The sequence below is a fragment of the Uloborus diversus genome, chromosome 1, assembly GCF_026930045.1.
Source record: "Uloborus diversus isolate 005 chromosome 1, Udiv.v.3.1, whole genome shotgun sequence".
NCBI lineage: Eukaryota > Metazoa > Arthropoda > Arachnida > Araneae > Uloboridae > Uloborus > Uloborus diversus.
The window spans coordinates 207,630,544-207,732,470 of NC_072731.1; the positions used below are offsets into that span (position 1 = coordinate 207,630,544).

General features: G+C 32.6%; 2 protein-coding genes across 3 annotated transcripts; one reads left to right on the forward strand and one right to left on the reverse strand.

Moving 5' to 3' along the window:
- The first annotated feature begins 3,797 nt into the window (after positions 1–3,797).
- Positions 3,798–24,856, forward strand: LOC129224546 (oplophorus-luciferin 2-monooxygenase non-catalytic subunit-like). 2 transcript variants are annotated; one of them, XM_054859025.1, is made up of 6 exons: positions 3,798–3,855; positions 7,925–8,194; positions 9,799–10,046; positions 12,150–12,287; positions 16,901–17,049; positions 23,892–24,856. In XM_054859025.1, exons 2-6 carry the CDS (start codon positions 7,925–7,927, stop codon positions 24,038–24,040), a joined length of 954 nt encoding a protein of 317 aa, XP_054715000.1. In that variant the 5' UTR covers positions 3,798–3,855; the 3' UTR covers positions 24,041–24,856. The 2 variants fall into 2 exon arrangements, with proteins under 2 accessions (XP_054715000.1, XP_054715008.1); XM_054859033.1 differs by lacking the exon at positions 3,798–3,855 and adding an exon at positions 6,873–6,922.
- A 4,673-nt stretch (positions 24,857–29,529) lies between these two features.
- On the reverse strand, positions 29,530–88,957 carry LOC129218383 (protein ECT2-like). The gene is made up of 10 exons (XM_054852632.1): positions 88,511–88,957; positions 76,708–76,804; positions 69,586–69,667; positions 66,861–66,939; positions 63,924–64,043; positions 56,435–56,594; positions 44,818–44,969; positions 43,957–44,042; positions 40,587–40,749; positions 29,530–29,901 (listed from the first exon to the last, which is right to left on the reverse strand). Exons 1-10 carry the CDS (start codon positions 88,955–88,957, stop codon positions 29,803–29,805), a joined length of 1,485 nt encoding a protein of 494 aa, XP_054708607.1. The 3' UTR covers positions 29,530–29,802.
- Between the last annotated feature and the right edge of the window lie 12,970 nt (positions 88,958–101,927).

Sequence of the window (101,927 nt, forward strand, 5' to 3'; positions counted from 1 at the left end):
TTTGAGTACCTTAAAGAAAACCTTAAATAATGTTTCAAGTTTTTTTAAATGCATTCATAAATTTTCGTAATACTATTTCTTTCAAGTTTTCTTGAATGCAACCATAGAATTTCTGATATTGGGTGATGTCATTAGTTCTAGATCTGCCTCTGCTTATTGTCTTATAACCCAATTAAACACTTAAAGTTGCAATACAGTCATTCAGGGTAACATTGAACTATTACGGTTAACTTTGTGCCACTTCTAATATTTGAGTATAAAAATATATATACATATAAAATCACACTGCTGCATACACTTGGCAAGACAAAGAAATAAGGTTTTTGGAAACATATGAATTAAAATTAAAATACAAAAAAAAAAAAAAAAATTCATTACTAAGTCTCATGAAACCCCGATTTTACGTTTCTCTAGGGACTGGGTTAAAAACAACTTAAAATACGGAAAAAGTAAAGCATGGGAAATATATTGCAGCAAAACTGATGATAATAAAGAGCATTTCTAATCAAGCGATAAATCTTTTTAAAAAAATTTTGGATTAAAATAAGCTATTCTGCAAGAAAATTGAGAAAAAAAAGTGCTTAAGACTTTTCAGAACACTTTTTGAACACTGACACGTGTCCCCTTTCTTATAACACTTTGAAGCTCACATTTTGGAAATTTTCGGAGCACTTTGTTTGACACACACGTGTCCCTTTTTTTTAGAACACTTTGAAACGCACTCTCTGAAACAGTTTTCGGAGCACTTCCGAGAACCAATTCAGAACACAACTAGTTCTGCCCATTTTTTGAACACTTTTGGGAGCGCATTAGGGAACATTGTTTGAACACTCACACTGTCACCTTTTTTTTAGAACACTTTGATCCAGTTTTTTGGTACACATTTTAGAACATTTATAAATCACGCACCATTTTCAAAATCCGTTAACTTTTACAGTAATTTTGGAAGTAAATTTTACAGCAATTTCGTTTCATATATTTTACAGTAATTTTGGAAGTAAGTTTTACAGCAATTTCGTTTCATGTATTTTACAGTAAATTTGTAGCTTATACATAAGTTTTTGCTAGCAATTAAAGGTCTTTTCCTTTATTTTATCACCGTGATACACGGTAATTTTTCGTTAATCGCAGAAACATCTACCACCCTAAAATTTCGCCACCAATCAACTACAATTTGCGGAGGTGGCAGCTGTCAGCCACCGGTCAACGAACGGTCTTCAAACGGGGAATGCCAACTTTTATAAATTCATTCACAGTGACAGTCAATAATGTTGCTTTTCTCCCGGTTTCTGATACTATATTGAAGGATTCTATTGAGTGAAAGAAAAATGTTTAAAAAGAAGATGTTTAAAAGAAAGATGTTTAAAAGATTTTGTATACGTTCAGCAAAAAGAGTTTTCATTCTATTTTTACACGCATAGTCATCAAGAAGGAAAGACAATGAAGCGATTTTTTGAAAAAAAAATCATTAAATATCGAAACGTGAAAGGTTGATACATGACATTTATTCTCTCTTTAACTATGTCAATTCCTGATTTCACTGTACTTTCGTCATTTCAAGTACTTGAATTTGGAATTAAATACGAAACATTTTTCAATCTTGAGACAACAACTTCCCCTCTCTCCCAGCCCAATTATTACCGACAAAAAAATAAATAAATATTTTTTTGTCAGTTGGGATCATTGTACAAACATTGAAATACGTTGTACGTTTTTTAGAAAACATCAAAAGATTTGGGACATGTATTTTCATTCACAATAGTAATTGAAAATAGTGGAATTATTTGTCATTTTAATGTATTGTCATTCCGTTTCATTTTGTCTTGTGAGTGTTTATTTAAGATCTGTATTTATTTTGTTTCATGTTTAATTTATTCATACACTGTCAATTTTGTTTTGTTCAATAAAGACTTTAATTCCGAATTTATGAAGCACTTGTGATTCATTTTACTACAATCTATTTAATTTGGATTTCCAACTAACATTCCAATCAAACATACAAAAAGCACATACAACATTCTTACTTTTTAAACATTGCACTCTTCCATTCACGAACACGCAAAATAGAATACGCTTTGTAAAAAGTAATAAACAGGACGATTCTTAAAATGGTGATGTCGTTTTTGACCAGTCACGAGAACAGAATTGCATCCGATTCATCAATCAGATGTCAAACTCGTCACGCGACAGAGTTGAAAATGATAGCGAAGTTCAATCAAAGGCGTCCAAGGATTGGGCTGATTGCAGAGATGCAGAACCCCCACAGAAATTCTAATTTAAAGGAATGAACCAGAGAACTTAGAGGGATGAACCTATGAAACAGGGGTGCCCACCTAGGGGGAGGGAGTCATGACGCAGATTGCGCCAGTCGCTGTTAGGGTACACCATGGGTTTTAGTCGGGTTTGAGACAGAACTCGTAACCCTCCAATCGCGAGCACAGCAGTTATGCGACCAAGTTACTGAGACGAACCTTGGTTATTATGTATGGAAAAAAAAAAAAAAAAAAAAAACCAAAAAGACGAAACTTTTCCTGCTGGACCGTATAGTTTCAAAGTAGATAGTACAGATTGACTATGTTCATTTAATAGATTTTTCCTGTTAAAAAGTGGAATAAAGAAAACTAACACGCCGACGAGATCAAGATAATAATAATACTTATTATTCATTGTTCTGTGACGTTTCACAACCATGTAAACCTTCAGAGAAAAATTCGCAGTTCTAGTGCTTAAATACGCCACCTTACGGTTATTGAAGACCTTAACCAAAGCGGTACATTTGAATTTTATGCAGACAAGGCAGGTGTCTCTTTATGGATTCAGTGGCGGCGATTCGGGGGGGGGGGGGCTCCCCACTTTTTATAGTTCATTTATTTATTTTATTTTCCTACTTAGAAACCAAAACTAAAATTATAAAAAAAGCAGAAGCGTCAAAATTTTCAAATCATAATTATTTGTTTTAGCTTGTATATATGTTTATGAAACATTATTTGGCACAAGCAGTAACTTTAAGCTTATGCATTCATTGCTTAGATATTAATAAATCAATTGTTTCACTTAAACAAGAAATACTTGCTTAATGAAATCGTTACCAATTGTTTGTAGCATCTCAAAATACTTTGGGGTAAACATTGTAAGTTTGTATTTCTTCGAGGAAAGTAATTGTGCACATAATTCATCAAAATCTTAAGAAAAACTTGAGTCAAGCTGTTAGATTTGCATTAATTACCACTCATATGCTCCCAAAATCAGCCATAGCAAACTTTTGTGCTTTTTCTTCCTTTCATTCTTCGATGCCTCTACAAATGCCATGGCTTTAGTCCTCGGGTTTTTTTTAGCCCCCCCGCCCCTACTTTTCAGTCCCAATCGCAGCTTCTGGAATAAATCATATTTTACGTAAGAAGGTCAATTTTAATTTTAATTCTTTCTGCGACCATTAGTCAGAGACTGCAGCCCCTCTTCTAGTTTATTAGAATTGTGAATAAATATGTTACAAATACACTTCAAAAAAGTTTGTTTATTATTTGAAAGAAAATCAAAGCATTTTCCCAAACGTTCCCTTCATCTGCAGCCCCTGCAAAAATCCTCTTTTAAAGCGCTTCAAAAAAAAAAAAAAAAAGAGTGGAATAATTGAACAGATATGAGGAAAAAAATTCCCGGCAGCCCTATCAAGCCCACTCCACCGAATATCTGATAAAGTCGCTAAAAATCATATCGTTAAAACATTAAAGATAGTTTCCATAGTTACCATTCCGTTTCAGTTTAATATCTACATTTGGTTGTTGACAATTTTCTGTGCTTACATTTCAAATGCTTTCTAGGGTTTAAATTTAGAGCTCATTCTTCCATCAACAAAAGGTAAGAAACCCTTTTAAATTTCTCGATTTTTATTCGAGCATGCACATGCATCAAGGCTGTTAAAATTATTACCAAATAATCACACTACTTCTATTTTAGAAATAGGTCGCCTTAAATTTTTTTTGAACGATGAAGTGACTAATGATTTCATACTTAAGTATTTTTTTCTTGATTCTCTGAGTTTTGGAATATAATTAAATATGATTATAACATATCAGTGTAAGAAGTTCGCATTGCATACATGTATTAATTCTACTTCGTATATCGATATGTTAAATGTAACAATATTCTCACACATGTGTGTTACCTTATATTACTATTTTGGGTTTTTGTACTTAAAAATAATAACTTTTTATTGTGGCATTTATAAAAAAAATATTTTTCTATTGACCAGTTTTTCGAATTTCATTCTATCTAGAGCCACGAGCTGGACCTAAATTTCTCAGAATTAAATTATTAATGCTTAAATTGCCAACCGTAATTTTTAACATTAGTCAATCTGAACCTCCACGAGGGTACTTTCTACAGGGTTGACGCTCTTTGTCACTGTATTGTTGATGAAAATTCCTTTTGCATACTGTGGCTCATAATTTTTAAATTTACTGCCATTCTATAAGCAAATTGAAACTGTCTGCAATTTCTTGGGTCGTCGTACTAACTTTTACCCGTGACTTCGCTTGCGTTAATGTGGATTTTGTCAATCGTTTAAGGTTAATACTGGCAGAGGTCAAATAGTTACCCCCCCCCCCCCCAAAAAAAAAAAAATCAAACAAACTACGTAATATAAATCGGTAAAACGAAAAGAAGTAGAAAATGAGGTAGCACGGGCAATTCTTAAAAATTCCCATCCGAATAAGGTCAAAAGCTCTTAAATAAAGTCAACATTTCCCTTAAAATGTTGATGTAAATTCCTTTTGCAGACGTTCGATTGAAGGAGATTTCCCTGTTCTTATCATTTTCAGTAACGAAACGCGTAACAAAGTTTTAATGGAAAAAACTAAAATTTCAGTGATTCATGATTTTTCCCCTTTACTACCATTCTATAGGCAAACTGAAAATTTCTTTGCAATTTATTGGAATTTGATCTTATTTTATATTTTAAATGGATGTTAGTTAATAAATCTTACTAATATTATATATGCGAAAGTTTGTCTGTATGGATGGATGTATGGATGTATGGATGGATGTATGGATGTTTGTTACTCTTTCACGCAAAAACTACTGAACGGATTTTGATGAAACTTTACAATAATATAGCTTATGCATCAGAATAACACATAGGGTAGTTTTCGTCCCGTTATGGGGGGCAAAACCCCCTTAGGGGGGCAATAAAACACAATTTTTGTATAAATTCTCTAATATTGGGATGAATAAATACTTGCACATATTTACATTATATGTCCATCGAAAGCTCTGATTTTTCTGCTGAAGATGGCACCTGTTCGAAATTTCTAAGTAGAATAAAAAACGAGTTATGAGCTTTTTAGATCCATGTTCGAAGGCTTTCCTCAACTCAATACAGTATTTAGTGTATCATCTCAACTCCCTGTCGATAGCGACAATTGTTGTATTGTTGACTTTCTTTGCTTTTCGTGATTGTTCAAGGCTTTTCTCAAGTCAAATCTTGAAGTAAGATTTTTGCACAAGATTGGCAAATAATACATGATTTGGCTGATGATTTTCCATTTAAACGGAACTTTAAAGTAATTAATGGTTTTTATTATTATTTATGCTAATTGAACACTTACTCATTATCCAAACAACCAGCAGATCGCCAAAATTTTTGCAGAAAGATTTCCGTAGCTGATGCATTTGGCAGTTTTTTCAACGTTGCTGTTTTTGAAGCCGAAGACTACGTCATAATGTTTCTCAGCTTTCACCATGTAAACAAAATATCGCCAATCAAAGAATTTTCAAAAGACTTTTTTTACTGTGTTAAATAATCCAGCAACTAAATTAGGCAAATCCATAAACAGCACAAAAACTTCCATTAATTTTCCTTTTTGCACAATTTTAAACAATCACCAAATTTTATTACTTATTTTGGTAACATTTCGGATGAAACTGTTTAGCGCCATTTTATGGTGACCAAAAATATCTCAGCATCTGGCGACGATATCTCTGTAACGAAAATTAATATCATATCGTTTTACAAAGTAAGGAAAGAAAGGGGGAGCATCATCGAAGGTACCTCGAAACGACTTTCGCAAATTCGGTAAAATCGCACCAAGAGCCACAATGATTGAAATTTCCCGAAATAACTAAAGCAAGTATAAGGGGATTACGAGCGCAGCTACTTTTTTTTAATCACTTCGTACTTCATTAGCCATACAGAGAAGGTTTTAGACTCCATGTTAAAAAAAAAAGTATCAACAGATTAATCTTTTTAAACATGAGAAGATTAATTTCATGTTTTTTAAATTTGTATATGCTTAAATATAGTGCTTTTGTTTCTAAATCAATACTACTTTGTTTTTATACTTATTGCTATTTTAGTTTTATGGGTAAGGAAGAAACTCGATTTTTAATCACGTCAAAAAGATGTGTTTTAAATTCTTTTACTTAAAACAGAAAACAAAAGCAAGTAACGATTTTTTCTTATAATTATTACTGACCCAGGCAACGCCGGGTATTTTTGCTAGTGAAAGTTATAAATTGCTATCATTGTGCATTCACAGTGATAAATCAAATTATTTAAATGTTCCTATTTTATCGAATTTTCTACACTTTAATTTCTAATCTTCGCATAAAAGTTATCTTATATGTTGCCAAGTTTTCTGAAAGTTCGGTAAAGTTTGTTAGAAAACTCTGCTAGTTATGAGTCAAAAACTTGGGAAGAAAAGTGACATTTTTCAAAGAAATGCTTATATTTTTATGATATTTTTATCAGTGTAAGTAATTTTTTATACCTAAGTCTGCTGATTATAAAAAGTCATATAATAATTGTACTCAGCTAGTAAAACTAATTTATGAAATTTACAGCTTATTCCCAGCAAGGGCGTATATAAGGAAAGGGCTGAAGGGGCCCTGGCCCCTGCCAAAATCAGGGAAGAAAACTTAAATAAAGGTAGTTTAAGTTTGTTCACAAATAAGCTCCTTGATTTCATCTTTAAAAAATAAAATAATAAACGTAAATAAATTAATTCAGTTTTACTTCTATACGCGGCTATCGCCACTGTACAGCGACCACCTCCGTTGACTACCAATTTTCCAAAACCAATGACTTTCCCGTATGAACTGAATGTTAAAAGTTCTATAGGAGAGACTAGACAACCCTCTATTAGTGATCAGATTTATCTCTCATTAAAACAATTTCTTGGATTCACTACAATATTTTTATATGGCAGAACAACGTTTGCTGGGTCAGCTAGTTAATTCATAAATACGTAAGTGATTTGACAAAGGATTGAATAAGTAAATGAAATGAACTATTTCACTTTGCTCCATCCGTTTTAAATTAATACGTAAAATCCGTTTTGCAATAAATACGTAAGTGATTTGGTAAAGGATTGAATAAGTAAATGAAATGAACTATTTCACTTTGCTCCATCCGTTTTGCCCCGCATACACTTGATTAACCTGTACAAAGCATTTAAAATATAAAAAAACTTAACATTAAACAATATGTGTATTAGTAGGTATATTAGTAGCACCGTATATTAGTAGGTCTCATTTAATGTTTTAAATGTTAATAACAAGAACTTTATCATTTAATCGTGGCAAAAATACTTTTTGACTTTCAACAAAAAATTACAACTTGAGTATCAATTTTTGAAAACTGCTTGTATTATCATATTCTTTGATATTCCGAAGTAATTTTTGCTCGAGTGGAATAGACTACATGTGTTGCTACAGAGCTAAAATATTACTGAGTAGGTGGTGCTAAAAGCAGAGTACATATTTCACCGTTTTCCTTTGACCCACATTCCCCTACACCTAAAATTTTACTGACTCGCCCTTCAAAGAGTTATAGAGGGGTGACACCATAGTGTAAGGAAAGCTACTAAACAGCAGCACCGAATTAAAAATTGAAAACTTTCATTTTACGTTATCTTTGTTTACGTTCCAGATGTTCTACCTTGAAACGATATTGTTATTGCTTATCCCTCTAATTGGAGCGCAGTGCCCCGACGCTACAAACTTGAAACCATGCAAATGCAGTGAATCAAACAACCAGAACCGCCTGCAGTGTCGTGGCTCAATCGGACTACCTCGTCTAACGTCCATTTTGAGGAAAGATCTATGTGGGCTCACCATAAATAAGTTCGAGCTCACTGAAGCTGATATCGAATACTTACCGAGTAATCTTTTCTTTAAGATTATTGTGAACGATATTCAGGTAAGATGTAATCTAATGGTGGGATGGACAAAGTATTATCACGTTGCTTTCTCATTGACACGACGTGACCATTTGGTTTTTCTTGACTTTTAAATTAACTGAGTAATTATTTAATCTAATATTAGACGGAAATTTTATTTGAATTAAGGAAGTGTCATTGTTGGTACAACGTAAGAGAAGGAGGGAAATCAACGCGATTCACATACCACCTCTCACTTCTGTTCCCCAGTTTCAGCTGTGATGATGATGATGACATATTCCCCCGGCCATAACCAGGAGAGGACTGGAGTAAATGTCCTGTCCCTCACAATTCAAAAGATGATTAAGAGATGCCTTCACTAATCTACATTTAGTACATGTCTCAAAAATTTTCTCACCTAAATGAAAAGAAAGGCACTTGATATGCCCACTTGCAAGCCTACTGATTGTTGTTTAGACTACTCTATCCGCCTTGATGCACCACCTGGGGACTGCCTATTGTACAGGGGTGAGTCGGAGGAGTCTTCCAAAGTGCTTGGTTCAAAGTTTTCATTTTAGAACAAATTTCTGAGAAGGTCAAAGTTCTTCTCGACACCAAATTTTCAGTGACACTTTCCTTGGCCAGGAGGTCCGCTGTGTCATTGCCAAAGAGTACTTTCAGCAGTACAAAATTTAACAACACTTGAGTTGTTTCAGCTAGTATTGAAAGTTATACATAACGGACTTGAGATATCGGATTTTTTTTCGTTTTAAAGTTAGTTTCAACATCCTATTATAAGCCAAACGCGAAATACAAAAATCACTAAATCCCAAAATCAAGTTTTTTCAAAATCGAAAAAAAACTTAAATTTGTTAAGGAATTTGTTTCAACACCGTTGAATTCAACGGCTTGTATCTCTTTAAAATGACAAATTTTTCTTTAGACAAGCTTAGAGTTTTTTTTTTTTTTGTGGCCTTTATTTCTTTTTTAGCTTACTTTCACAGTAAAAGTCGACGAAAGAAGAGAAAAAAGCATGAAAGAATGCTTAATGGATCTTTAAAATATCGCGGAAAAAAAGTCAAAAAGAAATAAAATTAATTAAAATTTTGAAATTAAGGTATTGAGATGGGGAAAATGTGTGTCTATCGTTTCCACCGGTCAGCCCCCCCCCCCCCCCAATAACTTTTGAGCGAACAGTTCAATTCTAACAAAAAAACATTTTGTTCTAATACAGATCTTGGTGAGTATACCTCATTCCCATATTTCACTTTTTGATTTGAACAAGTTTTAGTTCAATTTTGAACAGTTCAAGAAAACTTAACATTAGCGTCTACGGGAAAATGCAAAGAAAATATAAATTCCATAAAACTTAAAGGTGAATTTGTTTCAAACAAACTTTGTTGGAAAAAGCTCTTGATGAAGAACATGAATAGAAAATATCTTAATGATGTGAACAATTTTCCGGAGATTCACTCTTAGAATTTAAGGTATTTCAATTCTTCACAGAATGATATTAATTTTACAAAAACAAAAACGTTAATCTAATTAGAATAAATAGAATCTTAAAAGATAAGTAATACAATAAAACTATTTCCGTAGTGTGTGGCCGTGGAATAGATCGGTAATATTTCTGTTACTTTTGCAGATTGCTCATACCAACATCAGCCATTTTACTAGAGCAGGTCGTTCCGCGTTCTATGGCCTAGAAGACGACCTACAATCCCTGTCAATGCGTCGATGTGCTCTTGTCGACTCTCTTCAGTGGCAGATGATTGGAGATCTCAACGCTCTGACTTACCTCGACTTGTCTTACAATTGGCTGACTAGAATTCCTTGGCAGTGGTTTGAGCTCCCACCACCCAATCTGCGTTCTCTTATTCTGAAAGGAAACAAGTAAGACATCGTCTCTCTAAACAAAAAAACAAAAAAAAAATAGTCGTCATCAGCAGGGCCATGTTAGCGTAGTCAAAAACTAGGGGCCCACGTCTCTTGGGAGGTCCGTCTTGAAATCAGAGGTATATGTTTTATGATTTACTAGGGGGCTCCACTCCTGCTCGCCAACCCCTCGTCGTCACCTGCAACGAGTGAAGATTGTTGATTTTAATGCTTTACCTTTTTTGGATGTCCTCTGGACTGGATGTCCAGCCCCTTAAGGCTGAGAGAGGTGAGACAGGGCGTAATGCCTTCCTCTGGATGTTCTGTATCCAACGGTACCAGTATTGGCTTGGCAGACGTTGCCAGTCCGGAGGAGATAGGGTGTTACACACACACACACACACGTGGATAGGTTTTAATGTACAAACGGGGTAACCAACCCGATTTCGCTCAAATGGAAGAAGAGTGCCTCAAAACGAATAAATGAAATTTTAGGAGAGAAGCGTTTGAAGTCTAACTCTTCACGAAATTTGCTGTGTTCTCCAGTGGTTAATATTAGAACAAAAAATCTGTTATTATTTTCCAAAGATAACCTCATTTGAATCCCTTCAAGCGAAAAAAAAAAGAAATTTAAAAATTTCGTATTGTGGCACTCTTTTTCCAAACGAGCGATTTGCCTTTCGACGGCTCTAATCATCAAACTTCGTGCTTGTAGAGTAGACATTCATAGAGTCGTGGTTCGATTTCAACCTCTGCTCAAGGAACGACTCGATGGGTGGTCGCAAGAGGTCAATGCGAGCTTCCAAAAAACTCCTTATTCGGCAAATTTTGCTGACAATTCAACACATTTGGAGACAATACTGCAACATTGAGATTATTTGTTTAATGATGTCTAATGTTTATTTTCATTAGATGTTATGTATGTACAATCGCATGTTATCATTCTCCCCTTCGAAAAATTTTAGTTCGGAGCAGGGGTGTCACTAGGAAATGTTTTTAATGCTTGGGGAAGGGGGGAGGGTGGAACACTTAAAAATTTCCCTATCTGATAGGGAGTCCGGGGGTTCTTCCTCGGAGAAATTTTTGAAATTGTTGTCCTAAGAAAGCAGTTTTTGACGGTCTCTGGTTGATGTTGCAGGGAGGAAAGTTTCGAGGGACCTTCTGAAAAACACGATTATAGGCGATATTTTTTGACGATAGGGTAAGGGATAGTGCTACTTCCGATCGATTTTTTTGAAAATCAGAGTGAAATCGATCACCCCTCCCCAATTTTTCGAAATTGGATAACCTTTGATGATGTTACGGGAAGAAAGCCTCTTGGACTTTCCCCAAAAACATTTCGAAATAGAAATGTACTAAAAAACGAAATTTTAAAGCGATATTCAGTGATACTAAGGGGAGGGTATAAAGCTCTCCACCTTAATTGTTTTCGAAATTGTAGTGTTTTTTTCATTTTCAGATTTCATACAGGAGCATTAGCTCACTCTATTTAATGGGGGACAGTGTGCTAAACGCCTCAATTAATTGTTTTTAAAAATCCAATATCTGACGATTTGGATGATATTAGAAAAAGGGAATTCGAGTTTCTCTGGAAGTTTTCCAAAATTAGAGTCTTAAAAACGCGACTGCACATGGGCGGCTGGTGCACCAAAAAAAGTGGGGGTCGAAAGAAGTATGAGAATTAGGGGGGCGTGGCCCCTGAAGCTATTTTTTTTCTCCTTTTGTTAAATTGGGCTGTATTACTGGCTTTTAATAGTAATCGGGACGGATGGCCACCATTACACTTCTTCTTCCATTGTCATGAAATAAGATGAGAAAAATCCATTTCACTGGAATTTTTAGTTTTTGCATTTGTGAACTAAAACCAATCTACCATACACAAAATTTATTTTTTCAACCAATCGTTAATTTTTAACTCTGAAAAGTGAGGGGGCAATGGAGAACAAAATATTCAAAGGTAATCGGTTAAATAAAGTTGTAACGCTCAGTCTGCGCCATGACTCCTGAGATAATTAACGCATGATTTTTTTCAAACTTTTGCAAGAGCATATTTCATTACAAAATTTTATGCAAATGAGGTGTATATTGATGATTGATTACCTTGTCTATTTCTTCCTCTAGAATTGGCAGCCTCGAGCCTGGCGCCTTGAGATTCATGCACAAACTCGTCGAATTAGATTTATCGGAGAATCAAATCCAAACCTTGGAAAGATCTGCTTTCCCGATGCCGGGAAATGGGCTTCTTTTCCTCAGATTGAGGTAAGAGTTCGGACTTTTCCATTTTCTTGCATGCCATACCGATAGATGAATTAATTGGGTTGTCTTAAATTTTTTGACTTATTTTTTCCCAGTTAGAAGAGGGTTTAAAAAGTTGTTTGCAAACATTTTAAAGACTAAAAATTTAATTTTTTAAAGTCGTTTTCAAAATCGCACCACTGCGCCTATGACGTCAAAAACCAAGCTCTCTCGCTAACGCTCCCATGCAAATGTGCTATTTTCGAAAGTAGACGCCGCGCCGCACAGTGGAGTATTTGACTGAAAATTCTGGCCAAAACTAGTTTGAAATTTTCACTCTTCTGAAGGCGCTTCTTGCGTGCATTTGTGCGCAGTACGGCGAAACTATCCCACTTGTAGACACGAAACTTGATATACAAGTTGTCTGAAAGGTCTGATGTTACAATTTGAAAACTCGATTTTTGAATTAGAAAATGAAATATTTAATATTTTATCCACGGTTTAGACTTTTGCACGTTTATGACCGTAAAAACGATTCTAGTAAACGTAGAAAAAAAAAAAAACGAATGCATTACTAGAAAGGAAAAATAATTTTCTTTCAAGAATAAGATTTGTTTGAAGTTCTAACGTAATTAACCGAATTTCTAGGTATTTACAAAGGGAAATCACTTTTTTCGACTTTTTTTCAATTATTCAATCAATATAAACTATAGTGCCTAGAATGTAAACTAAAATTCCTGCATCCAATATTCTAATAATGTTATGGCTCTGAAACCTTTTAAGGAAATAATATAAACACCTCACTTTCATTTACAGCGAAAATGGTGAAGTTACGTTGTTTCACTGATGTATAATGATTTTTTTTTCAATGAGTTGAAATAAAAATTTTCAATAATTTTCACTCGATCCGAAATGGATGCCACAGTTGGCTGCTTGCCAATAATGCTTAGACAAGTGATGAGTAAACATGTTTGATGCGGATGGCTGCTTTCCTTTGAAGATATGTAATTAAGTGCACTGTTCGACGGGGGGGGGGGGGACGGTTAAAAAATCCTAGTACTCTGTACAAAACACTAATTTGGAAGCAAAAAAATAATCAATTTTATTCTTTTCGTTTGGTTTCAATCATTAAAACCCTGAGTTAATCATGCACAAAAAGAATTGAAGACAAGGGTTTTGGGGTTACAAAGAACCTTTTTTCTATTGTAAAAAAAAATGAACTAGGATGTTATAACTGTAAAAACACTCGAAAATGGATATTCAAAAGCTCTTTGTTTTTGAATTGTACATATTTTACTCGTACCTTGGGTCGATCCTTAGTTTTATATAGCGTGATGTGTCCGCTTAAAATTGTACGAACAAAACTTGGAACTAAAATTTAATATAACTTCGATTTCACAATGAGTAGGTAAAATGTCTTAAATGTGGATAGCTCACTAGCGTTAGGAGACAATTCGAAAAATTAAGGGGCAAAGTTTCAAAACCCCCTTATTTCTTCTCCTAACTTCATCGAAAGTGGTCCACAAATGCATTTTTTAAGATATTATGTAAATGCGAGCTGTTCAAAGATGTAACTTCCGGAAAACACTTTTGATAATGAAGTTCCCTATACGCAATTTTAGATAATCTTCGGTAATTTTAAAAGGAACGAGAGTTCAGAAGCTCCCACGAAGATTTTTCAAAATTGAACTTTTGAAACGCAGTTGTAGGCCACCTTTGACGGCCAGACGAGAAGAGATGGGGTTCCGGGGCTATTCTCGCATTTTTTGAAAATTAACGTTTTAAAATCTTGAATTTGGGAAAGGATGAGGCTCGGAACTTTGCCCCGGAAGTTTTTGAATAGAAGTTCAAAAAAAGCAATTTAAAAAGATTTTTGGACAGATTATAGAGAGAAGGTTTTTCAGACTCTCTCCCAGAAAGTTTCCGAAATTGAAGTTTAAAAACAGTCTTTGGTGAAGTAAAAAGAAATTATCTAGTTTTAGGATTCCTTCTTTCCCACATTCTTGGCTAAGGCCCTATTTTTTATTTATTTTGAAAAAAAAAAAAAATGTAAGAGGACCTGTTTACTGAATAGGCCAACTAGGCCGTGGCCTAGAACCCTGCTATTTGGGACTCCAAAAGGCGAAAACAGTTTAGCAAATAGCAAGAACTGTAATGTTTGACGACAAAAAGGCCCCGAAAAAGTTTGGGCCTACGATCTATGATATTTTAATCCAGTAGCCTCCAATACCCCAAACCAATAAGTTCTGGAGCCCTAGAACCAACATAAGCATTCAAAACTAAGTTTAATAAGATTGAGAAAAACAAAGTCCAAGCCTTTTCGGGGCCCTTCCGATTCCCCCCCCCCCCAATCTAGATCCTACCCAAAAACTTCTCTTGGCTTCTTTTTTCGTGCTCCGGTACAGTCAGGACTTTTTTTCCTTTTCTTTCAGGAATTTTCCCTTCTTTCCGTGGCCTAGGAGGGTATGATACGTTTTGCACCGTGCCGAGGTTTGGTTTTCGCGCAGGGAAGTTGGTCCGTGGGCTCCCTTCTTTCTACTCAGGGCCTGTATACTGAAAAGGCCAAATAGGCCGTGACTTAGAGCCCCTTCTGTTCGGGGGCCTCGAATGGCTATAACTGTTTTAGCAAATAGCAAAAATTGTAATGTTTTGCCTTTATGAGGACCCCGAAATAGGGTTTGGCCTAAGGCCCCCGATATTTTATTTTGGTCAATAGGTTCTGGGGTTATAGAGGGCCCTAGAACCAATATGAAGTTTTAAACTATAAGCTTGATTTTCGGAAAATTTAATGAAATTGAATGAAAACAAAACTCAAACATTTTTGGGACCCTTCCTACTCCGGGCCCCACCGCATTGCGGGGTCTGGCGGTACGTAGTTACGCCACTGTACCTTACTTCTATATAGCAAATAAATCTTCCGGCCGTTGACAAATGCTAAATTGGGTAAAAACATAGTCTTCCCTGCTCCTAGTATTATTAAAATATAGCACAAAAAAATTTCCGCTGCTGAAATTTCGGAACACAAGTGTAGTTACATGTGAGGAAAAAATTCAGATTTCGAATGGTGTTAGTGGTATTTTACGAGTACCAGCCATTTTAAAGTAATAAGCACAATATTCAGGAATAAATAAACAAAAATTTAAAGCGAAATGGCTTTTAAGGGTCAACACAATGCAAAAATAATAAAAACTAGTATGTTGTGGCCATCACGAAACTTTCTTCTATATTTTTCCTTTTTCTGATCCCTCCCCATGCTTGACGAGGAAGCAATATTCCTAACAAAAACAAAATTACACATGCAAAAACTTGACGACCATCCCAATGTCTGAATTATTGTAAAAACAAAACAAAGAGCGAAAATTGAAAGTTACTTTAAAAGCCTTACTTGAATTAATTACAAATATTTTATTTATTAACAAACATAAGATGGCAACAGTTTAAAATTTTAAATCACTGAGATAATATTTCCGATCATTTCCATACAATTAAAATCACGAGAAATACGCAGAAGACAATCTATTACGATTTATCTTTCTTATTGTTGCATTAATAAAGCTATTTTTATTCGCAAAAAAAAAAAAAAAAAAAAAAATCAACACCTCTTGGAGCGATTGGAGTCAAAATTGAACCAAAGCCTGTTTACGTATGGATTCACATATATTCCAAATTTCAACCAGAACGTAGCATTACTTCTTGAGATAGGGCACTCACAATGAAAAAAAAGAACGGGCGACTGCGCTACTCCCTTTTTAGCTGTTGACACCAAAATAAAATCAGCTCTTATACCCACTATGGGCTACTTGTCAAAAAAATTTTTGTTTGATTCCGTTCGTTATTTCTTGAGATACAGCAGTCACAATTGACGACAAAAAACGTTCTATAACTCAACCCCCGTTTGAGCTATTGACACCAAAATTGAATCAGCACCTGCTCCTGTTAGGGGCAACATATGGACCAAATTTTGTTTGATTCCGCCAGTTACTTCCTGAGGAATAGCAAGCACGCGTAACTCAAAAAACGTCCCATTGCTCCACCCCCCTTGGAGGAATTCGCGCCAAAAACCAATGGGCACAAGTTCACATAGGGGCACATATGTGTACCAAATTTCGTTCAATTTCATGCGGTAGTTTTTGCTGTAGAGCGGCCACAAAAAACTGGTCACACACAGACGTGACACACATACACACACACAGACAGACAGACATTTTCCAAAAATAGTCGAAATGGACTCAGCACACCTCAAAACGTTCGAATCCGTAAAAATTCGAAATTCGAAAATTTGCCCGAATCCAATACTTTCTTCTATATATTAGATATAGAAGAAAGTAAAAATGACATATGATAATTTCAATCATGAATTCAATCATATTTATTCAAACATTTTTGAGTGTACGATGACTTTTGTTGCGTATTATTTCTCTGTTTCTTCTTTTTTTGAACCCATTTCAAAAAGAAGAACCGTCAATATTTTGAAAAAACTACAGCATTTTATTTAGAATGACATAGAAATGATGTGAAAAAATATTGGAGTTCATATTCGAATTCAGTTTCGCGTTATTTTGGTTTTACTAAAAAATTTCAAAGTGTACGACGAACACTTTTGGGAGTCAGTGTATATAAACTCTTTTCTTCTACAGCTACAACAATCTTGTTTCACTCCCTGAAAATATGTTTTCGGAAATGCTTGGCCTGCGCAGATTGTATTTGGACAGCAATCAAATGACAACCCTTCAAGAATCAACATGGGTGCATATCTGGGGAGATTTAGAACATCTAGATCTTTTGGGTAAGTTTCCAAAAAATGTAAATCATTCTCTTACCGAAAATAGGCTATAGTTAATATTAATAGGCCATGGTTAGAAGTGGATAGAAACTGACGAATTTGACACCTGATTGGTTATTTGTCCAAAACTATGTTGCAAGAACTCTGAAGTACGAAAGTCACCTCCTCACTACTACATAACCAAGGCGAATAAGAAGCTTCCTCACTTTTACCCTTTATTTTCTCTCTGGAAGGTAATAAAGTCCTGGAATTCCAATAAGATTTGCTAATGTCTTCATTATTTTAGGAACTTTTGTCAAGTCCATGGCAAGTCAAGGCACAAATTCAGAGTAACTGTACAACAAATTGCGCATACAATATTTCATCAGTGAAAATTGTATCCTCTTGAACGTTAAAATTATTTACTTATGTGAAAAATGGATGCAACGATTTTTCGGGAGTAAGCGCCGCATCGTAATAAGTTTGTAAGGGAATTTTTTTTAAATATATGCATCGCACCCAACATTAAATAACTTAAAAGCACAATTAGTAGTAAAAGAACTCTAGAATGAAATGCAAATAAAAGAAATATATTTGTAACTATATATACTTCACTGTAAATATAATTTTCTTACCTTGAGAGGAGACATTGGTTGGTTATCCATAGGGCGAGGGAAGCGGATCCTTCTCAATGCCTCACTCTGGCCCAAGTAGCACAAAAATATCAACCGACTTAGAAACGACATAGTTCGACGTATGAATCCCGGACAATAATAGATAAGGTTTTTGAAACATAGATTTATGTCGAAGTACGTTTTTTTTCCCGACTTGATTTAAAAAGTAGCTTTTACTGCTTATTTCGACGTTTGAAATTGACTACTCATTATTAAAAGCGTTTACACAGCAATATTCTCATTTATATAGAAATCAGAAGCAAAATAGAGAAAATGGCAAACATCGAAAAACGTTTTCCAATGTTAGAAAAAAAATATTGAAACACTAACGTTCTCTTTCTTCGTCGATCGGTATATTGTTCTACCTGCTGGCAGCAGGTCGATGTGGTGCTATCTATTGGCAGCATTTTCAACTTGATTTTTTTTTTTACTTGGGAAAAAAAAGACTGCATTAGTCTAGTCAATGAACACATTGTCGCATGCATGGAATATGCGATAATTTTTGACTTCAGAATATTGTTAGGAGTAGTTAGTAAGTAAGCATACTAAAAGTCCCCGACCCTGGGGGGTGAGCTAAAGGTGGGAAGGAGGGGGGAAGAAAATTTTGGGTTTTTCGAGAAAATGTCGGAAACGGTGGAAAAAATGCGTTTAAAATAAAAATTCAAGCTAAATAAACTTACTATGAAACTGTTTCTACACATATTTGTCAAATTTCTAATAATTTTCCGGTTTTATGTTATGAAAATTCTCTCTTTTTGTCAAACATCTGTTCTTAGTGCCTCCCAGGATCACTACTCATGAAAATTGTCAATGACAAAGTCGTAGAGCTTTAAACTTCCTTCAATTTGATATGCTACTTTGTTATAATTTATTCAACCAATCAAAAGTTACAGAATTTCAAACACACACTTTCATGGCAAAAAATGAAACACTTGCCATTCACAAATTTCAAACTGACTCGAAAGGATCGCGCACTTCCTCTTTCTTCAATGAATTCGACAATCCTGATGGACAGTAAAGAAGTATTTGTGGATTACTACAACACAAATGATGTTTAAGGGTTGGGGGGGGGGGGGGGGAGGTTGTAAAATTGTGATAAGGGGGAGGAAAAGAGTAAGAAGTGTGACACCTAGCATTTTTGAATACGAATATGTTTATGAAAAGTAGCTTGTAAAACGAACTTTCTGACAAAGGGAGGGGGGGGGGGACGAAGACGGTTAAATATGTTGAAAAAAAGTGTGACATTATTTATGGACACAGCCCTTTACCAAGGAATCAGACGAAGATTTGTAAAATTACGTATATGCAGTATGAATTGGCGGACTGAGGAAAAGCAGAAAGTCAGCACTATACATACTGTTAAAGGAAATTGATAACGACGTTGATTTAATTAAATCTGATTTTGTTGTTTCTGAGGATACCTAGTCTACAAAATTTTTAGGCAAAAAGAGACGATTGTATTAACCATATGGACGTAAATGTCAGAAAATTGAAACGATGGTCAAACAATAAGGTTCCTGTCCAACTTTCATAATAACAGTCAGCTGACAAATCTGCTAAGGATGATGAAGCTGCTGAAAAACGAGACAAATACGCTCCGAGCTTTAGGTGATGTTGGGAAGACGGCTATCATCAGATGGCAAAATTCTTAGGTAGCTATCATTTGACAGGAAGTCCTCCTGGTTGTCCTCTTGATAGTCAAATCCTCAACTGATCACAACATTCTGTCAGAAATCTAAAATCATACAACATGTATCTAAGTTCAGTAAGTTACCGCCCTATAGCCAAGGCTAAGGCAGAAATCCATGAAATACGCCGCCAGCTCAGTCAATTCCAGCCGAGCACTACAGTTTCGTGTTTATTAGCACTTATCAGTCTGGCATAGGAGAGACTGAGCTGGAGGTGGAAAACCGCTTAAGGATACCAGTTTGTTTGGTTCTCTTGGCTTCCTTAAGAGGTTTTCCACCTCCAGCTCAGTCACTCCTATGCCGGGCTGATGAGTGCTAATAAGCAAGAAACTGCAGTCCTCGGCTGGAATTGACTGAGCTGGCAGTGTATTTCATGTATGTAAGGTGTATATCAACAGTTCTTCCTCCCCAGAATACATTGAGGCTGCTGGGGTCATATGCATCTCTCATGGTATGATGCTCTAGCACATCAATATATTACCAATTTCTAAGAACATTTTTTCCACTGCTGGTGAAATGACCCTTCTGCCTCAGAATAGAACCAAGATGTCACCTTAAAGATAATATTTTAATTTTCTAATTACTGTCAGTCCATATTCTATATAAACACTTTCAAAATATGATTAGTAATAATGTAATAAAAACTATAATTACAAAAGGGTACTGCCGGTCAGCTACATTTACCTTATTTCTATTATTAAAATGTTCATTATCCTGCTATAGCGTCACATATTCATTTCAATAAGAGTAACGAAATTGAGTACATGCTAGAACTTCATAGTTTTTGATTGCTTGTGAGCTGGGTGTCGCTGTGATTGGGCATAGGGTTCGTATTTCTTTGTTATTAGGTTTGAATCTGCAGTTGAAGTGTTCAGCTGGTGGATTTTCAAGACACAAAAAAACCGTCAGGGTCCTTGTCACATGATTGCTGCACAAGATCCCTTGAGTGCCTGCTTGGAACAGACACTCAGACAAAAAGAACGAGATAATTTTTTTCCGAAAAGTATTGGTTTTCAAGAACGCATACCTAAAATAACACTGAAAATGTGACATATATGTATGAAAACAATGTCACAATAAATTTATTTAACTTTAACTTTTATTCGTAACACATTTTTCCTGCCGTTTTCTAGATATAATCGAAAACCACAAAATTTGGCTCCCCCTTCCCATCTTTAACTCTCCTCCCTCTTCCCCCAGGGTCTGGGACTTCCAGTATATTTATTTATTTATTAATTACTTCTAACAAATTTTTTACTGAGGGAATGCTGGCTTTCTGCATTTCCTCAGTTCACTTTCGTTAAATAATGCAATGGGAATGGAGCTAATTCATACTGCATATACGTAGTTCTGCAAATCTTCGTCCGATTTCTTGGCAAAGGGCTGTTCATAAATGATGTTACACTTTTTTTCAACATTTTTGACACCCTCCCCATTTGTTGTAAAGTACTTTTCATTAACTAATTTTTATAAACATATTCATATTAAAAAATGCTTGATGTCACACTTCTATATCTACACCCCCCCCCCCCCCCAACCCTTAAACATCATTTGTATTGTAGTAATCCACAAATACTTCTTTACTGTCCATCAGAATTGTCGAATTCATTGAAGAATGAGGAAGTGCGCAATCCTTTCGAGTCAGTTTGAAATTTGAATGGCAAGTGTTCCATTTTTTGCCATGAAAGTGCGTGTTTGAAATTCTGTAACGTTTGATTGGTTGAATAAAACAAAGTAGTATATCAAATTGAAGGAAATTTAAAGCTCTAACGACTTTGTCACTGACACTTTTCATGAGTAGTGATCCTGGGAGGCACTAAGGGCAAATGTTTGACAAAAAGAGAGAATTTTTCCGAAAATTATCGATTTTTCATAACATAAACCCAGAAAATTATTAGAAATTTGACAAATATGTGTAGAAACAGTTTCATAGTAAATTTATTTAGCTTGAATTTTTATTTTAAACGCATTTTTTCCACTGTTTCCGACATTTTCTCGCAAAACCCAAAATTTTCTTCCCCCCCCTCCCTCCCACCTTTAGCTTACCCCCCAGGGGTCGGGGACTTTTAGTATGTTTACTTACTAACTACCCTATCAATATTCTGAAGTCAAAAATTATCGCATATTCCATACACGCTACACCCGTTTTGAGCACTCATTGATTGGACTATATCCACTGCAACGGCAATTTTTTTTTCTTGTATGCGCCGCGACGCTTATTCCCGAAAATACGGCGACTCAAGCAATAAATCACAATTTATTCACTTGCAATTCAAACAGTTGGATGTCTGTCATTTCAGTGCCTCAGTTTTATAACGAAACATCAGCTCTCCCACATTTGCTGTTCTGACTTGTGTACAGGGTCATACTTTATTTGGATGAAAAAATTCCACGACTTTTCCATTACTTCATAAAAATTTTAATGACCTTGTTACATGAAGAGGCCATTTTTTGAAAATGAGCATTAGCAAAATTTCCACGTTAATGCCACCATCTCATCCAAGCATTTAATAATTGAAAAACAATCAGTGTACACCTAAAAACCTAAACTTCGTATATGTCTTCTTCATATAAATTTAAGTAAAGTAAAAATACAGTGAATCAAATATAATGATGCTTAAATGAGTAGAGTTCTTATATGTATTTTTTTTTATAAACAGGCAAAATGATAATGAATGGGACAAAAGTTGAATGAGTTATTACTAAATTTCAATAAATTTGCTTTAAAAGGCTTTTAGTGTCAACAGTGCATTTAATCATCCGAATAACTTGACAGTTCTTGGGCTCTTCAAAGTAAAGAAACATGCTTTATTAAATTCATGTTTCTTCTAAACTAGATATTTATTTAAAAAACACATTCAGCAGTGAATATATCTTCTCATTCAAATCTACTTGTTTACTTATTTTCATTTTCAAATGCATAAAAATTAATAGGTTCAGAAATTCTGGAACATAGTGTTTGATTCTTGACATTGAACATAGCAGTGGGTCGCATGGATCAGTTTAAAAAGCCATATGTTGGGCACTACTGTTTTAGGGTATTAGAATTCCCCTATTTATGTATTCTATCACCTGACTCATGTCTTTATTTTTTTTAAACCTTCAACAAATTAAGATAAATTTAAAAATAAATTTTATACAAGTTATGGAAACGAACTTGGATGCAATTGAATTGTGTTTTTTGAGTGCGTGTGGCAAAAATCAAGAACGTGCAAGTTCCCTACTACAGAATATAAAATATAAAAAATGTTGCAAATAATGTAACTTCAAATTGGGTGATGTCCAAGCAGTAAAATCGCATTGCAAAAAAAAGTGTGGCTGCTACAGAAGTGGATGCAATGAGATTTCAAAATTCAGATTTATTTTTGGGATCGTTCAATTTTCCAGTTTTAATAGCTTTTATGTGCAACACTGTTAAATCACTCAAAATGTCTAATGCTCTTTAAGCAACTGCTAATTTATCTTTGCCCAGGGCATTTTTCCATGACTCTAAATTAATTTCCATGACTTTGAAAATTGCAATTTTCCATGACTTTCCAGGATTTACGCGACCCGTACGAACCCTGTGTGTATTTTATAGATTTAGAATAAATTCCTTTTCGATGTAACCATGGAAAAAATTTATATTTTTGTCGTGGTTTTTTATACTTTGTCTTCAAGTATAAAACAATCTCTTTACTTCTCAACAATAGATAGTTACTTACTTGCAGGCACGTGCCGTGGCCCAAGCAGCTGTAATGTATCCAATTGTCTTCATATTATTAATTACATTTTATAATATTTGATTGTACTGTACTACACCTGTGTTTTCTGAGTAAAGCGTCTTAATTCTAGTAACTGCCATGTTGAATAGAGCATTTTTATACAGCAAAAACAAATATGTAATAAATAATACTGATTAATTACAAAAATGCTATTAGCAACACGTTAAGAAAACAAATAATGACTGAAACTAAGTCGAAGATGTCCAGCGTTATAAAACATTACTAAAATACTTCCAAGTTCAAAATTAGAAAGTTGCTTTTGTGCTATCGAAATCAAAAAAAAAAAAAAGCCAAGCTGACAACCTTGCAATCTCCCCATGTTTGGAACTGCTTGCTTGGTTTCGAATCTGAAGAAGCGCCAACAGCGGTCTCTTAACATTGGATAGGAGCTAAGTGCATTGGGTTGTCATGGCAACACCCCTTCATTCGCCTTAAGGAATTCCTGTATTTATTATTGATTTAAGTGGAAAAATCTGCATTTTATGACCACTTTACCTCACCAGATCCTACTTCCTGTCTATTATGAGCATACAAAAGAGAAATAAAAAGCTATTTTTGGAGTTCCCAAGCTCTGCTTGCGTCGACTGCACGTCAGTTGCTTTACTTATTCTGAGCTTATGTTGAATGTTATGGGAAAGCAGTTATAAAATTCTCAATTTGATAAGATTAGTTAACCTATAATAACATACTTTTTCTACTGCCAATGTAATCAAAGTAAATAAACCATTTATCTATTACAGATAATCCATTACAGTGTGATTGTGATATGCAATGGGTGTCTATGCTACGAACACCACAAAGATTGTATGGCATCTGCACCGCTATGAACTTGACTGGTCAGCAGCTCAAAACTTTGGAGGAAAAAAATTTCCAGTTTTGCAAGAGCTGAAAGTTGGCGAAATTTATTCGCAAAAAAACTCAAAACTCTTGCCAGGAAAAGGGGATGAAAACAAACATTTATTTAGGACACTTTAACAGTCATTTCTACCACCTAAGCAACATAATAGCATACTTCTAAGGAATGAGCTACTTTCCCAGCTAAGGGTTTAACCTTGATCTGGGAAAGTATGTGGCTGCTGCTATGAGATTAACAATTTTGCTTTTTAAATGTATGTTTTGTAGTATTGAATTGTTCTGCTATGTATTGTATCTTTTATAATCGATTTATTTTGCATCAAGACTGACATGCTTTTTTTCCGCGCTAAAATTTTGAAACAAGGCACACCGCCCCTTTAGTTTAATGGTTCTGCAACATACGTTGCAAATTTAGTAGCCCCTCCTCATATCGCTTGTCAAAATTAAAAAAAAAATGATATATCAATATAATCGAGGTTAAGAACAATGATTCAAAGGTACAAAATACGTGTTTCTTTTTAATCTTAAAAAAAAAAAAAATTAAAAACATTGCAATTATTTTATTTTTTGGTGAAATGTGAATTCAAACAGAAAAAATAGTTTGTAGAGAACAGGGTTGCCAAGAGCCAAGGTCTTTTCAGTCTGGCTAAACTTGTGAACATGGGTGCAAGCTTCCGGAAAATATCGAGTGCCTCCCCCCATATATATGCAAACTTAAGTTGAAAATCTATCTATTCATGTTTTTGATTTCAACTTTGTTAATTTTTGATTATTTGAGATTTTTAATTTTTTAAACCTTTCTCATTTGTAACAATTATATGAACATAGTTCTAAGTAGTTTTTCAAGCGATTGTCGCGTGGAGGGGGAGGGTGGTTTGGGAGGTTGAGGGGGGTCTCCTTCTCGTGTTTTCCATATAGTAGTTCTAAAACATATTTTTAGATGAATGTCAATAATATGGGGGGGGGGGGCGTCTGAGGGATCTTCCACTAAAATAGCAATACTAGGCAAACTCGAAATAGACTACAGATGGGGATTGCTGGCTCTCCTAAGAAGTTTTTTTTTGGAAATTTAAGCATTGAAACGAAATGGTTGGGCATGTTTGATGACATTTTTATGTTTTATAAGTGTATTACTGAGCGGATGAAGTTTAAAAATTCTCTTTCAGCAATATTTCGAAATTTAAATTTCAAACAAGCAAATCAGGATTCGTAGGATCCTGGAAATCGAAGGAGTACAAAAAATTTCAAGGATTACTTTTCAATTAACACAAATGTAACAATGCTGGAAAAAATTTAAGATTCAGATTTTACTCATATTAATTCAGAAAAAAAAAACAGCTATCAGCAAACACAATCAGGAAAGAAAGGGATCATCCTTTACGCGATCAAATCATCCTTTACAGAATCGCAAAACAACAAAACACATTGCAAAACACGTTGCAACTAAACCAAAAGGAATGAAAACAGCAATACCATTTCTCGAAACCTAATTAACTTGGTATGTTCAATAAGTTACAGCCCTAAGCCAGGGCTAAGGCAGAAAATTATGTATTGAATATACCTGCCTTTGCTTTCAATATTAGAGTTGAACTGAACCATTGTTTCGGTCACTTGTCTGGTCAGTGCTAATTCTGTATTAGTTACCTATTTGTTTGACACTCTTGGCTTCCTTAAGAGGTTTTTCCACCTCCAGCTCAGTCACTCCTATGCCGGGCTGATGAGTGTTAATAAGCATGAAACTGCAGTCCTCGGCTGGAATTGACTGAGCTGGCGGGTGTATTTCATGTATTTCTGCCTTAGCCTTGGCTATAGGGTGGTAACTTATTGAATATACCCTGCACATATCTTTTTTCAAGGAAAAAAACTTAACAGTTGATGAACTCCGATATCAACTGGTTTCCCAAAACATAGGTTTTTTGCTTTAATTTAATGAAAGTGATATGCATGTCAGATGCTTTGCAGTTGTTAAGAGCTACAGTTCAAATATTTATTTGGAAAAAATGCTCTTCAAACACAGTTGCAACCTATTAATATCTTTATTGGGCTATGAAAAGGTGAATGGAGACTTACGGCAGAAGTAAATAACTAGGTCGTCTCTACCAGAGTCATTGGTTCAACCTTATAAATGTCAAATTTTTGAACAATGGCTTGCAGTTGTAAAAAGTCAGGATCATTTTGTAGATCATTATGTCAATGTATTGATTATAATTGTCAAAATAAAAATGAGTAATTGCTTGTCATGCTTGCACATATTCCATTTCAACAAGCTATTTTTCCCATGTTTTAATTTTAATTAAGTTTTCAAAACTGTATTATTACTTCAATTATTTAATTAAAAACAATCCATCATCACTTCCACTATTAGAATCTCTACTATAAATTATGGCAGAAGAAACCAATAAATTGACTTTTTAGTATGTAGTCCATCGATTTTCTTAACGAATAAGACGAGGGGGTTGGAAAAAAAATGGACCAAAAATGAGTCTGGCAAGATCCATATAGTTAATATATGAGCTCTCCCAAACTAAAATCCATTGACAGGGAGAGAAGTTTAGAGAGTTTTCTTAAGAGTTCAGTTTTAAATGTATTTTGGGAGAAAGCCTCAGAATCCCCTCTCGTTAACTACCCTCTACGATTGCTTAAAACTAAGCTCTTAATATACTTCAAATTCGAAAACTTTTTCGAGAGGGGAGGGAATCCCCGAAAACCACCTCCTTACGTTCCCTAAAAGATTATTTAAAATTGAGCTTTTAAGTCCCAAGTGTCAGAATTTCGTCTAGAGAGAACCCCCGCCCCTACTTTGTAAGAAAAAGAACAACCAGTTGAAGACTTCAGTTACGAAAATCATTTGGGAAAGGGCCCAAATAGTCCCCCTTAAGTCATCCAAATATAGCCCAAAATAGATTTTATTAATACCAATAACTCAGGCCCATCATTTAAGTGTCAATTGCCCCCCCCCCCCCCCCGGCTCAAAAGTACTGTCGTCACATACAAAGGGGAGTTGGTCTTTAGTTTTATATACATTGAAAAAAAAACCTTAATTCCCACACCCCGGAAAAATCCAAAATATCATGCCAACTTTGATAAATTTTCCTAAACCCTTTTCTAAGAGTTCAAAGGTTTCCCAATTAAGAGTTTTTACGAATTCAGTTTCAGAATTTAAGAGTCCATTCTCCTACTCTTTCATCACTAAAGACTTTATTTTCCAAAAATTTGCAGGGGACAAATCCTGAATCACCAGATTTTGAAAAAGTGGCGACCAATTGCGCTTTTATGACTCGTTAAAGAAGAAAAAAAATCTAGACCCCCCCCCCATGAAGATAGACATTGCTAAAGTATTCAAACTTTGAACATTCGCTTTTTGCCACAGCAGCATTTTTTCGAAGCCCCCATACAGTCATTATTTCTCTCCTTCTCTCCCCCCATCTTTGATCAATAATTAACAGTAATGTGTCCAAAACGCAGGAACAGTTACCCAAAGCTGTTTCAAAATGGTTTTCCCCAGATTTTTTCCTGAACCCCCATTTTTATTGTATCTTCAAAATTGCCGATAGAAAAAAGGGGAAGAACAATTGAAAATGGTGAGAAAAGACATTAAATTTAAATCCAAAATGGAGGAGTCTATTAGCCAGAAAAGGGAGTAACTCAGAGTCCTGCATTTTTCATTCATGTTTGGCATTACTACAGAGTTATCTAAAAAAAGTGCTAACTGCGCAAGTCTTAAAAGCCATGCCTCCATCTAAAGAAAGAAAACAGATGCCCAACGGCACGTGAATTAAATGCTGCATCGATTTTAATGCGTGGATATAAAACAGACTAAGATTACAACATGTTTTTAACTTTTAAAAAACAAATAGTTTAATTTTTCAAAGTGAAAACTGAAGGGAAGTCATTGAAATTCCATTGTGTTCCGGCAATTTCTTCAAGATTGAAATTCGTCTTGAGACGGAAGGTCCTGCACCCACGCTTGTGAAAGATTGAATGCCCCGAAACTTGCAGATTGTAAATCATGATAATTTTAGAATTTCTTCAAAGTATATTCATCACCACAAGAGTCCATTTGTTTTCTTTCTATTTTTTTAAACTATAAAACAAGCAATTTTTTTTTTTTCGGAAAAGGGGGAAAAAACTTTTTTTCCTCTCAGTTTTCTTAAGAAATTGTTTTAACAATTTAATCTATATTTAAAACCAGGGGAACGAAATTTGTATGATATATATGCATTCAAATATGGATAATGTTTTTAATAAAGAACTCTAACAACAGAGTTGAATCTTTTTTCATGTTTACAGCCTCTAGGCTCTGTAAAATACCTTTTCTCACTTCAGTTTTGGCTCATAATTCTGATTAAAGTAATTAGTTGTTTCTGACAGTTCACTTTTGCACCAGCGACCTAAAACACTCCTCCAGGGGCAAAGAGCAAGGAAGAACTCAGGATCCCACAGGGTTTGCGTATGAGCACTAAATTACAACTTGTTTGTAATTGTTTTTAAGAAACTGCAATATAACTTGATTTCTTCATATAGGGATGCATCTGTGGGTAAAAAGTGGAATTCCCTGCTCAATAAAAGTAATAAAATCCCCAATTCATTGCCTCAGTCTGTTGGAGTGGCTTGTTTTTGTGTCATCACTGGATGTGGTTATTTGCAAAAACATCTGCATAGAACTGGAGTAAAGGATTTGCTCAGTTGTCCTCTGCGTCCCCAAGGTGAGAAGGACGGTGATCATTTCAGGAACTGCCCCATTATTTAAAAGTTTTTAAACGACAACTCCAAGGACGCTAAATTTTATTCACATTATTGTTCTACTTCATCTTATTGGGCTGCTTGTCAATTAATGGCAGAAATGCCAGACGGGCGTAGGATAAAAAAAAACAACTTCTTAGCTTCAGATTGATAGTGAATAGGATGAACATTTTAAAAGGAGACTGGAAGCATCAAAACGGTCCACTGGATCCCAATATTTAGTCAAAAAGAACTCCCTACCATTTTACTAACAATTTTCAAACCAGGAATAGATAACATTTGCAGCAAATTACAAACCACTCTTGATTACTCCAGCCTTATAACTTGAATATTCCTTTTATTTCGAAGTTTTCATTGGGTTTTTAAAAACTTTTCCTTAACTTTTGAGAAGTTCCCATAACTTGAACTACCAATAACTCGAAGGTTTTAACCTAGTGACTTCGAGTTATTGACAGATGACTGTATTAAGTTTCATATCCCTCAACATGTAACCTGACCAGGCTTTGTTCAGAAACTCACTCATTAAAACCACTTTAAATTCCCAGATCATAAATAATTTATAAAAATCCATAGGAAATAAAGGAGGAAAAAAACCTAAATATTATAAAACAAACATCTTGAAATTGTTTTCAAAGCAGCGCAGATTCAATTAAAAAAAGATAAAACTAAAATCTAGAAAGTTTTTAAGACAGTGGATTCAATTTAAAAAAAAAAAAAAAGCTTCAAATGAAAAGTAGTAGTTTCAAATTACTGTACTTTTCATCACAAGACTTCATAGAACATTTTTATTCAACCAACTTGAGTATGAACATTTATAAAAAAAATTCTGCGGATTTCTTAAAGTTCAGACATAAATCATTACAGTACCCTTCAATGTAATAACTATTATTTACAAAATATTACAGTAATTGTAGAGGGAAAAGTGTAAGATGTTCATGCGGTCCACACAATAAAACCACTTTTTAAAGTTTTTTTTTTCTTGTCCAGCACCTGGAAAGTGTGCACTGACAATTCTCTCCAGTGGCGGCCAACAAAACATTCTTTGGGATACAATCAAAACAATTTGGACATTGATATTCCAAGGGAGCTGCTCTTCAACTTTTTTCCTCCAATTGGGGAGGATGGCAGGCTAGGAGGGGGTTGATCGAACTCCTGTAATGCAAAGCAAAATACTTTTAAAACTTTGAAAAATTGTATAGAAAATCAATATTACAGGGTGGCGAATGAAAGTGGGAAAAAAAATTCCCTGATAAGTTCACCAAAATTTCCAGATTTACGTTACCAAGGATAATGGTTTCCACACATTGTCCTACTTGAAAAGTATTGTATGTTTAGAGAAAATGCAGTATTAAAAAGTTTTAAGCTGTTAGTTAAAAACAAATTTAAAAAAGATGCTGTCTTTTGAATTAAAGTAGTAATTTTAGAAAAACAAATCAAGTAAACTTCATTGAAAAAAAAAACAACTATGAAATATTATGTTAAATTATCTAGATACAAATATTTTAAGAAATTTAAAACAAATACAGTAAACTGCCAATTATCGGCGATCTGATTATCTGTGGGTCTTTTCACATTTGTTTTAACAGTTTGTACTAATATTATAGCAGTGGTGTACTTGGGGCAGTAATTTGGTGTCCTCCCCCCACACACATACTACAAACACAAAAAAAAAGCTCCATGTAAACATGAAATTCTGTAGAAAATTGAGTCCCTTAATTACTTCAAACATATCTCAAACATGGGGAAAGATAATGGCATTTAGTTTTTCGGGTTAAGAAAATATGAACCTAATTCTGAGTATACAGGGTTCATACTCTATTCGGATGAAAAAATTCCATGACTTTTTCATGACTTCAATGAAAATTTTCATGACCTCATTACACAAAGAGAATAGCAGTATTTAATCTCAAACTTGCTAATTTTTGCAAAGGAGCATTAGCAAAACGTGTACATGGAATGCCACAGTCTCATTGAAGCACTTACTCATAATGGAAAAAAATATAAGTGTACACTTAAAAAACTAAACTATTCTCATTTGTTTTCATCGTACATTTAAGTAAAGTAAAAATGCAGTGAAACAAATATGATGATGCTTAAATGTCTGATTTTTAAACAGGTAGTGTCCCAACAGTGCATTTAACAGGGGTCTGGCCAGAGGATATTTGGGTCCGTTAACCGGACCCTTCACAAAAATCCGATCAACCAAAACGGACCTTTCACAAAATCCCTGTCAAACAAAACGGACCTTTCACAAAATCCCGATCAACCAAAACGGACCCTTCACAAAATTCTGATAAACAAGATCGGATCTTTCACAAATTGTTTTTTGAAGGAGCAAATCTGAAAGCAAAGTAACGCATATTAAACCGATAATTTTTGGAACCTTTCTTAAAGTCAAATTAGAGGGATCAGCTTATACAAAATCTGCTAATTTTGCAAAGAAAAAAAATCGGCACTCTTGTGATGCTCCTGCAAGCAATAAATTGCTACTGCCAAATAAATATAATGCTTGTTGTTTGCTTCTTTGAAAGAAATTAACAGCTGGAAATAAGTTTGGTTTCAAATAATTTTGTTTGTTTTATCACAGCTAATTAGCAGCGGTGTTGTTGTAAACTTTTCTGAAAAGGCGTTTGGTAAGCACTTTTCTCCCCCACTGATGATTTAATAAACAATAATAATATATATCAGCGAAATGAACTTAGAACTGCAAAGGGATAGTAAGGGTGGGGAAAAAAATGTGATCGCTTCAGATAGGGTTACCAACTTTAAAATTATCGCCATTTAGCGTCAGGCGTTAAACCTTTATAATGACTTGATTAGAAAATATTCTCATCATTTTACCAGCTTGTCAATATTTGCGTTTCTATGGTGCGGTGCGATGTTCAACTGTTATTTTGGGAGAAAATTATATGGGTTTGATTTTTCGATGCTAACAAGGATGATTAACTTTAAACAAACTGTTTTACTTGCCTTTTTTTTTCTTTAGATGTCTACATTTTTAAAAATACAATCTTTTAACATCCGATATAAGAATCATATTTTGTTCATTTTTCAAGTAACTTCGTTTTATTAGGATGCAAATAAACGAAAAGTCTATTTTTGTTAGAACACGCACTTCAAGTTTTTAAAGCAAAATTCCATTTTCTTTTATGATTCAAAAATTAAAATGCTGAATCAATGGTTTAATTTTATTTTTGCTTTAGCTGTGTCCACAGATATTAATGATATGTTTATCATAGGACTCTAAAATGCAATCTATATATATAATTCTCTTACGTGCCGGCAAATGAAGGGGTGAATTTCTAAACCTCTGTTGGCAACACTTCGCCGATAAATCATGTAAACAAACTTCTACGTTGTTTTGAAATCTTGAATCACAGAATACTCAACGAACTTTTTTTTTTTTTTGAGATGAGTTTGAGTCGGGCTGTGGCCCATTTCAACCTTAATCAGCAAAGAAAAGCTCAAAGAAGGCAGGAAACCGTTCTTGAATCCAATTTAAGACGAGCCATTTCCAGAGTTGTATTCTCTGATTCGCTGCCGATAATTTTTAGCGGCTGGGGAATTTTCAGTCAGCAGTTCCTTCAACAGATCAGGTGCGTCACACAATGCCGGTAACCGCACCTTTCCGTCATGGCAACATTTAGTATATTTATTTGCAGTATTACGCTCTTTCTGCCAATAAAGAGCACCACAAAATTCGCATTCTTCACACATTGCTCCACAATCATGTTCATCGGCAATGTTGTTTTGAACGCGTAGGCGCTTTGAGCGTCGTCTATTCTCTGCTTCAGTACGACAGTTCAGTTCAAAATGAATAACCGAGAAAGAATTTACTTTATTCCTTTTATTCTCAGCTGAAAGGTTTCGCCAAATTTGTTTTGGGTTATAGTAGTTTTAGTATTGTGCAAGCAAAGTAGCCTTGGCGAGTTTTCGCGTTTTTAGTTAAACCATTTTTTGTTCGTGACGTGGCAAGGATTCAGAATAACAACAAGAAGGACAAACGTTTGAGAAAATATGTTTGGTGCTCTCTGAGCCTGTTTTTAGTCATGGCCAGCTCTATGTGGCATTATCAAGAACAAGATCTTTTGAAGCAGTGTCAGTTGTGGCTCCCAAACGGGACATTTTTAATTGTGTATATGAGGAAGTTTTCTCAGATTAGAATATATAAGAGTGTAAATATGTAAATATATATAAGAGTGTAAATATGTAAATATATATAAGAGTGTAAATAATGTAAATACATCCCTCGGGGGAGCCTGTAACCCCTAGAGGGCGCGTCCCCAGGTGGCGGATAGGGGAATGCCTTCATTGGTTTTCCAATGGGTGGTAGAAGGGAAATAAAATACCTTCCGCGGACCAACAGGTAGAAGTGCAATCTCTCCAAAGCAATGACAGACACTTTTGTATCTATAATGGTAAAGTTGTGCACATTGCCAAGGCAGTCATCTTACATACAGCAAAGTTAAACTGTCGAAAATCTGGCTAAAGCAGACAAATTAACATTATGAACGTAATTTTCATATTGGTTAAATGGATGGTGACCTAAATGCAATTACCAACTTTAATTTTTACGGAAAATTTTAGCTAGGCTAATGTATTGGCATACAGCGAGCGAGCGAAGTGAGCATGGATCGCGAAGCGATCCACAGGGAACTGCGTAAGCAGTTCCGGGGGTTGGCGAGCGATAGCGAGCAGGGGGCGATAGCCCCCTAGTTTAAAAATAATTTTATCAAAAATATTTCTTTTACAAGCCGTTTTTATACCTTTGATGCCTTCACTTTGAGAATTGTGATCTCTTTGCATCCGCTATGGGATTCCGATTTTTTGAATTTTTGATGTTTAGTACGCTTTGTTAAGAAGTAAACAAATAAAATCTATTTTTATTTTTGTTAAAATCACGGAATTTATAAGTTTTAAGTGAAATTCTGTGCAATTTTAAGAGTGTCCTGGGTCAAAAAAACTAAATGCTGAAGCCCCCCGTCTGAATTTTATTTATTATTATTATTTTTTTTTGTTACAATTATTTTAAATGCTGTACAGAAATATTTCTAGTGTAATTTAACATAATGTAGAATGGTAGATAAATATTGCAACTTGAGTTAGCGATGCCGCCCCCCCCCCCCGCTAAATACTAGAAAAACACCCCAGAATGATATTCTCAACATAGCAGAGGAAAACTCTCTACTTTAGTTTAAATGATGTAGTTTGTGCCTGCTCTAAATTCTAAAATTTCGATTTAACAAATTTTTTTTTTTTTTTTTTTTTTGCGAAATTATTTTATTTTTCACAAAAATAATTCACTTTTCACAAAATTATTTTATTTTTCACAAAAAAACGGACCCTGTGAAAAATCCTGGACAGACCCCTGTTTAATCATCCACATAACTTGACAGTATTTTGGTTCTTTAAAGTAAAGCCACATAGTTTAGTTTTTTATGCTTCTAAGCCAGATCTTTTTTGAAAAAACCATTCAGCTATGAATCAATCTTTTGATTCAAAAGTATACTTGTTTTGTTTACTTATTTGCACATTTTAGTTACTCATTTGCACTACTGTTTTAGAGAATTAGAATTCCTCTTTTTCTGTATTCTATCGCCAGACTAAATATCTTTATTTTCTCAAACCTTCAACAAATTAAGATAAACTCTGATAAATTTAATAATAAAATTCCTATGTATGAGTGATGGAATCGAACTCTGATGCAATTGAATTGCTATTTTTTGAGTGGGCGGGGCAAAACTAAGAATGTAAATTTCGCTACTACAATATTATGAAACATAAGAAGTGTTGAAAATAACAGCAAATTCAAAATAAGTGATGTCAAAGCAGTAAAATCACATTGCAAAAAAAGGCACGCGGCTGCTTCAGAAATGGATGCAATGAGATTTCAAAATTCAGATTTGATTTCGGGATCGTTCAATTTTCCACTTTTAATAGGTTTTATCTGCTATACTGTTAAATCACTCAAGATTTCTAATGCTCCCTCAGTTACTGTTACTTTCACTTTGTTCAGGACATTTTTCCATGACATGAAATTAATTTCCATGACTTTCAATGAAAATTTCAATTTTCCATGACTTTTCCAGGTCTGAAATTGGCTAATTTTTTTCCCATGACTTTCCAAGATTTCCATAACCCGTACGAACCCTGGTATAATATTCACTCCATGGTAGGTGGTCTGGGGATTTCTCTCATGAAAAATTTTCAAATTTGTAGTTTTAAAAACACATTTTAGATGAGCTTTGATCGAGTTAGGTGGATTAATGTTTTTGTGGTACATGTGGACATTCTTGGCAAGCAGGTAAAAAAAAAACGAGTTATTAAATTGGCGGTTATTGCTACAAATATAGGCAAAGTACGAAAATTACGATGTCAAACTAATGGCATCAAACAGATAGAACGTATGGTGCCAAAATGATATACCTGAGGGTCAGCTCATTTTTATGAGTTTTATTTCTCATTGCATCTGCTAATGTAAAGTTTGCCGATTCATTTGAACCTTGATTCTTTTTCTTTTTTTTTTTAAATTTTAAGTTTATTTAAAAGTAGCTTCCAGAAATCACTAAACTAATAATATTTTGCATCGATGCTCATAAACTACTTATAGTTCGCGCTACACAACAAGCCAACAAAAAATGTGGCTACTATAGTAGCGTCACTACTTGTAGCGCGCTACTTCCAATCACTGCTAAAAATAAAAGTAAATTGGATAAGAATCTCCATGGTATACGCCACAGAAGAGCATATCAAAACATGGCGTCCTCACTCCTTTATCTCTCTCCATATATATACGGATGCGATAATTTATTATATACGCGACTGCTCTTGATTTTCACATGCAAAATACTAGGGTTGCCAGATACATAAATCTACTTTCGATGAAAAGTTTTCAAATCATCGTGTTATAGTCGTACATAGGAAAATTGCTTAACTATTTATCAATTAATTTTTTTAAAAAAATCATCACCATTGGGACATTTTAAAACATTATTCAAACAAGTTAGCAATTCCTCCATTTTTCAGGCTCGTGAAACATTTGGTACCATTACGAATCTGGCAACATTGTAAAGAACAACAGCAAACGGCTGTAAAATCGGAGCAACCTAACGCAGGTTTAAGTCGAGCTTAATGAGAGCAAACATGCTTCATGGTGCAATTTGAGAGCTCTACTTGCGTTTGAATGAATTCTAATATTGCTGCTTGATTGGGCGAACATGAGAAATACTAAGAAAGAAGGAATGGGGGGGGGGGGGGGGGGGATTCTTCAGATATGCTGCAGATGTTAAATTTCAACTTGAAGACATGTATTAGCCACTGCTTATCTACCCAAAATTAAGGTAATTCTTGAGATTCATCCATACAGTCACAAACTAGAATTTTAAAAATTGAAAACAGCACTTTCAGAAAAAATTGTTGGTGCATATGCTTTAAAAATGACATTACAATTAACCAAAATTGATGTAAAAAAAAAACAAAATCTTACCAAAAGAAAAAGTAGAATCAAAGCATAAAAGATACACAAAATAATAATAAGAGGAAATCATAGTTAAAAGAAGAAAAAACAAATTAACATAACTGTAATTAATACTATTTCTTTAAAATACAGTATAACTTCGATTTAATGGTACCCAATTTAACGATACGTTTCACTGGTCCGGATTTGACTCCATTAAGTGTCTATGCTCCTCAATTTAACGATATCCTTGATTTAATGATACCTTTTTTCAGTCCCTTAACAATCACTAAAACTGGGTTATACTGTATTTCAAAGGGAAAAACAAAAATGTTAAGGAAAAGAAATGGTTTGAAAAAAGATTTTATTTTTTGCTACAATAATATAATCTGAGATGAAAAAATTTTTAACATTTTTTTAAATGCTCAAAAAAAATAACCCTAGAAGAATCTCAAAAATTGGAGGAGATTTAAATTTAAATCAAATATTATTTAAATGACAGTTGTTCATCTCTTAGTGCATTGATATTTCTATACTGAAGAAAAATCACAATACTCGTAAATATGAGCAAAAAGAAGAAAAAAATCACCAAGAATTCAAAATTTAAAAACAAAAATGTTAAATCTTTAATTTCCAGACATGTTTAAAACATCCCGTATACTGAACTATTGATAGTACTTTATGGTTGTCAGTGCAATGGATTTGTATAGGGTAGAAACAGACACACATTTATGTTCAGAATTTAAATCAGACGCATTTCCTACCTAATTATATACCTATACGGATAAAGGAGAGGAAAAAACAAATAGCTTTGAAAAGCCGATTAAATAGAAAACTGAGAGTATCATTTTTTAATGAAACACTGAATTACTTTTTGTGCGACAGATAAATCAATCATTTTGAATAAAATAAAAAAATCAATGGCAATTTGAAAACATTGCTAAAGTGCAGTAGAGGAACATATAGTAAGGTAAAGTGACTATCCACAAACGTAGGAATAAGACAGTTCAACAAAGGCAGGACAGCAAACGTTTCACATGAAAGCCACCCACAAAACTGACCTCGATCTTGTTTGATAACCTGACCTAGTATGAAATGTCTTGAAACGCTGTTCACTCAATGCAAGCAGGGCTTCTGGCATAACGTATGGCAATTGCTGGCAAAGAAAATTCATTTTCAAAACAAAATCATAACTTAAAATCTTTCTTTTGAAAATAAAAAATATGCTCTGAAAAATTAAGTATTCAGCTCATAAATAAAGCTTTTTTTTTTGTTTTTGTCCAAAATGTTTAATATTTGATAAAAAACATATAGAAGTTATTCAAAAAAAAAAGATAACTTTCTTTGACATTTACAGTAATGTCCATCAGTTTTTTTTTTTTTTTTGATACAGCAACCGATATTTTCTCGGTGCTGCTTGCTTAGGGTTAGTTAAATATAATATAAATAAATAATGAAAAAAGAAAAAGCTGAGGAAATCGAAGCTGCTACAGGGACTGTCTTCTATGGAGCTGGAAATGCTGCCTTTTAGCTTCTATAACTTTAAAAAAGCGTCTTTCTCAAAACCACATTTTCAAAGTCGGTGTTCCCTCCCATTTTAAAATCAATTGACCGATCCATTTCAAATTTTGTACACACATTCTGCATATAAAAAACCTCTCCCCCCCCACAATGAGTTTGAGTTTATTTAATGTGATTTTTACTAACAAAATAGTGGAATTTTTTGTGAAAAATAGCACTTTTTACTTCAATTGCCACCCAAAAATTTTAAAGTCAAACAATGTCAGCTGAGATACAGTGAACACCACAAATCATCTTTCTCCAAAGGTGCTCTGGGAAGAGCTCTGTCATGGGCTTTGTGGATATTTTTGATGAAAAATTCATAGAATATTCTTAAAACCATACATAATAATGCACAAAAATGTTTTAAAAAATTTAATCAAACCATTTTCTTAAAAAAAAAAAAAAAAAGTTAACTGAACTTTTTGATGCTGAAAACCCAACCCCCCTCCCCCTTAAGCTACTTTATTCAAAGATCAAGTAAAAAAGTTTTCATTTTGATGAATTTATTAAAATGCGGCCCCAATCTACTGTTTGAGGGTATACTGTTTTCCCAAACTTATAGCCAAAATAAAATTCATAAGTCAACTAGATTCTGCTCATCGCAAAAATGACCCAAATCCCCTCCCCCATCCCTTTTTGGTGAACTGGATACAAGATTGAGTGTAATTATCTGAATCCCTGCACATAATGAGAAACATCATTGACAGAAAGAAAAGAGAAAAGTGCAAATGCAGCACAATAGCATCTTATCTAGGAAGTTATTCCTAGAATTAATGAATTTGAGCTTGTGCACTCAAAAAAGCAAGGACTTGGCTATCAGAGTTATATAATATGGGAAGGAACAAATTTTAAACTATTTTGTAGGGGGAATATCATCACAATAGTAGAAAAAATGTTTGAAACTGTACAGCATTTGAGACTGTAAACTTTTGTACATACACATGAAAAGAGATCAGAAAAATGTTACACGTCTTGACAATTTACTATTTAATTTTAAAAAAATATTTTAAAAAAAAAGAAAAAAAAACCTATACACTATTTTGCTGTAAATGACTCAATTAAAAATGATGATTAACTCAATCAAGGTGTGACAGAGTAGAAAATACACATCAAAAAAGCATATTAAAAGGAAAGAATAGAAGAAACTTAACCATATACATGTGTGTTCAGGTTGATTCCCTACTTTTAAAGAAAAGGTAGGAGGCCAAATCACCCAAAGAAGAAACTGATAACAGATGCTTAAACTGATCCCTGAACACTGGAGAAAAATCGGAAAATGTTTGGAGCAATGAGGTGCAAATTCTGAGGGCAATAGGTAGCTTTATGATATTGAAAAAGGAGTGTCTGGATCACACAATTACAGTATCCGCCACTAATAGAATCATTGGATTATGAAATCAGCCGCTTTTTAAAATCCAATGTGGAAGAGCAGAAACAATGTGAACTGTCCATTAATGAGATCACATTTGCCGTTTTATAAAATGAAACTTTTGAACAACATGTGTAAAAAATTCATACAGAAGCATCAAATAGTGAAAAAAAATCGGGCTTAGACAATGAGGAAATCTCTGCCAAATTTGCCCTTTACAATAACGTCAGAAAACTGCTTGATGTTATTTGATACACTTTAGAGCAAAGAGGAAAATATAATGTTGAAAGTTACAAAATATATTGTAAACTTTCAAGCGCTATTGAATCTTTAACTCTCCAATTCTATTAAAACATTGGGGAATTGTTGTTTGCTTAAGACCCTTGTGTAAAAAAGTACCTCATGTGTAAAATGACAACTGTATTCTGAAATACTCAAAAATAAACTGAAGTAATTCTTTTCATTCTTCGAGCATTTAAACTTCAAAACTTTTTACTTATTTAAGTGGGTGTAGGTATGTTGGTTTATAAAATTAGCTGCATAATAACATCAAATGTCCTCAGAACGAAAGTGATTTTAATAAGCAGCAGGCACTGTACTACCTATTTTTAGCACTCAATGCATACATTTTTTAAAGCACATAAATTAAAATTTTAATTTTGTAACTGCCGCTTCATACTGTTTTTAGGATAAAATTCTTTAAATTATCAAAGTATTAATATTTTTAGTGAATACTTCTTATGATAACTTATCTCATTTCACTAAAAATTATGTTCTCAAATCGTAAGCAGAGTTACACACTAAAAAAAAAAAATTAATAATAAATACAAAAAATAAATTCTTGCTTTATTGAATCACAAGTGTTTGAAAGAAACATGATTCATATAAGCAGCGCTACTGCATACAAAAAATTAGTGAATAGATAATTTGACACTTCCCAGATTTTCTAAACAGTCTACATTTTTCTGTAAGTTAAAGCTTTCAAATAATAGATAATATATAATTACATTTAAATTGTGTCAATATCTATTTCTTTTGGTGTTTCTTTAGAAAAACTGTATAGGTGCAACAAGAATGTGAAAATATACATTAGGATGTTATATGAATTAAAGAAACTAAAAAATAATTTATTGAAATAAAAATTAAAATGAGAAGTTTTAATGAAGTGTTATGCTAAAATACTTTCTAACATAAAAAAAATAAAAATAATTAACCATGAAAAAGCACTGAAATATTAAAGACAACATACAATTTTAAATATTACATGTAATTAATATTAGTGTGTTTGCCAAAAAAGTACGTTTTTACTTATTCATGTTGGAAATTATGACAACGAATTCAAACTACAAGAGACATTTTAAAAATTGGTAAGAATTATTCCAATTACCCATACAGAAGGATTTTAAAAATAGCAATTCCCACTTAAAATAAAAACCATGATTTACTTACTGTTAAATTTGTAACTGAAGATAATCTCAGAGATGGCATATTATGAGAAGGTGTTCCAAAGTGTCTCAAGGGGCTGATCATGGTAGATACAGCTCTGCTGAGGCCCCTTTTCGTTGGTGTACGACGCATCGATAGAGCTCGACCTAGTTTATCTCGAGTTTTGCTGAAACAGAAACAAAATGACTTCAAAGTCTTACATTAAACAAGATTTAAAAAGCAGAACTGCAACTTACTAGGCTGATACTTTTCAACCAGGTTAATTTCTATTGATGCCAGTATTTTTAAATTTAATGAAGGTAACTGAACTTTAACTAAAAAAAAACATTGTCTCAAATGATTAAACACTATTCTGATAAACTCTCACTGAGCAGTGAATAAATTTTATAAAAAAATCCACTACTTTCCATCATCTCTTCCTTTCTTTACAAAAAATCAATACTTGTTAAGGATGCAAAAAGATTGCATTTCAACACAGTTGTTGTTAGTGAAATTCAGGGAAACTACAACAAAAGATCATTTTTTTAGCAGTACACATCAAAAAAACTATTAAAGTTTTTTTGAAATTTAAAACTATTCGCCAAAACTTTTAATTAGATTTACAGTCGCTTTAAAACTCTTCAGCGGATGAAACGGTTTGTTCTGCAATTTAAAATGTTTTACCAAATAACCAAAAAAGACACCAAACAGTATCTTTGAAGTGTAAAATAATTCCTCAACCCTATTATTATTTACCGATAAAAACTGAATCTGGGCCTCAAATTGGAGAAAAAACTGGATTCTTTTTAGTATTTCATGGTTTGTGCAATTATTTTGGAAATTTTACCAAACACAACATTGAGACTCGTTTTTCATAGCAGACGAAAGCAAGCTTTAACACATTCGTTAAATGTCGCCGCAGGAGGATTAAACTACGCTGAAGTCGCCTTTCTGGGCAAGATGGTTACCACTCTTAGCAGATGAAAGTTGAAACTCAAAGCGTAAAGTTTATGCTAGAGATACAACTTTAAAAGAAGTTTCTAAGCATCGTTTAAGATTCAATCTCGGCTTTGATTTGAAGGAAACATTTTATCTTACCGTCTTTCATCGTTTGAGTAATTATTTTGAAAGGTTTTACCGAAAACGGTAAGGATAATTGCATTTATTGCTGTCAAATTACATACGGTTACATTACGCCGTAGTCTCCCTTTTGTGTTGAGATTCCAATTTGTTTCCGATGTTTTCTCATGCAAATGTGGGGGACGAATCGGCAATGACGTTTTCTTGCTGATTCGTCAGTGTGACGTCACACACGTTTTGCTGCAGCATTATCATTTCTTTTTTTTATAAAAGCTTGTGTCTTAAGTTAAAATGGTGAGTTGACCATTTAAGTAACATGTTTGTGCATGAAGTTCATAATGAACATGATTTTAACACTTGAATTTACAAATAAAAACTAAATGCTTTTAAATTTCTGCCCTGTTTCATTTTTCCACTGCATAAATCTCAACATTTTGCAACATTTCTAAGCGTGATAATTCATTGCTTGAATTGAATATAATAATTTTTTTTTACCTCCGTAAGAATTCTCTGTGGTTAGAGAGTCGCTTTGATTTTTTAAGTTATTCTTTCTGATTTTAAAGCTAGAATTTGTTTGTCGGGTCTTCTGCACATGTGTACTGCGCAAGATGGCCGTCTCAAGAATTGATGGACATTTTCAACCATGTGTTTGAAAATTCATTTAAAATTTTCTAGTCCCGAATTCAGAATTTAAGATTTGACATGAAGACCCCCAGGGTTACGTTTGATTTTTGTACATCACTCCAGAAATTTATTTCATCCGCATACCAAAAATGACCTCACAGCAGAAACGCAAATCAAGGTTAGCCTTGAAAAGTTGCTCAATTAGAATCTCAATTAGAATCAATTATACCTTCCGTTCTAATTAATTGAGAGAAATGGAACAAATATCATCTTGTTCAGAAAGGAAAACCCTTTTCAACCATATATGTAATGTTAGGGTTGTTGGAATTGTTTAACCCATAATTAAGCAAAAAAGTGGAAAAAAAACAGTAAAATTTGAGCTTAATTAGTTAATTATGAAAAAACTAATTCGAAATTTAGAATTTCGTCTTTGAGGTGCAGATCCCCCGGGTATGTTCGAATTTTGTGCTAAGTTTCAGGACTGTAGGTGCTACGGGGTCTTCTGGCCATCCGGAACAAACAAAGAAACACTGTCACTCTTACATATATAGATTAATTTTTTTTTTTTTTGTATTCCTTTATTTTAAATTATTCTCTTACTTATTCACTTATCCATTTTTTCTCGTAAATTAATTAATTTATTTCCCCCCCTTTTTTTTCATTTTTTCATTCATTCTTTTATTTACTCATTCTTTTGATCAAATTATTTCTTTAATAATCAAATACAAAAATAATTCAAAAAAATTTTCATTTTTTACTTTGCCAAATGGAAAAAAAAGGGGGGAAAATTTTCACCTTTTTTCGGAGGCATAAAGTTACTGCCAAAAATAAAAGATAACTTTTCAATGCAAAATTTATTATAAAATAGAATATACTGCTCTTTTTTTCAGAACTATAAATTTTAGAACAAAATTCCAATTTGTTCACATTGAAAAAAGTAAGTGATCATAACCATTTAATTTTGCCTCACATTCCCTTACCTGATAAAATGGCTACTTTGAAAAAAAAAAAAAAAAAAGGGCTAAAAAGTTAGTTAGGCAACAGCTAAAAATTTGAAGGTCCAAGTCTAGTGTTTACTATCTCATACACTAGACTGCAAAATTATAAGTAAACAAGATTAGTAGAAAAAGTTAGAATCAATTTTGGTGGGAGCGGTAAAAAAATTAAAATTTTAGGACATTTAGGACAAAACTCAAAATATTAGGAATTATAGGGGAGTTCTTTAAAAAATGTTAATTTTAGGAAAATTAGATAACTCCTACTCCTTACTTTCACAACATAATCATACTTTTCTAACAAAAAAGTCGAATTGTCAGAGTATACAAATAAAATCAGAGAAACTCAGCATTTTTTGTGTAGTCTCTTGCAAACAAAATTTGTGACATGTTTTTAAATGCAAGTCTTAAAAAAACTAATACCAAAATTTAAGGACAAAAAGTACATTTTAAAGTTTTTCAAGGATTTTTAAAAGGGCACAAACCATGCATTTTACATGCCTTAACAAATAATTAATGAATTCAGAGAGATTCACAATTACCTAAAAGTAGGTTTCATGTCATTGTTTGTATGGTTGGAGGGTGAGTGAATAAGTATTAAAAGATTATATATATATATATATATATATATATATATATATATATATATATATATATATATATTATATATATATATATATCTGTCTCAAATGTACCTCAGTGCTTTTATCAGCATATTTCCAGCACCTTCTGAAGTCTGCAGTGCTAATTGTTGAGCATCTAGCTTAGTGAGAAGGTTTTCCTGAAACATGGATGGAGAATATAGAATAAAATGTAAAAATATCTATGGAAATAACAATAATAATGAAAGCACAAAAGGATTTTTAAAAAATTATAATAAGAATGGTGTCGGGGGGGGGGGGTTGACAATTTACATGACAGAATGCTTTCCACTCACAAGAATGACTGTTTTATGAAAGCAATAAATAAAACATAGCTATGAAACACCAGGGGGAAATGAGACACTTCTCAAAAATCATGAGGATTAATTAATAATTTTTGTTATTACAAAGGACAGAACAATCTATCAACAAAATGGCAACCAATTTGAGATTACCATCCACTTTCAGTGCTCATTTGTAAATTTTTTCACTTCCAAATATTTAGCCTTGTTTAGAATTTTGATATTGGCTACAAAAGTCTGTGGCAGAATTTTCACACATACAGACAGGAGTTACAAAATCCAGATTTTAATAATATATTACTGAAATACAGAAAAAAAACTTGACACTTTTTACATAAGATACTTGCCACATTAACTAATCTATTTTTTTCAAACGGCTCCCGACTATCTTTGAATTGGATGAAATTTTATATAGGTGCACAGAGATGCTTTTGAAATTCACCTATGCAAATTTTCAGTTTCAGAGGTCTAAATCCCGAGGATCTAGGATCCCCCGAAAAGTGATCCAAAATGGGGGATCATTTTTTTTTGTGCCAAATTGCCATGTTTAGAATAAATTTGCAGAACATTTTATCCCACTGGAAGCCTGAAATCTTAAATAAAATCAACTTACTGTATCAGCTTTGCAAACACTGTCGGCAACTTGTCTGCAAAGAGAATGAAGAAATGTATTTTTACATGTCTCCTCTGTTAAAATGAAGGCATAGAGCAGCTCTTTTAATTCTTTTGATGACCAAGCCACTATAGCAAACACATTTCTGTACTCTGAAAGAGTATATCACAAAATATGAGTGAAAAACTTCTGTCACACATTAAAAAGTCAAACTACATTCAGAAGTAAAGTAAGAAATAACAATGTCAAAAAAGCACAAATTGCAGATTACTGCAGACACATGTGTCAGCGTTACAAGGAACACCTTTTTCAATGCAAAAAGTAATGAGCTTACGGATGAAAAGACATCCAACAAATGCCAAGAGATAAATAAGCAAGCTTAAAAGATAAAAATAGCAGATTAACCAAACATCAATGAGAAAATTATTAACCAATAAAGGACCAACAGGAATGCGAACAAAGGGCCCTCATAGGCAGTCAGGCCCTAAGAAAGAATTCAATTGGACAAAGATTAAGCTAAAGCTGAAACAAAAAGAAAATGTCAATAACCGTGAATGGCAAGAAAGAAAAAGCTGAATGGAAGAAAAAACATCAGGAAATGAAATAAACAAACAATTTTTTTCCTCGGAAAAGGAGAAAAGGAAAAAATAAAGATAAATAGAAGAAAAGGGGGGACATGTCAACCCATGACAAAAAAGTTAAAAATAAACAAAGCAAGATCAATAAAAATGAATGGAAAAATAAAAAAGTATGCAAAAGCTTTTCCTTTCTTGTGGTTCACAGCTATTGGCTTTTTCTTTTTGTTTCAGCTTTGACTTAATCTTTATCCAATTGAATTCTTTTTTCTTGGGCCTGACTGCCTGTGAAAGCCCTTTGTTCTCATCTCATTCCTATTGGTTCTTTATAGGTTTATAATTTTCTCATTGATGTTTGGTTAATCTGCTATTTTTATTTTTATCTTTTAAGCTGTTTGCTTATCTATCTCATGGCTTTTGTCCGATGTCTTTTCATCCGTAAGCTCATTACTTTTTGCATTGGAACACACCGAAACACATGTTGTCCACAGTAATCTGCATTTGGTGCTTTTTTGACGTTGTTATTTCTTACTTTACTTTTCAGCACAAAGGTATTTATTTATCTTACATTTAGAAGGTTTATATCAGACATAGTTTTCGAACAAAAAACGTTCAGGTCTAAAAAGCATAACTATTTAGAGAAACTATCTGTGGTTTTTATTTGGATGTGTACATTTAATTCATTACAACGTAGCATTTAAAACAACTCAAAATACACAAAGGGAAAAACAGCATTCAAATGAAACTTGAGATGAAATTATGCAATCAAGGGTTGATCCAGGTCTTATTTTTTGGGTCCAAATTTTGTGAAAAACTAAAATATTTCTGTGAATTTTCTTTTTTCTTATAAAAATTTTTTTTTCATGAATTTGCCTTTTTATTTCTGACAAAACGTAATATCAAAGCATTTTTAGTCTTGATACTTTATTGACAAACCCTTAACGAGTATAATAAGAGCAAATGATGTAATGTATTAAAAAAGATGCTTAAAATTCTTAGATTCAATCAAAGATCTTAAAAAGTGATGCATTCAAACAAATTTTAATTGCAGGGTATCTGCTACATATAGTGAATCTTTTTTACAATGAGGAAATTGGTGAATGGGGCCGCTTTTACGATATGGAATTTTGTGAAGGGGGTTGCAAAGCGGACCCAATATCGGCCCAGTTCGACTTCTGACGATGGATATCAGTTCAGGGTGGCCACAGCAGGAGCAAAATCAGTTTCCCTGACTTTTCCCTGTCTGACAAAAATTTTCCCTGATTTTTCTTATAGCGTCATTTTACACCTTTTTAAGTTATTTTTTGACTCCTCCTTGATGTTGTGATACACCTAGCTGTATCCAGATCAAGATAAAATTTTAAACTGTCTGCAAACTGAAATAATTTCTTAAAAATTTTCTGCAGAAAACCGCGGTACTTCCCTAACAGCCAAAAATATCAAATTGAAAGCGAGTAGAGTACCGCAATGATTCCAGTGAGTTTCTTTATTATTAATTAAGACTTCAAAACTGTCAACCAACATTTGTTGCTCACTATAAAAGTGTAGTAATACATAAATTAGTTTCACATATAAACATTGTCTGTAATGAAAAATGTTCTGTGAGCAATGTTCGACTGTTTTTCTATACTATCTGGGTTTGGCTGTATCAGACATATCTTTCCTAAAATATTTAGCATTAACGTAAAATGTTTTGAGGTTGCTAAATAGTTAGAAAAATAAAAGAGGAATTTATACTATTGGTTAGTTTTATTTAACAAGATAGAACAATTTTTCTTTACAAAGTAATGTCTGTTCCACATTTAAAAATACATTACTACACTCTCTTTTTCAAGCATTCTCTCTCCACATTAAAAAATAAACAAATGCATTTTTTTGCCAAACAAGTTTGACCTTGTACTAACTAGACAATTATTAAATTGTGACCTTGATTAAATAAAACATGGTACATAAATGATATTTCTCAGAGAAATGAAACTTTATAAATAAGTTCTTACCTTTAAATATCCAATTTTTTTTCTAAAATAAGTTTCATGCATCATCAAAAACTGATCCAAGAAAAGTTGATTATGAAAAATTTAACCAAGAAAAAAGTTTATAGTGAACTGTAGTTTTTTAATTAATTGACTAATTAATTCTACAAATAATTTTAAATATATATTATTATACACATTACATTACAGTTTACCATCATTCAAACTCATTATTTTTTCTTTCAGTGCTTCAATTTCCTTTGAGGCGTCTTGTTTCATCTTGTTAATTTTGGCCTCTAATTGTTTTTTTTCAAGATTAAACTTCCTTTTTTTTTGGCCTTTTCAATATCTTTATCCTTGTCTTCTCTTTCTCGTTTCTTAGTTTCTTCAGATAAACGTGATCTGGCATTTTTATATGAGTGCATTAGACTTTTGCTTATCTCAATATTTAATATGTTTTTCCCATTATTCAATACTGCATCGTACACAGTTCTTTGTTCTATCAGAGAATCTTCTTTAATGTTTTCGACAAGGCATTCTTTGTTAACCGAAAATCCTCTTTCAATATTTGAGTTCCCATGCGAAAAGATCATAACAATCTGCATAACAGCATATATTGCCTCAGAATTGGTAGACCTTTTAAATAAATTGCTCCAAAAATGATCCACCCGCTGAGAAGAATGAGAGAAAGCTTTTAGTTCTTCTTGTACAGCAGGCTCAGAACAAAGTGTGTGAAACTGTTTCTCAGCTTTATCAGCCAATAAGCTGCTAATGTGCCTATTTTCTTCTAATATTTTTTAACAATTTTCGAATTTTAATCTTTCTAAGAGATTTGATAGCTGCTATAGATGGGTCAAAACAACTAAATGCTCCAACTAATGGATATGATGCAGGTGATTTTTTCAAAAGTTTAGCAGCAAGTACTTTTAAAGCCTTTAGACAGTCCTTGCGAAAATTTAAGATGCTTGTGTCAGGTATTTTGCTCACCAAATTCTTTTTTCTTAGCGCTTGTCTTGTTCCATACCCTAAATCTACTTCTGCTGCAGGCAATATATTCCTTTTGTCACTTAAATCAATCAGTTTCAGATCAGTGGTGTTTAAAATCTCTGGCTTCACAAACCTCGACATGACAGACTTGATAACTGTGGTAATTGCAGTGTGGAGGAACGGAACCATTGGAACATCCGTCTGGTATTCTTTCAAAAAAGGTTCAATTTCAGATGTCATTGAAATAAAGAATGATAATTTGGCTGTTTGTAGGGGATCATTTATATGGGCTGAAACAAGTTTAAAACTTGAAGTAGATAGCTTTTTTTTATTTTCTTGAGCTGTGTTTACAAATTTAATGATATTTGGTAAAATTTCAATAGCCCGCTGGGCAACATCACTATTTTCCAGCCAACGAACAGAACAAAATTTTTTGGGAAAGACTTTAGACCCTGAAACTTCAGTATATAAACCTCTACGAGCTGGAACATCTTTAAATAAGTTGTACAGCGCTCGTAGATATTCAATAATTAGCCAGCCTGTTTCTTTCACAGCAGACTTAAATGCACAGTGCATAGTGTGCAGTTCACATGTGCCTATGCTGATAATGTTAGCCTCATCTGATTGAATCTCTTCTTTTAGATCACGAAAAAATTTTTGGTTCACATTTGGTCCATCCATTGCAATTTGCACTATGTACTTTATATTTAAAATAGGTTTCAAAGCATCTTTGAATGCTGTTCTTAAGGCATCCGAAGTAGTACTAGTCAAGAACATTGAAGTTAGAAACCTAGTGCTAACTTCTGATTTTTCTAAGTCCCAAAAACGGACATTAATGTCCATTTGAGTCCTTTGTGATACTTTATTTAAAAATTCATCAAACCCTACAGTAAAACACTTCACATCTGACAACTTTCGTAACAAGTTATCCTTAAAATAAGGAGCAATACCGTACAAAATTGAATATGCAATTTTAGTTCGTTGTAGCTGCATTTTTTGAGCGATCAGACTATCAGTAAACATATTCTGAAACAAAAGAACATCAGCACTAGCTGCTCTCATAGATTTATGTGTCATTATGGTTTGTAAACACCATAATATTTCAGCTTTAATGATTGAATCATTAATTAAAAACGTTTTCAATGCCCTTGAAGGAGCCAAAGAGGAACTTGAAGATGCTAAAGAGGAAATTGAGGGTTCAAGAGAGAAACTTGAAACAACTCTTGATGAATCAGGCACAGAAGTAGTAACAACATTAGACTCTGCAATATGTGACCTTTCTTTACTTTTGTTTGAAAAATAGGGTGTTAACTTCAAAATTTCAGGTCTTTCTTTTACTCTTTTTTTATGGTCAGTCCCTTTAGCATGACTCCTCAATGCTCTTTTACCCATGTTACTTAGTGTAAAAGTTTTCTGACATATACTACATCTAGCTTTATGTATATCACTGGGAACACTTTGAATCCAATCCTTAAACTCAGTGCAGTGTAACCAATCTACTTGAAAGCGAGTCGACATCGTTTTTTCTTTTTGCTGGCTGTAAGAGAAAAAAAAATTTATGTCATACAAAAATCAATTTCACTCAACAAAAAACAAATTACGGTATGGGACCACAAATCTGAAACCGTTAAGACCATGACTTTTCCGGATTTTGGATTCTGACTCAAAAAATAGTGATTGCTATCCTGACAAACAGTATTTCTCACGTTTTGCCTGGTTTTGCAAAAAGTTTGCGTAAATTTCTTTAATTTTTTGTTTAATCTGAATGGAAGGATACTTTATTATGTTAAAACAAAAGATAATTTACAGCGACGTTGTTCCGCGAATTTTGCTTTTTATTATTATCTAATGCGCCGAAGCATATTTTTACTGAAAATAATTATGAACTTAAGTTTAATAGGCTTTATATTATACACTTATGAGGGGGAAAAAATGAATAATTGTTAACCGGAAGTGGATGTTAAAAGATCGCGGCACAATTACAGCAGAACGCGTATAACGCAAAACAGGTGGCATTGAAAACGCGTTAAAAAAAAAAAAAGGCGAACTGGAAGTAGTGCGTTTTCAACAAGTAATTGCCGAACTTTAACAATTTTGAACTTTCAAAACTGGGGGGAAAAAAAAGATGATTTCTGTTTTTAAGTATAGTAAAGGGAAACAGTTTCGGATTTCGGGTCTTCCGGATTTCGAGATTCCGAAATTGGGGTCGCATACTGTAATACATTAGATCAATGGTTCTTAACTAAATTCTGTATAACAAATTTCACTTTGAAAACAACAAGACAAAAATAATTTTTGACAAATAGCTTGAAGCAAAAAAAAAAAAAAAAAAAAAAAAAATCCAAGCAAAAAAAAAAGAGACTATTTTCTGACATTTCGTGAGAAAAATTAACTTAAAAATTTATTTCTCATTTATTTTACAAATTTTTAAACACAGAAGTGAAACACTAACCAGAGATATTTATGTACTTTTAAAATTTAAATAATTGAAACAAAAATAAAATTCAGGCAGCGATTCAGCATTGAAATATTTAACACTCAATGTAAAAGCATGAAATTTTGTTTAAAACTTTTTAATTTAATGAATTGATAAAAATAAGAAAAAAAATTATTCGCTTGCCTCTTAACAAGGTGTAGTAAATATAAAAAAGAAAAAAAAAATCACATACTGGATGCAGAGATCGCGATTTCCAAAATGAATGCGTTAATAAAAAGAGCATAAATTGTTTCGAAATTGCATTTTAAAGCTCTATTATACACATATTTCTAATTACTATTGAGGAAAGACACTGGAAAAAGTGCGTTCAAAATATTTTAGGCGCTCAGAAGTGCCCATGCATTACCGTAAACGTCAAACTTAAAAACGATTAATTATTCACCCGTGGTAATCAGGGTAGAAAATCTTCATCAAAAAGCATTTTTAAAAGAAAAAAAAACTATATATTCTCCCATATATCTTTATCCTAATCCCCTAAATAAATAATCAACAAAAAACTAATCATAGAGACGAATCTCAAAAAAATCACGCACGCGAAATCGAAATCTGTTCACATAATATGAAATGAAATACGGAAGTGCATTAAAGGGGGGGGGGCAGTAAGAACATTAGCAAAAATCTTAATCGTAAAAACGAACCGTATACACCCCCCCCCCTTCCAAAAAAAATGCAAAAACGAAACCTTTTCATGCACGCTAGCACACTCTAGTTAATTGTTAACAATTATTCTTGTTTAATGCTCTAAAAGTAATTGTTTTGCATCTTTTTTTTTTTTTAAATAATTCACACTAATGTAATTACCTATTAAGAAAAAAAAAGAAAGAAAAGAAATGCGCACAACTCTAATACTTAAAACTTATGAACGCACGCCTCGTATGCTCAAAAAATGCAATTGGCAAAATGCTAAATAACAATAAAGTTGTACAAAAATAATGGAATTTCTTACCTTGAATTTTTATGAGAGCAGTACTTTCTTTTGTCCAGTAGTACTTGTACTTAATCCTCCTTCAAATAACGTTCCGCTCAGCATGCCGATGTCTTTCTGCATTGTTTTTTTTCCCTCCCCATCTTGAATTGAAAAACTAACCTTTGGCGTCACCATTGACTGGCTCAAGTGACTTGAATTACGATCTGTTTGGGGAAAGCAGCGTTTCCACCACGCTACAGACATAGATAAGAGTTTGCTTTTACCCCCTTCATCCCCCCTCTCCTTTCGGTGCGGCGAGTTGTTTATGAAGGACACTAGACTTGAGCCAATTATCGCGTTTTTGGCGCTACAAAAGTGCCGCTTAACTTAGAAAAAAAAAACAGCTGAGGATTTTCCCTGATCCTTTCTGGAATTCCCTGATAATTCCCTGATTTTTCCCGAATTTTCAAATTCCCTGATAATTCCCGGTCTGTGGCCACCCTGCAGTTGGAAAGAACCCATAGTGCAATCTTTTGGTAGCTGTGATTTTGGTGCAACTGCCAAGTTTTGGGCAGTAATAACTTTAATCTGTCAATATCAGCAGCAAAGCATGTACATTCGAACTTCCATATGTCGAAGTAGCAAATTGCCAGAAAAAATTTGATGTATAAAAATTGATATATACAAACAATCTTAGTTTATCATTATTTTCTCCTAAAATATTATAATTAAAGCAAATTTTCGTGTATGAAACCAAATTTCTGATTTATACAAGAGTCGGATTTCATAAAAGTTACAGTTGGCTCTCTGTTTAAAGACGACTTTTCATGGTCCCGAATGCTCCACTATAGAGTTAGAAGCATTCTATTTAAGGACGCATTCTGCTTAAGAACGATTTTTTGTGGTCCCTTGAAAGTCGTTAAACAGAGAGTCAACTGTATTTAAAAAATTAAGTGTAAAATACACATGCAGTGTGTTTTTTTAGAAACACTGTATACTTTCTAAAAAACCAACTGCATACCTGCCAACCTCCGAGAAAAAAAATCCGGAAGATTTTTTTATTTTTATCCACAAGATTTTAACGCAAAAACAAAATCAAACAGGACACCTACCCTCTTTACATTTAACAATATATTAGTTATGAATTTTATATCAATTGAACTTACTTTCGTTCAGTAAATATTACTTTTATTGCTTTCTTTAAAAGTTTGGAAATAACATTTGTTACTCATCTTAAAAAAAGAACGAAGCAAAAACAGCTCGAATTGAGAGAATGAGAAGATAATTGGCGCCGAAATTGTGCCCCTAGTTGCCCGCCGCGACGCTTGCTTTGATTGGATCCCGATGAAGTCATGCGCTGTATCACTCAGTGACGTCATAATCTTGCCTCGCTTCTTCTCGTGCCATTCTCTTACGGCAACCTTTCCTTGGCTACTTGGACTATAACGCGTTGCCGCGTTCCACAAAAGTCACGTTAGCGCCAAAATTGGCAAGATAATTATTTTTTCTACAAAACTTGAAAAATCCGGAAGATTTTGCTCATAACCGGAAAAACGGAAAAGGACATAAAAATCCATAAAACTTCCGGGAAATCCGGAAGGGTTGGCAGGTATGCAACTGCATTGCAGTTTCATGCTTTTGAGTGAAAGTTTTCTGTAAGTTTCAATAATTTCAAAATTGGCTTTCCTATTTATCATTTTAGCAGAGACTTTGCTTGCGGAAACATTAAATTTAACAGAAATAAAATTTTAGCTCCTTCAACTATCTTCATTTTTTGGCAGTTCAACTTGATCCGCAACATTAAGGGGTTTTTCGTTTTGACAATGTAATCGGGAAGAAAGTAAAAAACCAATCTATTTAATTTGAATGATTTCCCCTGAAGCTAAAAAGACTAAGAATCATAAATAACAGACAAGTCGGATAGTTTAAAACTAATTTTACTGTACAGTAAAACCTGTGAAGTTGACCAACTGTCTATGTTGACCGCTTTTGTCAGGAACGGAATTAGCCCTTATCATATAAATCAACCTTTGTACGTTGTGACCACCTGTTTAAGTTAACCGCTAAAGTAGTGCACCGCAAGTGGTCAACTTACACAGGTTTCACTGTATTACTGGTTACAACCAAGATTTAAAATAAACTTGAGGGAATTTAAAAACTCCAGAACTAAACAACGAGCTATCTACACACCCCTACCTCAGCTTCCTTGTGAGTTTCGTAGCAACCTTTACTGAACTTAATTTTCTCCTCTAACCTTCATTTCTCATGAGACAAACAGTCTAAAGTGGAAAATAATCTCTGAATGTCTCGCTTTTTTTCGATGTACAGAGATTTTTTCGACGCATAGAAACAATTATTCTCTGTAATTACATGGAAATTTGCTGGGATTTTGATACATAGAAAATTTTGATATGTGGAAGTTCAATATATGGAGGTTCGACTGTATTACTTCATCTTTGGTATCAAAAGGGGAAAATGCCAAGAATTGTTTCTGAAATCCTCCAACAAAACCTTATTTTTGATAGATCACAGAGTCTTTCAGTGACAGTGATAAGGTATTTCAGCATGCAACTAACAGGGTTCATACTCAACTTTGAAAATGAAAAGTAAGGAGTTTTTAAGGAGTTTTGCAGGAGTTTATTTTGTTGCTTAAGGACTAGTTTCTTGTTTAAAGATGCATTTTTTAAAATGTATTTCAGAAAAAATATGTACAATCTAATATTTATTTTTGCTTTTATACAATACATAAACATAATAAATTTGTAGTAAAATATACATTTACTGCTTCTTAGACTTGAGCCGTCTTGGAATCAAATTCAAATACGGGGGGGGGGGGGGGGGGGGGTAACCATTGAGATGTGTTTCATTTTGAAAATGAATAAAAAATAAGTGATATTAATTGAAAATTAGTACTTTGTCAAAATCTTTAATCAAAACAAGTACTAACAATTTCCTAACCAAAACACAAAATAAAATAATTGATAAAATAAGAACTATAATAAGCCGACTGAAAGTAATAGAGGCCAAAATAACTTCCAACTGTCAAAACAATTGAAATATTTACAAGATACAAAAGGACAAGTTTCAAATACAACAAAAAAATTTCGGAAAAGCTTGTGTTTGATTGTGGCATAGGAACCATAAGGTTACTCATACGAGACTGAAATACAGAAAATTCAATTAAAACATTAGGAATCCTTTTGAAAAAATTGTACAAATTATTTTAATCTTCAAAATTGATAAAAATTTTGTAGGCCATTTCAAAACTTTTATGTGCTGATGAATATATAAAACTAACTAATTTTAACAATTTTTCTTCTACAAAGTATGAAAATTATTATTCTAAGAAATAGTGGTACCACTGTTTATCTATTAAGTTACTTTTTTATCTATTACATAAAATATGTTATGTTTATTCATGTTTAGTAATTAATATCTACAAATTTTTAACATAAAAAAAATTCATTTAAATGAAAAAAGTGAGATTTTTTTTTTTTTAATCTAAAAAATCAAACTTTGCTAACTACAGATGTTACCTATGTGTTAAAACACTTGAAGTTAAAACAAAAATTAATTTCAGTCATCGATTCCATGATAAACTTTCTGATATCCAAAATTCTTAAAGAGCATGAATTTAGTTAGAAACTTTTCAATTTAATGATTTTAATAAAAATACTAACGAACTTAATTTCTTTACCTCTTCACAAGGCATAGTAAGCATCATAAATGCAAAACATCTTACACCCATGGTGGATGCAAAGGGATTGCGATTTTCAATTTGAACGCCTTAAAAGTATAAAGAACGGCACATAAAAGAATCTATTTAAGTAAATTATTTTAGAATTGAATTTTAGAGCTCTACAATTAACGACTTATAAATAACAATCGACGTAATTGAAGCAAAAATCAAATTAAACCAGCGATTTAGATTTCAACTTTTTGACTCTCAAAAAGAACACAGAATTTGGCTTGAAAATTTTAACCTTGTGATTTTCATAGGAATAAAAAGAAATTTCATTTATTTGCCTTCCAAAAAAGCATAATAAGCATCAAAAATCAGAAAAATTCGATTCTCATATCAAATGCAAAGAGATTGCTTTAATAGAAATGAAAGCACCAAGTCTAAAAACGGCAAATAAAAGAATTTATTAAAGCAAAAAAAAACTTTAGAATGGTACTTTAACAAGTCTACAAGATGTTATATTATTAATAATTATCGAAAGAATCGTCAGAAATTTGGAAGAATATTTCGGATGTGGGAAGTATATAGTCTTACGAAAAAATCTCATATCTGGAATTAACAGACAAAAAAATAGCGGAATTTCTGTAAAATTTGGTATAATGTAATCACTTGTATAGGATTAGAGACAGAAGAAAATCTTTAAGATAATGTAGAATAAAAAATAAGGAGTTTGTAAGGAGATAGTGAAATTCAGGAGTTTTAAGGGCCCTTATTTTCTTTTCTTGAAAAGCAGGAGTTCATAAGGAGTTTGTAAGGAGAGTACGAACCCTGACTAAAGCAAACTCATTTAGTGAAGCAATTCGATGGAAATTGCAAAAAAGAGTGAGGCGTTGCCAAGCAACAGTGAGCTGCAGCCCCTAATATTAAACCAATGGAGTCGCACGTGTTTTTCTTTAATTTCAAATCTGATAATAGAATTTATGAATCATAACTTACCTTCTGTTTCAGTGATATCCACCACCCTTTTAATGTGTGATAAAGGTATCAAATCTATGTGCTTGAAGGATTTTGCTTGCACTTTCATAGTAGTTGAAGTTAGACTCACAACACCAGGGCTTTTAAGGCTATTTGTTCCTCGACTTCTTTTTTTACATATCTAAACAATACAAAAAAAGTTCAGAATTATTTCATATTCTAACAAACAGTAATATCCAAATCAGGGATTGAAAATATCAGATATTTTCAATCAGCGCAAACTAAAAAGTCATTAAGTAATAACCATAGACTAATAATAAGAGTAGACCGAGCTATGGCAACCCTTTTGCTGCTCATAAACCAAACCATGTGACTGGTGGATATCCTAGCAACAGCGGGCGTTAATCGTAGCAGACGATCAACGCCAGCGCAAAATAAAATAAATAGAATTGATGGAACACGGAAGAATGATCTTTTATGGAGTCCGATTTGTAAATTTGTTATTCTAATTTGTAAATATTTTGTTAATATAGAGAGTTTTCCGTTTAGATAGTATTGTGCATTTTCCTTAGTCAATTTCAATAACTCTCTAAGCAATAAAAGATGCAAGCGACCAAGAAGAATCAGCAAACGGTAAGATTTTTACCTACAGTTTCAATTTAAGATACCGATTAGTACATTTTTGCGTTAACGCAAAACGTTTACGCCATTTCGTTCACGCCAACGCTGACAGCTCCAAATGAAATAAAAGTTACCGAAAACTGATCAAAAACTATTACTAATGTCAAAATAATGCATAACTAAAAGAAAAACAGTTCAATCTCTGCACCTGGAAGTTTTTTTTTAATGAAAACACATTGTCGTAAAATACATGTCGAGTGCCAAACTGTAGATAATGCTGCCATCTAGCAACCATGCTGCCAAAGTCTTCGCCAAGCCCTTCCACTAGTCACATGATACATCTATGAACCAATTTTCTTCATCAGCAAGAATGAGAAAGCTCGGTCTACTCTTATTTTTAGTCTATGGTAATAACTGCATCCTCAAATTATTGCTGTTAGTTTTCATATATTATTTTCTATAATAATAATATAAAGCTGAAGAGTTTGTTTGAAGGTATGAAGGTGCTAATCTCAGGAAGTACTGGTTTGAATTGAAAAATTCTTTTTGTGTTGCATAGTCCATTTATTGAGGAAGGCTATGGAAAACAAACTTACAGTGATATTTTAATTAGAAAAAAAAGTTATTCAATGTTTTTTGTTATTTTTAGCAGTTTTTACTACTTTTTACTCCACAGACCCCAACCAATTGCGCCAGAAAACTATTTTTTGTTCTAAAAAATAAAAATTTTTAACTTTAAATATGATAAAAAAAGAAGTTTTTGAAGACAAAGCAATTTTTGAAAAAAAAAAAAAAAGACAAACCTTTATTTTGCATTTTTTTCTGGGTTTAATTTTTGCTAAACTCATCCCCCAAAAAGTATAAATGGCACTTTTCTAAAATTTAACTATGTAATAGTAAGAACATTTCACCTTCTTCAGAAAAAAGTTTCAGAAGAATACGCAATAGTTTTTTTTTTTACAATTTTTTAATGCAAAGCCCAGCACAACTTCAAGCAGCGCTGAAGTTATAGCAATCTTCAATTCAGGATGGTCATTAGGTCATGTTACGAGGCCATGTGATCCAACTACATCGCTTTTTTTTTGCAGTTGTTATTTAACGTTACTTTGTGTGGTGCATTTGATTCAATAAAAGCAGCGGGTTTTTTAAATATTTTGCACATAAGGGGAACAGATATATATATTTTTTTTTGGTGCTGTTTCAATTAAATAAATAAAACGTGTGGTATTTTTATGTGATCTTTGTTATACAGTCGACACTCGATATAACGACCATCTCTGATCCAGAGAAAAAGGTCTTTATAACGAGTGGTCGTTATAAGAGGTAAAATTAAAAAACATATACACAGTCATCATTTAAAAAAATGGTACTTTTTCAAACATTCCAGTTAAATGTCCAAATTATTTTTATCAAAGGAATTTTTAGAAAAATCGTGTGCAAAATGCTTTAACAGGATATTAAAGAACTTTTAAAGTAGAAAATATACGGAGGAAAATGTTACACACTTACAAATCTGCTACTACTACTGCTCCCACTACATTTTCTGAAGATAAAACCAGAAACAGATGTTTGCCTTTTTAGCAGACGTGATTTTTTCAAAACATTATTTTCTGTTTCAGATATAGGTAATAAATTGTGTGTTCTTTTTTTTTTTTTGCTTTTCAAAGAAACATTTAAAAGTCCCTCGGAAACCCCAAATCTTAAAAACCACTAGATTCAAACACCAAACTACCAACACATCTGTCAACTCCCTTTCCTTAGAAATCTGGAAATTTCTCGATTTTTCCTCCCATTATTTTTTCTGTGCTACCTGTAGTGTACGGCAATTCCCCCCCCCCCCCCTCTCAAAGTTGGATTTGACATTGAAAACTTCAGGCAGATGTGCGTCAACAATAATCAAGGTCATTTCAAGCTACAAATTTGTTTTATTGAAAAGAACACCAGAAATGGCATCCGCTGAATTTGGTCGTTGTATTGAATTAGACGATACAAAACGGTCGTTATAACGAAGGCAAATTAACGTAGAGTTCATAGGGACAAAGTTGGGACTTTTACCACGGGTCGTTATAATGGGACGGTCTTTATAATGTGTGGTCGTTATGAGAAGCGTCGACTGTATACATAGAAAAAGATTGTTAATTACCATCAGAGGCATATATGCATAGATTGTACAGATAGATCGAAAGATAAATTTTGAAGTCGATATAGGTAGATGGTCAGTAAGAGATAGGTGTGTATTTAAGGAACTTCAACAGGTGATCAATGCCCCCCCCGACTTTGAAACGATAAAGCATTCATCACATAATGCAACGAGTACCCCCCCCCCCCCCCCACTGAGCTGCTTGCATAAGAGGCGAACCAGCTGGTCACTGCAGGCAGCTATCTTTTTTTTTTTTTTGCGTTTTGGCGAATAGTTTTAAATTTCAAAGAGACTTTACTTGGTTTTTTGAAAAGGTGTATACAAATTTTAGTTGAAGAAAAATGATCATTTCACATCAGAAGAGGGGGGGGGGGGGAGGGGGGCATGGATTTCTTTATTTCAACGGCCTTGCTTTGAATTCTTAGAACGGGCATTACCATGCGGGTACTGCTAGTTAAAATATAAAGACTTAAAACTGATGTTTCTTTCATTATTTATACATAAATATACATCTTATGTAAAAATTTATGTACTTTAAATGGTATGGTATTAAATATGACTGATAGCTACAATAATTAATGAAATGTGATAATTTAATATTTTAAGAATAAAATTTATCATACTAAAGTTGATATTGGCTATTATATTGGTTATTGACTATTACATTCATGTACACTATACAACTGATTACACATAGAAATAGTAAGGTGCAGTGTGAATATATGGCAAGATCATTTAAGAACTAGATTTTATGCTGTAAGAAAGTAAAAACTAATAACTTTTTAAATCTAGCATTATTATTGTAATGGTAGGTTACCATAGTTAGGGGTTTTAGGGTGGTGAATTCGAAATCACAACCTGAGTAGAGATAAGGCAAAAAAAGTATTAGGATAAAATTTGCTAATTTCTCAGGGATTTTATTAAAATCACTCTAGGAACTGTTAAAAAAAAAAAAAAATACTGTACACTTTCAGTGATGTATACGCTTACAAGTCTGAAACAATTTAGATATTGCATAAGGAAATAAGTCTTGATAACACACCGTCAGATTTGTCAACTTTTCAAAACTGGCATCAGTAAAACTTTGAGAAGCATTTAATAAAAAATAGACGAAGTAATTGATGTAATATAATATTAAATTATGCATGTGTAATACTAATATATAAATATGATAAAATGTATCAAATTGCAATATTAAAAAAGCTAATTACTACAATTTTAACATTAAATTGAATTTTAGTTTATGGAAAATACACAAAATCTAACTAAATATTAAAAATGCATATTCATATAATTTTGCCAATAGCAATCTTGAAGAAGTGTATAATAATAATTTGAAACCGTTTCAATTCCACGAAAAGATATTTACTTTTTCAACCTCTCAAAAGTCAAGTTGGGGGTTGAAATTTTTTACAAGCTCAAGTCCAATCAATAATACAATAAATATTGAAAACACACATAAATTTACTGTATTTACGGTTCGCGATCTTTCTTTTAATAATTAAGAAGATATTTAAATCATAACTTATGCATAAATTCTTTGGTTATTTATCCTTTTTAAAAATTCTGAGTATTTCTCAGAATCACAAAAGGAATCTACTGCTACTATTTTACAAAAGAAATAATAATTAGCAATTACCAATAATTAAAATGATCTATAATTATGTACATTTAATGAGCAGTTTATTGAGAAATAGTTAATGTGGCAGTCTCTTTGAGGTAAGAACCTGGCCACTCTCCGAACAGAATACTGGCGACGCCAATGCAAACTATTGAAACACGAGGGTCACAAAAAAAAGTGAGCATGAAAAAGGGTTCCTCTAATCAAAGAAATTAAGATATGCTGATTTAAAGCAACACATTCTAAAAATGCAAAATTGATTGATAAAAAAAAATCAACTGATTTTGTTGCAAAAAACAAATTGGATAAAATCAAATGATTTAAATCAATGAAACTAGATCTATATTTGAAAAATGTTTTCAAAATCAACAACTTCAGCATGTGAAGAAAATGCAGCTGAATTTAATGAAGCAGCAATGGCTTTTTTTTTTTAAAATTCATTATAAAACTCTTTTTGACTGCTTCTACATTTCTCAAATGGACCCCTCCAGTCACTTGGTGATCTACATCGTTTCGACCACCATGAGAAATCATAAAGTCACTCACACAAATGTTAATACACAGATTGTCCTCCTTTCCTATTAGACTGTTTAAATGTGGAAATTCAGCAGTATATGACTGTCCATTTGAAAATAACTTTTCTTTGCTTTTTCCAACTCCATTTATACAACCCGATACAAAATAAACATACATTGTGTTTCAGAACTTGTTCCGAACCGCCTTGTTCTTTACCCAGGGATAAAAAAAGCCCTGGAGTCTACCAATGAGCTTGCAGAAAAAAAGCTGAGAGTGGCTAGGGTTGACAAATCTTCCCAAAGAGCAAGCAGATTGAAACAGAACAGCTTCCTTCTGCAGCCAACTAGGGGGAAAAATACCTATTGGGCCTTTTGACACAATCTGGCAACATGTTTCTCTGCATAAATGCTCTAAAAAAAAAAGAGGAAAAATGGCCAGTTATGTTAAGGAGGTAGCTTGGGGGATAGAACCCTTTATTTGGCTACTTTTCAAGAAAATACGAGTTTTTTAAATTTTTCGAAGGATTTTTTAAAAACAAACATCTATCATTTGATTGAAAAGACGGTCCCAAAGTGAACCGTAGCTAAAAACCGTAAAAAACGGGGGTCTATCCATAAGCCCTTAAAGTTTAGGTGACAATCGTAAATTTTACGGATAATCCGTAAAAGTTAGCAAGTTTGCATTATTAGTATTTTATAGGGTACATCAGGCTTTTACATCACAAAAGAAAAATGCTCAACACTGATCTTAAACTCACAATCATTTTTTCAGATTAAAAAATCATTAGTTTTTATTTACATTTACAGAAAAGTGGAAATATACAATAAAAAAAAGGTTGAATGCTCTATTTTTAATAAATAACATTGTCGGAATATTGCGTTGCAGAGAATATCAAGCAGGGAAAAATGGTAGGGTTACAAGAAATTGATGTTTCAGAGTAACCTAAAGTATCAAAAAAAAGTCTCTTTTACCACCTTTAAACTTTGTTTCACACGACTGGCACCACAAGAAAAAACAAAAAAGGGATTTTTACTTACGCTTGGTGATAAATTAGGGCGTGGTAACCCATTTTGTGACTTTTCCTGTAATTTGGCAGACCTGAGTGAGTTTGAAATTAGAAAAGCTCGGCCTTTAATACTTGATGCTGAAAATGTTCTAAAGATACATTTTCAAAATATCAGTCATATTCTTTACATTTTTGTCGCTTGCTTAGGCTAAAATAGCAGTTTTTCACAAAATAGTTGCTTTTGTCTTAATTGAGGCTAAAATAGTTGTCATAGTTTGCAACTCTTCAGAATGGTCGCAATCGTCGCTTTTTCAGTCGCCAGTGGAAGCCCTGCGAGCTAAAATGTTGAATTTTTCAGGTCTATTTCGATTCTAAGGCGAGTGGAACTTTTAACAGTAAGTGATATGAATTTTATGTAATTTCTATAATTTACAGTCAATTCTCGATAACTCGAATCTAAAGGGACCAACGAAAAGCTTTGACTTATCGGAAATACGACTTACTGCTAGTTTCGGTTTTCAACGTTATATTAAAAACCATCGTATATTTTATGTACATATAACAGACAAAATTTTAGAACCTTAAAGTTTTTAAGCACAATACGCAATTTCTCCGTGAAAAATTCTGAAGACGAAGTTGTGTCTGGTCTTGAACTTCTCCAGCCATCCAGCACCGGCGTGGAAATTTTCTATGTTCAGTAATATAGCAAAATTCGCTTGCTTTCGCATGCAGCAAACGTCTAATAATAGGAATGGCATGGTCTTGAATTCGACACTGCTGGAACCACTTGAATAGAGCCGATTCTACTTCATGAAAGGTGCACATCTTCATTCCTTTCAAATTCGGACTCATGGATTCACACTGCTTTTGAAGTTTCTCTTTTAATATTGTTGACAGAGTATTCAGAGTCATATTTCGATGCATTATTTTTCTTTTTGATTGTTGGATTCCTTTCAATGTTATAAATAAAATTTACTTTACTTTCTAAATCCTAGATTTCTAGCTTTCACTTAGACATCTAAAGAAAACTCTCTCTCTCTCTCGGGAACTTATCAGCAAATGATCGAACTAAAGAATAAAGGAGAGTGCATCTTAACTTAGGTAATCCTTTGAATAAAGGCATAATATTTGAGTCGGCACCTTGACAGCTTATAAGCAGATTCTTATTTTTAGCAACATGTCTAAGTGTAAACAGTACAGTACAACAAAAGAAAAAAGCTACTCATTTCCACAAGTGTACCTCCTTGATCTCACATTGGCTCAACAGGTGTCCTCCTTGATTTAGAGGTTTTTTGGGCAGAAATTGCAAATGAAGGTGAATGAATTTTTCTCTCATAGTCACTTGAATTTATATATATATATATATATATATATATATTTCTTTTTTTTTTGTTCATTCAAAATAAATTTCAAGTCAATCTTTGAAAAAAAACTTCGAGTTAAAGGAAGTTAACTCCGACATATTCAGCATAATTAGCATGGTATCAAAGACAAAGGGATCGGGACTTGATAAAAACTTCAAGTTATAGTAATATTCGAGTTATTGTGAATTGACTATTTATTTTCAAAGATAAAAAAGCAACTTAAAAACTATTAGCAGCCTCACCTCAAGGACATCGGTAAAGAGAAACATAGTAATTGCTCCTCCTTTCTTGGTCAACAAATCTGTTATCTCTTGCATGTCAGTTTTTGAGACTAAACTTCGATGTGATGACAATAAATTAGGCTGAAAAATAGTTTCATACAAATGAAAAGAAAATTAGAAATAATAAGTTTGTCAACAAGCCTAAAATCCTCCAAACAAGCACCGATTTTGTAACAACCTAGCTTCCTCTCACTAACTTAAATAAGGCACCAGAATATTTGAAACACTTTTTAACAGTTAAAACCACTTTTCAAAATAATAATAATAATAAATAAATAAACAAATAAAAATAAAATAAAAAGAGAACTATTAATCAGAGTTTATGAAATCCAGATCAAATGCATTCTCTTAAAACTGTTAGACATTATGTTTCAATAACTAATAAACAGTTGCTCTTAGTAGGAAATTTATTAAATCAAGCATTTTTTAAAAATAAATTTGAATATAAATTAAAAGTAAAACAAAATGTAAAACTAGATTACAGAAAAAACTTCATGCAATGTGACATTTTGAGTAAGAAAAAAAAATAACAATAACAAAACAAAGTATTTTTTACACAATACTTGATGGCAACCTTAATTTAAAAAATGTTGTAGACCTCACAATTTCCTTTTATTTCTATTAATTAGTTTTTAATAATTCAAAAACATGGGTGCATGTACTTATATACGAGTTTTAAAAGCAATTCTACCTTAATAGCTCTTTAGACATTTTTCTACATATATAAACAGTTTGGTGAACATAAAGAATTGTATTTTTAATGAAAAGGGATATTTTTACCACGGTGCAGTATCTGGGGGAAATTGACCGGCTCCGGAATTTTAGTCTTTGACCAACCTTAAACCAAAATCCCTCTGAATCCTACCTAAGGAGCAGCCATTTGAAATTATTTAACAAACTTCCCTTGGGATATTTATGCTAATGGTTACTAAGGTGGACCAAAAAAGGGATATTTTTGAGAAGCAACTTCTAATAGCAAAAAAAAAAAAAAAGTTCCCAAAATGCCATTTTAAATATAGGAAGTATAATTTAAAAATTAATATCTATGTCTTCAGATTGCACATTAGCTGCAAAGTTAGGAAAAATGGTAAAAAAAAATATTTTCAAATATGATTTGAAAACAGATTTTTCAAAAAATCTTTGCTTAGTTCCATTATTTTTTCATCGCCAGAAAAGCTTGTCAGTGCATACCTTTGCAAACAATGAAAACACATTTGTATCATGAATTTGAACAAATTCAAAACTAGGAAAAGAACAAAGACTTTTTTTAAAAAAGAAATAACATCAAAAAGCCCAAATTGCAGATAACTGCAGACACATGTTTTGGTGTTACAAGTAGCGCCTTTTTCAATGCAAAAGAAATGAGTTTATGGATGAAAAAGACAAACAAGTCTTTTTTGTTTTGTACCTTTCTATGACTGCATTTTTGTAATAAAACTTGACAAAGATCCGTCAAAAACTGGATTTTTAAGAGGAAACCCCCGGTGGGAGGGGGCGTGGGGTGGTTCCGATTGGGAACGAAAACTACCCTATGTGAAATATTGAGCATCAAAGGACCTCTCTGCCATATTTGGCAAAAATCTGACGCAAATTCTGAATTTGCACTAATAAAATTGTCATTTGGTTAAATATGAAACTAATGGTTTTCTAACAATACACACATTTTTCAATGTTGATTTTAAAAATGCAATCAATTTTCCTTCAGCAGATCCAATCCAAAATGCATTGTTAGGCAAACCAATTTTCTCATCAGTGTCATTAATTCACAAGCAATTAACAGAAAAATGAATACGAAAATTTCTTCACTTTTTTAATTCCGGTATTTGACGATGACTCTCATAAACTAAACTCTTTTCGAGCATATTGCCGTAAATGCCTAGAACGTACGGAAAATCCCTATTTTCACGCATTGCTCGGAGCTACCAGTAATAGCGAGAATGTATCATTGTTTCAAGTGGTGCCGTGTGTCATGAAAGGAATTTATGTTTTTCCTTTTAATTTCGTTCAGATCAGTTGCACTCCCTCTAATGAGATAAATATGCCACAAAAGTAATCTCAGTAAGATTTTTTTCGTTTTTCATTTTTTTAAAATGAAAATATTTCTGTTCAGTATTTTTCTTAAACCTTTTATTTGGTGCAGTATCAATGGCTTATGTGTAATTTGAACTGTGAATCGTGTTGATACCTCAATTGATTATTTTTTAATTGTTGCATTAAGATGCTTTCTTAACCAACACATATTCATTTTTCAGAGCCCAAGAGTGGCTATGTCAGCTTTGTCAGAAATTAGGGGCACGGTTCTTGGAAGGGTCTTGCTCTGAGTCGTAAAGTTTTGAAAACTTTATAGAGGGAGGGGATTCAGAGACCTAACTGACAAGGAGTCTACCTTGACCTTCGAAGCGTTATTAATTTTCCTTTTTACTATAATTAAATATTAAATAACTGTTTGAAGAAAACAGTTAATTTCTTGAAATTTCAAACACTTACCCATCTTACCGAACTATGAAAGATTATGTGTTTTTGAGTCAGTGTTTTAATTTCTCCGTAATTGAGTACCGTATTTCCTTTTCAAGTGATATGTCGTACGGATAGAAATTTAAATATCGTTATCGCAGTAGTAGGTACATACCAATATATGACGGTATATCGGTATATCACCCAGCCCTAATCAATACTAAAACTTTACATAGGACCCAGAAAAAGACTTGAAAACTGATTTTTATTAAGTTTTTAATTGAAAAAAATATATATATTACAAATTTCCTGCAACACAAAGAGCATAGTGTGGCAAACATATCACATTAGTTCATAGAAGAAAACTATATATGACAGAAAAATTTAATTATCACTTCATTTTTTTCGTCTGGAAATACAAATCAATAAAAGAAAGTTACATACCGGACAGTTTTCTATATCATTTACTATATCAAACATAGCCACTTGACCTTCAGTCTTCCTTTTATCTTCATTGATGTGCCTTAAAAATAAATAAAACATATGAAAAAAAAAATAATAATTTTAATGAAAATGATTTGTTGTCAAATACACCATTAGATGTGAAGTAAATTTCTATTTTAGTTTCCCACAAATCATGAAGTCAGTACATTTTTATGTATTCAACAGATGAACAACCAAAAAATCTGCTTTAATAATTTCACTATCTATATGTTGTTCAAAGATATTTAACTTGCACAACTAAAAACAGTAGTATAAGATTGAAATTAGAAAATAGGATCTGAATAGTTCAGTCAATATTTGTTGGTTGTAATGCAACGTTCCAAAACGACTTTTTAAAGCTTGACTTTGTAGAGAAGGAGCATAAACTGGGAGCGAACACAAAACACTTCAATTTGCAATACAAAGGATCAGTGAGAGCGGGATACATCATAACAGACACAAAGATGACACACTTCTCCGACCTCCAAAAACCCATTGTGCAAAACCCAACAATGGGGGTATCCCACATCTAATCTTTGGGCCGAAACTTGAGAATCAAGATCACTGATCTGCTATTAATGACCACATGGGGAATTAAAAACTAATGCTGAGCGCCAAATGGGCAATGAAATTCCAGGGGTCTGTCCAGAATTTTTCGAAGAGTTCATTTTTTGTGAAAAAAAATCAGATAATTTTGTGAAAATTTAAATAATTTTTGAAAAATAAAGTTATTTAAAATTTATATAAATAGCGATGTATTTGGGGGGCGGGGGTCATGGCGCAAACTGTGGGCTAGGAATTTTTAGGCTGAGTCTTTTTTCTGGGGAGAATATCATTCGTCAGGGGGGGGGGGTCATCACTCTTCTGGAGGTGGGCCCCACTTATGTATCAAAATCTGTTTACTCTACCACATTATTCTAAAATAATCTATCTAAAATAATTGAAAGAAAAATAAAATTCAAACAGCAGTTCAGCATTTAACTTTGACAAATGACACTCTTAAAGAGCACAGAATTTCAATTAAAGCTTTTCAATGTTATAACTTTAATAAAATATAAAGGAATTTTATTTGTTTGCCTCTTAACAAAGCATAGTAAACACCCAAAATGAGAAAAATCCGATTCCCATAGCGGATGCAAAGAGATTGCAATTTTCAAAGTGAAGGCATGAAAAGTATAAAAGCGGCATACAGGGTTCATACTCTATTTGGATGAAAAAATTCCATGACTTTTCCAAGACTTTTTCATGACTTCAATGAAAATTTTCATGACCTCGATACACGAAGAGAATAGCACTATTTAATCTGAAACTTGGTAATATTTGGAAATGAGCATTAGCAAAACGTCTATATGAATGCCACAGCCTCATTGAAGCACTTACTTGTAATGAAAAAAATATAAGTGCACACTTAAAAAACTAAACTATTCTTATTTCTCTTCATCATTTTAATTTAAGTAAAGTAAAAATGCAGTGAAGCGAATATGATGATGCTTAAATGTCTGATATTTTTTTAAAAAACAGGCAGAATGATATTGAATGGGACAAAGGTTGAATGAGTCATCACTAAGTTTCAATAAATTTGCTTCAAAAGTTACTTTTTGGTGTCAACAGTGCCTTTAATCATCCACGTAACTTGACAGTATTTTGGTTCTTTAAAGTAAAGCCACATAATTTAGTTCTTTATGTTTCTAAACCAGATCTTTTTTGAAAAAATCATTCAGTTATGAATCAATCTTCTGATTCAAAAGTATATTTGTTTTGTTTACAAATTTGCATATTTTCAAATGCATATAAATTAATAGGTTCAGAAATTCCAGAACACGTTTAATTCCCGACATTGAACGTAGCAGTGGGTCGCATGGATTAGTTTTGTGTGCCGTATGTTGGGCACTACTGTTTTAGAGCATTAGAATTCCTCTTTTTCTGTATTCTATCGCCTGAATAAGATCTTTATTTTCTAAAACTTTCAACAAATTAAGATAAACTCTGATTAATTTAATAATAAAGTCCTTACGAATGATGGAATTGAACTTGCAAGCAATTGAATTGCTTTTTTTTTTTTTTTGAGTGGACGTGGCAAAAATGAGAACGTGAAATTTTGCTACTACAGACTATGAAACGTAAAAAGTGTTGAAAATAACAGAAAATTCAAAATAAGTGATGTCCAGGCAGTAAAATCACATCTCAAAAAATGACAAGCGGCTGCGACAGAAGTGGATGCAATGAGATTTCAAAATTCAGATTTGATTTTTGGATCGTGCAATTTTCCACTTTTAATAGCTTTTATGTGCTATACTGTTAAATCTCTCAAGATTTCTAATGCTTCTTTAGCTACTGTTCCTTTCTCTTTGTCCAGGAGATTTTTCCATGACTTGAAATAAATTTCCATGACTTTCAATGAAAATTTCAATTTTCCATGACTTTTCCAGGTCTGAAATTCTGTTATTTTTTTTCCATGACTTTCCAGGATTTCCATGACCCGTACGAACCCTGGGCATATAAAAGAATTAATTTCAGAAAAATTGTTATGTTGCTATATTTAATATGCACACAAGGAAGTCATGTGTCCACACTAGATTTTTATAAAGGTTAAAAAAGGGAACATTTTAACATATGATACACAACGGTATCTATATGAAAAAAGGAAAAAAAATTATTCTATTTTTAAAAAATGATAGGTTCTTACATCATTACATCTTTCAATGCTTGTATAGCATTCTGAAGGGCTTCATGGTCTGAATAAGTAGTCTGGGTGTGCTTCAGTATATCTAGGGTAAAATAAATAAATATAACTGTTGCTTAACAATAATGCAGTTCTATATTATCAAAACAAAAAGGAATAAATTAATGCAAACAAATGATGCAAAGGGACAATTCCAAGTCAATGCTACCTTTTTAGACCTCTTTCATTTTTTACTTTTTATAGGCCATATGCATACATTTTGTTTTCTAATCGAAATGAAACTATGTTTTGATATTTGAATACATGCAAAGGAATTTATTAGTTTTGAAATAGTTAAATAGTTGCAACCAGTTTAGTTATGACGGTCTTAACTTGTCGGTGTTTTTTCCTTCTAAGCACCAAGCTTTCCACCAACTTTGCCAAACACCTAATAAACTACTAAAAACAAGAAAACGGGTTTTTTCTCATTCTCCAAGCTTCTTATTTTCCCAAGCATATTCCAGTTCTAATTATGCCACGACAATTTAAGAGCAATTGAGTCCATTTATGAGAAATGTAAAATGTTAGTCTGTTAGACGAAAATATAGAAGTAATTTTCATCAAAATGTATTCTCTTAGTCTATTCACTGAAACTTGTATAAGCAAAGTATAACAATTCAAAAACACATAACTAATCAATGTCATTAATGTCTTATTTGTAAGTTTTTTATTAACCAGGGTTCATACACTTGTGGTTAAAAAAAATTCCCCGACTTTTCCAGGTTTTCCAGGTTGTTTTTTAAAAATTTCCAGGTTACTCCCTCCATTACAAATTAAGTTTAAATAGCAATATTTTCAAAATAATTAAAATTGTTTAAAGTAACAATGCGGAAGAACTGAAACTTTTCTCCATAGATTAAAAAAAAAATTTTTTTTTCTTTCCCAAATTTTAAGTTTTTTTAAACACTTTCAAAATTGTTTTAATTGATTTACTAATTGTTGAAAACAAAGTGCTTCCAACTTATTTTAGCGTTTTCTCGATGTCATGTGTTATGAATAATATTAGCGTTTTGCTGTAGTGGAGCAGCAATCTTTTAGCATTCGCTTTTGGTCTTTTGGTTCACAATACTCCTTTTTATTTTCTTATTAGTATGTAACACAAAACATATTGAGCAAAATACAAAGCTATTTTTCAGTATAAATATGATTAACTTGTTGCATCGATCGCCATACCAGAAAATGCATAATGACAAAAATCTACATCCGCCGATTATAGGCCAATGCCAATAACCTTTTTTTTCCTCTTTAGCTTATTAAAGAATGCTTCCATTAAAATTTTTCTTTTCTAGAAAATAATTAATTTTTAAAAATTCATAATTTGTTGCACATTTTATGTTATTTTAAATAGTTTACATAGAGATAAACATCCAATTCTGTTTTTGGAAGTTTACGTCTACTTCCATCATGCACACGACCAAATATGGCGACTAAGTAAAAAACTTAAGATAATAAGTAGATTTTTGAATTTGTAGCATAAAAGTAGTTATAAATAATTAATAATCCTTAAAAAACTACAGTTAAGTCAAAATAGTCAGTTTTTAGCACATAAGGGTCTAAAGCAATTAGAATAAAAAAAATTGTTCTGAAGATAAATTTTCGCATTTTTCAAGGAAATAATTATGAATTATCCGAAAAATAAGGCACATTTTGCGTTGTTTTCAATTGTTTGCATAGCAATAAACATCCAATGCTTTTTTCGGGAACTTCGGCACTTAAAAAAAAAAAGTCTTGTGTACTTCCATCTTGGGAATGACCAAATATGGCGGCTGCGCCTAAAACTAAGAAGTAATTTTTTGAATTTATAGCATGAAAACAATTTAAAAACAATAAATCTTCATGCAACTACAATTCAGTTGAAAAGTTTTTAGCACAAATTGCATCCAATGAAATGAAGATAAAATTAAGTTTTAAGAACAAAATTTTTCATTTCTCCAGAAAATTATTTAAAATAATAATAATAATAATAAAACAATTTTCAGCACATTTTGTGATACTTTCATTAATTTGCAGTTAAAGAAAAAATTCCAATTATGCTTTGCTTTTGGAAACTTTGACATTTAGGGATCGTGTCTACTTCTATCCTGTGAGTGACAAAAAATGGCGACTACGTTTCACACGTAGCTTAAAAGACTTTCCGATTTAAAAAAAAAAACGATTTTCCCAGATCCCCCTCCCACCTCCATTTTTCAGGCTTGTGCTTCCGAAGCAGTAAATTGTCCTCTTCCCTGTTGAGTTTGTGCATAATTCTTATTCACCCGAGGAATTATTTTCTTGAGAACTATTGAGGGTCAAAAATGGCGGCTGCAAAAGTTCTTTTGGGTCGCCACTTTTTTAATTGCCAGTTTCATTTTGCCTCAAAATTTTTACAATTTAGGAAAAATAAATAAAAAGGGAGATTAGATCTCATGAAACAAAGTTCCCTGGGAAAAAAAAAATTTCGGGGGCAAATTTGGAAAATTCCCTGACATTTTTAACTGTTTCATTTTCCCTGACAATTCCAGGTTTTCCCGGAGCGTACGAACCCTGTTAACAGCTCCACAGACTAACTATGGGAGCATACAGACAAACAATTTTGAAAAATAATGGCAGATAGTAAACCTCTTGTTCAAAGTCTGAGATTGAAAAAAACTATTTAATATATACAGTTCAACATTGAAAATGCAACACCAAAACGTGACCAGAAATTTATGCAAATTGTAAGGTAGACACATGTCACTGAGTTATGCGAATGATGTGAAATGCAAAACCAGGGGTCTGTCCAGTATTTTTCACAAGGTCCGTTTTTTGTGAAAAATCAAAGAATTTTGTGAAAAACGAATTAATTTTGTGAAAAATCAAATAATTTTGCAAAAAAAAAAAAAAAAAAATTAAAACAAAATTTTAAAATTTAGAGATGGCACAAACTGCATCATTTAAACTTAAAGTTGAGTGTTTTCCTCTTCTATGTTGAAAATATCATTCTGAAGTGTTTTTCTAATATTTGACAGCGGGGGGGGGGGGGGGGGGGGGGGATAGCTCTCTTAAGTATCAATATTTATCTACCATTCTACATTATATTAAATTATACTAGAAATATTTCTGTACAGTATTTAAAATAATTGTAAAAAAAAAATAATAAATAAAATTCAGACAAGGGAGGGGTTCATCATTTAACTTTTTGACCCAAGACACTCTTAAAAAGCACAGAATTTCGTTTAAAACTTATAAATTCCGTGGTTTTAACAAAAATAAAAAGATATTTTAATTGTTTACCTCTTAACAAAGCGTACTAAACATCAAAAATTCGAAAAATCGGATTCCCATAGCGGATGCAAAGAGATCGCAATTCTCAAAGTGAAGGCATCAAAAGTATAAAAACAACTTGTAAAAGAAATATTTTTGATAAAATTATTCTAAATTTGCATTTTAGAGTCCTATGATAAACATTTCATTAATATCTGTGGACACAGTTGAAGCAAAAAAAAAATATCTATTCAGCATTTAAATTTTTGACTCATAAAAAGTTAATCATCCTTGTTAGCATCGAAAAATCGAAACCCATATAATTTTCTCCCAAAATAACAGTTAAACATCGCACCGCACCGTAAAAACGCAAATATTGACAAGCTGGTAAAATGATGAGTATATTTTCTAATCAAGTCATTATAAAGGTTAAACGCCAGACGCTAAGTGATGATAATTTTAAAGTTGATGACCCTATCTGAAGCAATCACATTTTTTCCCCACCCTTACTATCCCTTTGTTGTTCTAAGTTCATTTCGCAGATACATATTATTATTATTGTTTATTAAATCATGAGCGGGGGGGGGGGGGGAGTGCTTAACAACACCCTTTTCAGAAAAGTTTACAACACCGCTGCTAATTAGCTGTGATAAAACAAACAAAATTATTTAAGACCAAACTTATTTTTAGCTGTTAATTTCTTTCCAAGAAACAAACAACAAGCATTATATTTATTTGGCAGTAGCAATTATTTATCGCGTGCAGGAGCATCGCAAGAAGGCCGATTTTTTTTTTTGCAAAATTAGCAGATTTTGTATAAGCTGATCCCTCTAATTTGACTTCAAAAAAGGTTCCAAAAATTATCGGTTTATACACAGAAATATGCGTTATTTTGCTTTCAGATTTACTCTTTAAATAAACAATTTATGAAAGATCCGTTTTTGTTTATCAGAATTTTGTGAAGGGTCCGTTTTGGTTGATCGGGATTTTGTGAAAGGTCCGTTTTGGTTGATCAGATTTTTGTGAAGGGTCCGTTAACGGACCGAAATATCCTCTGGCCAGACCCCTGAAAACTCTCCAACACACCTGAAGTAAGATATAAAAGAAGGAACTTGTAGAATGAGCAATATTCGTCCCTTTAATTCTGCCAGATGATTCATCGAAGAAATTTTGATTTTGTCTCGGAGGATACATGCAACCAGAGAAAATGCCAGGTTGCCGCCAACAAAGGCACTTCCAGCAGACAAAAGATTTTAAAAGGGGTATGGTGATCGGGCTGAGAAGGGCAGGTTGGTCCTTACGTCAAATCGCAGCCGACAACAACATGAATGCATCCATAGTGCATAGTGTGCAAACCAAAGTGATGTCAGCACGGCTGGATCAACGCACCATGACACATGGTAGCCCTGCAAGTCACGTGTGCCTCCATTCTGATGAATGTGCAAGACACCCAGGATGTTCCTATATCAACCAGAAGCATTTCTCATCAATTGGTTACAATTGGCTTGCCCTCACGGCATCCGTTAAGAAGCCTACCATTGACCCTACAGCATTGACGTCAATGCTTGGAATGGTGCCGTGCTAGAGCGACTTGAATGGCGGAATATTGCGTTCTCAGAAATGTCACGCTCCTATTTTCCCAGTGACAAGCCTAAACCGGCAGTAACTGTGGGAGTGACCCATCTCTCGACAATGTGGCATCATAGTTTGGGGCGCTATTGCGCATAATACCACGTCACCTTTAATTCGTATACAGGGCACCATGACGGCCGAACGATAAGTGCAAAATGTGACACTAATACAGGCTTTTAATTCACAAAAGAAAAATGCTTAACCCTGCCCTTAAATTAACTATCACTTTTGCAGTTAAAACAATTGTTAGCTTTTATTTACATTTACACATTTAAATTTTATTTACATTAACAGTAAAATGAAAAGAATAATAATACTAAAAAGGCTGAATGCTTCATGTTCATCAAATGACATCATTGCAATATTGCAGCTGCAGAAAACATCAAGCAGAGAAAAATGGCAAGGTTGCCAGAAGTGAATGATCCAGAGTATCCTAAATAGTTGCTTTTGCTCCCTTTAAACTTTGCTTTAAATCAGCATTTTTTGAAACGAAATTAAGTGCATTTATTTGTGAAATCTAAACAACTTCCTTTTGTAATAGGAAGACAAAGTACAATGTTGTAATTGCCAAGTGCCAAAACGAAATCTCCCCTTCAGGAGATCATAATTGTTATTCGTGTTGGAAACAAATATGCATTGGGTGCCTGATAGCACTAAGGGAAAAAAACAAAAGGGCTGTGTTTTATTTATTCTTGGCAATTAGGTTGCAATCGCCGATTTGGCGACTTTTTACGTAATTTGGCAGACCTGAGTGTTTTTGAAATTAAAGATATGCAGCCAATAATATTTGAAGCTGAAACTTTTTTTCAAACACTTTTTTTTACACTCGTCATATTTTTACATTTTAGCTGTTTTCAGACTGAAATAGTAGCAGTTCTTTTTACAAAATAGTCATTTCTGGCTCAATTTATGCTAAAATAGTCATCTAATGGACAACTCTTCAAACTAGTTGCAATAGTTGCTTTTTTAGTAGTCAGTGGCAAACCTGTCACAGACACTAATAAAGACATCACCTTTCTTTACATTTGAAAGTACATTTTTTGGTACCTTTCCATTGCATGTACGTCACTCGACTTTTTTTACTTTCTCTACATAACCAAATGTAGAATAATAACGTTTACAACGACACCATGTTTGCTTCACTTTTTCTGATTTAACATTTTAAAGAGACTACATATATAGCTTCAGTGACTGTTCAAACATTTTGCTATTTTTTTTTTCCCTTAGTAGGGACAGGATTTGAATCAAACTTTTACATTATTTGATGGTTTTCTTGTTAATAAACCACTTATTTTACTTTTTAATGCATTAGTTTTAATTATTTGGAGGACTGCTTTCTTATTTTAATGGAACTTTTAATCTTGTTAAAGGCTTATTTCATTTGAAAGTCCATTAAAAAAGCAAAATAATGTATATCATTAAACAAGTAGTTTCTATGAAATGGTGACCAAACATGACAGATATGAACAAAATGAAAAATTATTGCCCAAACTTAAAATGAGCCAAGGGAAATACCATGGAAAGTACTCATATCTCAACGTTCATCATACTTTTATGTGTGTAAAATGATATTTAAAAAGCTACTCATTTTAGAAGCATTGCTTTCAACAGGAGTACAGGGGTAAATTAACCTTGTATAACAGGGTTAATTCATACTGTGTAGTATAAGAAACGTTATTATACAAGACTTTTTATAAACAACTTTTTTTAACCGTGTACTGATCAAAAACAAAATGTAATCTTTTAAAATTCCATTAAAAACCAAACAGTCTAGTATTAAATTCAAGTTTTGAACCCTATGATATCCTTGTTATAGTAGTCACAACTTTTGTACCGTGTAATATTGAAATCGTGTTGTACTTGTACAAGTACTGTTATATGAGAGAGGCCTGTACACTCATTCTATGGAGTTATTAAATACAACTATAATTTAATAGATGTAAAAGGAAGCAGTTGGTGTCCATATCAGATTTTTAAACATTATTTAACTACTTCTATTGAGCAATGTATATAGTTAATTAACTTATGTGGAAATATTTTGATTCACTCTACAGTTCTAATTTTATTTTTGGTTTTTGATGCGTCAAAATATCTCACCTTTCTCCGCATATTTGACTATATATCCAGCTTATTTTGCATGGAAATGAGGTGTATGAAATCTAGTAACAACTATACAAAACATTATGAAAATGTAAATGAAACAACATTTTCAACCAAAGAAGTTTTATTTACCGTTCAGGAGAAGTATGATGCTGGGTAATCTTTGAACTGGTCTGATTAAAAGTTCTTGGAGTGTCTGTCGACCACATTCCGGCCTACACAGGCAACGCTAAAGTTAAAAAAAAAAAAAATGAATCATACACTCACACACACACATTTTATAAAACTCATTCACACAAACATTTACAGCTAACAAAATCACCATTGCGTGCATCGGAAATAAGGACTATATATAATAAAAAGACTTAATAACTGAAAACTTATTGCACTGATATGGTTGTAAATTAAGTTAGATTCCTTCCCCCCACCCAACAGAGAAAAATATGCATTGATACAGAACAAAATATAAAATTAAAGTTTTTATAAATTGAAGAATCAGCAAAATATTACACATTTTACATATGATCCTTTTATTTAAAAATAACAGCATCTCTCCCATGGCTATCATTGGATGCTCCATGAGCCATCGAGCCTGAATGATCATGGGTACTAATTCGAGCTCCCATATGGCCATTGAATCCAAAACAGTATTAAAAAGATTAGTTGGCAGCTGCTTTGCTATACTTGCATAAGTTATTTCCAGCAACTTTGAACTAAGCTAATTCTTGACAGAACTAACAAAGCTCACCAAATTTGTGCTAATCATTTAAGGAAACCTAAAACCATGGGGACTTTTGGCTTTTTCTAAAGTCGATAAACTTAAGCTAGCCCTAAAAGGATAGTCATGATGAATTATGACAACAATTTTATGAAAATTCATTCACAAAATCATATCCAGTCATTATTTAAATTTTCAGTTTTAGGACGTGGTCTCTTTTTGGATGTGGTCTGAAACACCCAGAACATATAAACAATGAATTGAGTAATACTTTTTCAAAATATATATCAACTTTATTATGAGATAGGGGGAGAGGAATCAGCATGCCTTTCGTAAGTTCCATATTAGGGGTATACAATAACCTCCTAACTCTACAAAATTTCTTTTTGCTCCTTATATGAAAGCACTGTTTCAGGGCGCACACTTAGCATTTGCAACACCACCAAACGCAATACAATTTTAAACTCGGTGAATATTTGGCAAAAAGTCTCTTACTTCCCCATAAAAAACCAAATTGGGAACTGCATTGTCATTAAGGGTCTAATGTAAATTAACCTGGGAGAATTTGTGTGCTAAACACCACACAAAAGGCTGCATGGGGTGCCTGTATGACCAAAACTAAATTTTTCAAATAGTAAATGCATCCTCATCACTTTTTATTTTCTTATAGTATTATCATACATTGACTAAAAATTAATATTTCTTTCATTATTTATACACAGGGTTCGTACTCAGTTTCAGAAATAAAATGAAGGAGTTTTGGAGGAGTTCTGAAGGAGAACATGAGATTTTGAAGGACAGGGTTCATACATTTGTGTTTAAAAAAAAGTCCCCGACTTTTCCAAGTTTTTTTTAGCAAATTGAGGTTACTCGCTTCATTCAAAATTAAGTTTAAGTAACAATATTTTCAAAATAATCAAAATTGTTTAAAGCAGTAATGCTCAAGAACTGAAACTATTCCACTTTTAGATTTAAAAGAAAAAAAAATCTTGATTTAAAAAAAAATTTCTCTTAAAATTCAAGTTTTTTATAAAAACATTTTGTTCAAAATTGTTTTCATTTGTGTACTACTTATTGAAAACAAAGTACCAGTACCTCCAACTTATTTTAGCGTTTCTTTGATGCCACACGTCAGGCATATTAGCGTTTTGCTGTAATCGTGCAGCAATCTTTCTTCGCTTTTGGTTTAAAATTCTTTTGATTTTCATATTAATATGTAACACAAAATATATTGAACAAAGCTATTTTTCAGTATAAATATGATTAACTTATTGCATCAATGGGCATACCATATAATGCATAATAACAAAAATCAACATCCGTCGATCGTAGGTCGATGCGAATAATCAGTTTTTTTTTTTTTTTTTTTTGCATATAAAGGATGCTTACATTAAAATTTAAAAATTCCTTCTCTAGAAAATAATTAATTTTAAAAAATTCATAATTAATTGCATTTACTTTTAATACTTTACATTGAGATAAACATCCAATTATGTTTTTGTACATTTATGCCTACTTCCATCTTACAAAAGACCAAATATGGCGACTAAGTAAAAAATTTAAGATAATAAGTACATTTTTGAATTTGTAGCATAAAAGTAGTTATAAAAAAAAATTAAAAAAATTAATTTGAATTTTGTCATCTTGAATTCAAATTATGTTTTTCGCAATCACGAATGTGTGTGTATGTTGGCATGTGTGTTTGTGTCTGTGTGCAGGCATGAGTGAGTGGGTAGTTGTGTGTAGGTGTGTGCGGGGGGGTATGTCTATGTGTGTGTAGGCATATGTGTTTGTGTCTGTGTGCAGGCATGCGCGTGGGTAGTTGTGTGTATGTGAGTGTGGGTATGTGTGTTTGTGTGTGTATGTGTTTGTGTATGTGTGTATGTGTATATATGCATATGTGTGTAGGTGCCTGTATGTATGTGTGTAAGTAGCATATGGACGCAACCTGGAGACGGCTTTCGCTAGAGGTGCCGCATCGTGAGGAGCCTGTCGACGGTGTGGAGGGTGGCGCTGGGAAAAATCAAAGGAACGTCAAAAACAGTCAAATGAAAGCAATAAGCAACCGTGATTGCTCAATAATTAATAATCCTTAAAAATCTACTACAATTAAGACAAAATAGTCGGTTTTTAGCACATAAGCATCTAAATTAGAATAAAAGAAATGTTCCGGAGATAAAATTCTGCATTTTTGCAGAAAATAATTATGAATTATCCGGAAAAAGAGGGCACATTTTGCGTTGTTATCAATAATTTGCATTGCAATGAACATCCAATGCCATTTTTGGAAACTCAAAAAGTCTTGTGTACTGTCATCTTGGGAAAGACCAAATATAACAAAAACTAAGAAAAAATGTTTCGAATTTGTAGCATGAAAATAATTTAAAAGTAATTAATCTTTGTGAAACTACAATTCAGTTGAAAAGTTTTAAGCACATTTGCTTCGAAGACAATGAGGATAAAATTAAATTTTAAGAACAAAATTTTTCATTTCTAAAGAAAATTACATAGTTAAAATAAAATTTAAAAAAAAGGTTTGCAGCACATTTTACATTATTTTCATAAGTTTGCAGTTCAAGAAAACATCCAATTCTTCTTTGTTTTTGCAAACTTCGGCATCCTGTCTACTTCTAATCTTTTGAATGACCAAAAATGGTAGCTGTGTTTCACACGTAGCTGAAAAGACTTATCATTAAAAAAAAAAAAGATTTTCTGGATCGAGCCAAACATCCGCAGGCTTGTGCTCCAGAAGCAGTAAATTATCTTCTCCCCTGTTGAGCTTGTGCATAATTCTAGTTCATCCTAGGAATTTTTTTCTTGGGAACTATTGAGGGGCAAAAATGGCGCCCGCAGGGGAGGGTATTTTTTTGGGGGGGGGGTCGCCTTTTTGTTTTTTTACTGCCAGCGTCATTTTGCCTTAAAATGTTTCAATTTTTTCCACGAAACACCGATAAAAATGATGAAGATTAGATCTTATCATACAGAATTCCCTCGGAAAAAACTGGAAAAAAATTTTGGGGAGCAAAATTGGAAATTTACCCGACATTTTTAACTGTCAATTTCTGTGACAATTCCAGGTTTTCCCGGAGCGTACAAACCTTGTAGATATGACCGCCAGTCAGATTTGGCCTCCAATTATAGGTTTCCTTCCAAAAAATGAATGCGGTTCTTCAACAAATGAAAAACACAAACTAACGGCAGATGCTCTTGAAAGAAAACATTTAGAACTTAAGCTACTGATGCTCGGGTTCAAATCTGTAGATTTGCATTATGGAAAGTAAAAGATTTTTAGTGACTGGGGCTAATCGGGACCCCATGTGAGTTCTTCAGGTTTCGTTAATGCTCCATATTTTAATATAAGTTAATGTTTTGTACATTTTATAAAAGTGTTACTTAGTTTTTTTGGTTGAAGTTTTCATTAAAAAGAAAAATAATCTATCAAAATTTATTTCAAAGTCTTTGGTTAAGACTTCTGAAATTTGGCTAATTTGCTAACTAGCAATTTGAAATCAATAGCGCAGCCCGTGTTTGTAAATATTCAGCGACTTTTATTACAACAAGTTAACATAATGCGGTGTGTGAAATGTCTTCTTATTTATTTGTTCTTAAATTGAATAAATACTTTTAGAGGTAAAACATTTTTTTTTTTTTGCAGTAGTGCAGGCATGGAACAATTCAACTAATCAACCATACAACTAAAACCAGTATTTAAAAAAAAAAGAATATTCCAAATTTGAAATTGTTTAAAAGCCAATGTTTTGGATAATTCAAAGAGAAACTGCATAGTCAAGAGGATGAAAAAAGAAAAGCCTAAATATATATATATATATATATATATATATATATATACAATTGAGTTCACCGCGTTTTGAAGCCAACTTCTAATGGCTCACCGCGTTTCGAAGCCAATTTTTGGCTTCACAACGTTGGCTTCAATGCGTCGGTATTTTAGAGACGTTCACCGCTTAATGAAGCCAGTAGAGACGTTCGCCGCGTTTCGAAGCCACTGGCTTCAAAAAGCGGTCTCTAACCACACACCGCGTTTTGGAGCCATTTATCGTGGCTTCAAAAGGTAGGTTTTTTAGAGGTATACACCGCGTTTTGAAGCCATAGCGGAATTTGCAGTCCAATAGCCTTAAAAAAAAGGGAAAATGAAAGATTTTTTTTTTGCTCTATTAATCTTTTATAATTTATTTTGTGCCGTTTTCAAGTGATATATGACTTTGAAACTAAGTTCAGCACTTTAGTTTTTCCTTGCCAATGTTTTATACATTTTTCTTAAAAATGACAAATTCTTATGCAGAAAACATCGCAAAAGAAAATACTTTGGATTATTTTAATTAATGTTTTAATAAAAGAGAAAATGTTGTCTAGTTAACCACAGCTACTGATGAAGATATAGCTAGTAAAAGTAACCTTTACAGTAAATATTTGAGAAAAAAAAAAGAAAAAGAAATTTTCAAATAGATTTTCGGGTCACATTTTCCGGTTTATTTCAAAGTAAATAAAATGAGAGACATTTTAAAAGAAGATTCTTTAAAAAAATATTTTTATTAGTTAAATTTGTACGACAGTACTAATTTTTTTCTAATCACATTCTAGTTCCCTCTGAACTGTTAAATTTCAATTTAATCGTATATCCACTATATTGCGGAATAGCCAAATTAAAGTTTTTCAAAATTTCGCTAGGTTGTACATAGCTTCAAAAGAGCAGTTCGTGAAAAAACTTGATCAATAAACAAAATATTATACTTATAGTTTTTAATTTACTGGTATTTGATTAGAATCAAAACACTAAGCAAGAATATCGTAAAACGATCTAACTGTATTCGTGATTTAAAAAGCACGACTTTTTTACTCATATATACAATTGGCATGTTAAGAACTGGTAAAATTCTTATTTAATTCGTTATTTTTCTTTTATAGGACGGTTATTTATAAATTTGTCGCAAAGCTTTCCCATTTTTTCCTACCATTAAAACTCGACTTGATAGCTATTTTTTTCCGATGATTTTTCTTTTCACAGGTTTGCTTAGGTACATCTCCATGCATACATGCGAATAGGCCGAAAAATTTAGGAAAGAGAAAAAAAAGTAACACAAACATAGAGATTGGTGCTCGTACACGAGAAGAAAAACGCTGAAATTCCGGAGTAACATTTGAAACAGTTGGAACTTTTATGAAATTTTTTTAACTAAGCACATTTGAAATTAATGGTGAAGTAAATTTTTTCCTTTAGATACATTTCTATAATCAACTAGTATTCAATTGGGGAGTTGTGTCAATATGACAGGGGGAGTATTGGAACGTTGCTGGAAGAAAAAACTTTTTCTCTAAAAGAGAACATTTCATGGTTTGCAGAGGAAGATGAGAAAGACCTTTTTATCGTTCTAGGGGGGAAATGGAAACGAGGGAGGCAGGTGGGAGATTTTTTTTTTCTTGGATGTGGGAAAAAGGCAGTGGCGGATACACCCGGCGGACAACCGGGCATTTGCCCGATGGGCCGGTCATGTTTCGGGCCGATCAGTTGCCCTGTCTACAAAAAGTAAAATGTAAATACCGCTACGTACATTCTCTAGCTTCAATTCCTCTTTACGCATGGGCTCAATCCCGCGGATGGAGGGTGCAAGCATGTCGCCAAGGGGGCCGTGGGGGTGCTACACCAGCCCATGTTTTCAGAAATGGGGCCGCCAATTTCATTTTAGTAATGCAATAAAAAACAGAAAAACAAGAGCGGTATTTAAAAGTTCAAATACTTTTATCCATTTTTCAATTTCATGAATGAATTGCAATTTACATTTACTTTACTTATGAATGGCAATTCACAATTGTTATGAAATGTAGTTCATAACAATTGCAATGAAAGTGATGAAAAGTATTTTTTCAATAAAGTTTTAACAGAAAATGCAATCTTTAAACACAATTTGAGCATTAAAAATTCTGTATTATAAAGATTATTTAAGTAAAGACCTCTTAAATGTGTGTTTCTAACTTTTTTTTTTTTTTGCGAAAAATAAGATATTCAGTTTCTTTCCCTCAATATCCCTCGAAGGGTTTAAACAAATGGTTGAAGACCCTTCAATTTAAAAATGATAATATAAAAACCTATGATTCTCAGCGGCCGCCGACACACCGAACTTTTCCACCATTTACTTCTCCTATTTTTTAAAATGAAAAATATCATCCTGACAATCAGAGTTATTTACATAGAAAAATACACAGGCCCCAGAAATATAGTTTAAATAGGAGAAAAATTAAAATATAGCGAGAAATATTGAAAATATTAAAATTAATAGTCACACCAGTAGTTCTAAGTGTTTGAATGCAAAAATCGTGTATGAATTGAAAATTGAAACAAAACTTTATCAAGAAGTGAAGAAGGAATGATATTTAAAATAAAATGTGAAAAAAAAAGACCAAAGATCATTAAGGTTATTTAAGATCACTAAAGCACCAGATCAGTTCAAGAATTTTTTTTTTTACCTGGGGCCGTAGATGGTTTGTATTTCAAGCAAATAAAAATACTAGGCTGGAAATTAAAAATTTTATTATGGAAAATCTAAATGTAAATGATTTTGAAGGAGAACACTGTTGGAGGGTGTTTCATATTTTTTTATCAATAAAATAAATAAAAGAAGATTGGTACGTAGTCAAAAGGGGGGAAGAGAGGGATCAAAAAGCTTATATCTTCCTTTTAGTCACCAAAACTTAACTGATGTGCGTTTTTGAAACTTAGCTTTTTAAGGAATTCCTGGGAAAAACTCCCAAACTCCATTCCTTAGTTTAACGTCATTAAAGATGGCCTACAACAGCGTATTTGGAATTTCAGCTTCAAAAAACTTCGAGGAGAGTATTTCCGCCGCAATCGACTTAGAAACGTCTCCACCCCATCATTAAAGAGCGTCATAAATCAGTGTCGAAAAAATTTCGAAGGCCGCTTAAGCATCTCCTTTCCATAATATCATCGAAGATCGTCTAAAATTACCTTTTTTTGGACTTCAATCTCAAAAAAAAAAAGGGAAAACTCCCAAATTCCCATTTTTCCCATAACATCATGACAGAAGATTTTTTGACCTATTCTCAAAAATTTAATTAAAACCTCAAACTTAAATCTAAACACCACACACCAAGCATTTTTTGTAACTGGCCAGAGAGAGAGAGAGTAACTGGCCCTATCGATTTACTTCGTTTCTCACTTCCGATTCTGTATCACGTAGAAGTCCATGTCATGGTGTCATGGACTCACGGGTACACCAGACCTTTATAACTTCCACTGTCCATTAACCTCAACTTTCCGCATTAAATATTACCCCTCTAATTTCTAGTTTCGATTGTTTACCGGTTGAAAGCCCTCGATCCTCTCTTCTTAGTAACACTAAGGAAGATCGTTTATAACTCTGTTTTCGAATCTACAGCATCGAAAAATTTCAAAAAAAGTCCCCCCCTCCCCCTTCGTCATTATCAGTAAAGCAAGTCAGAAATCTCGTCTTTAATGCCTCAATTTCGAAAAAAATTCAAGGAGAGCCTCGCCAAAACTCCTCCTCCTAAAATCATCGAAGGTCGGTAAAAGTTTCGTTTTCGGAATTTAACTTTTGAATAACTGTCTACGTCCTAGTTTTTATCAAAAAAAAAAAAGCTTACAATTACCTTTCTAAGATTTCAATTTCAAAAAAATTCTTGGTGGATGTTGCTCGAATCTTTCCTTTCCCTAGCATCACCCAAACTCTTTTAAAACTGCGTTTTCAGAGCTAATATTTTGAAATTTTCCCGGACCCCATCTTCCTAACATAATTGACGATAATATATAAATGCAAGTTCGGAGTTTCACTTCCAAAAAAAATGCCGGAAGAGGACCCTCGAGCCTCCGCTCTCTCTAACATCACTATAGAGATCATCTAAAATTGGGTTTTTAGGACTAGAAATTGGAAATTTTTCGGGGGGGGGGAGACCCCAGGACCTTGTATTTCTTACTCAATGTAACTTACAATTAGGTTTCTAATGCTAATATTTAATAACTCTCATATGCAAGAAAATCAATCTACTCCCTATCTCTCTCTGTATTGATACATGTGTTTGAAAAAATTAAGGGATCGCAAACAGACACCCCTCGCCTCCCTAATAACTTCCCTATTCTAACTGAAGTAATGTTAGAAGATATCATTACGGAAATAATCAATACAGCACCAGGCAACTTAAAAATACTTAAATAGATTATAACAATCACCTTTTTTTTTTTTTTCAAACAAAGGTTTAGCTTATCTTGTATCAATTATTCACCATTAAAACACAGGAAAGAATCCCATCTGTTAAATTTTGCTTAAAAGAAAGTATTTAATTTTTTTGAATAGTTTCCTCATATTTAAGTGATATCGTTTCCCAATCATTTTTGTAAAAATTATTATCTATAGAAGCTATGGGGCCGCGACATCCCTTTATGCCAGGGCCGATTTCTTTTACCAATCTGCCACTGGAAAATGCTGTTTGCTTATATAATTAATTGTTGTAATATTTAAAAGTATTAACGGCACATAGAGAGATAAAAATATGAGTGCAGGGCGCATTGATATTTACCGTAAAGAGAACGGAAGTCTTTTAAAAATGGTTCGGTGAAACAATAGTAATCGAGTGTGTTTGAGTTCCAAAAGAGTAATATACAGAAAATTTTTAAATTAAATAAACAATCCACTTTTATTTTCAATGAATAACAACTGAACACAGCTTCAAGGACAATATTTTCTATAAAAGAAATTTTCAGAAAAATTTAAGTTTCAGTGAAGCAGCCGGCGCAATTATGCGTTATTATAATAAACCAATGATTCAAAGAGAGTGTAACTTCTACTATCAGGGTTAATTTTTGTATCAAAATTACTGAAAGTATAGAAATTGAATAAAAAAAAAGGTAAACAAATACTTGAATTCTTCTCTGAGTCGTTGTAATTGCAAAGTTACTTTAGTAATTTAGTTGTGAAAGAAAACACAACTGATTTTTTTTTATAAATTTCTGTGAATATTTTATATAAGCTTAAATATTACTTTACGGTATTAAACTAAAATTAGTAATCGAGATTGATATCTTGTGATTAAAATTTAGAATTGCTAATTAAAAAAGTTCGTTTTATTATTACGAAGTATGAATGTCAAGACCACGTGCAAAAAGTACTTAGAATAGTTCCCGGATACAAGTTTAAAATTAGAACGGTCTTAATCTGGATAGGGAAAAAAGTTTAAGATGGAGAAACTTGTCTTTATAAAATTAGAAAAAGATATAGCGTTGTTCCGTTACCTGGTAACTTGGTTCCCCCTGATGAACCAAATAAAAATTTATTCCAAGATTTCACAAAAATGTTGACTGGGAAGAAAAGTAAGTTCACCCTTTTAATTTTTAAAATAACATTTTAAAAATTCAATAAATAAACAAAAATAAAATTCTTTAAGCAGGAAATAAAGTATTATAAGCAGCGTTCAAAAAGCGAATTTGTAAGGTTTTTCTAGACACGTGTTTAAGCCTTACGGTGGACTTTACTTTCATCAAGATGCTTACTTGCAGGTATTTTTCAAAATTGGGTGTTAAACTTTTCTTCTTGAGCAAAACAATAAATAAATATTTATTTAGTAAAAATCTACGGTTAAAGAATATTATGCTATGTTCTTGACATGCACAATCAGTAAATGGCGATAAATATACATTATAACTTTTTTTTGTGTTTGAACTTTTTAAAATTTTAAGAAATTCAGTTTCATTCTTCATTTGCAGTTTTTTCCCCTTGGGTGATCAGAAATATGCATGTATTATGAATCTTAATCCAATAATTAAAAATTTGATTCTTTTAAATGAATATGTTTGAACTACAAATTCAGCTTTGAAATTCAAATATTGTTTTAACAAGCATAAAAAGAAATTTTACCTATTCAATCTTTAACGAAGTATAAAAACATCAAAAATGAACCAATATGATCACTGTTTCAAATTGGTGACACTGCTATTAAACTTACACAATGCTGGAAAGTGAAAAAAAAAAAAAAAAAGATTTTGAATAATGTCAGAAAAAATGTCGACAAATTTTCCCTGATTTCAGAAAATGTTTTCATAATTTTATACATTTCAACTTCGGTTTTTTAAACATCATGTAAGCTGTTTTCTTAACCGCGAGCACTAGTTCCAGCAGAGAGAAAAAAAAAAGAATTTCGAGAAATAAACGACATACACTATTTTCAAACAATAATACAGAAAACGAACACACATAATAGATTTTACTTTAAGTGGATTTATAGGACATTTACAATTACTGTATATGCACAAGTGAAAAAAATAAGCATAAATTAAAGATAATGACAAACTTTTTATGTTATTTTGTTTTGTTTTTTTCCTCAAACGAAAGAAAAAATGTAGAACCGCGTTTTTTTTTTTTTTTTTTTTTTTTTTACTGTTTTTATGAATACATTTAAATTTTAGAAGGAAAGGGTTATTTCTAAAATAGAAGTGAAACACAATATCATTTTGCTAGACAAAAATCCACACTTATAACTTATTTGTAGTTTTATGTAATGAGTACAGTTTAATGTTAGGAAAAAAACTTAAATTGCAACAGCAGTTTTAAGTAGCGTATGTTGCAAAAAGAGGTGTCTCGAACTTGGTAAATGAATTATGTACGCTTAAAATCAAATATATATAAAATAAATGTTTGACAAAAAAATCACTTTTTTCTCATGATATTGAGACATGGGAGAACGATGGAATTCATTAAAAAGAAACACAGAGTACATCCTTAAAATACAGACAATACAAATACATAAATTTAAGAACAATTTAAAATGAAAACTAAACAAATATATTAAGTGAAATATATTAGGCAACAAATAAGAACATAGATAATGTACACATTTACAAAAGGTTGCCCCATGATTCGGCATTGGAGCTAATCTTTTTCAGAATGCAGAAAATAAAACGCCTTATGAGATCTAAACCAGATTAAAATTTTGTATAAATGATTGGCTATGATTTTAAATATTGTTTTTCTTCATTAATCTTTTGCGTTCGCTGTGTATCCATCCTTTTACTTGATTCACGGTTCTTCCTTGTAGCTCTTTGTTTTTTTTAATAGCCTCTCTGCATTCCATTGGAGTTGGCAAAGGAGCTGTTGTGGATTGTAAATATTTTTTAAAAATTTCTCTTGCCTTATGTCTTTCTGGTGTGGACCAAGATTTTTTCGTGATTACTTTTTGAGGAGTAATTATTTTCTGCTTTCTAGTGTGTGATATTTGAGGGGGCAATGTTTGAGTTGTGCTAATGTAACTGCAGCTTGGAGCATTTGGATCAAATGAAACAGAAGTTTCCTTTGGTTTTTCTGCTTTTCTTGCTGCTGATGCTTGTGGAGGCAAAATATTCTTAAAAATGTTGCTACTAGCTGTCACTTCAGGATCATCCAAATCTTCATCAGAATATCCAGGATCAATATTTTCCTCTTTGCTTCCAGGATCTTCTCCCACCTCTACGTTTACATTTATTTCATTAAGCGATTTGCCATGGAACTGTTCAATTGTTCCATCATCTACTGCCATCAGCAGTCTCGAAATTTTTGCTAAGTGGATTGCTTCATTGGGCAATCGATAGAACTTTCTGTGCGTTTTTATATCGTGACCAAGAAAAGCTGCCAGATTCGTCATGTCATTTTCAGTGAAATTTAGTGCTTGCGCTGTTGTTGCAATTTGCTTTCTCAATAGCGTACCAACAAGAAGATCTGGTTGTTTTGCGTCGGATGCACATGCAATTTCTTTTAAGGCAGCGCAAGCTTTAAAACATCCGTTTTTTTTCCAAACACGTACTTGTTAGTTGATTCAACGCCAGCATCTTCTCTGTGCTTTAAAACTAATTGGATTAATTCAATTTGTTTCAAGCTTAAGAGCATGGATGCTGGCTTTAAATGCAATTTCCCTCTTGTTTCTACCCGCATGTATTTTCCCGCTATAATTTTTTCAGAAACCGTTAGTGTTTTGTAAAATAAGGAATCTTTTTGAATATTGTGCCTATTTTCAAAGTCTTTTATTTCAAAAAGCTCTATTTCTCCCGCTCTTTTGCGATTAAAGATTTGAATTTGTGACATAAGCCCCTTGTTTAATGAATTAAATGCTTCCAGATTAAAATTTTTAATTAAAACATCTTCGGCGTCTTTTATATATTTTTCCAAATATTGGTTTAATTGCATAACATCTTCCATTAGTGGAAATAACTGAGTTTTACCCCATTTTCTTTTTTGAATGGCATTTAAGGCGGATTTTCCGATGTTATTATAATAATCATGTTTGTAAACATGAATCCAATTTTCTACTTCTTGTTTCCTTTCTCTGTCATTAACTTTTATGCATTCAATGATTTGCCGGTTTGCAACAAACTTCATTGCTCTCCCAATCTCGCCAACCAGCGATGGAGAGCGATACTGCTCTCCATCGAAACCGCAAACTATATTTACGGCTTCGATGAAGCAATCGTAGTATTTCGCATTAAAGGCATCGATAAGAGAGGTAATACCATCGTCAATATTCATCATTACAAGGGTCAATTTTGCTAATTGCCTTAATTTAGTTCGAATCATATTGTTCAGGTGTTTGTCTAATTTGTATTTATTACACAAAAAATTTCCATAGTCTAATATTATGTTATCCTTCATTACATGGGAATGAACGTTATCTTTTATCATTCCCGGTAAAATTTCAAGTTTCAATCTTCTGCATAACTTCTTCTCATTATAAATCATTTTCACACCCCCGGACATGGTTTGCAAATTTCTTGGTGCCTTTTCTCCTGTGCATATGCGGTGATGCCTCCACAAATAGTTTTTTCTAAAATAGTTAAGGCAGCGAGTGCAAGGTGTGAAACTTTCGTTCGCTTTAGATTGCTTCTGTCTCCGCGCAACAATCAAACTCCCTTGATTCAATTCAGGGGAAGAATTGTAAATTACAGCTCCTTCTCCTCTTAGTTTGGATATAAGATCTTTCCGAGCTTTGGATCTGGCCTCCAGCGACATAATGGTTTTCACGTCGGTTTCTTCTTTATGTTTAGTGATCAAATGTCTTGGAAAGTGGTCAACTAACTTTCTGCAAAACAAGCATTAAATTTTTTGTATTTGCTTGACCTTTCCTTTTTTTTTACGCAAACTGATGAAGCAGTACTGCCAGCTGGTGAATTTTGACCTAGGGAAAAATGAAGAAAAATGTGTATATTTTTAGTATACATTACTAACCGTGTTACAATTACATCTTATTTATTCTTTTTAGATGCAGCAGTTAGTTTGAAGCAATGTAATAGCAAGGAATTTGTATTATTGGGATATATTAACGTTTTAGAGAGTATGAAATTTAACAACTTGAAATTTTTACTTTGTGCAAAATATTTTCAAAATATCACACTCAAAATGAGGAAATCTAAATTCCTAAATAAACATTTCAACAACTTGTCCCTATTATTTAAGGCAACATCACTGTTATATTATTGTTATACGATTTGCTTTTGGTAGCAAAAAATCTTGTTGAAGAAAAAAGTAATGTTCAGATTATACCATCCCTAAAGTGCTACTAATTTGGAGGCTCATAGCTTGGGATGTGCAAACTATACGATCATACAGACCCCACGCCTTCGGGAACACCGCAACTTCTCTTCAAAATACTAAACTGACAAGTATTACATCAAATAAATCAGAAAAACGAAATGCGAATAAGAGAAGCATTACAAATTACATACGTTGGCATATTGCAAGTAGTGATGTAAAATACCCGGGTATTTATTTTTAGGGGTAAATACCCAGGGTATATACCCGGGTAAATACCCAAAATGGGTAAATACCCGGGTATTTATTTCAAAAATTTATATTCAGCTAAAATACCTTTCTGTATGTATTCCATTATGTATATATACAACCAACCATATACAAAACAATAAATTTTTTCCCAAAAATTGTAATTTGATCACATATTTTAAGAATTATTGTGTGAAACAGTGTAGCAATCTAATATGATATTCACATTAAATGTGTTGGATATGCCTAATCAATGTTGATAGCCAAATTTCAGATATAAAAAGCCATTCTACAAAAATAAAAAAGCTTAACTGGTTACAAAAAAAAGCAAACATCAATTTTTTAAGGTCCTAATCTTTTATAACCCCGTAATATGTCCTTGCATGACATCAAAATGTAACGAAATGTCGCTCAATTTATTATTACTATTTATTTACCTATATCTTATGCAGAAATTTCCTCCAAACTTAGTTCAATTGTTCAGGTGTATTCTGTATCACACACACATATATATATTATACACACACATAATATACATCAACATTTAAAATTCGTTTAAAATTTTTAATCTTTTATTTTAGGGTTTATGTTTAAAAAAGAAAATAGTCACCTTTTAATACTACCTAAAAAAAATTTGCAAAATGCGCAATTACTAGGGATTTACCCTGCCTGCGGATAAATACCCAAAAAAATATTTACCTTCCCACCCTACAGGGGAGCAAATGCAAATAAGCAAGGCAACATAAAAGAAAATTTTGCTTTTTTTTTTGCTTATTAATGTGAAAACTGTTTCCATATTTTCCATGTTATCACTTAAATATCAATAAAATAAATAACACCATAGTGTCTTAATAACTTCTCAGTTTATTCTTCCAAACATCCCTCATGCTTCCTTTTTTTTCATTTTGGATATGACTAACCTAGAATGTGATTTTGAAATCCTGAAGTTCATAATCAATTGCTTATACTTCTCCAATTATGACATTGAAAAGAAAGATTCTTTGGTTCACGATATGTTTCTTTTATGATTTCATCAAGTCTTTCAATGAAAAATATTATAAACTGTGTAATACATATGTATATATCAGTTTTACCAATTATTTCATATTTAGATTTAAAAAAAAAATTCTCATTCACATTTTTGCATTTTTTATAAAATACCCAGTTTTTGGGTATTTACCCAGGCCTTGGGTAAATACCCAAAAAATATTTACCTACCCGCTGGGTATTTACCCGATCCACATCACTAATTGCAAGTAATGCAAAACATTCACGATTATTTGTTTTCAAGTCTTTACTAATCTATAGTAATCGGTGATAGAAATATCCATGGTAAATCCACTAGTATGTTCTCCCAGATTTTTATTGGGCTCCGCATTAAGCATCACCTAAAAGGTATAGATTTCATGGTTTGTTGACTGTTAAGTATACCGTATATGTAGAAGGTTACAATACTTCCATGTGTTCAATAGATTAAATTATAGCATCTCTACGTTAACACTTTCGTCGTCGCTAAGTATACACATTGGGGAGGGTGGCCCAAAGCGGGTTGGCCGCCCAAAGCGGGCAGGAATTCGTATGCCCCCCATAGCCCCGATGCGTACGTATGTCGTGTTTACCCGAATACCTCCGAGTTTCGAGTTTTAATTAGTCCCAGCGAAGCAGCAGTGAAGCGGTATGGCGCAACCGGGCTTAAAATTTTTAAAAAATGATACATTTCTAAAAAAAAAAAACTTTTTGCTTAGACGAAGACCAGCTTATTTTTTTGATTGTCAATAATATTATGTTAATCTGACACCATTCACCTACAAACTACGATGGTCTTTTTTTTAATTTAAGAAAATAATTATTGGAATTTAAAAAAAAACGTGCCTTCGGGCAAAGCGTGTATAGATTTAATCATATATTTATTTTTAATTTCTGACACACGTGCTGACTTAGATTTTTTATTTCAATATGATTAGTATAACTTTAGAAGTTATTTTTTAGGATGACAATTAATTAGTCTGTTAATTCAATCAGTTATTTCTTTATGTTTTATAAACAAATGTGCTAACTTTAAATTGGATAAGCACAACTTTTTTTTTCATAATGGCAGGTAGCTAGTCAATTATTTTAATCATTTATAACTTCATCTTTGATTGGAAAATGTACCAAATCACAATTTGTTAAGCTTACCGCTTTGGGCCCCCTGGTAGGGCAAAGCAGGTTTCTCAAGCGTTTGTAATGTTTGATAATAAATAAATATTGGGTTTTAAATAATACAAAAATCACTTTTTATTTGGAAATTCAAGAACCCTGCTAAATAAAACCAAAATTGTTGCCATAAAAATCCAAAAACTACAACTTTTAAGCGTTCTTCGAAAACTTACCCGCTTTGAGCCACCCTCCTCTATATATTGCTGATTATTTTTCCTAAGCTTTTATTTATTTTAAAATCTTGGAATTTTAGGGATTTGTTTTTTCCTGAGAAGAGCCTTTTTTTTTTGCATTTTTTCCATAGTATTTTCAATGCGTTATTGACTTTTATTTCATTAAATAAAAGTCTCTTCAACAAAAAAAGTAAATTTTCATAATGTGGTTGTTTCCATCAGTCGAAAGTACTACTTTTAGTAACTGAAGAAAAATAGCGTGGAGCGGAAAAAATCTTTTCTCTTCAAAACGGATAATTTTCAATTAATTTTTTAAAATCTCCAATTTTTCAAACAAGGCGTGGTCTTTATGACGTCACAAGTAGGGTATGTCATTATTATTATTATTATTATTATTATTATTATTTGACTTGCACATTTAGGATGCACTATTTGCACTAAATTCATTTCTAGTATTAGTTTTTAAAAATAGGTTTAACTACCGGAAAAAAAGTTTGAAAGTTTGGAAAAAAGGCAAAAAATGGCAATTTCCAAAAATATTTATGAAAATACAAATGTTTAAAATTCTTGTTCTAAAACCACTCAAATGCTTCCATTTAACACCCTTTTCACATACCTTTATGATTAACTACATTCCTTTGCAGTTTTTTCTGTTTGAATTAACCGTGCATTTTCGTGAAATTAAACAAAAATCTATTTTTTTACCATTTTTCGTATATTGAGATATTTCTCCTCTTACACACGGTCCAGTATATTTTTTTCTCAATAAATGTGCACTGTGCATCTCTTTGTTGAAAATGCAAATATATTTTTTCGCATCAATAACCGAGAACATACCACAAGGATGTGGTTGCACTACAATCTCTGCTGTAACCTTCCCATCCACCGAAGCAAGAAGGATAGTCATTACAAGACTTACATTTACACTTACTGCACGATTTTAAACGAATTTCAATGTTTGGACCAGGTTATGAAGTTGTACTAATGATTCAGTTTTGTCATTATGATCGTAAGTATAAAGTTGCTCTTCCATCTTTTGCGTCTACCTGATATTTTGCCTCGCATACCTTTTTCTGATTCTACTGCCTAACATTTTGACTGTTGCTCACTGCCAAGACCAATAACAAGTTCTTCAAACTCGCATAGTAGCCATTTCACACTTTGGCTGCTGCAGGGGAATGAAACTGGTTAAAGAGTAGGTAAATTGGTATTTAGAGAATATTTATAAGAAAAATATTATATTTGTGACCATCTCAATGCTAAAACTGAATCAAAATCCAACTTCAAACCTGTACTCAAAAGTAGAAAAGTATTTAAAAAGTCAGATAGTAATCGCAAATACGTAAATAACTTGGCTGGGTGGATGGGAAGGGCAGGATGGAACTCAAAATGCAGCCACCTCAGAGTGGTGGTAGGGTTGTTAATGTACTTGAAATATAATTGCATTTCCAACAAAGAGCTGCATAGTACACACTTATAGCGAAAAAATTATAACTGGACTATAAAATAAAATATTTCGATGAGCAGAAAAAGCTAAAAAACATCGGTTTTATTTAATTTAACGAATTTTTATGGTTTATGGAAGAACCAAAAACTGTAAAGGAAGGTTGTTTTAGAACAAGAAATCATTCAGACATGCGAGAAGCATTTGAATAGTATTAGAACAAAAATTTTATGCATTTGTATTTTATGCATTTGGACTTGTTGAAAGAAAACCTGGAGTTTTTGTAAATTATATTTTCCCAGTAGCTAAACTTGTTTTCCCATTTTTTTTTTTTAAACTATCAACTCAAAAGGGGTAAATACACAGGAAAATGTACGTTCCAAGTCAAAAATAAATATGCATTTTTATGTCATACCCTACGACAGTCAAACTTCAAAGGATTTGAATTAGAGAAAGGCATTAGATTAGAGGCAAAAGACGCAGGAGATGAATTCATGAGAACAACTTTATCCTTACGATCATAATACCGAAACTGAGTCACAAGTACGAATTCATACCCTGGTCCTAACATTGAAATTTGTTTAAAATCGTACAGTAAGTGTAAATGTAAGTCCTGTAATGACTCTCCTTCTTGGTTCTGTGGATGGGAAGGTCACAGTGGAGATTGCAGTGCAACCACATCCTTGTGGTATGTTTTCGGTTATTGATGCAATAAAATATATTTGCATTTTCAACAAAGAGATGCACAGTGCTAAACCTTAATATTTTTCAAAACTAATAGTACTAGAAATGAATTTCTTGGGTGCAAATACAGTGCATCCTAAATGTGCAAAAGTTAGAGTTCAATTTTTTTTTTAATGACATTAATGATTTAACTTTAGCGCGTACTACAACGGCGAACTGAATGCTTACGCTTGCTGTCTACCGCGTTTCCAGCTTATGATAATTCGCAAGAGAATTAAATTTTGCGCTCTGCGCTTGCTATAACCTATATCGATGCCAGTACACGTGAGTAAAGATGCGAATTAACTATTGCGCCGTGCGCTAATGGCATCAGTGAAAGGCATTTCATCGCTTGTGATGTCATGTGCGGAAACATAAAATGAAATTAAATCTGTTCACCGATTAAAATAATTGTTAAAAAATATTTAACTTGTCAAATTATTTAAAAATTAGTTAAATCCTACATTTTTAAGCAAGCTCTTCAAAAAAAAAAAAAAAAAAAAATCGGAAACGACGTCATTGTTTTTTTTTTTAAATTTGTTAAAGAATAACAAATGTGTTGAGACCTTGAGTGGTTTTCTATTATTATTATTATTTTAAGTTATTTCATTTTTTTAAACTTGTTAACGCTACTTATTTTTACTTTAAAGTTTTAAAGTATTTTTTAATATTTACAAACATTTTTGCTATATTTCTAGGTTTTAGTAATCAAATTTTTGATTTTTAAAGGCAAGCCGTTCAATTTTTTCTAAATTTTGCAGCCTACGATACCTATAAACAGCTTATTGCTGGCGCCGTTTTTTACGCAGTTGAATGGCTAGTGCCGAAGGACTAAGTTACAAATGTATTCTTCGGTATTTATTTGTTCAACAAGGTTTGCATAGAATGAGACTTCATTCTTATATCATATTAAGTTATTAATAGAATATTATTCCGCCTTTTATTTATGTATGTTGTCATCAAAAAATAATCCCTTAATATTTTGTTTATTTTGAAATGGTAGCCCATTCATTACCTTTCGTGACAAACCGAGAGGACATCCTCAATTTTTTGTCTATTGATCGCTGACGTATGACGATTTTTCAAAATTGTTTTCATCCAATATTTCCACTATGTACTAAACAATACCATGTAGAACATTTAGCATAACATTGGAATCTTAGCTCACTTTTTTATATAAAATAGTTTAATATTTAAGTAATGACGCGTTAAAACAGTGGTTCAACCTTATTAGTTGTGCGACCCACTATTTTTGTAGAAAACACTATTGCGGTCCACTAACTACTATATATTACTTGAACAGCCTAAATTCGCTTTCTGGGGGGGGGGGGCATCATCTACTCATAACTGTCCTTAAGTGTGAATAATAAGGCGTACTTTGATTATTAGTTTCAGATCTCTGCTTTGTGAGGGCTAGTTGTATTCAGATTAGCAAATGGTCAACTTCTACTATTTCTCCGGAATACCATGTTTTCCCAAGCTTTAGTGCTACAAAATTACCAGATATCAATAAGAGATGACCGTCTTTCTGATACTGGGTGGTTTGATTTTTTATGTTTTCTTTGTTTTAGCCTACGTCATCCTCAAATTATGTTTCAGATTCTGAATGCTCGCTATATAATACATTATGTTCATCACTATTTACGACATTATGTTATAAATAGTTGCATTTTTAGTATAAATAACAGATAAAAAAATTAGTACGGTTGAAAAAATATAGTACGACTATTTTAGCCATAATGCACATTACACAATACGTCCATCTGTACCTATATCGATTTACTGTGTTTCGAATGATTATATTTCCGAAAGTAGTCGGAGTGACACCGATTTTTTTTATTTCATATGTTAGACGAACATGTTGGTTATCAAACCTAATTAGTTTCAGATCTCTGCTATGAGGGCGAGAGTAGTAGTTAGATTTTACACATTTGCATTTTTGTGAAATTTATCACATAAAAGTTCCAATATCTTCTGGCGCCCTTATAGTGACACCAATTTTATTACATATTTTTGATGTATGCAAGTGTAGCTAGGAATTGATGTAAAAACGTTGGTGCCATCATGAAGGCGCTTTGAGAAATTTGGCATTGAATGTAGTAAAAAAATTCATTTTCGGTCATTTTTAAACGGAGTTTGTGGCTGTCGCCTTCGTAGTGAAGTGACACCGATTTGACAGCTGTAATAGTATCTAAGAAGGCCATATAATAGTATAGAATTTTAAAATCCATGTCATTATAGGGGCGCTTAAAGCAACAAGAACTTTAAAATCTGCAAATTTGAAAAACACGCAAAAATGTGCCACGCCCCCTAAATTTAAAAAAGTAATTTCCCAGAAACGGTAAGGCAGACAATTGCTAATTTAGCTAGAGTCGTGGAAAAGTTTTCTTGGTGGGAAACTTTTTACGACAGGGTTGTTTTGAGAGATAAGCCTTACGATTGTAAAGCGATTGAGCAATTTCTGTTTTATAAGCAGTTTCTGCCGAACAACCAATTTTACAAAGTAATAACTGCAGTGAAAATTTTCTCTAAAAGTACTCCCTTTTAACATTTTAAACTAAAGGTTTTTAGCATATTTGTAACCTACATGTGGTATTTTATAAAACATTCAATAGGTGCAAGGATTATAAAGAGATAATGCTTAACCTAATGGGGCCACGTTTTGCGCTATAAGATGTAAAAATCAACATTTTGTTTCATTTACAAGCTATTAATTTTTTAAGTTAATTATCATCATGTATTAATGTGGATATTCATGTTTGCACTAATTGTTTCAAGCAATGCAGCAACGTCCTTGTCAGTGTCGGATATTTTTCGGCTATATATACTGTGCCACATAAAAATAGATATTTCTCATGTTTCCTTTAAAGGTACTCATACATTGGCGTCGCTACGGGGAGGGGTGGGAGGGCGGTTCGCCTCAGGTGTCACCTGTCTGGGGGGTGACACCCAACGTGGAATTGCAAGTTTCCGAAAAATATGAAGCTAAAATGCATTTTTAAGGCTACAAATTTGAAAATTTTCTGGAGGAAACCCCCTGACCCCTCACTTTTATTTATTTTTTGTACATTAGCCAACTACAAATTTCGTTACAATGACAATGTATTTTTTTCTAAAAATTTCATGTTTTCATAAAATTTATTTATTTTTTCTTTTGCGCTTTTTAAGGGGGGGGGGGAGGTGAAACCCCAAATTACCGACCCGGGTGTCACCCATGCTAGGTACGCCACTGACTCACATAATAAATTTTATAATATCTTATTTTTAGACTAAACTAAAAATTAATTTAAAGTCTTGATTACTTTTGTTTCGACATAATATATAAATCGTACCATGTAGTATAATATATAAATTCTACCACGTAGTACTACATTCAGCGCGTATCGACGTCTGACATATTTCAGTTACAACCATTTTACAAAATATTTTTGCTAAATAATTGCCTAATCGGCTAATATCTAAGATAGTACTCGTTTATTGCTTCCCCGATCATATTCTACGGTTTGTAACAAAAAATAAGAAATGTAAATTTTATAGCGAAAAATTTAGCAATAGAATGTTGTTTATAGTATCTGCAAAATGGGAAGAACATTTGACCATTACCAAAAATTACCCTAAAAGACATTAATCTGAAACAACGATCTGCGACTGGTCTAAATTCAGACAAGGATAATTTTTGCACGGTGAAATCAATTTCTCTTTGCAAAATTTATGATTCGAAGGCTATCATCAGTTCCCAATACCACTTCTTTGCATGAACAAAAACCTGTTAATGTATCCAAAAAATTCTTATTCCATCGCAAGTTCATTTAGTTCAAATTTAAAAAAATTTGCTAAAAAAAGAAGAAAAAAAAAGGGAAGAGGAAAGGAATAATTCAAAGCTGTGAGATCTTCAACAGTGTTCTTGCAGTGTTAAAGAAAAGATTAAATGAAATCTTAAAGGAGCGAAATAACGATACCTTCATTTTCTCTTTTATCAGATGCCAAAATTTCATCTTGAGTTTTCAGAGTAGGACTTCCTTGAAGTTCATCCCCTAAAGAACATTTTCCATTATAAATGTTATTCTACTTATAAAACTGGGTGATAATGCAGGAAAATATAATATTAAATCGATTTTGATTACAACTTCAGGTCCTAAACTTAATTTGGAATTTATGTAACGTAACAAAAGACTATCTTTTAAACTTATCTTTTTAACTATTTCTAAGCTTTCTTTTTCATTCTCATCACTTACGTAACATTTGGTGTTTTAAAAACGTATAAAACAAACTAACACAAAAACTTTAAAACCAGACCCTAACATGCTTTGCTTTGAAAATTGTTAAATCAAGAACGAAATTTTGTAAAAAATTTCACTTCGACAAAAAAACAACTATATGTATAAATGAGAACAATATTGTATTGTGAAAATCCTAAACATGAACAAAATTTAGATTACTTTTTTATAGTTAAATTTATAAACGAAAATTTCATTTTGAAAATATTCACCTGAATGCTGATAAGAAATTTCTGGCCGTAGACTGCAATCATCAGAATGATCTGATTCCCTTTTATGATCGAATGCTAAAATAAAAAACATAAATTCAGTAGCTGTTTTTTTAAGAAAGTAATACAAAGTCATCTGGCAGACAAATAAAAAATCCACAAATAGTTTTCGGCTTTAATTCATGCAAAACTAACCAATGTTAAGGGACATCGTATCAAAGATTTTAAAAAATGAATATTCATTTGAACATATGTTTTTCATTCAAAATAATTTAGCCAAAAATACCATGTACATTCATGAGTTAAAACGCTATTTAAAAATAACAATTAATTTTTTTTCAACAGTTTTACAAAGCTATTTCCTCCATCAATTTTAGTCGTTTAAAATCTATTTTTTTTAAATATTATTAAAAACTTTTTATAAAAAAAATGGGTATAGGTTTTAATATCAAAGAAATAGAAAAATAGTTATGATTCGTTTTGTACAGTACAGACAAAAGTGAAAAAATTGATAATTTTAAGGCAACGTTTTCGATACTGTATCCTCTTTATTTAGAATGTTCTTTCTCATTTCTTAGCAATTAACAATAAATGCAGCATAATAAACCAAAATTTGAAGCGATTGCAAACACGTGTCATGGGATTTACCTCCATGCAGAAAAAATAAAGTTACAAATGACAGATTATTTAAAAGCATAAAAGTCATGGCAATCAGTCTTCAGCTCATTTTCCTAATATGCAAGAATGAGATTACTGTAACTCTGGTCGCTATCCATTTGTAAATTTAGTACTATATCAAAATTTTTATTTTGAATATTTCTATGAACAAATATTTGTAAACTTTTAATCATGAGTTATCAAATAGTCTTTGTTTACAGTTTTAACAGAATGATGACCAACTTTTTTGCGAGGAGTATGGGAGAATATACGGGAAGAACAATAATAAAATAGGAACAAAAAAAAGAGCTTGATTTTCCAAATAACAAATATAATTATTGAAATAATGTAAAGTGTATTCTAAATCATGCATTGATAAATGAAGCTTCTCTTTAGTATTAGGCAACTAAATTTATTTTAATCTTTTTTTTCTTATGGAGAAAAAAAAATGATTTACTTTTATCTGTTGCAGTATATTACATTAAAATAACATTTGTATATATTTAATCTAAAATATTTACCATAAAATTTGTTACATATTTAGTTATTTGTTTTTTTTCTTCTTTTTTTTTTGACTCTTTTTAAAAATAAAATTCAACCTTTTTTTTTTTTTTTTTTTTGAAAGAGTCCTTAATTCATGGTATCAACATCAGAAAACATTTACAAACAGTAGAAATTTCTCTTTTCTTTTTTATTAAAAATTTGATGCATTTTCGTAATTACATGTGATATTATATGCGATTAAAACTTGTGACATAGGTTAGTGTTGAAAAAGTTCATTGAAGTGATCTTTGATATTTCACAAAAGAATAAATGCATATTTATAGCAGAATATTTAATAGTAGAATGGTTTTTTTTTTATATTATCAGAAAAATAGCAAGAACATAGAACCCATTACTAAATGTTACCATAAAAGATAACAGTCTGGAATGGTACTGAACGACTATAAAAAATCTGGAAACACATTTTCAGGGTATGATGAAACAGCGTTTTAGACAATAAATGTACATTATATATATTACTTAATTATATTTTATACTGCTTAAAAGCATTAACAATTTGAATAATAGAAGCATGCCCTAGATTTTCCAATGCATTACATTTCGATAATTTTCCTAGAAGAAGAAGGTTTTTTTATCAATAGGACAGTGGAGTTAAATT

Bases quoted from the DNA above. Each gene is read 5' to 3' on its own strand.
- LOC129218383 (XM_054852632.1), bottom strand. From the start codon at position 88,957: ATGACGAATCTGGCAGCTTTTCTTGGTCACGATATAAAAACGCACAGA. The intron at 44,970-56,434 runs GTAAGTTATGAT...ATACTCTTTCAG, and splicing joins GGATATCACTGAAACAGAAG to AGTACAGAAATGTGTTTGCT. The intron at 40,750-43,956 runs GTACATTTGAGA...TTTCTGTTTCAG, and splicing joins ATGCTGATAAAAGCACTGAG to CAAAACTCGAGATAAACTAG.
- LOC129224546 (XM_054859025.1), top strand. From the start codon at position 7,925: ATGTTCTACCTTGAAACGATATTGTTATTGCTTATCCCTCTAATTGGA. The intron at 12,288-16,900 runs GTAAGAGTTCGG...TTTCTTCTACAG, and splicing joins CTTCTTTTCCTCAGATTGAG to CTACAACAATCTTGTTTCAC. The intron at 17,050-23,891 runs GTAAGTTTCCAA...TATCTATTACAG, and splicing joins AGAACATCTAGATCTTTTGG to ATAATCCATTACAGTGTGAT.